The following is a 113,947-nucleotide window of genomic DNA, read 5'->3' as shown; positions in this document are numbered from 1 at the left end:
TGCAATGGCGCGATCTCGGCTCACCGCAACCTCCGCCTCCTGGGTTCAGGCAATTCTCCTGCCTCAGCCTCCTGAGTAGCTGGGATACAACTCCACATTTCTAAACACTCTCTCGTCTGGACTTTTGTGCTGCAGGTGTGTTTCTATGCTATAAGATTAGCTGGACTTTGAGTGAAGATACCACAAGCCCCAAAAAAGTTGAAAAATTGTTGATGCAAAGAGAAATAATTAGTTCTAGAAACTTTCATTCTATCATATTTAATGCACAAATTATCAACTTTCAAAATGTTATTCATTACTTATAAAAACTTATTTTTATCTTTCAATATATACTACAAAAATGATTTGGGTATCATGGGTTCTGATGAAATTCATCATAATTTTTCCATTTAAATTAATGAAAATGTTTTCTTTATGTAATGGCTTTTCATTTAGCAACAGACTTTTCAGAAATGAATTTAAATTGTTAAAGGAGGGATAGGTGTTGTGAAAATGGAAGGGTGATAGTCAAGGGATATTTTTTTAAAAAAAGATGGAAGATAGTTTAGTGCAATTGTATATCAAAGAGAAATCAAAACACATAAGAGAGAATGAAGATACAGAGTCAGAAAGCATCATTGCTGAAGTGATTCCTGAGAAAGTAAAAAGAGGATCCAGAACACAGATCGATGAACTAATGTGGATTGAAGGCAACTGTTACAGAAACTCAGGAGAATGGAGGAAATAAAGGTTGCAGATTCAGATCAGTGGGTCTGACAGTCATTGTGGACAAGCAGGAGGTTGCTAACTCAAATGTGCAGAAACATTGTTAGAGCGATGCAGAGATACTGACGGCTCAGTGTTGGAACAGCAGAAGACCACCTCTATGAGGCCCCTGTTCCGGGAGTTATGTATGGTTGCTTAGATTCTGTAGGAATATACAAGGCTTGATTTTTGGTGGACCATGGGGAAGGATCTGTAGAACTGTTAATAAGAATTATATATATAAGAGAAAATAATACATTTTTCACAAAGGTATTTATTCATGTTCTATGTTACAAATAAGAAGGCATGTGGTGGTTTATCCTTTCAAAATCCAAATATCTAAGTACCCATCTCCATATTCAACAGGTGATATTTTTGCCATATTCTCATCAGATCATTCGTTTTCAGAAGTAGACATAGCAAATATCATTGAAGCCTCACTATGGCTCCATCTCTCCTCACAAGTCACTAGCATCCATGTTTTCATAATTTATCACCCAGGTATTTTATGTATAAGTAAAATGTATATTTATTTGACATTGCCATTTCTAGTAAAAAGAATAATGGTTTTTGATTGATTTTATTGTTTGAATAAATGTCATCTTACTGTATAACAATTTGCTTTTCTCACTCTATTTTTTGTTTTTAAGTTTTATCATGTTAATACATGTAACTGGAAAATTAGATTTTTTTATTATAGTTTTTAAGTTAAGAATAGAATAAATTATTTTACTTGAAAAAAATCTTTTTACAGAGAGTTTCTTCTTAAATTTTATCTTAAATTACACCTTTCTAATTTAAATGAGTTTTTATATACTGAATGTATTCATTAACATAAGAACAAAATGACCAGCAAAGTTTATTTTTTTAACTAAAACACACACACACAATTCTCTATTATAAATATTTTAACAAATGTAGTTTCCTAAAACAAACATACATTATCTCAAGTTTACAAGTCAACATTCTTACAAGCTCTACTCAACAAATGTTTTCACGTGACAGGAAAGTTCTTTGCTCTTAGAGATAATTTCATGATAGCTAAAGACAAAAGAAGCATAAATTTTATAATCATGGCAACTGGAATGTAAATATTCTCCAACCTCCTGCATTATCTTTTTCATCTAAACAAAAAATAAGGGCTAACCTAGTGTTTGAAGAGTCTCAAAAGCACTATGCTAATAACATCATTGAAGTTTTTTATTGAGTATCAATGAATCATGTGGCTTAGAATTTCAACTATAATTTTAACTGAAGCTGATTCTAAGTATTTAAAGTAAATAATGTTCTATGACATAGAAGATTAAAGAATCTATAGGCAGATTCTAGAGGTAAATAATCCTGTATTACATAGAATATTAAAGAATCTATAGGCAGAATCTATACCCACATAGATTAACAATTCATGTTAATTCTTCGCAGTATTCCATTGTATAAAGATCCTACATTCTAATCTACTGTCTGGCAATAAGATTAGTTTTTTCTAGTTTTTCATTATCACAAGAAAACACTCAAGAACATTTATGTGCATCCCTTTGAACACACATGAAAGACTCTATGTTCCTCGTAAGTGGAACTGCTGGATCACCGGGTAAAGAGAATGTCCATCTTTGATATGATACAAAGATCATATCTTTACTAGAGATTGTCAAAATTGTTTTGAAGAAGTTGCACCAGGGTAGCCTCTCACCACTCCTGTGTGAGACTTCTGTCTTGTTTCTCCACATCCCAACTCACGCTTGGAATTATGAGACTTCTAAGTTTTCACCAATCTGCTGGGAATAAATCTGTGCCTTTAATCTGTATTTCCCTGGTTACTGGTGAGACTACGCTTTGCTTTTGGGTTTTGGATATGCTTTGTGGCCATGTTGGTTTCCTTTTCTGTGAATTGTTTGAGCACATCCTTTGCAAATTTTCTCAAGGTCTTTTCTTTTCTCTAAAGGCTTGTAGGAATTCTCGATATATTCTGCATACAAATTCTTTTTCAGTTTTATGTATTGTAAAAACCACCTTCCAGTGTGTGGATTTAGTGCTACCATGTTAATTTGCACTTCTCATTCTCCTTCTCCTCCTCCTCCTCACTCACGTTTGCTCCGTTCTTGCCTTCTGCTGAACTTATAATACATATATAGACATACACATATGTGAAAGGAAAATAAACCTCAGGATAAGGCAAAGGGAAAAGTCAAGCTGGGAACTGCTTTAGGGCAAACCTTCCTGCCATTCTATTCATAAAAAAGACAGCTACAAAAATTTAAAAAGCTACATAACCTCCTTCACAATTTGTCCACAAGGAAATTCCTTACAAAGGTCAAACAGAACTCAAAGCCATCTCTCTGCTCACTGAGATAAATGCATATCTGATTGCTTCCTTTGGAAATGCTAATCAGAAACTCAAAGAATGCAATCATTTGTCCTTATTATTTACCTATGACCTGAACCCCCTCCCCACTTGGAGTTGTCCTATCTTTCTGGACCAAAACAATGTACATCTTTACACATATTGATTGATGTTTCAAGTCTCCCTGAAAATGTATAAAACCAAGCTATCCCCCAACCACCTTGGGCACATGTCATCAGGGTGTCCTGAGGCTGTGTCATGGGTACATGTCCTTAACCTTGACAAAATAAACTTTCTAAATTTATTGAGACCCTTCTCAAATATTTGGGGTTCACACATATATAGTCTACTTTATTCTTTTGGGGTTTAAAGCTGTACATAGTTTCTATTCTTTTAATGGTCACTCAATTATTTTTTTTTACCTACATACTTAGTTTTTCTAGTAAAGTCTGGAGGAGTGGTTCTCAAAGCATAGACCCCAGAGCAGCAGCCTTAGCATCACCTGGGGACTGTTAGAAATGCAGGTTCTCAGCTCCCACCCCAGACCTAATGAATCAGAAACTCTATGGGTGGGTTACACAACCTATGTGTTCCAAGTGATTCTAACGCATGCCAAAATTGGAAAAACACTGGTCAAGAATTACTTAAATATTTCTATCTGCCTTTTCCTACCCAATCTCATAAGAACTCCCATCCGTACTCCACCTTCTTCCTTGGAATTCTTGCCTGGAATTTTGACATCTGTGCCGTGTGTGTGTGTGTGTGTGTGTGTGTGTGTGTGTGTGTGTGTAGATAGTGTCAATGGTTAAGTAAAACAGCATTTTAAGAACATCAGTTTCTCTTGGGGTTTTTGTTTTGTTTTGTCTCATCCCAATCCTTGGATCCCTGTTAATGGTTCTTTCATTAAGGATCTTAAGTTGTTAAATATTCCAATGTATTTTTGAAAGTCTTTATATGATCTTTATTTTTGAATCCTCGTTCATTTAGTTTTAGAATTCAAAAATTGCAGTTATTGTCTATCAGCACCTTGAAAATATTATCCAGTTGTGCTGTGGTATCTGTTGCAGATGAGAAGTCTGTTGTTCATCTAATGAGATTTGTTAGCAGGAATTTTGTCTTTTTCTCCTGTGGGTTTTTTTGTTGTTGTTGTTGTTCTTTTGTGTTTTTTCTAGACAGAGTCTCACTCTGTCACCCAGGATAAAGTGCAGTAGTGCAATCTAGACTCACTGCAACCTCCACCTCCCAGGTTCAAGTGATTCTCCTTCCTCAGTCTCTAGAATAGGTAGGGTATGTTTTGGCTATGTGTCCCCACCCAAATCTCACCTTGAATTGTAATAATCCCACATGTCAAGGGCAGGACCAGATGGAGATAATTTAATCATGAGGGCAGACCCCCTCCTTACTGTTCTCGTGGTAGTGAATACGTTTCATGAGATCTGATGGTTTTATAAATGGGAGTTCCCCTGCACAAGCTCTCTTGCCTGCTGCCATGGAAGATGGGCCTTTGTTCCTCCTTTGCCTTCCACCATGATTGTGAGGCCTCTCTGGGCATTTAAGTCCATTAAATCTTTTTTCTTTATAAATTACGCAGTCTCAGATATTTCTTATTACCCAGCTAATTGTTGTATTTTTAGTAGAGACAGGGTTTCGCCATGTTGGCCAGGCTGGTATCAAAGTCCTGGCCTCAAGTGATTCAGCTGCTTCAGCCCCCCAAAGTGCTGGGATTACAGGTATGAGCCACTGTGCCCAAACTTCTCCTGTGGTTTTTAAAACTTTTGTCTTTACCCTTGTTGTTCTGCAGTATCACCATCTTGTGTCTACATGGGCATTTATTTATACTTATCCTTTTCATTATTCTTTGTGCACTTTAAATTGTAAGGATTTGTGGATTCCCTTAACTGTGAAAATCTTCAGTTATTCTTTCTTTGAATATTGTTTCTCACTATCCTTTTTTCCATTTATATATGTATGTATGTATGTTTATAGAGATGAGGGTCTCACTATGTGGCCCAGGCTGGTCCTGAACTTCTCAGCTCAAGTGATCCTCCTGACTCAGCCTCCTAAACTGTTGGGATTACAGGCATAAGCCACTGTGTCTGGCCTGAATTTCCAATACAATTGTTCAGAGCATTTCTTTCTTCAGCTGCATCAACCTAGAGTTGATCCAACCTATTAGGTTTTTTTTCCACATTTCAGATTTTTTATGTACATGATATCAAGGTGATTCTATTTCATATGTAACTGTTCTTATGTCCTTTCTTCCAATTTTTGTTTACTTTTTTTCCTTTTTTTTTTTTTTTTAGTAGACATGGGGCTCTCTAATGCCCAAGTTAGTCTTGAACTCCTTGGCTCAAGCAATCCTCCCTCCTCGGCCTCTCAAAATACTGGGATTACAGTTGTGAGCAGCTACCCTGGGTCCTTTCCTTTGTATTTACCACTTGTTGATCTTAAATTCGTGTGTTTAAAGTCTTTTTTTATCTTATTATATTATTTTATTTATTTATTTATTTTTTTTTGAGAGGGCGTCTCACTCTGTCACCCAGGTTGGAGTGTAGCGGCATGATTTCAGCTCACTGCAACTGCCGCTTCCTGGGTTCAAGCAATTCTCCTGCCTTAGCCTCCAGAGTAGCTGGGATTGCAGGTGTCCACCACAATGCCTGGCTAATTTTTGTTCTGTTTTATTTTGTTTTAATTAAAAATGGGGTTTCTCTATGTTGGCCAGTCTGGTCTCAAACTCCTGGGTACAAGTGATCCACTCGCCTCAGCCTCCCAAAGTTCTGGGATTACAGGGGTGAGCCACCACACCTAGCCTTATTCTATTATTTTAATTGTATATAAAGTGAATTTGTCACAAATGTTGGCTGTCTCTCTTAGACTAGATTTCTTCGTACATTTTAGACCATGTATTTCAGCTCATCTTAGGTGAAATTTTTTTCTCTTTCATCCTTTCCTGCTAGTCTCCAGGTTTTGGTTGTTTCTGCCAGGCCTCTCAGAACACTCAACTTCTACTTCTAGTGGGGGCTCACAACTGCCTCTCTCTCCCATACACTGTGTGGTATTGCAGGTATTGATGATCTGCCAATGTGTGGGGCTTGCCTAAGATTTTGCTTGTGTGCTTTTACAGTTTCTTTCTTTCCTGGGCTCAAAACTTCACAGAAGTGATAGCCCTAAGGAGCTTTCCAGACTCCTTTCTTAACCAGGGGAGCTTCATTCAGTCCTCTAGTTTCAAGAAGCTCCTGATCCCTTTCAGACACACAGCCCAGCGAGGCTCAGAACCAACTCCCAATTATAGCTCTGTGGGCTTGTTGTGTTTTTGATGCATGGAAATATTATTCATTATTATTGATATACTGAATGCTTTTAGTTTCTATTTTTATACTGCTAAATGGAGCAAAGATGGCATTTCAAAGAATACATTTATAACACCTACTGATCTGTATTTGTCAGTTCTTGCACTGTTATAAAATAATACCTGAGACTGGGTAATTTATAAATAAAAGAGGTTTGATTGGCTCACAGTTTTCAGGCTGTACAGAAAGCATAGTGGCATCTGTTCAGCTTCTTGAGAGGCCTCAGGAAACTTACAATCATGGCAGAAGGCAAAAGGAGAGCAGCACTTCACATGGCTGGAGAAGAAGCAAGACAGAGAAGGGGCAGCTGCCACACGCTTTTAAACAGTCAGATCTCACGAGGACTCACTATGGGATGACAGCACCAAAGGAGATGGTGTTAAACCAAGAGAAACCACTCCCATGATCCAATCACCTCCCACCAGGCTCCACCCCCGACAAAGGGGATTACATTTCAACATGAGATTTGAATAGGGACACAGATCCAAACCATATTACTGACACACAGATTCTGACAAAAAATCTGCTTTGTTATGTTTTAGGGCCCAGTCTAGTCTGGCATGTAAGAAGCTTGGAAGTCATCACTCTGTCCTAACAACAAGTAAAAAGCTAAGCAAATTTAAATCAATTACTTTTCTTAGATCTATCAGATAAGTGAGGTCACACCAAACTGCTGGCCTTAAAGCTAAAGAGACAGACAGGTGGTTACAGAGAATAATAACTGACGAGAGCAGAAACAGAAACCTCCACAGGAAAGGATAGGAAAACCTGAACTGTAACTGAAGAGTTGCTGAAGACTTGATGTGGAAAGACCTGAGAGTTAAAAACTCCAGAGGGGCCAGTCATAGGAGCAACCTCATGCGTTTGTGAGTTCTCCACGGTCTCCACCAGGTTCTCACAATGAAGGCTGGAGAGAAATGCACTGAGACTTCCTTCAGGGGTAGGGGAAAGGGAGCCATTTAAAAATATGCCAGAGCATTCTGTGCGTCTTAACAAGGTCTGCTCTCAAGAGTAACTAACCAGTGCCTACCCTAATGGGTTATTTCAGAGCCTAACCAACCGAGAGTAAGGGAAAAACCCAGCTCCAGCCTCATCTAGCCATTCTGTCCTATCTAAGGCAAAGGAGAGCACTGAGAAGCACTTATGAGATTCACAGCCCAAAGGCACAGACTTCTCTCCGGACACCTTATACCACGTCACTAAAGGTCTATTTACTGGAATTACTTTTACCCAGTATGTCATGTCTAGCTTTTAAGAAAAGATTACAAGGCATACTAAAAGGCAAAAGATACAAGCTGAAGACAGTTAGCAAGCCTCAGAACCAGACTCAGATACGGCAGAGATGTTGGAATTATTAGATGGAGTTTTTGGTTTTTTGTTTTTGTTTTGAGGCAAGGTCTCATTCTTTCTCGAAAGCTGGAGGGCAGTGACACAGTCACAGCTTGCTGCAGCCTCAATCTTCTGGCCTCAAGCAATCCTCCACCTGAGCTTCCCAAGTAGCTGGCACTACAAGTGCATGCCACATGGCCAGCTAATTTTTTTATTTTTTGTAGAGACAGGGTCTCAGTGTGTTGTCCAGACTGGTCTTAAACTTCGGGCCTCAAGCAGTCTTCCTGCCTCAGCCTCCCAGAGTGCTGGGATTACAGGCCTGAGCCACTGTGCCCAGCCCAGATCATGAATCTGAAACAACTATGACTATGTTAAGGGTTTTCATTTTAAAAGCAGAAAACATGCAAAGACATACGGGTAAAGTAAGCAGTGGGATGGTTACTCTAAGAATCAAAAACGAATGCTAGAGATCAAGAGTACTATAACAGAAATGAAGAATGCCTTTGATGGTCTCAATAGTAAACTACACATGGCTAAGGAAAAAATCTCTGAGCTTGAGAATACGATAGTAGAAACTTCCAAATCTGAAGAGGAAAGAAAGAAAACACTGAAAAAACAGAACAGAATATCCAAGAACTATAGTAACAACTACAAACTACAAACAACTACAAAAAAATAACATATGCGTAATAGGAATACCAGAAGCACAATGATGTATAATAATCACGTTCACATATATAACCAATTTAATGTCATCTTCTAAGTTCTCCTGGAAGACAATGGCCCTCACTGTAATTCTTTGTGAAATTTCTTCATAACTAGGTTATAAGCCTCACCAGAAAAGCAGCTTTGAAGTCACACTTCATATGCAGCAATGTAGAGACCATGTGGACTCTCATTTTAAAGCACTTTCAGTATGGTCTAAACAACTGGTTGCAAACCCTCAGCACACGTGCCATGGTTGATCTAGGTAACTGTTTGCTGTATTCTATCCCATCATACCTTGGCAGTACCTCATGATCCTTCTCAACACAACACATTAGGTAGTCATTTCCAGTTTTCTGGAGTTAGCCCACAAAATACATTCTGTTTACCAAGATTTCCTAAGGTGTTTCTGTGGCAACTTCCTTCTACAAAACATTAACTTGTGAAAAACAAAAAGATTAATAAGGTCACATGAATTTGAAAACACTGAATCAAAATTGCACACATTCTTTTTTTAACTGTGAGACTTCATAATATACATGATAAGTCTCTATTTTCTAAACTTTCTAAACCAGAAAGGAGCAGCTCGTAAAACAAGCATGCCCTGGAGCATACTTTGACAAATATTATTCTAGAAATATTCATGGATACATTGTTTACGGGAAAGTAGAGGAGTTTGGGAAGGGTGCCTAATGTTTTTAGGTTAGTGCTATGGTACAGAGGTTTGCAGATTTTCTCCCCCAAGTCCAGATGCTAAATATTTTCGACTTTGCAACCTCCAAAGTCTCTTTCTGCTACTCATCTCTGCCATTGCAGCACAAAAGCAGATATAATCAATGCTGGGTGTGACTGTGTTCCAATAAAATTTTGTTTACAAAAAGAGAAATGTGGGTTGTAGTTTGCCAACCCCTGCTTTGCAAAGAATAACAATGATGCTTTGTCCTAAAACATTTGTATTCAACAAATACTAACTGAGTAGCTACTGTGTTTTTTGGTTCTGTAAATGTTGTTGGATACATGAATATCGTAGTCACCTCTTATGTGTGGGTTATATATTCCAAGATCCCCAGTGGATGCCTGAAACCACAGAGAGACCTGAACTCTGTATATGCTGTTTTTTCCATCTGATAACCAAGATGTCAATTGTGACTAGCAGGCGTGTAGCGTGAATACATTGCACAGAAGGATAAGTCCCATCCCAGAGGGCCAGCATGAGATTTCTTCACACTGCTCACAACGGCATGCAATTTAAAGCATATAAATTTTTTACTTCTGGAATTTTTCATTTAATATTTGCAGACCAAGGGTGACCATCAGTAACCAAAACCACAGAAAGCAAAACAACAGATCGAGGGGGCTGCTGTAGATGAATTCGTGTGGGGGGGAGAGACCAAGGTGTTTAAGGCACACTGTACAAGTTCTAAATCTTTACAGTTGACATTTACTTATGGTTTTTCACTTGGCCTTTTGTAAAATTATTATTTTTGCATCCCCATTCCACAGAGGAGGGAACTGAGACTCCGACTTCCTTTGGTGGCCATGCCAGAAGTGGCATCAAGGCATACAAGATGCATAGGCCCACCACCAGTATAGCTTTTCTAAGTCACTGATGCTTTGTGTGTCAGCCTGACACGGCCCCAACTTATGGTGTAAGTCCTACAAATGTTAAAACCACAATAAAAACATCAGGAAACAACAACTAATTTGCTTTAAGTAATAGAACCCTGCAGTGTTTATGTTCCAAGATGGGATCCATTCTTAAGCTGTTCAAAGAAACTGATTACATCTTTTTCCCACATCCAGCTCTCTAGTCCTCTGCTGAACTTAAAACCTGGCCAGTAGCAAGGAAAGATAAAGGCACCCTGTGTGTGTGTGTTTTTTTTAATGTTTTGTTTCGAAACACGGATGGAAAAGCTTTATTTAGATTTGGCTAGCCTTTATCCTGCAAAACTTTCCAAACAAAGCCTTCATGGCTTGGAGTTTTTCCAGGTCCTGTGATTCCTGTAAATCAAGTTAACCCCAGGCAAGTTTGGGCTTTGTTCAAATCCCCATCACCCTCCACTTCCATGCCTTTTTCCCGTGCCAGCTGCTTAGACTACAGCATTCTGATATCTGCAACCCACAGTTAGGATAGGCTATGTTCTTGCCCAGCAAAAGAGAATCCCGAGATGGCAAATATTTAGCATCTGACAACTACAGAAGCAGGGAAAGGGAAGCGATTTATAATGAAAAGAAGGGGTGCCCCCATGTTTACTTTCTCAAGCTCTGTTTCACCATCCTTTCTAACTGTCACCTTTTTGAATAAGTACTAGGACTTAGCCTGTTTCTAACAAAAGAAGCCATTGAAGGCCCCTTACTCCCCCCACCCTGCACTCCCATAGCACAATATACTAAATTGCTGATGTGAAACAATTAGCATTGTGGCCAGACATAGGGCTCCAATTCAAAAAAAGGGCTGTGTCTCTTGAAATTCCTTAGGCTTGGCTGCCCTACTGGCCACAGAACCAGCCACCAGAATGTTTAATAGAACAAATACTCTCGGCCTAAACCATTTGTTTCTCTTCCTAGAATTCCTATGGAAATTTTCTTATGAAACAGATCTGAGAGCCCTTTGAAAAATTGTCTTCCATTCCCCTATTCTCAGATCAGATGAACGCAAAAAAAAAAAAAAAAAAAAAAATCCTCTCAGATTCCACAAGCAAAATTGGGCCTCATAAAGGCTTATAAGAGCTGAAAAAAAAGTGGGAGCCATTCTTCAATTAGTTCAAATGTCTGATCTAAATGAAAACAAATTCCTGGGATTCCCCTTCAGCTGGCATCATTCACGACCGCCATTTCTCAAAGTATTGCTACCACGTCCACCAACAGGGATTGTCACCACTCATAAACATCTGTGGATTTAACTCACCCCAGAGCTCTGAAGAGTGGGAAATCCAGGCATTTGTTATTTCTGCAGAACAAACCAACCTTGACCCAACACAGGACAAAAACAAGGCAAAGCAAAATTAAATGACAAGAGCTAGGTGTGACTGATGGAAGGCAGAATATAGAGACGGGGAGAGGATTTGTTCTTGGGAATGTGTAATATCCAGTACAGAACACCTGACTGGCTTTAACGGCCATGTCTAACAAGCACAATTTTTTACTTACTAAAAACTCCAGTTTGATGACTTAACCTGTGTTTGTTTTTTCCCTCCATATCAAGGAATAACACATTCCACCATGGCTTGTCACATGTGACTTGCATTAACTAGTTGTTCAATCTGTAAACATGACACTCTAGAACTAGATATTTTCTGAGACCCTCTGGCACTACAATTCTATGAATGATTTTTACCTTTATTGTTTCAGAAACTGATATGGCATCTTTTCCCTTCCCTAAGATTAAGAAGAAGAATTCACATAAATTAAAGCAGGCCCAGTTTCACCTATGAAGGAAAAATACCTATCATTTTCTGATGGAGATACATATACCAGTTTAAGTTATCAGGGGCAAAATACACAAGACTTCATTTTTCCCCTTCCCCCAGCCCTGGCATCTCGGGCACTTCACACTTCCTTCAGGGAATAACAAAGAATATAAGCCAAGTTAAGACTCAGATCAGTTTTCACACAGTATCTGTTAGGAATGCTAAAAATAAGTTAGATAGCAAAGAGTCGTCATAATTAAGGTTGAAGTTTAACTGTAAATTTCAATTACCATATTTCTGTAAAATTTAATTTGTATATCTCAGCCATAGTAAAATACTTTTTTTCACATTTAACATCTTTGAAATTGGAATGCAATTTTACATTCCAGGGAGTTGCATTTTACAACTCCTATCATCAAGGCACCGTCATGATATAATTGCCATTGCTAAGGTATGTACAGCATTGGTCACACCTGTTCATATGAATGTCATCCTCTCTATTGAATGATGTACAACCTGGTTGCTATGGTTTGAATGTCCCTTCCAAAACTCATGTGGAAACTTAATGTGGATGTTGAGAGGTGGGGCCTTTAAGAGGTGATTGGACATGAGTCAGCATGTTGGCACATTCAGTCCCCACACCATGTGATGCCCTGCACCATCACACAGCTCTTCAGTGTCCTCACCAGCAAGAAGGACCTCACCAGACACATCCCCTCAATCTTGGCCTTCTCTTCTCCATAACCGTAAGAAATAAATTCCTTTTCCTTTTATAAACTACTCAGTTTCAGATATTCTGTTATAAGCAACAGAAAATAGACTAATATATCAGTACTACAGCATTGAATATAACTATAATTTGACATTTAGATAAAAGATTTCAAGAATGCAGAAAGACACAGAAAACAGCACAGGCTATAAATTTGACATAAGTAAAATAAACAGTCTATTGTGGATGTACAAAGACATAAAAACTGAGCAGAAAATATTCATTGTAGGAGAAAAAGAATGACTATGCTTCCATATTTTCTCATAAAGAAATAACAAATGCTTTACAGGAGCTAAAAAAGAAGATGTTCACAAGAAGATGATGTCATAGTTTGTTATTGAGGTGTGTACAAAATGATTTCCTGTCACAAGGCAAGGAAGGCAACTGGGGGCAGGACAAATTACCAAACTCCTTGGAATGGCTGAGAGACATTTCAAAGCAAAAAGAGGTTGCTGTGACCAATTCATATGGAGTTGTTTGTTTTTATTCTCTTTCTCACTTAGTAATACATAAAATAACGGTGAGACTTGCAATTGATGGAATCTTAGGGTTGATAGGCAGATTTAGTTAGTTATGTTGATTCAGCATCATAACTAACTGCATATGAAGTAGACCTTGATAACAGATTGAAGTATATGTGGTGTTGTACTCATATACATATATGGAAATTATCCTCTGTGACCTCCAACCCCTCAACCCCTCAGAGTCAGCAAGACCACTGACAGTTCTTCCCAGCTAACTTCACATCTATGCCACTCAGCTCAGGCCCCCCAAATTAGTCCTTTCACCACGTTCTTACCAATACCTTAAAGACCATTTTTGATCATCATGATTTTCTATCTTGGTTAATGGCTTCTGCCTGTACCTAGCTACTTAATTTCAAAAAATAAAGCTTTCTGGTTCATTGTAGATGCTCAATAAATGCCTCTTTCTTTTATCACATGCCTCCTTCCCAGCTCTCAAATCCCCCCTTCTGGGCCTAACCCCACTCCATGATTTCACAGAGCTCATACAACCAGCTTTCTCCAGCACCAATTACATTCACATTCAAGGTTCCCTGTTTTCAAAAAAATTTGCTTCCACCCTTTCTTTCTAGCAACTTGGTAGCAACTAGAAAATATAATTTTTAGTTTGCTTTTTGTCTTTTCTGTAAATAAATCTCGGGGAAAAAATTTATAATGGAATTCTACTACCGCTTTTTGGTTTTAATTTTGCTGAATGTCTCAGCAATACTTGATACCATTTAAAACTTCCTCATTCCTGAAATTTTCTCCTTTCTGACTTCTGAAATGCCATTTTTTCTTGGTTTTCTTCCAACGTTTCTGAAAACTTCTATGGTTACCCTTTCCGGAATCTTTGCCTCTATTCAGCCCTCAAAAGTAAAGTGTTCCATTGTATATACATTTCCGTATTATCTCATTCCAAATCTTTATTTCCAATTCTAGCCTGAGTTCCAAAGAGCATTTCAAACTAGTCTCTTGGGAAATCCTCATCTAGCATGCCAAACGAAAATAAACTCCTCTATATTCTGACTGTTCTTACACACAGATATTCAGTTAAGAGCACAATTATCTTCACACACCAAGTGAGAAACCTCAGCATCATCTTACACTCTTTCTTCTTCAACTCCAGTTGTAAGTACCACTCATTCCTGTTAAGTCAAATTCTGTAAGATCTCTTGAATCAAATCCTTTTTATTTTTATTCATTTATACAAATGTTTAATGAACACCTTCTCTTGGGGATGGTTCTGTAAGGTCCCAATGATAACCCTCTCCTCCTTCTAAGTTTGATACTGAGACAGATTCATTCTTCAGATAGAAATTGGAACATGTACAACCCAAATGAGGCTCCCTACCAGCATACACACAAATATACACATGCACATGCACATGGGCACATGCACATGGGCACATGCACACACACACACACACACACACGCAAAAACCCAAATTTGCAATCCATCTAAAAGGAAAGTCTGCAAAGCAGATATGCATCCAGTCAGCTACATGGGGAATTCCGTGTGTCTTGCAACCCTTGAACCTAGAGAGCTTCTAGAAAACAGGCTGAGGATCATCAATCAGGCTTGCTTACTTCATGGAGGAGGTCAATAGAAGAACATATACACACTATAGGCTAGCCTAAAACATAACCCAGAAGAGCATTGGCTGCTAAGAGCGAATTCCACAATATCACAAATCAGAAACATAATTCTTATTTTGTGAAAAAGGTGGAGTATCAAATGAAGAGAGGGAATGTAACTGGAAATGTTACTATAATGCCACCTCACCTGGTAAGTGGAATGAAAGTCCTATATTCATTTTCTGAGGCTGCTATAAAAAATTACAACTAAGCCAGGGCCGGTGGCTCACACTTTTAATCTCAGCACTTTGGGAGGCCAAGGTAAGAGGATCCCTTGAGCTCAGGAGTTTGAGATCAGCCTGGGCAACATAGGGAGGCTCCAACTCTATTAAAAATATATATACTACCAACTTGGTGGTTTGGTGACTTAAACAATAGACATTTATTCTCTCACATTTTTAAGGGCCAGAACTTTAAAATCAAGGTGTTGAGGGGCTTGGTTCCTTCTGGAGGCTGTAAGGGAGAATCCATTCCTTACCCCTCTCCTGGTTTCTGATGGTTCCTGGCAATTGTTGGTGCCCTTTGGGTTACAATTGTATAACTCTGTTCTCTGACTATCTTAACATGTCCCTGGCTGCTGTGTTTCCTTGTGTGCTCTGTGTCAAATCTCCTTCTCCTTTCTGTTAGAAGGACACTAGTCATTGGATTTAGGGTCTATCCTAAGTGTAGGATACTAACATTTCACGGTCTTTAAGTAATTATATCTACAAAAAACTTATTTTCAAATAAAATCACATTTGTAGGTACCAGAAGTTAAAACTTAGACATAACATTATCTTTTGGGGGACACTAAATCCACCACAAGTCTTTATGAAAGCATGAGCACAAGGATTCTTCCCCTACTTCTCTTTCATTCCAGGAACTGCACCAGGCACCAGAAACACAGAAATGAGTAAAATCAGTGCAATGTCTGTCCTCACACTCACTGACCCTTCTTCACTTTTCCTACTGCCAATGCCTGACCAATTAAAATGGTCTTCTAAATTTTTCTCCTGGTCTCAATTCTAATTAGTGACAGATCAGATTTGAAAACATGCACATTAGTCAGAACAGGCAAGGTTATGCTGCAACAACAAATAACCACTGTATTTCAGTGTCCTTTTTTTTTTTTTTTTTTTTTTTGAGACAGGGTCTTGTTCTGTCACCCAGGCTGGAGTGCAGTGGCATGATCATAGCTCACTGCCACCTCAAACTCCTGGGCTCAAGCAATCCTCCCACCTCAGCCTGCCACATTCCATTAATTTCTAAAATTTTTGATAGAGGCAGAGTCTTGCTTTGTTGTCCATATTGGTCTCAAACTCCTGGGTTCAAGCAATAGTCTTGCCTTGAACTCCAAAAGCGCTGGGATTATAAGCGTGAGTCATCACACCCAGTCTTCTCAGTGACTTAAAACAAAAAAGGCTTGTGTCTTATTCATGTCCCTGAAAGAATAGCTGAGAGTCTTCTCTATGTTTTTCTCACTCAAGGACTAAGTCTTATGCTTCCATAAAACCTAAGGCCGAAAAAGGAAAAATGACAAATCGGACAGTGTCTCTTAAAGTTTCTACCCAGACATGGCACATGTTACTTTCACTCATTACTCATTAGCATTGGTCCAAGTAAGTCATGTGACCTTGACTCATCTCAAAGGTATACAGAGAAATATGTAATCCTAATATAGGCTTAGAAGCATGAAGAACTAGCAATATTCAGTGAAGAGCTCTAACAACAACCACGATCATCCTAATGTTTCAGTATATCTAATACATGCACCTTGCTTGCAGATTAAAGTTTACACTCCTCAGCATGGCATTCCAGGCTTTATATAGAAATCCCAATCTCTACTTTCTGCTTCATTTCTGTCACTAATGCTCCAGCATTTTGGCTACTCAAATTTCCTGCCATGCTGTGCCCTCTCTAGCCTTCAGGTATTTGTTCACACTCTTCCCTCCACCGGGAACAACCTTTGTCCTACTCATTTTCCAAGTTTCTTCTTAAAGGTCGTGACTTCTCTGAAGCCTTTTTCTTAGGTAGAATTAATCCCTCCATCTGTGATCCTATTTCACTTTTACATAACTTATTCCTCCACTAATTTATTTCCTCAAGAAGTAAACCGCGTGCCAGGCACTGTGCTGCAATAAAAAATGGGCATAGCCGCAGTCCTCCAAAGTTTACTGCCCAGTAGGGGAGAAAATAATGTAACAGGCAATTACAACACAGAATTTCACATGCCACTTGAGGAGAAGGATGAGGTGCTATGGGAGCCCATTAGTCAAGAAAAGGTCTAGGGAGGAGAAAGATCCAGGTGGAGGAAAACTTGTATAAAGACCCATAGAGAAGAGAACTCATGATCAGTTTGGAGAACTGAAATATGTGCTTAAATACAGGAGAAATGCATGGCACACACTATAAGGTGAATTGAAGACGACACCATGTATTGAACTGGAGAACAAGATAGTCTCATTTCCTACATTCACAATTCATCAGAGTAATTGGTTACTTAATTTGGCCTCTTTGACCTATCAGTTTCTGAGATCTGAGAGGTATATTTCTCTTTGTTGTTGTCATGTTGGTGGGTTTGGTTTTGTTTCGTTTTGTTTTGTTTTTTTGAGACATAGTCTTGCTCTGCCAGCCAGGCTGGGGTACAGTGACGTATGATCACAGCTCACTGTAGCCTTGACCTCCCAGGCTCCAGTGATCCTCCTACCTAACTCAGCCTTCTGAGCAGCTGGGACTACAAGCACGCACCAACGCCCAGCTCATTTTTTGTGTTTTTTTGTAAAGAAGGAGTTTCACCATGTTGCCCAGGCTGGTCTTGAACTCCTGAGCTCAAGCTGTCCTGCTGCCTTGGCCTCTCAAAGTGCTGGGATTACAGGTGTGAGCAACAGCACCTGGCCTTCCTCTTCATTTTGTAATGCTATTGCCTATTATTATGTGTTGTCTTTTTTCTTTATTTTTTTTTTTTTTTGCTGACTATTCTATTCATATTCTACTAATATTATTAATTTTGTTACATCAACTTAAAAATTAATATACCATTTTCTCTCTTTTCATTTTTAATCATTCCATACCATTTTAAGTTATGTTTATAAACAACACATGATTATATCTTACTTTTTAGTCCAAACAGAGATTGTTGAATTCAATATTAGAAAAGTGAGCTTAACCTGTATCTATTTTGTATATATGAATATATTTACACTGGCCAGGTGCAGTGGTTCACTCCTGTAATCCCAGAACTTTGGGAGATCAAGATGGGTGGATCACATGAGGCCAGGAGTTCGAGACCAACCTGGCCAACATGCCAAAACCCCGTCCCTATTAAAAATACAAAAATTAGCCTGGCGTTGTTCTGGGTGCCTATAATCCCAGCTACTTGGGAGGCTGAGGCAGGACAATAAGTTGAAGCTGGAAGGCGGATATTGCAGTGAGCTGAGATCATGCCACTGCACTCCAGCCTGGATGACAGAGCCAGACTCTGTCTCAAAAAAAAAAAAAAAAAAAATATATATATATATATATATATATACACACACACACACATACACATGCATATATCTATATATACACACTGATTTCTACCACCTTTACATTTTTTTTTTGCCATTCTAATTTTTTTTTTTGCTGTTTCATTAAACAGATGCTTTATAAACTTCTTACTTTTCCCTTTCCAGTGTAGAAGTTAAGCATTTTGTGTTTATCAAACATTCTTACATTTATAATATGCTGACAAAGTGAAAGGTAATCAGTATTTCTTTTCTCTACGGAAAAAGACAGGGACCTTAGCACAGAGTAACTTCCTTCAAACTTCCTCTGTCTCAAGGTTTCCAAGTTACCGTGGAATATTTCTAGCTTCTTTTGAAACACAAAACACAAAAACAACTGTCCTTGTTATTTTATGGAAAATAATTTCTGAAATTATGTTCGACATTTTATTGCTTCCTTTGTTCATCATTGTTTCTTGTACTTTATCACTCCACCCTGCAATCATTTAAATTCCCACTGAACCCCAGGGCTTTAACCCCAGGGCTGGTTAAAGAACCACCCTTGGATAGGAACCTAGGGTCCCTGAGCTGTAACCCAGAACTTTAGAGCGTTCCTCTGGCTCTTCATCTACAGTGCCTATCCCTAAGAGCCAAGCAATTCGGGAGCCCAGGAGGACACTCCACCTGAGCAGGCACTTCTGGTCCTCCTCTGAACCATGTTTCAAAGGAATTTCCTTTGAAATGGCAAATGTTAAGCGCAGGCTTTCAGTGTAGCTTTCTGGTCCACACAGAGCTTTATATCCTGCTCACTGATACTAGTTCCTTTCATATTTCTAACAAGTACAAATTTTCCTTTATTTTGAGCCAGCTGTGTGTGAGTTAATATAGAAAATATGGTATCTAATAATTCTGTATGTCTCAGGTAGAAGGGTTGTGAGGAGGAGGGGAAAGTAGATTTGATATGTGCAAAATCCACTGCCTTAATCTTAATTTTACATATAAATAAATGAATGATTTAAGTGAAATAAAATTAATTGAATTATATTGACTAATTTTATGATTAAATTGATTGAAATTTAAAATTTTAAATTATATATTAAGTAAATCCTCTAACTGTGGCCCAGATTGTACTGTGGATCAGATAACTCTATGATCTAGGGCAAATCACTTTATTTTTCTGAGCTCCAGTTTCTCCTTGTAAGATAGACATAGATGTGGATTGCACATAGTGACTTCCTTCCAAAGAATGCAGCGTAGAAAAGAGGGAAAGTTCAGAAAAGCAGCTCTGCAGTTGAGAAATGTGGCAAATCCTACCTGTACCAGGCGATCAAGGTTAGCATCAAAAGAGATTAAGTCATGATAATAATATGTGCAGTTGACATAATGTGATGGGAATAGTACTTTACAGTCTTTCTCACTGAAACTCAATCTAAAAATGAAAAAAATATCAGACAGCTTCTAACGAGGAGCATTCTACAAAACAGCTGATCAGTACTCTTCAAAACTGTCAAGGTCATGCCTGAGAAATGGCTACTATGTAGAGGAGCCTAAGAAGGCATGACTGATAAATTCAATGTAATATCCTTCATGGGACCTTAGAACAGATAAAGAACATTTGTTAAAAACAGGAACTCTGAATGAAATATAAACTCTATTATATCAGTATTAGTTAATGAAGTGTAACAAATGTGCTATATTAATGTAAGACGTTAGGCCAGGCACGGTGGCTCATGCCTGTAATCCTAGCACCATGGGAGGCCAAAGTGGGTGGATCACAAGATCAGGAGTTCAAGACCGGCCTGGCCAACATGGTGAAACTCCAGCTCTACAAAAAATACAAAAATTAGCCAGGTGTGTTGGTGGGCACCTGTAATCCCAGTTACCTGGGAGGCTGAGGCAGGAGAATAGCTTGAACCTGGAAGGTGGAGGTTGTAGTGAGCCAAGATCATGCCACTGCACTCCAGCCTAGGCAACAGACTAAAATGCAGTCTCAAAAAAAAAAAACTAACATAAGATGTTAATAGAAGAAACTAGGTGTAGGTTATATGGGAACTCTGTACTATCTTCATAATTTTTCTATTAATCTAAAGCTATTCTAAAATTAAAAGTCCATTTTTTAAAAATGTTAAAAAGGAGATTGGATAAGATAATTTCTAGGAGAGTTTTTAGCCCTAACATTTGGGATCTAAATGTAAAATAAGGAATCTTCAAGTTTAGCAAGAAAGAAAGAAAATCTTTCTTAGAGGTAGAAAATTGGATCATGCAACTTCAAAAATAAGTGTATATCTATAAATATCATATTACCATTTCCTATGAATTCATTTATAGTTGTCTACCCAGCACTGTGTTTTCTGAATGTATCCATATTGATTCATCATTATCTGAAGCAGAGTAGTTCAGTATATTCTATCATGTATTTATACAGTACCACATGATGAACATTCATGTTCTTTCCAATTTTTCAGCAATATAAACACAGCAATGAATTTGTCTGAACATGTTTGCTTGTACACACAGGTGTATATAAACAATTAAGGTAGCAAATATACAAAGTTTTAGATACTGCCAATTTGGCCTTCAAAGTATTTGTACCAACTTACTTTCCAGCCAACAATAGATTCCACAGTTTCATTTTTTCTACATATTCACTAACCCTTTGAATGGTATTTCATCTTTTAATTTCATTTTCCTTGAATACTAATAGAGCTGCCATTCAGGTTTCTATTCTATTCCATTTCTATTAGTTGGATATGATTATTTGCCCATTTTTTCCTGGTTTGCTTTTCCTTTCCCCAATGATTTATAGAACATATATGTTTTATATATGTATATATAGATAGATAGATAGTAATCCTTTACTTGTTATACTTGCTATAAATATCTTGTTAAAGTTTGTGGTGTGTCTCTTGACTTTGCTTAAGGTATCTTTTGTCACACAAAAATTCCATTGTCCTATGGTATGAAAGTTTGTGTTTTCCTAAAATTCCTGTGTTGAAATCTAGGCACTAATGCAATGGTGTTGGGAGGTGGAGCCTTTGGGAGGTAAGGACAAAGCCAGAAGGCTCCATCTATGAACCAGGAAATGAGTCCCTGCCAGACATCAAATCTACCAGCACCTTACTCTCAGACTTCCCAGTCTACAGAACAGTGAGAAATAAATTTCTGTTGCTTGTTAGCTACCTAGTGTATGTTACTTTTTATAGCAGCCTGAATGTACTGAAATAAAATTAGTACCAAGAACTGGGATGCTGCTATAACAAATATCTAAAAATGTTGAAACAGCTCTTGGACTTGGCTAATAGAGGCTGAAGTGAGACTCGTGCTAGAAAAAGCCTACATTGGCATGAATGGACCATAAACGGTAATTCCGGTAAGGACTCAGAAGAAAAGAGCTATAGAGAAAGGCTGAATCTTCCTACATGGTCACCAACAGAATGGTAAAGCCTATTCTGATAAGACGGTCTCAGATGGAGATGAGGAACATGCTATTGGAAACTAGAGAAAAGGTGATCCTCATCATAAAGTTGCAAATAACTTGTCTGAATTGTGTTCTTGGCCTAGTGTTTTTGTGGAAGGTAGAACTTGTGGGTAATGACATGGCATATTTGGCTGAATAAACTAAACAAAGCGTCGAAGGTCTGGATTAGATTCTCTTGAATGCTTATAGTAAAATGTGAGAAAGGGGAAATGAATTAAAGATGGAATTTTTAATCAATAAAGAAGCAGAACTTAAAGATTTAGAAAATTCTCAGCCTGTGTACATTGTAAAAAGTGAGAAAAGTGTTGGGAGCTAACACAAAGGGTGTGGCCAAATGACCCTTTAATAAGGAAATTAGTATGGATTGACCAGGTGTTACCCATCAAGACAATGGAGGAATGACCCTGAAGGCTTTTCAAATTGGGGCTGCCACTCACCTCACAGGCTCAAGTGCAAGGACCTGGGGGACAGAATGACTTCAAAGGAGGGGTCACTGGCACCCCTGGGACCTTGGCACCCTGTACTCTGTCACCAGGCTCCTCCACTGCCTGAGATGTGGCTCTCGTGGCCCTGGTTCAATATGCACTATACCCAGCAGAGCTACAAGGGTCTGGTTCCCTCTACCTAAATTTCAAAGGATGATCTGGAGAGCCTGGAGCCCGGGTAGAAAACAGCCATGAGGTGGGGCCACTGCAGAGGAATCACACCAGGGCAATTCTCAGTGGAGCTATGGGGGCATGGCAACCCTAAGACCAATAGTTAGAGCCACTGGTGTGTGATTACATCTGGGGAAGCTGCAGGCTCAAGACCCAGGCAAAGAGCCACCAGGGAGATGGCTTGCTCAAAGCCCCATCAAGAGAACAGCCATGGGGACAGGGCTGCTCAAAGCCATGAGGGCAAGGCCATGCCCCAGTGGTTTCAGAAAGTGGGACTTCAACCCTGCTAGGACTGGCAGGAAGAGCCTCAAGTCAAAGATGGTTATTTTCAAGCTTTTAAGGTTTTGAATTGCTCAGGACCCACTACCCTGTTCTGCCCTTAAATAGCAACCTAATTAGTAGAATGAGTCACAGAACTTGGAAATAGACGTGTGACAAAGATGGCATTACAAATAGAATGGATATGGCTATCCTGTTCCTGTCCCACCATTGTGTTTGGAAGCACATAACATGTTTGATCGCACAGGTTCACAGCTGAAGATCATTTGCCCGTGATGAGTCATACCTTCAGTCTCACCTACATCTGATTTGAATGATATTTAGATGAGACTTTGGACTTAGATTTTAAAGTTGATGCTGGAATCAGTTAAAACTTTTGGGGCTATTGGGATGAATATCCGTTTTATGTGAGATGGAGTTTATTTTGCTTCAGTGTGAGATAAGGGTCTAATCACATTTTTTCCATACGGAAAACCAATTTTTCTCACATTATTTATTGAATAACGTATGCTTTACATGCTGAATTGTAATACCATCTTTGTCACACATCTATTTCCAGGTTCTGTGACTCATTCCACTAGTTCGGTTGCTTATTTAAGGGCAGATTTCTAGATTTCAATCCAAGATTCTAATTCAATCCACCTAGAGCGGAGTCCATGAACCTGCAATTTCCATAGTTCTGGTAGATATGGCCTATTACCCTCACTTTCAGAAACAGAGTCCTGGGCTTTGGTAAACAAAAGAGAATGCCAGAGTCCAGAGAAGATGATATTCTTTAATACAGGGTAGCCTCCCCTTTATAACCTGTTCTTTTTCCACGTGGTACCTGAAACCTTAACATCCACTATTCAACAGCCCATTTCAATGCAACCTGACTCATAGAAGTCTGACCACAGAGAGAAGCTAGGCCCTCCTTCCCTCTAAACTTATAAACTCATACTAAGCAGGTGGGTATATCTAAGTAGCTAACTTCCCCATGGTAATTAAGAGATTTAACTTTTCCCTTGAAGCAGGATCCTACCAGTCACACACACCAGTGTAACTTTATTTCTGTAGCTCTCAACAAGATAATTACATTAGTATAACAAACTCTCAGACATATGACAGCAACACACGCACATATACAAAGTAACAAGGAGGGCAGAATTTGTTTAGAAAAATATTTTCTCACTAAGCAAACTTAGAAATTCAATGATTAGAGTCCGCTGGCTCTGACCTGCTAGTTGAAGAGTAGAGATAGTAGGAAAAGTGAAAGAAAACCAAGGTAGAGCCACTATTCTTCCTCATTCTTTACTTCCAGTGTTACTATTCTTCAAGTCTGTAATTGGCTACCTTTATGCTTCATATTAGTCATTTGTCTTCTATAAACAGATAAAGACCAATAAAATTAAAAGAGCCTCTTGTGTTAGGTGGTAACAATACAAATACTAAATTGTTAGTTTAGAAGTCGACTCTCCAAAAACACTTAACATTTATCGACTTTAAATCTAATTATTTTAGATAACATTTCAGCAAAAATTATAACTGAAATCAACAAATTGACTCATTTCAAGGAATTTGAAACAAGAGCCAGAAAGTTTAGATTGTCAACGTAATAAAATCACACACTCCCCTCACAAAAATAATTTTGTGTTTGTAACTGACCCTATTCCTGGGGTCAGTTTCAGGATAAAACTGCACAGGAAGCCCCTAATCCTTGATTCCTAATCTTGTTTATGTGTCATCTATCTACTTGCATCCTTCCTTAACTTTGCTGGCATATGTCTTCGATACAGAGCTGCAACAAAGGAAAACTATAATTAACAAATCTGTTCCTTTTAGCTGTTAAAATAGGTGACTTACAGAAATGCAAGACATTACAAAAAGAAAGAATTTTCCAGTGTTCACAGAGCACAGCTTCCAGGAAGATACTGGGATAAACATGCTTTCTTGTGGCCAAGATCCTGGGCCTGGAATCTGAGTGGATTATATGTTTCAGAGCCAGGTACTGTTTCTATCTAGTATCTGTGTTCTGAGAACATTGCTTAAGCTGGAGGAAAATCACAGTATAATCCATGACCTTCCGGAAGGTAATCAGAGGGATTCCACTCAAGTACAAATACTCATATCCTGTAGATGTATTGACTCCACTACCCAGAACTAGTTCTCCAGGGTGTGAATTTTCCGGATCTGTAATTTCCTCTACACACAGATGAAATCAGTCTCATATAGAGTTCAATATGCTGCCAGAGGGCAAAAGTGCTTTAAAAACCAATAAATCAGATATGTAAACAAAAATTCCGGGTACACATTACTTTCAGAACTATAACGTGCTCTGGGCAGATATTAAAATCGCATTGCCTCCCAGGAAAGAATTTTAAAACAAATTCTTTAGACATGAGGACTGACCTGATTTTTGAATTACTTTAGCAAGGGCTGAGTATCCTGAGGGTTCGAAGGGAACATGTGAGCAGCAGTGGAACATGAGTTACCAAACAGTTTTGGGAATGTGGTCTTCCAGCAGGACAAGGGCCCCAGGGGTGGGCAGCTGGGAGGGGAGCACAGAATCACGGGAAAGTATGTCGTCAAAGGCACTCATTTTCCAAGTCCTTGAACTCAGTTTGTTCCTTAACGAACCTTAGCTCTAAAACATTTCACTACATAATAGCATTTTTTCCTACTTGATAGGAAGGAAAAGTGAAATTGTATGTGGTTAAAGAACTAAGAAATAGAAATGAGATGTTTCTAGTCTCTGTTAGTTTATGATACAGAGGGAATAGAATAGACAAATTATTAACTGAACTAAAGTTTCCCCTCACAAGAGCTGAAAACGACACATACTAGCTGCAGAACAACAGGGTGAGGCCAAGTCTTTTCAGAGTTTTTTGGTTTTTTTCTACATTTCATAGCTCCAGTTCCCACACAGCTGATTTGTTGAGTTATGGTGCTAGGGCAACTAAGGGCATGAATGCAAACCTTATGATGATGTTCAGACCAACTCGCTGAACAAGGATTGCCTGGCTTCGGGTCCCGTTTTCTAGATACGAGTAACAGCCCCAGCGTGTGTTGAAACCAGGGCAGGCTTTTGCATAAGATATTCTCAGTGGTTCCCCAAACTGGCATTGTCTGGGAAGTTTGGGTTTTTTTTTAATCCAGATTCCCTAATTCTTAACCCTCAACAAACAGACTACTAAATTAGAATTCACAGTGGTCTGGAAATCTAATTTTTTAGAAAACAAACCATCAGGTGTTTTATGACCAGCCATGTTCAGGAGCGAGAGCTGTTCTCATTTAATCCCCTCTGTAATTTCATAAAAGTACAAATAGTTCCATTTTATAGATGAGAAAGCTGAGGCTCAGGAGGAGGAAGCTGCTCCCAGAACCACCACTAAATAGAGAGCCTTAGCAGAATCAAACCTAGATTGGTCACCAAAACATCCACACCTGCAGCAAATAACTAACAGACAATCTACCCTGCTTCCACTCGACTTCCTCTTCCTAAGAACTATTTTCCTTAAAAAAACAACTGACCGCATGCACTCTTAAAGGAGGCAGAAGTTTTGTCATCTTTCTCTCCCATCAGAACTCTTGCTCTACCCATCGTGGGGGCTAAGGATGTTTCTTGCCTCCTAAGACTTGCAAATCTTGCATTCTCCCACATCAGAAACCTACCTGACCCAGGCCCTCCTTTCTCAGGAACTGGATGTTGACAATCAATATGGGCTGATGGGAGGTGAACCTCCCATAACCACCCTCTTCCCTGGCAACGGTCAATCTCATTATCCGCCAACTCTACTCAGCCACATCCTGCAACCCTCCGTGAAGTTTATGCATTAAAAGATTTGTGCTTGCAAAGCAAACTGCTTGTATGAAATGATTCATTCTAACTCACAAAAAATACATCTGCAATTACCAATTAGAGCTTCAATAAATGTGAAATAACTAGGGTGGATACAGTTTCATCAAAAAGCAAAGAAACCTATGTTTTTGTTAGTCTGTGCAGCCTAATTGTGGCCAAATGTACATTTTCCTTTAAGTCTTTAAAATAATAGAAAACTTGTAGAAAATAAAGAATGGCTGGGATTTCAGAGTAGGAATAACTGTAGCCAAAGGAATCATTCTAGTGGAATTTCAGGCATCATGAGGGGAGGACTCAATCATGGGCTCCAAACGTTTGCCCCAGTAACAGCTACATACTCCGCCCAGCATCAAATGTGCCCTAGTCAGAAGTTCTAGGGAACACTGTGTAGATAGAATCATTAAGGTTAAAAAAAAGTCAATTTTGTTCAGATGTGTTTTCTATTGAAGGAAAAGAGGGAAAGGAAGAACAGGTTCAATGCATTCTATGAGATGGTCAAACTTTAGTGTTCATGATCATCATCTGGAGCGCTTGTTATGACATCATATTCCCAGCTCCAACTCCTAGAAATGCCAGTTTTCCTGTCTGAGCTGGGGCTTGGGATTCTGCACGTTCTTCAAGCACCTCAGGTGATTCTGATGCAGGTTTTTTCCTTAACTTGCTATTTTAAAAATTCTCACAATGTAGGAAGGTTCCAAGAACCCAAGGACAATGAATGCCGGTCTACACTTCACTGAGATCAAGAGCTGGTAAACTTTTTCAGTAAAGGGCCTAATAGTAAATATTTTCAGACTTACAGTCTCAGTAGCAGCTACTCATCTCTACCCCTGCAGCATAAAATGCCCATAGTTAATACTTATACACAAATGAGCGTGGCTGTGTTCCAATAAGATCTGATTTATGGACACTAAAATTTAAATGTCATAGAATTTTCACCTCATAAAATATTACTCTTCTTTTTCTTCTGTTTAATTTAAATACATTAAAACTTCCTAGCTCAGAATTGTAGGCAGAGGTTTGCCAACTTGGATTTCTCAATTGTGGTCACGAAGCCAGCTTTTCTGTGGATGAACTTTAAACTTACCATTTTTCAGATTTAGACTAATTATTTTGTCTGTCTTAGGAAAATTGCAAAAACACATCTATAATGATGTTTTCTGGTCCACGCTTTGCTGTATTTTCAGATATAACATGTTCACAGCTTGCCATGGCTGATAATTTTGGATGTCCTGTGGGGCACAGTTCCTCATTTAGAAATCACAGTTCAGTCAGTCCTTGTCTAAATTTACCACATTAAAAAAAAACATGTGTGCCCTTATCCACAACACCAGGGCCGACTTAAGCATCCTTTGATTAGCTTCTTTCTCAAATTGAAGATAAATAAGGGGGAAAAAACAACAACTCTTCTCTCCCAAATGACTCAAATGGTCCAGCAAGTCGTGATCAGCATTTTGCCATTTGTGAGCAAGGAAGCAGGAATGGAGTTCCCTGATTTTTTTTCCCTCCCTGACCTTTTGTTGAAAATTAGCTTCAGCTCAGTGTCTGCTCACATTTCCAGCAGACTGAGTTATAACCAAGTAAGACTAACAGTAATGATACAAATCTACTGCCCTATTAAAGGTTTTTACCTCCAGGGGAATGTATCAGGTTATTAAACATTGTTTAATAAGTATCCAAAAACTAAGTAAGAATTCCACAAGGAAGCTCCAACTCTGCATGATGAAATTAACAAACATTGACATCATGGAATCTCTGTATTGTACTTACCTCCTAGGAACAAAGAAAAAAACACTTGAACTAAGTTCATTCCTTCTTACAGAAATGCCTCTCAACCAGACTCCTCCAAACATGACCTCGTCTCTTAAAGAACAAAAACCTACCATAGTTATCTGAAGCACTAAAGCTTCGATCTATCACTTCATTACCCTCCCCTCCTTAAGACAAAGTAACCCGATTAATGGCATGAGGATGTGCTATCTCTTGATGAAGTTAGAGAACAGAGGAGTCATAAATCCTCTTTTCCCCTTCCTGAGTCTAAACATTAGCTTAGAGGCTGCTTTGGAGTCATAGTCCATGAGACAGTGTGTCTGCCTTTCATCTTCTTGCCAGCACTCTCTTCCAACCTCTGAATATATGGCATGCAGACTCAGGTGGAGAGGCAGGAATCACAGCAAAGACTTAAACCCCAGTCTGTGGATACATGAGAGCCTCTGTGTTTCTCATCAGCTGGCTGATTTGTGGACGACCACATTTCTGGAGCTCAACCAACTGCCTCACCTGATGGAAAATGCTTACGAACTTATAAATCACCTTTGAATATATTTTCTTAGTAGAAATAGAACAGACTGCTAGCTCCCAATAGTCTGAAATGTATGTATCAGTGTATAGAACCAATTTAATGACTTGAGAGGATTGAGGACTAAAAACTGTATTAAAAGCTTCTATTAAAAAGAGACAATAGTGAAAAGCTTTGTTTAGGGCTGGTAGTTTTGTGAGTAACATAGGAAACGCAAATAAAAATCATAGATAAATGCAACTTTGTTTTAGTCACAAAAAAATTATAGACTGGAGTTAAACAGTGGGCTTATTATATTAGTGCAGTGGTTCCAAAACCTGGCTGCATATTAGAATCATCCAGGGAGCTTTAAAAAAAATTCCAATGCCCAGGCTGCACCCCACACCAATTAAACCTGAATCTGGGGGGAGGGGAGGGAAGTTAAGGCCTCTATATTTTTTTTAAAGCTCCTCAGGTAATTCCAGTGTGCAGCCAAGGTTGAGAACCTCTGTGTTGGAGAATATAGTCCCTGCCCTTCTGAAGCTTATTCTTACAATATCTACTTGGTAGATTCTGTCCACCAAGTGTCTTCCTCACTTCAGTCAGTAACTTCTTTACAACTGGAATCTGAATTTTAAATTTATACATAGAGATATAAATTCACAGGCAGGCCAGGCGCTGGTGGCTCACGCCTGTAATCCCAGAACTTTGGGAGGCCAAAGTGGGAGGATCACTTGAGGTCAGGAGTTTCAGACCAGCCTGGCCAACACTGTGAAACCCCGCCTCTACTAAAAATACAAAAATTAGCTGGGTGTGGTGGCAGGTGCCTGCAGTCCGAGCTACTCGAGAGGCTGAGGCAGGAGAATTGCTTGAACCTGGGAGGTAGAGGCTGCAGTGAGCTAAGATTGCATCACTACACTCCAGCCTAAAGACAGAGCAAGACTCCATCTCAAAAAAAAAAAAATAATAAATAAATAAACATACGCACATATATAGAATACATGCACACATATTTTTATTTAACTTAGGCCCTGATTATTAGTATATAAAACAGAAAAACCGAGTGCCTTGGTAATTTACATATCTTCTCCAAATCTTTAAAGAACCAAACTCTAAAAAACACACATAAAGATATTTAAGTCATAAAACTTTACACACGCATGCACACACACACACACACACACGCAAACTTTAATGAGCTTCAGGAACCATGATCCAATAATAATAGGTAAAATCTCATTTATCAATATACAAAAAAAAAGAAACCCCACAAAACAAAAAACTAACTTTAAGACATGTGCCCTTAGTAAGAGCACTTACAGTTAGAAAGGTTTATCGGTAGCACTTTGAGGTAGCATATTTTGTAAAATAACAGAAGTCACAGAGCTGCTCTGCATTTTCTCCTGGATACAAAGGTAGAGGCCATCAGCCTTTGCCCTTGGAAGAGGAAAGTGAAATTATCTACTCATTGCCAGTGTTAGCCGAAACACACTTCCTACCACCTGCCCTCGGCCATCCCTCCTCTACACTTCATGCATAGGGGATTTTGGAAGAACATAAAGACATTTTGCTGCTCCTTTCCTCTTGGTATGGCAGCAGACCAATCACTGCCTCTTGCCGTATGTGATTCACCTGCAGGAGACGAATGGACCCCACGGAAAGAGAAGCTGGGCATCACGGCTTTTTAATTGGCTTTAACATTTCATTAAGAAAGAGTGACTCATTCCTGTAAGGCTATAAAGAGGTTCATTTCTGAGTAGTCGCTCCATGATTCTGCCCCTAGAAAGCGCTCCTTTTTTTTCCTCCCTGGGTGTAATCATTTTGGGGTATCATTAAGCTTTCTGGGATTTTCCTGGCAGGAGGATGAGCAGAAAAGCTTTTTAAAATCCACACAAACAAGAACAGAAAACCCAAGTGCAAGAGCAACACCAAGAACAGACTTCCTTTGTGCAAGTTAAAACGATACAAGTTTACGGTTCAGGAAAAAAACCTACTTCTTAAAAAAAAAAAAGGAAATATTCAGTTCAGCTCTGCATTTTAAACACAAATACACAGTCAAAACAAGCTAAGGATTAAAGCTGCAAAAATGGTCCCAACAGCTTCAGACTTTTGCTGCAGGAAAAGTTTTTGCCCAACGGTCACAGATTAAAGGGATTTCTAATCCCTAAGAGCCCTTTTGTCCCAATATACTTCCTGTTTGAAAGTTGAACCCTTACAAGTAATTGATATACAAGTGAATAAAAACAGCACATGTCCAGGCAAAAAAAAAGGGCATGAGCTGGGCCTGAGTTGCCGCTTAAAACTCTGTCATTCAATATCATAGAAAATCCTCAAAGGCTGTCCAGAAACAGGGCCCCAGACGCTGCTGAACATGCCAGCCACCAAGTCAACTGCCACCAGACACAACTGAGCATTAGACTTCAAGTATCCAAGATGCTACAATAGCTGGTCCTCTAAAGACCTCAGGCTGACTCTCAGAAGCCCCCACTCCACCCCACCCCATTATACAAAAAGTAAAAACACTGTTCATGATCATTACAAAATACTGGGGTAGAAAGTGAGCAATAAGAGATCTGCTCTCTCAATACACCAGCCTTACAAATACAAATGACGTCTTTAACATTTTGTACAACTAGAAGGTGCATGAAGCTGGTATCCAAGCAATGACTTCAAACACTTTTTCTCCCTGTTCTGTATCAAACTGGGAAATGGTTCCGTGGGGTTAACAGTGTCATTTTAAAATGCCATAAATTAAATAAGTTAGTTCACATTTTTTCCCCCAGCACTTAAGTTACAGTTAGTCTCTAATGTGCTTTTGAAGCTTGCTTTAGCAGTTCCAGGTCTCTTCTGTGGACAGTGGCGGCTCTGGGACAACCATATTCGTCCAGCTGCAAAGGTATGAATTGTTCAAGCACCCCAAGGCCCTGTCCAGCAGGACTGGTAAACAGCTTAGTCCATGATGGTTTAAAGTTTCCACTGAATCCCAAAAATATGGTGCTCCCTAAAAAAAAAAAAAAAAGAAAGAAAAGAAAAAAGCTTCAATGTTTGTAGCTATATTCCAGCAAGAGAATGCAGGAGGTGAGTCGGAGGTGAGCAAAACAAAGGCAGCTATTAAAAACTCTACACTTCCTCACATCAGCAAATGAACTTTCACCACCCTCCTCTTGCCCCAGATAACAAACCACATCCCAACACACTTCCTCTCATAGTGTTCCCTTATTTAGAAATCATCTTAATGAGACTCACTCCAGCAAAACAAGCTCATGAAAATTGGCTGGTAACTAAATTGCACCATAGAATTGCCTATGTTGCTGGCCCTGTAAGAACTTCATGGAATAATACAGATACAAACCTTGGTCATAAAGATGAGCTGGTTTGGCTAATCCCAGAGGTACTAGTAAGTCTGAAATGTTCAACTGCTTTATTTCTCCTCTTGTGCTCAACAGAACAATTGACCTGTATGTAAAATTTAGAAAGTCAGAACCAGTTTCAATCCTTCAGCATGAGTATCTTTCTATTAAGTAGCCTTCTGAACTGAGTGCTGAATAGAAATATTAGATAAAAGCAGAACCCCTAAAAGGAAAAAAAGCCCAGATGCTTTTTCATCCAATTCCCACTGTCCACCCCCCACCATGGGCTTCACATGTTGCTCTTACAAGGGGTAACACACAGAGTAACCAAATCATTTATGTAAGTTCACCTAGTGCAGGGGTTCCCAACCCTGGGCCATGGACAGGTACCAGTAGATTAGGAACTGAGTTCCACAGCAAGAGGTGAGCAGACAGGCAAAGCTTCATCTGTATTTATAGCCATTCCCCATCACTTGCATTACAGCCTGACCTCTGCCTCCTATCAGGTCAGCTGTGGCACTCAACTCTCACAGGAGCAGGAACGCTATTGTGAACCGAGCATATGAGAGACCTAGGTTGTGCGCTCCTGAAAATTTAATGCCTGATGATCGGTCACTGTCTCCCATCACCCCTAGATGGACCAGACAGTTGCAGGAAAACAAGCTCAAATCTCCCACTGATTCTACATATGGTGTGTTGCGTAATTATTACATTGTAATATTTCATTATATATAACATAATTACATTGTAATATATAATATATACAATTACATAGTAATATATTATACATTACAATTATATATTATATATAATTACAATACAATTATATAATTGTAATATAATGAAATAATTATTTCACATAATTATTTCATGATATAATGTAATAATAATAGAAATAAAGTGCACAGTAAATATAATGCACTTGAATCATCCTGAAACCATCCCTCTCCCCCTCCGGTCCATAGAAAAAAAAAATCTTCCATGAAACCGGTCTCTGATGTCAAAAAGTTTGGGGACTGCTGACCGAGTAAATGGTCTGGGACACAGCTCTTTTAGGGAATAGTTTATTGTTGCTGTTGTTTATAATTTGTATAAATTTGTAGGGCACAAGTGCAATTTCATTACATTCCTAAGATGCATAGTGGTGAAGTCAGGGCACTTAGGGTATCCATCGCCCAAATAACATACACTGGGCCATTAAGTAATATCTCATCATCCACCCCTCACCCTTCCTTCTCCACTATCAGGGAATAAGTTTACTGTAACATGGGAGAATGGTTTTGTTTAGTTTCAAATATTCTATTTACATTCTATTATCTATTTATTAAACAAATGGATAACACAATTCTAAAAATAAATAAATAAAATGTGTTTTACATGGTTTGAATTGGAATCGTTGTCACACAGTAAACCAACACACATGCGTGTTTCTATATGTGGATTCTCTGTTCTTCTCCTCTGATCTTGCTCTTCTCTGCCAAAGCTATGCTGGCCTAATTACCACGGCTTCATGGTTTATTTTAATATTTGATAAAACAAGCTCCTTGTATTACTGTAATTTGTTTATATTTTACTACTCTCTCATTTATTCTTCCAGATGAACTAGAGTATCAACTATCAAGTAAGATAGAAAAGTACCTTCTGGGACATTAACGGAAATGTGTCAAATTTATATTTTAATTAAGGTAAAGTGACATTTTTATTAATTTTTCCATTCAGCAACAAGGAGTCTCTCCTTTGATTCAGCTCCTGTTGCATATCCTTTAGCAATGTATTTAATGATGTATTTATTTTCTGTATGTGTGTGTGTGTGTGTGTGTGTGTGTGTGTACATACAAACTCACTGCTTCAAAAACTTTAATCAGAAATGTTCTTGGCCAGCTGGGTGCAGTGGCTCACACCTTTAATTCCAGCACTTTTTGGGAGGCGGAGATAAGAGGATCACTTGAGCCCAGGAGCTCAAGACTAGCCTGGGAAACAGCAAAACTCCATCTCCACAAATAAATTTTTTTAAAAAATTAAACAAACCAAAAAACCAGTCAGGTGTGGCAGTACACATTTCTAGTCCCAGCTACTTGGAAGTCTGAGGCAGGAAGGTCACTTGAGCCTGGAAGGTTGAGTCTTCATTGAGCTGTGATCACACCACTGCACTCCAGCCTGGGCAACTGTTTTTTGTTTTGTTTTGCTTTTTTAGACATAGATTCCTTGCTCTGTCACCCAGGCTGAAATGCAGTGATACAATTACAACTTACTGAAGCCTCAAACTCTTGGGCTCAAGGGGTCTTCCTGTGCTAGCCTCCCCAGTAGCTGAGACTACAGGTATGTGCCTGCATATCCAGATAATTTTTAAATTTTTTGTAGAGACAAGGTCTCATTACATTGCCCAGACTAGTCTTGAACTCCTGGCCTCAAGCAATCGTCCTGCCACAGCCTCCCAAAGTGCTGGGATTATAGGAATGGGCCACTGTGTCTGACCTCTTGGCCAGTATTACTGAAAAAAAAATTTTTTTTCAAGAACAAATCAGTGTTTAGGGGGCTCTGAGTAGCTCTTATTAATTAAAAGGTAACATCAGATTGATTTATTTTCAAAGTCATCAAGGATGTCTACAGGAAGTTGAGATTTACGTAGTATGTCTTAATGTGGGTCTTTATAGTTCTTAAGATGAAGAGCCTTAAGTCTCATGCTGGTATGAGTTCTTTACTATAGTCTTTCTTTTCTTTTTTTTTTGGAGACAGAGTCTCGCTCTGTTGCCCAGGCTGAAGTGCGGTGGCGTAATCTCAGCTCACTGCAAACTCTGCCTCTTGGGTTCAAGCAATTCCCCTGCCTCAGCCTTCCAAGTAGCCGGGATTACAGGCATCTACCACCATGTAGGGCTAATTTTTTGTATTTTTAGTAGAAACGAGGTTTCACCCTGTTGGCCAGGCTGGTCTCAAACCCATGACCTCAGGTGATCCGCCTGCCTGGGCCTCCCAAAGTGCTGGGATTAAGGTGTGGGCCACCGCACCCAGCCTACTGTAGTCTTTCTAAAGCAGTGGTGACACAATCTAGAAACACTGCAGCAGTCTAAGCACTACCACCCTATTTCTTCAATAAGTTAGAATTACCCACAAGATCATACAGTCACCCCCCAACCCTGTACACATAGACATGTGCTCAATCTCCACAGAAGTCACTGCCAGTTGCTCCATACCTGCTTAACACTTTATTAAAATACAACACACACATTGAAGTTTTGCAAACAAAACCTATCTGTATAACCAGAGGGCGGATCAAGAAACAGCATTACCAGTACCTTAAAAGCCTTTCTGTTAATGAGTTGGCTTTACCTCTTAAATCTATGGGGTACCTTGCAATACTGCCATGTTGTCCTAAATATCTGTGGTGAGGTTTAAATCCTAGATTGTTTTAGGGGAAGTGAGTGCATGTGTTTTCAACATTAGGAAAAATCTTTAAATCCTTTAAGAAAATTGAGGCTGTACAAGTGTCTTAAACCGGAAGACAGAACTACATATACACAATTAATGTTATATCCAAATAATCCAGTGACTTCATGGAATTTATTGGGATCTGGTTCTATAAACTAGTCAGAGTGTAAGCAATCAGAAAATGATTCTAAAGCCTGATAGGCCTTTAATTTGGGGGAAGCTTATGTTCCTTCCTTAATGGTTCCACTAAATGAAAGCCTGTGTATGAATCAACATCTGCGGCAAAGGCAGAAAACACCGAGTTCATCTCTGCCTTTAGGTAGGGTCTAACGAACCCAGAAAAGGAAAGGTTTCTCTCCTGTGCAGCTTTCTTCAGTCAGCAAAGGAAACTAATCAGACTACTGCACTAAAAGAGTGACTGCACACTCAACCACTTCAAAAATCAATTTACTCTTTTCCAGCCATTTCCAAGTGACCCAGGTGATGACTTCCTGTATTAGTCATAGTGCAGTGCTGTCCAAGAGCATCAGTGGGACAGATGGCTACAAAGGTGAATTGCCTGGAAAATCACTTCAAATAGTAATAAGCCTTCTGTGGGAGACTGGACAAAATACATCAACTTAATGCTAAAAAGTATAATGCTCTGATACTTTATGAGACTCAAAAAATAATAAAAAATGGGATAGTAATGTTCCAAACAATGAGCTTTTTTCCCTCCTAAGAGCCTTTCCACCATTTGTAAAATCTTGCAGCATCCAAGTTCTGCCACTGATAAGCAATGGCTTGTCAGTGATAAGCAGCTTAGACGACGTGAGCATCCATCTGAGGTAGGAGAGGAATGAATACCTTGCACAGAGCCCTGAATGTCCAGAGTGAAAAATCAGAGTTGACCAGCCATTATTGGTCTGGAGCACTCCACATCTTTAAGGTGGCTCTTCCCGGTTACAGCACAAGCTTGACCTACCTTGGAGGGATGCCTGTTTTTAAGTACTCTTCCATGCGACTGACATTAGCAAGAAGAAAATCCTTTCTTTCCGTCAACTGGAATGGAACACTGCACGCATTCACAACAAGGAGGAGGACGCCTGCATTTTGGAAGGTAAAGCTGGTGCCATTGACCTGAGAACGCAAACACGACTTCTGCTGTCATCATCATTTCAAGAACATCTGCAGGATGACTCATTTTTCTAGCCCTTTCCCTTTGTCTTCTAAACCCATGATTCAAAGCATATTTCCAAGGTTCCAATTGTATGTTTCACTTGGTTTTTACTCACCATCTGAAATTGTGCCTGTGATCCCAGACGCTGCCTATAGATTCTGCCTTGACTGATGTTTGTTTGCTGACTGGAGAAGCTGCTTTGAGCAAGGCATGGTGTCCCCAACTCAGCTAAACTGCGTGACTCATTCTGCAGTGCTCAAGGCCTTCCTTCTTACATATACTCTCTAACTGGGGTCAAAGCTTTGTAAGTCAATGATAGGTGGCTGCCTCTATACTTCAGCTCAGATGGTTCATTTATTGTCATATTGGTTCAGAAAATGATACACACACACATAGAAATATACATCATGCCTTGACCCACAGGAATTCCATGTTAGTTTATATTTGTAGTTTGCTATAAATACAGCTCTCCTCTGAGATCAAAATGACAAAGTGGTAATTTTACTCGAATTTAAGCTACAAGGAACTACTACATTTATTTCACAATTATTGTGAGCTAAATTTTCATAGTCATCCTCTTTAAATCAATGGTTTGTGATCTTTTCAAGAAAAAGGACCCCAGACATTTCTAAATATCATTAATTTCTCAGCCAAAAAGGAAGACACAAAACAAAACAACTGACTAAACACTAATTAAACTCAAAGGCACTGTTTCTAAGATGTAAAATTATAAACTATGTTAAAGGCTAACAAAGGAGAAATGTTCTCACCACTGTACCTGTCCATGCTTGGGGAAATTATAATGTTTACATTTTACTTCTATTCACTTTTGATCTCAGTGATATTCAAAATGGCCCTTTAAGGCCGGGCTCGGTGGCTCATGCCTGTAATCCAATCCTAGCACTTTGGGAGGCCAGGGTGAACGAATCACTTGGGTCAGGAGTTTGAGACCAGCCTGACCAAAATGGTGAAACCCCATCTCTACTAAAAAGACAAAAATTAGCTGGGCATGGTGGTACATGCATGTGATCCCAGCTACTTGCGAGGCTGCGGTAGGAGAACTGCTTGAACCCAGAAGGTGGAGGCTGCAGTCAGTGGAGATGGTGCCACTGCATTCCAGCCTGGGCAACTGAGTGAGACTCTGTCTCAGAGAAAAAAGAAAAAAAGGTCCTTTAGCTATGTTTAAATTGCACCAATCCAGTGAATAGTTCTGGAAGCATTTGAAGTAAATTTTATATATGGAAAGACTAGACATATTTCCTTATTTTTAAAAATCTCAATACTTAAAATTGAGGTACATTTAAGAAAAATTACATAACAGTCCTCAACATATTCAAACTACACCCATGAAAAGTATCCCCAAAACCTGTTGCTTAAAAAAAAAACCACAAAACTTTCCATGAAAACTAAAGCCAAGCAAGGTCCAGTGGCCCATGCCTGTAATCTCAGCTACTCAGGAGGCTGAAGTAGGAGGGTCACCTGAGTCTAGGAGTTCAAGGTCATCCTGGGCAACATAGCAAGACCTTGTCTTAAAAAAAAAACAAAACCAGCTGGGTGCAGTGGCTCACGCCTATAATCCCAACACTCTGGAAGGCTGAGGAGGGTGAATCACCTGAGGTCAGGAGTTCAAGACCAGTCTGGCCAACTTGGTGAAACCCCATCTCTAATAAAAATTTTAAAATTAGCTAGGCGTGGTGGCTGGTGCCTATAATCCCAGCTACTCAGGAGGCTGAGGCAGGAGAATCGCTTGAACCGGGAGGTTGGAGGTTGCAATGAGCCAAGATAGAGCCACTGCATAGCAGCCTGGAAGACAAGGGGAGACTCTGTCTCAAAACAAACAAACAAAAACCCTAATGCAATGCCAGATCGGAGGGAAGAGTTTTCAGATAATGAATGTGACAAGTACTAGAGATAAGCATGATTTTTCTAGAGTCCCAGGCACCCAGTATGTAGCAATGGAGTCCCACAATGTTTTCTCAGGGAGCATATATCTTCTCAATTATCTAGTAAACTACCCAGAGCAGTGAGACTCAGCACCCACCTGCTTTCCCTTATGCAACTCCCACCAGATACCAAGCTAACAGGCTGGGATCAGGTTCCTCATACAGCTGACTGCAGTCAGATGATGAGATAGCAAATTTCATGCAAATAAAATTACATCATGAGTATATTACAAAATGCAGAACTGCTAAAGGAGGGGAACAGGTATAAACACAGACTTGAAGAATCTTTAACCTGGTGTGATGGCTCACACCTGTAATCCCAGCACTTTGGGAGACCAAGGTGGAAGGATCGCTTGAGCCCAGAAGTTCAAGACTAGCCTGAGCAACACCGTGGGATTCCGTTTCTATAAAAAATGTTTTAAAAATTAACGAAGTGCTGTAGCCTGTGCCTGTAGTCCCAGCTATGTGGGAGGGTCAATTTAGCCTGGGAGGTGGAGGTTGCAGTGAGCCAAGACTGCACCCCTGCACTCCAGCCTGGGTGACGGAGTGAGACCCTGTCTCAAAAACAAACAAACAAACAAAAAAACCCAAGAATCTTTGAGCTACATTTACATAGGGATAGTCTTAATTCAGAGTTGTGAAGTAGAACTTTAGTTCCGGAGCTGGATGGCAGGGATGGCTGCACAACAGTCTGAATGGACTTCATACCAATGAATGGCCTGCCCGCTTGAGAATGGTTAAGATGGTAAAGCTTATATGTATTTTACTACAACTAAAAAAAAAAAAAAAAAAAAAAAAAAAAAAAAAGACAAACAAAGTAAACTTTAATTCTGTCCACGTATATATGGATTTGTGATTATGTTGCCCACCACTAAAAAAACCAAGCCCCTAAGGAGACCATGTGAGATGGCACAGGTTTTGGCTGAGTCCTGGTTCAAAGGTTGGATACCTGTCACCCAGAGTTCTTTGTATGGTGGCACCCAGGTCAATCAGGCACCCAGGTGGTACCCTGATTTTGGACAGGCCACATGCTGAGACCTGGTTCTCAGTGGCTAACCTGGCTCTATGAGCACATGCTAGTGTTGATACTGAAACTCATGTCTACACTTCCATCAAGTCACTTAGAAAAGACAACTAACACTTTGCATCTTCATTTTCCTCAACTGAAAAAAAATACAGAAGAGGCAATCTTAAAAGGCCAAAGAGTTGTTAAAACTTTTATTTCCCATATCTTAAACAACCTTGAAGGTTATTTTATAAAGTTTCCAAGAACAAAGTTAATGAGTAGACACAATCTACTTAGGAAAAAAAACATTTCTTAAATTTATTTAAAAACACAAATGTTTAGGAGGTATTTATACCTCTATTGTATTGCTTGCTACCAATAATAGAAAATGTGATTACAAACCAGTGACTATAGTCAGAGGTAATTCATGTCACCAAGATAGAAGATAAAAGCAAGAAGCTACGCCAGTGTGCACATCTGGTCTGAATGCCTGTGTCCTGCCAAATATTTATCTGTTGAAAATGTCATCTCCAAGGTAACAGTATTAGCAGGTAGAATCTTTGGGAAGTGATCAGGACATGACAGTGTAACCCTCATGAATGGGATCAGCGCTCTTATAAAAGAAGTCTGAGAGAGATCCCTGGACCTTTCTACCCTGTAAGAATGCAGTGAGAAGGCTCTATCCATGAACCAGGCTCACCAGACACTCAATTTGCTGGCACCTTGCTCTTGGACTTTCCAGCCTCCAGAACTGTGAGAAGTAAATTTCTGTTGTTTATAAGCTCTCTAGTTTATGGCATTTTGTTATACCACCTAGAACAGCCTAAGACAACACCAGATGGTACTTACAGAAATAACAGACGGGTCTCCACGCTGGGTTTCTGCTTTACCAGGTGACTGGAATTGCACCGGGAGGTAACTTTTATGAGGATCACTAGTAAACACCACCTAGGCAGAGAAGATGTTTCATATTTATGGCACATCTTACCTTCCTCCAAAAGGTTCCCTCAATGTAAATGTAATTATAATTAAAGCCAGCGGGTGTATTTTATTCTGAACTTTTTGTACATATTTTATGTCCTAGAATTCCATCTTGATATTCTTAACACAGCAAGTATATATTTGCTCCTCATTTTCTGGAGCAATTCCAGTTTCAAATAAATTTTATTCTTGTTGTTCACTTCAGTTCCATATGTGATTAAATAAATATGCTTTATATTTATATGTAAATATTTATAAACACTTTATGGATAAATAGGCACAAATATTTTTTAAGGTGTTTTTCAAACCTCTGGTCCCAAATTGGGACTCAGTCACTCTAGGACCAAGGAAAGAAGTGTAGATAACAAGGACTACCCGGTTTAGAAACTTTTAGAATAATTTTGTACATGCCCAGGTCTCAACTCCCCTTTGTGATCTGCAAGGCGTTCCATAAAAAGAGTTGTGCCTTATGGACAAGACCCTATTTCCTTCTGTGCTGTCACACTCACACAGGGCCTCACTTTCCCACAAGCACTCCCCCTTCTTTCTTGCCACTCTGCCTTTGCGATGTTGTTCCTCCTTCCCAAGAATGCTTTTCCCTTTTCCCTGGGCTCCCCCAAATTACTCCCAGTCTCCAAAGCCTACCTCCTCCCTAAAGCCTCTCTTCTCATTCAAAAACACTTAACTCTCACACAATTTAACACTTAGAAGTAAACTGTCCATATAAACCAATGTTAACAACTTCACTTCGAGAATAAACAATCAGCTGGGCACAGAGGCTTACGCCTGTAATCCCAGCACTTTGGGGGGCCCAAGGTGGGCGGATCACCTGAGGTCAGGAGTTCAAGACCAGCTCGGTCAACCTGGCGAAATCCTATCTCTACTAAAAATACAAAAATCAGCCAGGCATGGTGGCACCCATCTGTAGACCCAACTACTTGGGAGGCTGAGGGAGAAGAATCACTTGAGCCTGGGAGGTGAAGGTTGCAGCAAGCTGAGATTGCATCGCTGCATTCAAGCCTGGGCAACAGAGTGAGACTCCATCTCAAAAAAAAAAAAAAAAAAATTAACAATCTAAATGATCCTAAGCAGCATTCAGAAGCTGGATAGTTCTTTGAAGTCTCCAAGTTTGGAGTCAAAAATTCCTGTGAAATTTCCTATTTACTCCTAATATACACGTGTTTGGTTTTGATATTCAGAACAAAAATTAGGCTGGGTGTGGTGGCTCACACCTGTAATCCCAACAATTTGGGAGGCCAAAGTGGGAGGATCATGTGAGCCCATGACTTCGAGACCAGCCTAGGCAACATAGTGAGACCCTTGCCTCTATATTTAAAAAAAAAAAAAAAAAAAAAAAAAGCTATTCACAAATTTTCAAATAGAAGTAATGTTCCCAGATACTTCAACTATTTTGCAACTGCACAAAGTCAGTAATCAATACATTTTTAAAAAATGAATTCTGATCATTGCTTCATGCACAAGATAGAGAATGCTAAGTATTACTGCATGCAATTGTTTAGTAAGATAGGCCTAGAATATTTCCAATGATAATTATAATTAAATTATTTTTATAAGTTATAATGTTTATTATAAATTAGGTAAAGTATCTTCAATATAGAAGGGTCTTAACAAATCCAGCTTGTGAATTAGGCTGGAAATTTTACTTCCCCACAAAGATTATCTCAAAATGTCACTTTAACAGTCAGATTATTATATGGGTCTGGCAAGGAATCATATAACCTTCATATACAGGGTTGTTTTGTGTTTTGGTTTTTTTTTTTTTTTTTTTTTTTTTTTGGCTGGTTGGTTTATTTTTGGTTTTACTTGCATGAGAGAATAGAGGTGGCTCAGAAATATGAGAGACTAAGATTGTGATAGTAGAGTTGCCATTAAAAAAAAAAACTTGGTCAGGCATGGGTCACACCTATAATCCCAGCACTTGGGAAGCCAAGGCAGATAGATCACTTGAGGTCAGGAGTTCGAGATCAGCCTGGGCAACATGGCAAAACTCCATCTCTAGTAAAAATACAAAAATTAGCCAGGTGTGGTCGCACGCGCCTGTAGTCCTAGCTACTCAGGAGGCCACGGCAGGAGAATCGCTTGAACCCAGGAGGCAAAGATGCAATGAGTGGAGATCATGCCACAGCACTCCAGCCTGGGCAACAGAGAGAGACTGCATCACAACGGCAACAACAAACAAAAACAAAACAACTTATACATCCTAGTGTCCTAGTGGGAAACATAAATCCACCTCTTTCTTCCTGCTTTTACTGCCACTAATGGATATAAACAATGGAAAAAAATGAGAGAAATATGGAACTTATTAGTGAAAGTAATTTTTTCTTTCTTTTTTTTTTTTTTGAGATGGAGTCTCGTCTCGCTCTGTCGTTAGGTTGGAGGGTAGTGGTGCAATCTCGGCTGACTGTAACCTCTACCTCCCAGGTTCAAGTAATTCTCCTGCATCAGCCTCCTGAGTAGCTGGGACTACAGGCACGAGCCACCACACCCAGAAACTTTTGTATTTTTAGTAAAGACAGGATTTCACCATGTTGGCCAGGACGGTCTCAATCTCTTGTCCTCAAGCCCGCCTCGGCTTCCCAAAGTGTTGGGATTACAGGCATGAGCCCCCTCGCCCAGCCAATTTTGTTAACACTTAGGATAGTAAGAAATGAAAAGATTTAGTTTTCTCCGTATTAACAGACTATGCATATCTGTGATAATTATTGCTTTTTAAAAAAAAAATTCTCAGTGGAACTCAAATGTGAACATGTATCAGAATCAGCTACAGGGCTGGTTAAAACGGATTGCTGCGTCCCATCCCCAGAGTTGCTGATTCACTAGGATGTGGGTGGGGCCCAAGAATTCCCATTTTCTACAAGTTCCCAGGGGATACTGATGCTGCTGGTCACACTTTGAGAACCACTTCCCTTAGCCTATATTTGTTAGTGTAAAGATGAAATATAAATCAGGGCAGCTCCATCCTTTGTTTTTTTCACTTGGAACTGATCTGATTTCCTTTGGAACCCCTTCTGTATGCCTAATTTTAACTTCTATTGTGGGTTCACTTTCATTGCAGTGTTTTCTTGAGATCCAGTAGGAGGCCATCTAATCAAGAATGTTAGAAGAAGCATTTTCATTTCTAAACTAAGTCAGTCTGTACTTTTTTTTTTAACAGAAATGATAGAGTGATGTGGTAGTCTGTACTTTTAATTACAGATATATATATAGTGGCATATGTTTCAAAAATAGAGTGAATTTCCACCTTATAAAAAGGAAACAATTTTCATATTAGCCGTATTTTTAGAAAAGTATGCCAATAAAACACTGTGCCAATAAAACAAAGTATCTTTTTTTCATCACTGGCACTAAATCCAACCGTAATATTGCAAAAGTATCAAATATCTGAGAAAGAAAAAAAAATGAGGACCAACATAGCAACCTTTAATTTCAAACTACGGAAAATCTGCAGTTGTCCAGGGTGAACTCACATATCATAGGGGGACGTATCTCTGTTATAAATTTGGACTAGTTTGCTTCTTATCCACATCATATTTTAGCATGGGCCAAAATTCAGGATATACCATGCAGTGTCCATAAACGGGCAACAGAGATGTTTCAAAGAAAAGTATTCCTATTGCAAAGAAACCCTCTGACTTTTTCTCCCTGGCCACAGACCACTTTTCATCCTTGTTTACCTGCCGAGTGCCGCAGTCTTGACAGAGTCCAGTGAGCATGGATGGGATCCGCTTGACCGCTGATGGCTTTCTGTAGTACTGTGGGTATGCTTTGGCCATGCAGTTACTGATGTCCTTTGAGTCTGTGGCTGCCTGGATCTTGACTCTTTCACATCCCTGAGATGAACAGTAACTGTGGCCATCCCTGTGGCTTTTGGCTTTGAGATACAAAAACAGTAACCTGCACATACACACAAAGAACAATCATTGTAGTTAGACTTACTCTTGAAAACTCACAAAATTCCTCAAATCAAACTCATGGACAAAAGAGATATTCCTCCACTAGAGTAACTTTTCCTTTAAAAAAAAAAATATATATATATAAAATGAATAAAGTTGTTTCTGTTTTCTTTCAATCCTTCAAGGGTCCTAAGTCAAATGCAGCAACACTTTAGAAAATATTTTCATGCCCTGCTTCCATTGTTCTAGAACATATCAAAGCTGATTTCTGCTTTGAATTAGCTCCATAGGTAATTTAGGAGGATGAAATTCGGTTTGGCTCAAAAATTCCTTGGAAAACTTTATACATCATGTGTTGAGTTTAGGATTTGGTAAATTAGTGTGGTCATTCTTTTTTGCTGTTCTTGTTCATAAATCATTTTGGTTAAGGCACAAAACTGAAATAATAAAAACAGGAACTGTGACTTGTTTGGCTAAGGCCAAGATAAAGTCTCAAATCAATTCCTGTAATATTTACAAAGAGCAGACAGACCTGGGTTCCTTCTGTCTATATCAGGGCCAAAATCAGGCAAAATGAACAGTCCATCCCACCCATTCTGAATTAACGTCCTACTACCAAGGTGAATTTAAAAATCTAACTTCCAGGTGGCAGATCAACCTCTGTCAGCAAACCCAGTCCTTCCAAACCAAAGGAAGTCAAGACTCTAAAAAACTTGATCAAATGTGACTGATTACTAGAAGAATTCACATTTTAATATGAGGTCAATGAACAGTACAAAGTTGAGATTATGAGGTACAAATCGGCCCAAAAGGCCCATTAAATATCTCTAGAACTGAGAGCATTAAAAAAAAAAATGACAAAAACCACAATTACTTTTGCACCAACCAAATAGAATTAGGACTTCACAATTCTTGAAATACCTAGATCAGAAGGTATTTCCCATCTTTTTACACTTTTAATCATTAAGTTGTCACCAGACTATTCTTACAAATTTGGATATTCGTTTTATTCTTGTGGAAAATCAACTGGGAATCTGGAAGTTCTATCATCTACAGAATGAAAGTCTAAGTAGTTGTTTAGGTCTAATCAAAAACTGAAAATCAATGCTGGGTGCGGTGGCCACAGCTACTTGGGAGGCTGAGGTGGGAGGATCACTTGAGCCCAGAAGATTACGGCTGTATTGTGCCATGACTGTGCCTGTGAACTGCACTCCAGCCAGGGCAACAGTGATACCCCGTCTCTTAAAAAAAGAAAAACAAAAGAAAAAAAAATAAAAATTGGAGACAATTGTGATAATAAAACTTTTAAGCTGATAACACTGTTGCTGGGGGACTTAGGGCAAATGAGTTGCATCTTATTTAAAGGCTAACCAGGCACTTAACAACTGAGCCCCAACTTCATTCTCCAAATCAATCTCCCACCCTTCTCCCCACTCTGAACTTCTTGCCTTTCCCCAAACATGCAATGCCACGTTCTGCCATGCCTCCATGCATTCGTGCACACGGTCTCTTCTGTGTAAGACATCTCACCCATCTCTTTTTCCATCTCCTAAGTGTTTCTCAAGAATTAGCTCCAGGATCATCCTCTCAGGATGTCACTGGTACTCTAGGCTGAACTTCTGAGGCAGCCCAAAAGGCACAGTGAATTATCTTTAGGGCTAAGAGCATTCAACTTTTCCTTTTCTAATGACTTGCTTTACGTGCCCGCATTCCTCAATGGACCGTGAGTTTGCAGAAGAAATGCGTCTTCTTTCCATTGGTATCTTTACAGTGCATAGACAATGGCTTATAGGAGGAATGTCTGCATGAGGAGAGAGGCTGAAGGAACATGCTACCTTCTGGAAGGGTACAGGAGATGGAGCCTACCATAGCCCACAGGCTGAGACTGTAACTGGGTAAAAGCAGTCAAAACCAACAGGACCCCAGGAGAAGAGGATTGGAATTAAAAAGTGGAAAGATGCAACCTAGAGAAAGTTGAAAGCACATATTCCACAGTTACACAGTGACTTTTAAAAACTCAAGGTCAACTTGAAAGATAACCTTAAGTCAGGAAGAGAAAAATGAGCTTTCACTGAAATATGAACTGTATCACATGTAAATAATCATATGAAGAATTATTATGAGAAAAAATTACTTTAATTTCCAACTGGGTCTACTGGTTCTTCATTGACAAGGGATAATCTCTCTCTCTCAATTGCCTTAATAGGTATACAGCAAACATCTTCACTCGATCCCTACTGCCAACTATAATCACAAGTCCTTCTAGTTCCCCTCTAAACCTCTAAGAGAGCTGTGCAGAAATTACTCACATCAGCTGCTTTACTAAACAGCCGTGATACTGAAGAACTAGCAATTTTACCACTACAGAAAAATAGCAATAATTCTCATTCCCTGGTTTCACTGAATTACCCCGTGCTGGAGTCAAAATAGAATTTCCTCTCAGATTGCTTTCTCTGCAGTTCTTCCAGCGAATGCACAGGCTCATATTCTTCGATTTTGGACAATAAGCCATTCTGCCGCTGCAAATAGCCAAAGGTAACTTGAAAACTTGTGTTTGATGGATAGCAAAGGCCAACTCGAATCCAGTCATTCCTTTAAAGGAGAAACACAAAAAAGTTAATTTACACTTGAGCCATTATCTTTTAAGTACTAGAGTATATGCAAATACCTGTCCTTCATTCCCCTACTTCTTCCACTTCGTGCCCCTAACCATGGTTTTCTCCTTAAATTTCTTCTGTGTGTTGGGTCGCTGATGGTAATTACTTGAGTGCATGGATTTGAGACCAGCCTGGGCAATGTGGCTAAACCTTGTCTGTACAAAAAATATAAAAATTAGCTGGGTGTGGTGGCATATGCCTGTAGTCCCAGCTACTCGGGAGGCTTAGGTAGGAGGATCAATTTAACCCAGGAGGAAGAGGATGCAGTGAGCTAAGATTGCACTACCACACTCCAGCCTGCGAAACAGAGCAAGACATTGTCTCCAAAAAAAAAAACCAAAAAAACCTAGATTTTAAAGTGAAAAAAATACTCCCACTAAAGATTAGAAAATGCAGAAAAAATATATGAGATGTTATACGGATTATTGTCTATAATAGCAAAATGGGGGGTGCAGGACAAATGACCTAAATGTTCATGGAAAAAGGGGGTAGTTAAAAAAACATTATGGCACATCCCTATGCACAAAGCAACTGAGTTTAGAAAGAGGGGAGTAAACTATATATGTTTACAAAGCCTCACTTTGGTTAGGAGGACTAGAGATTATTTCCATTTTCTTTATGTTTTTCTATATTTTCCTCATTTTATTTAATGAATAAGCACTGCTTTCATAACTTTTAAAGTGTTATTTTCAGAAGTGGCCATTATGACAAAATCTATGACTCCTCTATAATTATCTTAAATTGAGGGGAAAAAATTGTCCATCTCTTCCTTTTGCCTCTGACCATCATGTAATTTTTATAAACTTTTAGCTGACTGAAGAAGTATGGCTGAATGTCATGCCCATGTGGATTTTTGAAACTTCTAGGCTCAGCTGTTTTTTTTTACTTTAAAATATTTTTAGTTGCTGAGTATTTGATGGAAAGGTATGCAAAGTGCTTTACAGAACACTGCATATCATTTTCTTGTCATCCCTCACCTGCAATTCGTAATTCTGCCCAATATAACTTAGAGAGCACTGTTAACCCTTTGACACTCTCCATCCTCTCTGACAATCATTTGTTTCTTTCATTGGCTTCTCACTGAAAGAAGAAGTGCAACTCACTGATGATATCAGATTGGGCTTTCAGAAATCTCACTCTGGCCACAATGTGGACTAAGGATTGGAGGTGGGGAGACCGAGGTGGGGGTTGCTGCATGGAGCTAGGCAAGAGATGATGAGGGCTTGACTCAGCCACTAACACTGAGGGTAGAAAGGAGTGGACAGGTTTAGAAGACTTTAGGAGCTAGAACCAACAAAGTGTAGTTACTGATAAGATGGAGTGATGAGGGAGAAGGAAGAGATAGGAATAAGTACTGGCCTTTTGGCTTGGTTACTGTGTAGGTAGGTCACAGGGCACAGCAGCAACAATTAGGGGAAAACAGTAACAGTAACGGTAATGGTTCAGCTCAGAGCACATGCCAGAGGCCCAGCAATTTCAGAACAAGGGCATCTGCCACGATGTTCATTATCCTTGGAAGTGAGCTGCTTACAGCTAAAATCCTATAACCTCTAGTCCTTCTCTGTTCATTTCAACTGGATGTTTTAAGAGTATTCTGACAAGTCAGGGCTTGCTGATGAGTCAGGTGAACAAGCCATTTCAATTTTTCAGGTACATATCTCAGCAGTTTCATGGAGTTGCACGGGTTAATAGCCACATGTATTTAGATTAATAAGATACATGCGGTTTACCCCTCCCTTTCTAAATAGTCCCATCCCACCTTCCTAGTTTCACATTCTGTCACTTCCCCTGATACATCCTATGTCCCCATCACACTGAATCCATCATTTCCCCCAGGAGAACTGGCTCTTTCCCAACACCATGCTTTTATTAATATAACAAGACTGATCGCTTCATCAGAATCATTCTTCACTGCAGCCTGGCTCAACTCCCTTAGGCAGAATTATTTAATAGTTGCTCTATCATTTGTCCACTAAAAAACAGCTTTGGTTTATCTATTTACCTGAGTTTTTTCTACCTTTCTACTGTGAACTCCTAGAAGGCAAGCACTTCTCTCATTCATCTTTATGTCAGCTGACACACACTAAACACTTGAATAAATTAATTGTCAAAATTGCACCTGGGATTGCATGTGATATTAGAATAGACAACTGAGAAATCAGGAAGGGATAAAATAGTGCTTTCCGGCAGGGCTAGTAAACACCTGGCCTTCATGTCCCAACTCTTTCACTTCTTGCCCCAGCAGGTATTACTAATCCATCCCACCACTTTCTTCTGCCAAGGCTAAACTCAGCCTCAAAAATCTTTGTAATTTTTCAGGTGAGAATCTGCTGGAACACCATATAAAACTACTTCCCATCCCAGCTACAGGGAATTAAAGCACTCAGCAGACTGTATTAAAACCTATTGTTGAATGGCTTTATATGCACAATAGCTTGACCACAGAGAAAAAGAAATGTTTTTGAAATGACAGGATTCCATTTGCATAATCTCTTAATTCCATCCACACAAAATATATAGCCTCCCCACAAGAGAAGCAAAGTACATAAAATTGGCTGTCTTTGCTTGCTGCAAAGGAGATATGAGTTATTCTTTTTCTCTGCTAAATTACTACTCACTCGACTATTTGAAATAACAGCATTAGAAACATACTTGTTGAAGTTGACGAGGTATAGAAATGTAGTCCGTGGTGCTGGCCCATTCCAGTGGATGGTATATCCCTTCTCCAGCATGATGACAGGCTGGTACTGTGGAAAGGCAGCCTTCTGATTAATACCTCGGAGCACCATAGGGTGGGACGGATACTCATCTCGTGCAATGGTCATAGAAAGATTCTGAGTGCTCCATGTCTGTACATAGACCTTAAAAAAAATAAGAAGTAAAGGGAAGAGAATGAAAATGTAAACAGCTAGACAGACATTTCCAGCACAAAGTCAAGTGTCTCGACTTTGAAAAGATTCTGTGATCTGTGCCAGACGAAGTGAGCAGCAGCCAGCCACATCCTAAGCCACTTACAGTGCAGCTGACTTAAACTAGAAATGGTAAAAACAGGCCATGTGCTCTGCTAGCCAAGATCTTCATCATTGCTTCCACCACTACAGGCCAGCTTATTCATCAGAATATGAAACTTCTGCGGCTTAGACAGCTTGTCAAAGAAATCTCTCAGTCTGAAGAACACATATACAGAAAAATTAGTAAACTCATGTGAAAACTGATATGCTCTAGTCAAATCTAAGACACTTTCTACTAAACCAAGAGATGAAAAATTTATATATCTTAGAGCTTTGGCTTTCAATTTTCCATGGCCTACATCAGCCCACAAAGCCATTTTTCAGCCATCAAAAAAAAAAAAAAAAAGGTTATAAAGTACTGTGCAACAACTGAAAAAGCATATTAAACTGAGACAAATGTGAAAGTCCTGAATTTATTCCAGTGGCATTTGAGCTACTTGCTATGCCAAAATAAAAACCATCCCCAAATGTATCCTACAAAGGAAAATTCTTAGAACAGCTCTCCTAAAACAAATCAATATCCGTAACCAAATTCTCCAGAATATTAAAGCAGCTGCAGAATACTGACATTTAATCTACAATACTTCTGTATTTTCCCTTTCATTTCTATGATCTTATCCATATTGACTCCTCAATTTTATGTCCTTTTAAACTACTTCAATTATTTAATACTCTACTGACACCACTTAAAGATTTAAAATAGAAAACATATTTTTAAGACTATTGATTGTCATCATTTAAATATATATTCAATATGTTGTATTAACTTAAACATATTTATGTTTAACATGTTTAATTATACATATATATATTTAAATGTACATTTATACATTTTTATATGTGTGTGTATATATATGAGGATATACATACACCGCATATCTGCCCCTTGCCTTAGTAATCTTAATTCTCCCTATATCACCATCTTTCTTTCTGAGCACCTTTATCCCTCAGGTCATTAAATAGCATATATTCGGCTGGGGGCAGTGGCTCACACCTGTAATCTCAGCACTTTGGGAGGCCGAGGACGGCGGATCATGAGGTCAGGAGTTCAGGACCAGCCTGGCCAACATGGTGAAACCCCATCTCTACTAAAAATACAAAAATTAGCTGGGCATGGTGGCACACTCCTGTAACACCAGCTACTTGGGAGGCTGAGGCAGGAGAATCGCCTGAACCTGGGAGGCAGAGGTTGCAGTGAGCCAAGATCACACCATTGCACTCCAGCCTGGCTGACAAAAGCAAAACTCCATCTCAAAAAAAAAAAAAAAAGCACATATGCCACTAAAAAGTATTTACAAATAGTTAAATCATGTTAATTCTATCTCGAGATCCAATTGCTACCATTTTGTGCCTACAATTGCATACTACATCGTTTCTAACAACAAATGGCTGCAGATCTGGGCTTCTGGCCCAAATTCCACAATCTCAGGAGTAAATTTCTGGCTCATGGTCCTACCATCCCCATTCCCCCCTGAGATGTGTTAGAACGACTTCTTCATCTACAAATAAAAACAGAATTACTACTCTGATTTGTAACATAGATCAGGTTAATATTCTGAAATACACTTGATATTCAAAGGATTAAATGCTTTATTGAGTGAATGTTGAACAAATGAAAAATGTCACATTGATAGTAGAAATGGTAATTTATAAAACAGCTACCATAGCCACGTATTTTATAGATACATTTATGATCACTTAAAAAATATAAAGTTTTCATCCGAGTCATGGCACCAAAAATATATATAAAGTTTTCATTAGTGTGTACGTGCTACTTTAAGACAGACAGACAGATGTAAGCACACATGCATGAATACTCATGGCTGCCAAGAACTTTAGCCAAAACTGTAGCTACAAAAAGACTAAAAGCTTTTTATTTTTTATTTTTGTTTTAATTCTAGAACTTCTACAGTTCCTAGGTATTGATGGGTAAACTTAATTTGGGGAAGGCAATTCTGATTCAGAATAAGATAAATGGAAAAAATAAATCACATTTTAAACCATGTTCCTTTCTTTGTTATTCTACTGTAGTTAATTCCCCATCCTTTCTAGGACTTAAGCAAGTATTACTTTAAAAAAAATTTTTTTTAATTTTTGCTCATGGGAATGAGAAATCCCATAGCCACAAAGAAGCTAATACGCCCACTAAAATAAACCAGAAACTCAAGCCCTTTGTTTTGTCTAGAGATAAGGATCCAAACTTTTTTTAAGTTTTAAAATTTTAAAATCACTTTCTTTAATTGTCATAATTCAAAGTCAGAAGAGCAATGAAGAATTCTGATCCAAGAAGCTCCGACTATTGAAAGCTCAGGTGGTAGAAACTACATGAAATTCAGGGGGCTCAGAGAAGTGACAAGTGAGAGCCCACAAACACACCTTTGACCGGCAAAGTGAGCAGAGCTCAGGAGAAGGGAAATAGCACAGCACTGATCCTCCCCAGGAAGAGCCCATGTTACAAAAAGAACATCTAGCAGCAAATCAATGAAAGGGGCTTCTTTCTTGCCTTTAGGGCTATCAGAGCCCAATTCTAGGTGGAAAATCCCTTGCTCTTCCTCTAATTCTTGTCTCCATGTTCTGATCATCTATTTCCTTTATGCCTTTATCTCCTCTGAGACTCCATTATTAAATCCTACCATTTAATTGCCTAAAGCATGGAGCAGAGGGCGGGGGTGGGATCTGCTACCTTCAAAATCCTGGGCAACTGGTACCTCCAATTCTGCAATCTCTCCCATCACCAAAATTTCACTATTAAAACCGCCTTTGCAACTTACAGCTCTTCTCCTTAAGTAATACTAAGAGCAGGAGGCACTGAACTATGAGCCAGGCCATATGCTGAATGCTTTGCATATGTGCATGCACTCTATCTTCACAATAGCCTCATATGAGAGTAATTACTATTATCCCCATTGTGCACAGAGTAGTTAATTAACTTGTCTAATACATACTTCAGAAGATAACAAAGCCACAATTCAAACCCAAGCAGTCTTGCTCCAGAGTCTGTGCTCTTAACCATATATAGTACCTTGCAAATTAGTTCATCCTCTTATACTAGGCATCAAGTTAATATACATTAATGCTTAATGTCTTCAAAGAGGTGTTTCTCCATCTATATCATCTTCTTCATATTTTCACAGACAAGTTTATCATAATATAATTAGAAAATTTTCCTTGGATTCCTTTCTTGTCCACTCACTCCTAATCTCCACTCTGTCCCCGGAACATCTCACTTTTCATGTGACCTATTGACATCTTGTCTTAAAAGTCAGATTCTTTAATTACGTAGAGATTAATAACCCCCAAAGCAAAGGATAAAAATCCCTCTTAGAGGGCACAGCTGTAGTATGGCAAGAAAACCTAACAGTCAAGAAACATAGGTTATTGCCCCAAGTACGTTCTAAACATATTTAACCAAGGGTAAATCAGCTCTCCTTTCTGGGGCTCACTTTTCCACTTCTTGAACAATTCTGGAGTTGGGGAGTTTTAAGAAAAATTCCAGGTGTCCATGACTCCTAATGAATCAAAAGAAAGAAAGGAAAGAAGGGAAGAGGGAGAGGAGGGGAGGGCAGGGAGGGGAGAAAGGGGGAGAGGAGGGAGGGGAGGGGAGGGAAGAGAAGGAGGAAGAAAGAGGGAAAGGAGGGGAAACGGGAAAGGGAAGGGAAAAGGGAAGGGGAAGGGAAGGCGGAGGGAAGGGAAAGGGGGAGGCAAGGGGAAGGGGAAGAAGAAGAGGAAGGAACTGGAAAGGGAAGGGAAGGGGAAAGAACTATACTTTGGAAAATGTCAATCACACTGAAAAGCTGAAGAGTACTTCTCACAGAAACAGTGCTGGCAGGAGCTGGTAGGAACTTGGGCATTATACATTTGCTAAGCCTACCTGGGCATAGGTCCCGTTACAGATCACTGCATTCCACTTAGTAACATTTACACAGCTTGGATGGCGGATCAGGTAGTTGTCCATTCTTCCCACATAAGCATCCTTGTATCCTGTCACAGAGCCATCAATGTCGTGGAATATGGAGTTCTTATCACCATCCAGCTCACAATCTTCAAACCAGGGGCCAGGCTTTCCAAAAAAGACATTCAGAGAGACCTGACCACAGTGAAAAAGAAGGACATCACAAAGTGAGGGCTCCTGCCATCTCCCCAGCAATGACTCAACTGCAGGTCCATTGTGATTGCTTTAAGGTTAGAGCATTTCTGTCACTGCTATGAGCAGTTAGAGTTCATAGTTGTCAGCTACGGCACTCAAGTCAACCTGAGTTTCGTACTCAATTAACGACATGCTGGGTTTTGGGGGAATTTCCCAAAACCTTATGGTGTTTAGTGGGCAAATGTTATACTTCATCTTTACTGTATTCTTCTTTTCCGCACTTAAAAACTATTACCTCTTCTCCAGACAAAACTCATTTGTGGTGAGAGAAACCAGAAGAGTTGTGGGAAGGGGGACTGTTCAGTCACATACATTTGTCAAAAATTATAAACTGTACATGTAAGATCTGTGCATTTCCCTATGTGTAAATTATACCTCAAAGAAATAAAAATCTTTGACAAGTTATCTTCAGAGCTAGTGAATGAGTTTATCTCCAAACCCTTTAGTTACTGGTTCATATGACTCCCCCCACCAAAAAAATAAACAGGTAAGTACATGTCAAAACAGAAACACAATTTAAGTGTTGGCTTAGCATAGCTGAGTTACTGATAAACACTAGAATCTGCTAAAAAGCCTATATTACTATCTCACTCTTCAATACAGATCAAACTCAGCTCAATAGTTTTCACACCCAGTGGAGTTTATTTAAAGCCTTTATCAAACACATAATGCACAGCTGCAAAATGGGCTGCAGGTGATACATTTTACAGTCTTTAGCTGCTTCTTACTGGCAGTAAATTATTTGATACTAACACTGTTCAACACAGATACATCTCTTAAATGCTTTTGTGCACTTTTTTCCCTGGGGTGTTTTTAAATCAACAGAACATCTAAGTGATAAGCAACTGAATGGAAAACTGTCATGTCTGGGACAAGTGGCTGCAAGTTCTTGGTTCCACACTTTTTCTGTTCTCAGATTGTTAAATCTGAGAAAAAGTTTACAGCACATTTTCCACACTTTTAAGTAAAGCAAAATTTGCAAATTGCTCCCTTCATAAGCTTTAGAGCATCCCCTACCATAGAAACCTCCAGATTGGATGAACTGATGGACTTAGAATGGATTGTCTTATGCTGTAATAACTTGAAGACAACAAATGCAGTATCTAACAAACTGCTTTTCAGTATGCCTATGCCAGTGATCACTAAACTTGATACATGGAGAACTACGGGGAGGTCCACGTGGGCAGTAAGGAAACAATAAGTCTCCATAGTGGACAGGTGATCCAAGACTCACCCTGCTGATTTATGTGGGTGCCATCTACCAGCCTACTCCTGCCCCTCTCCTGGAGTCATATGGCCTAAAAAAGAATCAGCCAACCAAGCTGACACTCCAATTTGTACCTGTGCCTCTGATCCATGCCTGAGCTATCGTAGAAACCAGACACAGACTTTGGTAAACCTATCAAGCTCTATTTTAAATTGGGTAACTATAAAGTTTGTGGGTGGATGTGAAGGAGAGAGTGATGACTTATTTCCAGGTGTGACTCCCGGGGTGGGAACAGGGAGCTGGATGTCCTGAGACTCATCTGTGTTGTGCCATTGCCATCATGGAACTGGCAAGATGAAGAAAGCCTGGGGGCATGGAATCAGATCGTCCTATGTGTTATGGGTACAGGTGATACTGGTGAAATTACCAAAAAAATGATTCCTGTGGGCTACTGTACTGTAAATGGTAATTTTTACAGTCTATCTGCAATCTTCATAAAAACCTTCTAATAGTTTATATCAGAAATAACCTAATTTCAGCCAGGTGCAGTGCTCACACCTATATTCTCAACACTTTGGGAGGCCATGGTTAAGATCATTTGAGGCCAGGAGTTAAAGACCAGCCCAGGCTAATGAGGCTTTTCCTCTATTAAAAAAAAAAAAAATTAAGTAGCCAGATGTGATGGCATATGCTTATAGACCCAGCTACTTAGGGAGCTGAGATGGGAGAATGGCTAGAGCCCAGGAGGTTGAGGCTGCAATGAACTGTGATTGCAACACTGTTCACATCACTGCACTGCAGCCTGGGTGACAGAGCGAGACCCTGCCTCAAAGGAAAGAAAAAAAACAAACAAAAAAAAGAAATAATCCAATTTGTATCATACTGCCACAATATTCCTCTTTATTCCCAACCTCTTATCCTCTAGTCCCCCAGAAGAACAGCCCTCAGACAAGTAAAATAGCAGGAAGGACCCAAATCTTAGTGGAAATGGGCTACCCAACCAGTGTATTTCACTGAATTTCCATAATTGTATGTCCTCCTGTTGCTATGAAACTCTACAACCCTGTATCATCACTTGAAGGCATATTCCCTATCAAGGTATGACTTGAATGTCAAAAATACCCCAAGTCACACAGGACTTCTGTCCTCACCTTGAACTCAATGGGAGAGAGTGCATGGAATCAGGAGCTGCCTGTGTGTGTGTTTCTCCTCCCACTCATACAGACTCAGGGCAGATCCTTTGCGTTTTTGTCTTTGGGAATGTGCTATCCCTCCCTCTCTCACCACGGTCACTGCATAGGAACTACAGAACATGCTTACGTGCGGACCAAACTTCACGAGGGAGATGTTGTTCCTGGGGGTTATCTGCCAGGAATTCTTCATGAGGAAGCCAATTGCACTGCTGTACCTATCTGGAGTTGGCACATAGTTTTTGAAAGTGCTCCTGGTTAGATGAATGGGCCCATCATAAATCTGAAAGCCTCTAATTGGGAATGTCCTGCGGAAATACAAGATTTTGTTTAATGCATATGGGCTGTCCCCTTAGCAGCACTTCACTTACTGGTTTTATGAATACTGCTAAAGATCCTGTATGCACTAGGACACAGTGGGAACCAAGACAAGATCCCTGATTGAATGAAACATACACTGTAGTGGGAAAGACAAACAGAAAAACAAAGGATCATTTCAGAAAATAAGCGCTTTAGAGACAATAAGACACAACATTATAATAGATCGCGTGGGGAGAAAGACGCTGTTTTAGAGAACGAAGAGGTTACTTTGTCTTCCTTGAATCAGCTCTGTTAAGATCTTTTATTTGGAACCTCATGTACTTCAGTCTTTGTTCCCCAATTTCTGGCCATGAGAACAAAAGACATGACTGTGCTTAGGCAGAGAACTGCCTCTCAAGACACTAAATGACAGTACAAAGGTGAAATGATACACTTAAAAGTGTGAAAGCATGAGCCCTCAAGGCTTACCATGTCAACAGTGTTAACTAGACTAATAATTTTGTTTTATTCATTTTCCCCCTTTCTGTTCAAACACAAACTCCTTAGCCTACTAATCATAAATCAATAACCATAATTAATGTGTAGAACTGGTAATATTCTGAATTCCTTAAGTTCCTCTCCTATTACTTCATTAATTGCATAGCAGAGGATCTCTATAGCAACTAATTATTCTACAACTAGGCAGTGTTGTAGCATATAGCAAAAGCATATATGCTAGCAAGGAAACCAAATAGTCTGGTTAAAAATCTACACATCATTTCTAGGCATACATCTCGACATGTTTCTCTCCTGTAGAAAACGTTGTGATATATTTTGGCTCTGTGTCCTCACCAAACTCACCCTTGTAGCTCCCATAATTCACACGTGTTTTGGGAGAGACCGCTTTTCTCATGATAGTGAATGGGTCTCACGAGATCTGATGGTTTTAAAAACGGGAGTTTTAAAACAAGCACAAGCTTATTCTTTTTGCCTGCTGCCATCCATGTAAGATGTGACTTGCTCTCGTTGCCTTCTGCCATGACTGTGAGGCCTCCCCAGCCATGTGGAACTGTTAGTCCAATAAACCTCTTTCTTTTGTAAATTGCCTGGTCTCAGGTATGTCTTTATCAGCAGTGTGAAAATGGACTAATACAGGTTGTAAAGATATAGTAAGATTAAAGCTGGCTCCATTAATAAATGAGAAATTTTAGTTTTGGAAAATCTTCCTTACCAAAGCAGCAAAAAGCATTTTGAAATAAAACTGGAGGTCAATATCAAATACAGAGTGGAACTGATTTGGCCCCACCGTCACACTGCAGTCCACGTGCTAACCAACGCAGCTTTTTTTTTTTTTTTTTCAATCTACACATTAGGAGAAACAGCAAGAGCCTAATTGTGAAGAGAACAGCACTGAAGACAACCTAACTGGGTTTGAATCCCGCCTCTTCCACCTTTAGTAAGATACTCATTTGCAAAACAGGATGTTGGCAGTACCTATCGCTTTGAGCTTGGTGAGGATTTAGTAAATATATTTACAACAGGGCCTGACATATCATAAGCATTTAATACATGTTAGCTATTTAAAAAATCCATGAAGTTCTTTTCCCAGTGGCTTCTGTGGACTAACAGGAGTTCCACACAGAGCGTAGCACATAGCAGTGCTCAGTATTCCATAATGACGAGCACAAACGGTGAGAGGCCAAGCATAGGAAAACTCGTTCCAGAAAACAGTACAGCTCCTTCTCGAGGCCTCGGCTCTGCACCACCACTCCCCAAAGCTAGCAGTCTGTCTTTTGCCTTGTTCTTGCCCAATATCCAGAGAGAGCATTCCTCGAGGGGAGTTGATTCTTCAAGAATTATGACATGGGCTCAGATGTAAGGCCTAACAACACTGTTTAATATTTTTCTGCCTGATTTTCTCACAAGTAAAATGAGAAGCCCAAACAGTGCCTCAGAACTGATATGAATTAGTAGTTTCCTTAAAGCTCTGAAGAAGTGCTAAGTACAGTTTTAATGACTCTGTGACTATGATGACAGAACACGTGCCAAGAGCCTACCCTGCTCCCTTCAACATCTAAACCACCGTTAATTACACAGCCGTGGTTGGGTTTTGAGCTAACTTTGGCATCAATCAACTCTCATTTCCTAGGTAATTTCCTTTTTCCAGTAGCTAATTCTGAAAACCAACAACACACATTGAGGAAAACCTGACCTAATGTCATAGTTTAGGGTTTGGCAACTTTCTATGGCTCAAGACGGAAGAAAAAAAGTTTATATAAGGTCTTATATAAGGAATGAGAAACAAGACAGGTTTCTTTGTTATAAAACTGATAATTAAATCTATGAAATATTTAATAACTAATGCTCTAAAATTTCTGGATGATAATATGCATAATAATCACAATAGTAGTAGTAGGAAAAATAACAAAATAGGAAAAGAGTCATGGTAGGAACCAATCCATCCAGGATTATTACAGAAACTTTCCTGAGGGTTAGGTTTTCCTTTATTGCTTAAATTTAACACTCTACAACTAAAGCAATGCTTACCTGTTCCTGGGTAATGTCCGAGGCTTCTGGTCTATTCCTCCAGTGCCTACATACTTGTTCTGACCACCGTGAAAGCCATAATTCCTGCTCTCCCCAACAAAGAGAGATTCAGATACCTCTTGGCTGGAACCTTCATCACTTGGGAAGCTTCCATCACTATTAAAATGAGAACAATCAGTAGCTACACTTCTGTAAGAAATTTAAATTTATGCCCAAATGTAGGCATGCTATAACTAAAAGGCTAAAAGTTTTAAAAGAAGTCAATAGCTTTTTCTAATACATATTTACAAATCTTCAGAAACTTTTTTTTTTTTTTTTTTTGAGACAGGGCCTTGCTCTGTCACCCAGGCTGGAGTACAATAACAAGAATATGGCTCACTGCTGCCTTGACCTGCTGTGCTCAAACAATCCTCCCGCGTCAGCCTTCCAAGTAGGTGAGACCACAAATGTGCACCACCATGCCCAGCTAATTTTTAAAAATTTTTGTAGACATGGGGGTCTTACTATGTGGCCCATGCTGAACTCTTGGCCTCAAGTGATCCTCCTGCCTTAGCCTCCCAAAATGCTGGGATTATAGGCATGAGCCATTACACCCAGGCTTGAAATTGCTTTTAAATTATAAAAATACTTATACCGCCGGGCGCAGTGGCTCACGCCTGTAATCCCAGCACTTTGGGAGGCCGAGGCGGGTGGATCACCAGGTCAAGAGATCGAGACCATCCTGGTCAACACGGTGAAACCCTGTCTCTACTAAAAATACAAAAAATTAGCTGGGCATGGTGGTACATGCCTGTAATCCCAGCTACTCGGGAGGCTGAGGCAGGAGAATTGCCTGAACCCAGGAGGCGGAGGTTGCGGTGAGCCGAGATCGCGCCATTGCACTCCAGCCTGGGTAACAAGAGCGAAACTCCATCTCAAAAAAAAAAAAAAAATACTTATACCTAATTCTAATTATATATATATATCCCCCTCTTAAAATATATATATTTTTATATGTGTAATATATATATATATATGTTTTTAAGAGACAGGGTCTTAAAAATTATATATTTTAAGAGAATATGCATATATATATGTGATATATATATGTGTATATATATATATATATACACACACACACACATATATATATATATATATATATATATATGTAATTCTGTCACCCAGGCTGGAGCACAGCAACCCTGAACTCTTGTGCTCAAGGGATACTCCCACCTCAGCTTCCAGAGTAGCTAAGATTACAGGCATGCCACCACACCTGGTTAAGGTTAATTTTTAAATTTTTTTTGTAGAGATAGGGTCTTGCTATGTTGCGCAGGGTGGTCTCAAACTCCTGGCTTCAAGTGATCCTCCTGCCTTGGCCTCCCAAACTGCTTACAGGTATGAGCCAGCACACTCAGTCTTCATATGAATTAATACATGATTTGCAAATTATATATAAACAAATGAACTTTAATTCAGCGGCAATGACTGATTGCTCTAGTCTAAAGCAACAACATTGCAAATGAGAACAAACTTGCCCCAAATATAAGAATTAAATGACGAGCATGTTTAACATGACAACTAGAATGATTATTATCTGAAGACAAATACATGTAGAACAAAAAGTTTACTTCTTAAAGACTGCTGCTAAATTTAAAGCAGCTTCTAAGAAAGAAAATATTAGTTTTTTAAATGTTCTCCCTGCTTTTACTCCCTTCCTCTTTTTTTCTCTATATTTTGAGAACTTTAGTCAAATCAAAAGTATTTTCTTCTAAGCAAAAATTATCCTTCCGTGAAATTCCAGCTGTATTAACCTAGTACTTTAGCATGAATTCAATTAATCAAGAAAAAAAAATGTATTTTTGGCCCCCTAGTGGTATCAGGAAGAGGGTGCTAATTTTTTTTTAATGTTAACAAATGATAAAACATTCCTGTGTATGATCAGGAAAAAATAAATTAGGGTTATTTAACTTAAATCTTTAAAATAATCAAGTAAGTATTTTTAAGCATTTACAAACCTGGCAAAGGTCAGTCCTATTCCATTATCTGCAAATCTGTAAAAGAAAAGAGAATGAAGAACATTTTAATTCACCGTAATATGTAAAAAGGGGTAATTCTCTCAATATTTAATTATCATGAAATCCAGGCGGTCCCAATATTTACTCTATACACGACCATACAAAAAACTGATTTCACAATAACTAGGAGCACAGCATCTGTAGCAAGGGCACCTGACTCAAATCCTGGCTTTGCGAATTATTAGCTGTGTGACTTTGGGCAAGCTACTTAACCTCTCTCAATTTTCCCATCTATAAGTTGAAATGAAAATATAACCTTCCTCACAGGATTCTTGAGAGTATTAAACATTCTAGTGTTGGCGGAGTGTGATGGCTCATACCTGTAATCCTAACACTTTTGGAGGCTGAGGCAGGAGAGTCGCTTGAGCCCAGGAAGTCAAGACCAGCCTGGGCAACATAGGGACACCCTGTGTCCACAAAAAATTTAGAAGTTAGCATTATGGCACACGCCTGTGGTCCAAGCTACTTGGGAGGCTGAGGTGGGAGGACTGCTTGAGCCCAGAAAGTTGAGGCTACAGTAAGCTGTGATTACACCACTGCACTCTAGCCTGGGTAACAGAGCAAGACCCTGGCTCAAAAAATAATAATTTCTAATGTTTCAAACAGTGCCTGGCAAACAGTAAGCAGTATATCAAATTATTGGCCATAATTATTATTCTTATAACTACGTTTTAAAAACAATTAGGCTGTGGTATATGATGTTGAAGCCATTTCTGCAGATTTAACACAATATCAGTTTTTTCGATGAAAGAAGTCAGAAATGACGTGAAATGTCAAGAAGCTAATTTCAGTGCCAGAAACACACAAACACACACACACATACACATTTTTCTAGACTGCTGAACATTAACTCTTAGCTCAACATACATGAGACCACTCCTAAAATTATACAAATGGGAAAAAAAGTGAGAAATTTACTGCCTCAAGTCATGTTAAGACATTAAGTCAACAGACTTACTGAGGTGGAATTATAAAACTTTTATTTTGAATGGCAATAGAAAACCATAGAAAATAAGGAGTTTCCAAGAGGAAGGGAAAAGATCCAGGTAGCTTCAAAATCTTTATTTAGCTCTCTGACATAGACCATGCTTGTTACATAAAGTTAAATTCCCAGTTCCTGTTCAATTTCATCAAAAGCTCTCATGCCACTGGACAAGTTCTGTTCCAATAAAAGCACCAGAATGAGACGATTTCAAACATGTGCAGCCTTTCAACTCTAGCATACTTCCTCACAGAGCTTGTCCTGTCTTTAATAATAGCATGATTCCAATAATCATCACTGTGCTTTCATGCTACTGGCTTTTAAAAAAAGCTGAAAAATAGTAACATCAGGGTCATCAGATAATAACTTTGTAGAGAATACCCACGCTGAATTTTGAACGATAATATCTCCTCCTCTGACCCAAGCTCCATTATCATTATTTTTAAAAGCAATAAGCCTGTCAATTAGAGCAGCAACACGTGGTTTTTCAGGGTCTGCATCCTGATGAGGTCGAAATCTAGGGGTTAAAAAAAGGATTTTTTAAAATGTAATATAAAAGCCGTAGGAATTAGCTAGTTTTAAGTGTCAAAAAGCAGAATTTAAATTTGACCAAAACAAATGAAAACTTCTTAAGATACAACTTACTTACATTTTAAAGATTCAAAGAAAAAATTACATTTTTTTACACACAAGTTTCCAGAGAACGAACTGCATTTATATTTTCTTAGTTCTTTTTTGAAAAATCAATTAAAGTGAACACTGCAGAATATTATTGCATAAAAATCATTTCCAAAGAAACCCCAGAGCACAAAGTCTGGCATGTCTTTACAAATGCTTAAAGTACATGTTACTAATATAAACTTAATAAAATAATAATATATTTCAACATACATGTATGTGAACGAGAGTATAATTTGAGTTGTATGCTGGTTACATGTTTAGATATAGAAAAAACTGGGTTCAATGTCATTAAAATGCCTAAATTTAAAATAGACTTCATGTTTTTTTGTTTTGTTTTGTTTTGTTTTTTGAGACCGAGTCTTGCTCTGTCGCCCAGGCTGGAGTGCAGTGGTGGAATCTGGGCTCACCGCAACCTTCACTTCCCGGGCTCAAGCATGTCTCCAGCCTCAGCCTCCTGAGTAGCTGGAACTACAGGCACATGACACCACGCCCAGCTGATGCATTTTTAGTAGAGATGGCGTTTCCCCATGTTGGGCAGGCTGGTCTTGAACTCCTGACCTCAGGTGATCCACCTGCCTCAGCCTCCCAAAGTCCTGGGATTACAGGTGTGAGCCACCATACCTGGCCAGACTATATTTCATTAACACATTTATTATAAAGACTGAACTCCAACCTTTTCTTTTTCTTCTCTCTAAAACAGTTACAAAGACCTTAGTGAAAAGGTCAAAAAATTTGATGTCAAAAACCATCTACTGTAACAACTCAAATACTCAAATGGCCTCATAATGCTCAAATACTCAAATACATGATACTCAAATACTACAATGGCCCCATAAGGCCACCTACTTTTTACAAAAATCATTTCTATCTTACACAGCTAACTGAAGAAAAAAAATCACAGCTTTTCAAAACCCTATTCAGCAGGGAGAGACTTCAACCAGTGAGGAGTATCATTTGCCTAATGCTAATAGCACAGCTGTTGGCACATAATAGGTGCTCACTAAATGTATATGATGGCAGAAGCAGCTATGGAGAGAATAGCAAGGGCTAACATCCTTAGGCATGACTGAACTTAGCATGTGCAGGAACAACAAGGAAGTTTGCTGGAGAGAAAGAAGCAAGGGAGACAGAATAGAGAGGTGGGCAAGGGCTAGGTAAAATGTGGGTCTCCATTGGAAATGCAAAGGAAAGTCAATGGGAGCATGGAATCAAGGAAGCAATGTGATCAAATTTCTTTTTTGTTCTTTTCTTGAGACGGAGTCTTGCTCTGTCACCAGGGTGGAGTGCAGTGGCTTGATCTCAGCTCACTGCAACCTCTGACTCCCTGGTTCAAGCGATTCTCCTCCCTCAGCCTCCTGCATAGCTGGGAACGCAGGAACATGCCACCACCCCCAGTTAACTTTTGTATTTTTAGTAGACACAGTGTTTCACCATGTTGGCCAGGATGGTCTCAATCTCCCGACCTTGTGATCCACCAGCCTCAGCCTCCCAAAGTGCTGGGATTACAGGCGTGAGCCACCGAGCGCAGTCTCTTTTTGGATCTTTTAACAGATCAGTGACTGCTATTTAGAGAAGGGATTATAGAGAATGGACTCTAAGGAGACTAGTCAGAATGCTCTTTATGTGTTTCAGACAGATGCATGTGTTGTGTAAACTGGGGCAGTAGCAGCGAAGACAGAGTGTCATATCCATCTTTAGATTACATGACCCAAGCCCCCTTACCCTAACTAGCTCTGACTTAAGAGGTAAACAGTCTGACTGTAAGCCAACATCTACTCTCTGGCATTGCAGTTTCTGCCAAACAGCTTTGCAGTCATTACATAATACTAAGCAGATGGAAGAGTTCTGGAAAGAAGACACATTGTTCTAAAAGAAAGCAAAAAAAAAAAAAAAAAGGTACTATAAACCAGCATCTGATTCTCTGCTGTAACCATCTCAACTTTTCTGAACTTCCTATCAATATAAATCAATCACAACACCCCCACAGCACCTAGACATGTACAAGAAGAAAAAAATAATCAGTAACTAACTGCTTGCTTTGATATCCTTTATTTTCTTCTTCCTTCCTACTTGGCATATAGAAAATAGTTAATTTTCCCAATTGTCTTTTTATCATCAATGAGTTTTCAACACACTTCTCAACTCTCTCTTAATTGTCCTCTGCTTTAAATGTACTAGTTGGTTTTAATGCTCTTTCACTTTTTAGATGAATTTCCTAATTTCAAACCAAGAGCTTTCTTGAGTTACAATTTTCCATCTTGGCATTCCAGAATTTTCATGTCTTGAAGACACAGGGAAAGGCTTATCTGATTAACTGTTGACTCAACTTCCTCTTTGATGAATAGACTAAATATCTTTTGGATTCTCTAAGCCTGGTGTTTAATAGATGAGCTGGTTTATTACTCATTTATGCTAGTTTTATCATCTTTGCCATGTCTAAATTGCATGACTATATATGAGCATATTCTAACATTAGTTCAGTATATGCACAAGCTCTTGTTACTGTTCTGTTCTAATTAATTCTTTTCAAAAACAACTTCCAAATGGAGTCCAATTCCTTGTCAATATGTATTTATAAACTAGTTAGAGAAATAAATAATGGAGTGAAGAAAGATTACCATTTTCATAATATCACATACATACACCTTGTAAGGAACTACTTAAGCCACTATGAGTAAATTATTTTATTGTAAAGTCTAATTAAAACATCAATGAACTCAAATATATTTATTCCTCTATACCAATATACATACACACATACACATACACATTATTATATTTATACATAGATAAATAATTTTTTAATGCCAGGAAGAGAACCTATTGTGTTTATGGATTTTTCTGGCAATGCTAAGCAAAAAACACACTACTTTCTACCAATTATAATAAATTATATTAGTTCTGTCCATTATAATAAACTCTTTAAAACTAAAAAAGCAGCAACAACCGTCCAGATAGAATTATTTGCCCGCTAATATTCTCTTCTTAGTTCATAATTTGTTGTCATCTATATACTTTTTTTTCTTCTTAAGTTTATCTCCTCTATTTTTTCTCTTCATTTGTTGATCAGCTTTTAGGTATCCAGTACTTTATTTTTTAAAACACCCACGGTTTCTGGGTTTCACAAAGCTATCTGATTACTGCATCACAATATTTCAGGTTCAACTTGATGTTTGAGGAATCCAGATGAGTAGAGCAACTAGACTTTCCCCAGTTTTCTTCTGATCTCATGTCTTATTAAAGCATCGCAAGAATCTGCCTCACCCTGAAGTCAGCTCACCAACCTATGGTGTGCTTCCTACTTTATTCTCTGAAGAACAATCAGGCTTGGTATTCCTTTCCTAAGTGTCTATCAACAAAGTCTATTAAGTCTAACACCCTATCAACTCCATAAACTGGTCAATCAACTTGAAGTATGGAAAATAATAATATGTACACAGTTTCTACTGAATATGATTTTAAGTTGCCATCTTTTCCAGAAAATTTTATTTTCATCTGAGACATTTTGTTTATTTTAGTTCACATATAGCATGTAAGAGAACTCGGCCGAAATGTTGATCCATATCTAATGCATTTTGTGATTACAAAAGAAAGTAACCTAGAGCCTGGCTATGACGTAAATCTGAGGCTACAAAGGACTGAACCAGAACCAACTAGCTCATCAAATTTGGGATCTTTCCTTTTGAAATATTAAATGCAGTGTTCATTTTGACCACGAAGAATATATTCTATGTGGTTTGGTTTTTCAAAGATTAGACTAAACATCCTAGTTTAACTTATTTTTCAATGAATCATACTCCACACCAATTTGGAAACTTTCTCAACACACCTCCCCTTTTTCTTTCTCTTTCTATAACTCTCTCTAGCATCTATTTATAGCAATGAAAAAGGAGAAAAACATCAACCTCCTTGGTGTTTCTATAAGATAAAAGCCCAGTCACAGGACCTGGAACAACAGAATAAATGCTTTTCAAAAAATCCTTTTATGAACTTTTAAAACTTCATTTTAAATGTATTACCAGAGAAAGAGCACAAATGAGCTCCAGTTGGAAAGTTTTGCTTTGGCAAGGTACAGCTTGAGTGTGATTTAAAAAGAGCCAGCTTTACCTTGCACTATTGTCCAAACAGAGGTATTCTCTTGGGTCAGCAGCACTAGAGTTGGTTGTTTTGACACCTTTGTCAATAAATAAGCCAGCCTGAAAAATATAAATAATTGAATGGAATTAATATGAATCCCAAATTACAACAACATATACAATGACTCATGAAAACAGATTTAGCTTATCACTTCTACCAAAAAAAGTGGGGCAGGGTATAAATAGCAAAGGTACTATATTAACGGCCAGGCATGGTGGCTCATGTCTGTAATCCTAGCACTTTGGGAGGCCGAGGTGGGTGGATCACCTGAGGTCAGGAGTTCAAGACCAGCCTGGCCATCATGGTGAAACCCCATCTTTAAAAAAAAAAAAAAAAACAGCAGCTACTTTCCCAGATATTTTTAATAATTTTACTCATTTGTCATTCAACAAATGCTTACTGTTAGGTACCAAGTACTACACATTAGTTAACAAGAAAAATATGGTCCTTGTTGTTGCTAACACAAACACTAGCAATTAAATAAATAATTACAATCCAACACGATAAGCATATGATAAAGGAAATAAATGAGGCTTGGGCAGAAGAGAAAGGCATTTGGAGGAGGCCTTTTTTGTGGGTGGAGTTGAAAGGATTCAGGGAATGTCTCCTAAAAGAAGTGACGTCTTAAAGCTGAAATCGGAAGGATGGAGAGAAATTAATCCTGCAAAAGAGTGGATTGGTGGCACAGAGGATGAGGGTGGGAAGAAGGAGCTGAAGAACCAGAGAAAAGAACTCAAGGGAATAGTCTGTACAAAAGTCTGGAGATGACAGAGAGGATGGAACAGCCAAGAAGAAAAAAGAAACCTTGACAGACAAACAAAAATGTATGAAGAAAGGAAACAGAAAGGAGAAGGCTAAAGAGGAGCAAACATCGATCACATGGAATTGATGAGCTAAGAAGTCAGAACAATGGGAATTTAATAAACACATCATAACCAACTACAAGTTAAAAAAAAAAACACTGTAGCTATAAAATGGATTGAAAGAGGATTAAAAAAAAAAAAAAAGGAGGTAAATAAGGTAGGAGATGATTTCAGTAATCCAGAAGAGAAATAAAGATGATCTAGACTTGTGGCCATACTAACGGTGGAAAACAGATAAAACAAGATTTATTTACAAGGTAGAACTGATATCATCTTGTAATTGATGAAAGTCTGGGGGTGAGGGAGAGAAAGCAATAAAAGCTCATATATTTCTGGTTTGGGCAGAAGCTGAGTAGTAGTTTCATTCACTGAAAGAGACATACAGGAATAGGTCTGGACCTAAAAATAAGAATTTTAGTTTGAAACATGTTTTATTTACGTCCATAAGACATTCAAAGGGTACTCAGTAGGCAGTAGGGTAAGCATGACCAATCTGGACTAGTACAGATTCGGGAGGAATCGGCAGTTGAAGCCATAAGCACTGGTGTGTGTGTGCGCACTCACATGTGGGTGTGTGTCTGTGTGTGCATGTAGGTATTTATGAGTTATTCCAAAATGGCATGTTTCTTTCTGAGTACTCCCAAGAATTCGATCTCCTTTGGCTATGAAGTATCCTGGACAGTCATTTCCAAATGTAACAGATTAACACCTAATCATCCACTCATGTTATTTAAATTTAATATTCTTATTGAGTCGATTACTACATGTTAAAAATTAATTAGAATGAGGTGCTTTTTATACCATTTACAATTAAGAAAATTTGAGGGTTTCTGCTATGAAATGCTACTCTCATTAAATAATAACTATTCAGCTCACAAAAATCAGTTCTGTATAGTTTTTTCCTCAACTCTTCATCAAGTGAGTCTAAGCTCTTCAAACTGTAACACACTCAGGTTTTTAAAGGGTTCTCCGAGTATCATAAATGCAAAGTATTCCTTGAACTGTGGTGTGAGTCACATCCGGGTAAAGGATCTGGGCATTATACATGTAATGAAAACAAAGTGCCTTGTGAGCACAACATGAGTCAAATTTCATGAAAAAATTGAAACTCCGAATGGCCTTTAGTTTACTTGATCTGTATCATTTTAAATCAGGTCAACTATTCCTAAGCAAAATTTCGCTATTTATGTAATTAATATTAAATGCCTAATAGGACACTCTAACAGCCACTGTGAATCCAAAGAAGGGATGAATTATGCTTATCAACCCCTGGAAGCATATTATTTAATGTGTACCTCCCTAGAAACAGGTAATGACATTAAAGATTGGAAAGAAGATGAGAGGGAGGAAGACATGAAGCAAGGGAAGAAACAAGAGAGACGATGAGGACACATGAATCAAACCCACTACGTAATTATTTACGTTACATGTGCATGTATGTGTTGTGCATACCTGTATGAGTAATAGGTACGTATAGATGGAATGCTCCATATACATCCAGAACAGGGAAGGGTTAGGTGTCTGTTTTTCACCACAAATTACTTTCTCTGATGACAAGTTCTATCAAAAACTGACATTTCTCAACTATTATCTGCTATGGTTTGAATACATCCCCCCAAAAACCATGTGTTGGAAACTTAATCCCCAATGCAAAAGTATTAGGAGGTGGCACTTAATGGGAGGTGTTTAGGCCATAAGGGATTCACCCTCACAAATGGATTAATGCTGATTATAAAGGAGCTTGAGGCTGCAAATCTGTTCTGTTGTTCTCTCGCCTTCTCCTTGCCCTTCTGCTGTGGATGACACAGCAAGAAGACCCTTACCAGATGCTGGCACCTTGATCTTGGACTTCCCAGCCTTAAGAACTGTGGGCCAAATAAATTTCTGTTCATTCTAAGTTAACCAGTCTGTGATATTCTACTATAGCGCACAAAGTGGACTAAAATATAATCACAATAGTTCATCCTTTGCACTGTCTATCATATGTACCAATTGTTAAAATTTGGAAACCTACCTTAAAATTTGAATGGACTCTGTTGTTATAAAATATACCCAATGGAGTGAGTTCTGGTTTTGCTAACAGCTGCAATCCACTGGATTCCCCAGTAGGTTCCTTGTGGAATAAATACCATATTCCAGCATCCTACACATGAAAGGACAAGCCCATTAAAACCCTCATTTATAAAGATATCTATGAAACACTCTCGTAAACTAGCTGCTTCATAAGCAACTTTAATCTTTTTCACCCAAATTTGTCATGATTTCAGGTTCAGAATTGACTATAAAAAGTTGTACACACATCTCAAAGTGGTTATACCATTATTTTTTTGAAAAGCAAACTTAATTTTGCTTGCAGGATTGGACAAAAGAGAAATAATTGGCTGGTATCAAAATTCACTTTCAAACTTTTCCATTATTATCTAGGTTAAAAGTTACATAGGATTAAAACCCAGTCAGCTTTCCACGTGACCAGGACAGCACAGCCGTTAAGCAATATGGTTTTTATCTGTTTACCTCCAAACCTGTTCGATAGATGAGTCATGCCTACTAAACAACTGTCCACCAGCACGCAGAGCTCACTGACTTCTTTCAAACAAGTCTAATGCCCTTCCTGTCTCGAGGCAAATTTTTGCCAAAGAAAAAAAAAAAATCACCACATGTATGAATCAGGACGCTGTCTCAGGCTTGGGCCCTGTCTGTTCAATTTCAATATTACTGACCTTAATAGGAACAGAAGAGTTTAAAAATTTTTGACACTCAAAATGAAACATAAAAATGGAAATAAATGTTCTTAACTCCCATGACAATTCTTTATTTTACAACTCAATTAAAAATCAGCCCAATGTGAAGGACAACTTCACTTTATGGAACTTTGATTAAATAGCTTGCTAAAACTTAATACAGTGTAAAAGGACAGCATTAATTAAAATTCAGGACACATTTATTTAGTGCCAGCTATATGCCAAGTGTACAGTAAGACTATTCTCAAATAATTCATAGTCTAGTAAGAAATATAGAGATAATTAAAATATAATGTATGTGATAAGTACCTATATTAACTGTAACAAATAGAGTCCATGGGGGGAGAGACGAGAAAGGAATTATGGAAAGCAGATATATACCTACACACCAAAATGAATGCCATGTGTAACATTTTCCATGATAAAATTTTATTAACAGGTCTTAATAGAACAAACTACTCTGAAAAATGTTTGCTACCTCAACTCTTCTGGGCACAAAACAGGCAAGTCAACGGCATAAGACCTAAATGGTCAGAAGAAAACTCCATACCATAACCTGTAAGCTGAGGGCAGAGTGGACCATCCTAAGATGCAGTGGAGATGGAGATGGGGGCGGGACGGGGATAAGAGGGTAGCAGCCGTTTCCTGTTAAAACACTGTGGTGTCAACACAGGTAAAAGGAGCTTTGTAAAAGGCAGTGGAAAGGTACAATGAAAAAATGGTTTGATTTACTTTGGGAGGAAAAACCCTGCCCAAATTAGCTTTTACTGGAACAGTTTTTCTAGAGAGAAAATAAACAGCTCACAGAATAAAAAGGAAGAACATGCATGCAATGCTTTCTTCTTTTCTCACATGAGACATAGTAAGGGTATATGGCAGCCTCACCTTCTATTTTTCATGAACTCTTGGCAATTTGCTTTAATCTTCAAGCCCTGACTTCTAAAAAGAGCTAAAAGAAATCTTTGTTCTGGCTGTTGACTCGTAATGTCACATAGATCAGAAGATGGCTGTGCATCAACTTCTTGGTCATCTGTACTCAAAAACTCACTTCCCAATTAGAAACTCTGAGCACAAACCTCATACAGGCTCAACAAATATTTGATGAAAAATGAATGAATGGAAACCTAAAATGATCAAACGTCTGGGTCTCTGGCCTGTCAAATAAGAATCTTCAGTTGACAGGGACTTTCAGATTACGTTTTATGTTTTTAAGGAAAATAACAGATATGAGTTCAAACCATCACCACTGATGCCTTTTTTCTTGTTATCTCAAATACTCCCTTCAACTAATCTTTTACTTCATCTTAGGAAACAATGCTAGGTATTTATTTCCTTTTAAAAACTTTCAATAGCCATGATATATAAATACGAATATTTAGGTATCACTGTAAATTTCATATTTTTCATTGCAATTTTCAACGCAATTATAATCTCGATAGCATAATATCTTAAAAGATTCATTTAGCCTGGGAATCCTAACACTTTGGGAGTCTAAGGCAGGTGGATAGCTTAAGACCAGCAGTTCGAGACCAGTTTGGGCAACACAGCGAAACCTCATCTGTCTGTCTGACTGTCTGTCTCTCTCTCTCTCTACGTGCGTGTGCGTGTGTGTGTGTGTGTGTGTGTGTGTGTAAAATACAAAAATAAGCAGGTGTGAGGTATGGTGGCATGAGCCTGTAGTACCAGCTACTCAGAAGGCTGAGGTGGGAAGACAGCTAAAGTCCAGGAGGCAGAGGGTGCAGTAAGCCAGGGTCACACCACTGCACTCCAACCTGGGTGACAGAGTGAGACTCTGTCTCAGGAGAAAGAAAAAAAAAAGAATCATTTAGCTTTTACATTAGAAGTTTTAATGATACTAAAACTCTCAGTAATAAATACAAATTTCTCCAAACTTATCCAGGAGACATTTCTATTATCCAAAACATATCATTTATTCTCTTAAAAATTATTCTCGTATGTGAGTCTTAATTCATGGCACGTACATGAGTTTTGCTGCTTTCCCAAGGAAATGAGATTCCCACGTGTATATAAAGCCTTACATTCAACAAAAGGGTGTATCCCCTGATCAGAGTGACAACTGTCATGGTATTCTCCAAGATAATCCATTCTCATTAAGAAAAAAAAGCTAAGTTTTTTTGCGGTTTGTTGTTGTTGTGTGTGTGTGTGTGTGTGTGTGTGTGTGTGTGTTTATTGACACAGGGCCTCTCTCTACCACCCAGGCTAGAGTACAGTGAGTGGCACAATCTTGGCTCACAGCAGCCTCCACCTCCTGGGCTCAAGTATCCTCCCACCTCAGCCTCCCAAGTCGCTGGAATGACAGCCATGTACCACCACACCTGGCTATTTTTTTTTTTTTTTTTTTTGGTGGAGATGGGGTTTTGCCATGTTGCCCAGGCTGGTCTCAAACTCCTAAACTCAAGCAATCCACCCACCTTAGCCTCCCAAAGTGTTGGGATTACAAGCGTGAACCACTGTGCCTAACCTAAGCCTATTTTTATCAATACCCTGAAATTGAAATTATCAGTTCCTTGACCACATATGACTTAAATGCCAGAAAGATTGTACCTAATACACCAAAAATACTCTCTGGAAATAAAGTAACCCTCGCGATTAGTACACTCACTTCTTTTCCCCCTTTGGCGTCTGTCTTATCAAACTCATAGATACTAATGGGCACAAAGGATTTAGGAGAACTAGAAGAACCATCTCAACTATCCTGCTCTCAGCTAAATACGTAATACCAGAAAACAACATCATGCTTGGGTTACACTGGCACACATGACATCACATCCATATAAACCAGACTATTTATAAACAAGAAAAAAATTAAAACATCTGAGGTCACCTTAACGTTGCTTACCTGTGATCCTGCAGCCGCATTATTAATCAAATTATTGTTGGGATGAGCAATCCAGAAAGTCGAAACAGCCCTGCAAGGCATTTTTCAAGGTGATTTCAACATTCTTCATAAGAACTCCTGCCCACTAAAAACTTCCCCCAAAAACCTCTTCCCCAAAAGTCAAAGGCCTTGACGCATGGGTTTTTCTCTCTGCCAATTACTCACATACAGTCAGTAGCAGGCACAGGGATATAATTTCCAAACACTTTGTCTCGCATGGTGGTACACATGGAGTTGTTCCTATCCGTGGGCAGGAGAGTGCCCGGCTTGGTGAGGAGTCCCAGATTGTGGAACAAAGTATTTCTCTGTTCAATACCATCTTCCAAGAAGAAACAATGACCTAGTGTGTCAAATCCAATGGTGTCTTTTATCTGCAGAAATAAAAGTATATTAATGTCATTGGTAACAAGACTGATTGTGATTTAAGTGACAAGTGCTATCCAGTGTAGCACGTTCAGCGCAAATGGAAAAAGAGGTGTGAACCTTAGCAGAATGGGCAAAGTGGCATGTCAGGCTTAATTTATCTCTGAAGGGACAATCTGCTTGGGTCCCACAGGGGCAAAAAATAAAAATAAATTGTAAATAAATAAATAATACAAAATATAAAATTGAATTAAATTTAAAAGAGGACACTCTGGGTGGTTGAAAAGGTAGGCTTCCTTCAGACAGAAAAATCATGCAATGCTCAGAAAAGGCAGGATAGAGCAAAGTGTGTGGTTAAACAGTTTACTTATACAAAACTGAGAAGTCATGAGAATTAAAGAGTTAGCTATTTCAATAATATGGGTTGACTAATGTGAGGCTACTTACTAGCAAGCCATTTGTCCCATGCACAGTGATGCACCTTGAGAAGCAATGATGAATAGACAGGCCATCCACAAATGTTGTGTGTCTGTATCCTCCTTTATAATCCACGTCTCCACACAGATGAAAGTGAACAGGATACCGCCCCAGCTGCTGCTGACCCATGTGTTTCAATTCCACATAAGAAAGATGGACTGAAGTAAAATTTTTCATTATCTGCAAGTCAAGGTACCAAAATCAAACTCATACTTTTCAGAATAGGGAACTAGCAAAAAAAAAAAAAAAATTGTTTTAACAGAAAACATCCAAAAGAGAATATGTATTAAAACATTTGATTTCCTTTTGCATTCTGTTTTCCCAGATTCCCAGTTAATACTTTAGCAAATGCCTTCAATTAGGACCAAAATACTTGAACAAATCAAAACACTTTCGCAGGGATCATTATTGCAGCTTTCCTTTATTTGTTCAAATATTTTAGTCATTCTCAATCTCATCTTCTTCATTTAGATATCCTCCATCAAAGACTGATAAATATTTATTTCTAAATCCTCCCCAGTGTTTTAGTTAGCACATAATATTGTTGGCTTAAGTTATTTTTAAAAATTCTTCTGTGATCCAAAGTTTGAGCTCTCTCAATATTTTTAAACACTAGATTTTCAATCACAGTATTAAAAACAAATGAATAACACTGATCAACATTGCAGAAATCCTTGTAATAGGCTGCATACAGTGGCTCACACCTGTAATCCTAGCACTTTGGAAGGGCAAGATGGGCAGATTGCTTGAGCCCAGGAATTCAATACCAGACTGGGCAACATGGCAAAACCTTGTCTCAAAAAAAACCACAAAAATAAGTCAGGTGTGGTGTACATCTGTGGTCCTAGCTACTCAGCGGGGCTGAGGTGGGAGGATCACTTGACCCCAGGATATTGAGGCATAATCAGTCATGATCACGTACTGCACTCCATCCTGGATGAGAGTGAGACTCTATCTCAAAAAAAAAAAAAAAATCCTGTAACAGAAATGCTGCTTACAGCCACAGCCTACTCAATGCACAAAAAGCGATTTAACAACACATATAGCCAAAATGCAGCCCAAAAGTCCAACAGATTAGTATATATTGACAGAATACTGCCTAGTATATAGTAAGTACTCTTTTTTTCCAGAACAAAAATTTGCATACAAAAAATATTTTTACAGAAACATACTTTGTATGTGCTTGCTAGTATTGCTAACCCTTTGGTAATACTATGTTTTTTTTAAAAAAACTAACTGATGCTTTCAGAAATCGCATGCATGGATACCAACCAAGCTCCTTCGTGGTTTTTTGTCTCTGTAATTGGTTCTTCCCAATATACTGATTTGACTCGTCATAGAACAACTGTTTAACTAGAGGTCCAGGTCAACTAAAGGAAGTCATAACATTCTATTTTAATCATCTAAAACCTCCTCATTGTCATTTGAGAAACAAAATATGATTTGCTTTTCATATCCATTTATATCTCATTCCAAAACTTGACATTTTCTTCAAACATGTATTTAGCAACCAGGATTTCAAAGAAATCATCAAATCCTTTTGCCTACCATAACGTGTCCCCCAAAGGTATCATAATCAAAAAATTGGCACTGATTTTCTGCGTAGCACGAGTCCTCCACTTCTCCTTGGATCACAACATTCCGAGAAAGAATTCCAACCTCGGCTCTCATGTCCACACCGTCTATGATCTCACCCATGTGCAGGAACTGAGGGGTTTCTGGTTGACGTGGTCAAGGGAAGAAAGAACGTTAGAACAAAGAAAACATGAAACTCACTTCAAAAAGACATTCTCTTCATTCCATAACCCCAAGATGATACTGACAACTTATCATCAGCTCCCATTCTCTCACACCTCAGAATCAGAATCCCAGGGCATGGGGATTTTAAAGATGATCTAGTCCAGTCCCCACCTGCTGCCTGAACCCTCATTACTAACTGTCCTGCCAATTCTCAAACCCACACACTGACAGAGAGCTTGTTCCTTTCTGAAGCAGCTCAATCCTCCCTTCAACAGCACTAATAATCTGGAATCTGCCTAATGGTCCATAATCTTTCTCTCCAGTTTCTGTCCATATGCTCTTTTTAGTCTCCTCCCCTAGGGCATATGAAGAACCAAATGCATGGTGAGTCCATAAAACAAATGGTGCACGGATGTTAATATCGGGGTGTCAAACTGTTTATGCTTTTACTTGAAAGCTAAAGTAATCTGCCACTGGACATTAACAATAGAGAAATTCCCATCTTTTCTTTCCCATTTCTTTTTATTTCAGTATTATTATGCATTCTTTTAAATTCTCACATTTACTGGAAGTGTAGAAGCACTTTAATAATGAGCTTTTCTCTGATAATCTTATTATGTAAACTCAGGAAGGAAAAATACACATAAATCATGGGAGGAGAGTTCATGAAGACTCATCATGTAGACTTGTTAACAAGAGTTGGAATTTCCAAAAAGAATTAATGCCAGATGGCATCATAGTTTTGGGGGTTTTTTGTTGGTGCTGGTGTTCTTGTTTTGTTTATGCCCTGCATTATCAAGACGGAAAAGTACAATGTTGAATGAAGCACAGGGAAAAACGGCCAAGTGAGCGAATCACTGTTTTTTTCCAAAGCAGAAAATTTTTCCTTAAATGTCAAAGCTCTACCTATTACTCTAAATTACTGAAAAACTAAAGAAGCACTTACTGAACAGTTACTGTAAACTCTTTTTTAAATACCATAAATGTATAATCTTGAGTTCAGAAGAAAAGCAATAGAATGAGTGAAATGCACAATGAATCCCATAAATGAAGCAATGTACAAAGGGGCTGTGCCAAGTACCAGGCTCAAAATGAATGCCTGGTAAGAGTCAGGCATTCTTTTGATACGCAACTTACAGTAAGAATTTCTTTGTGTAGTCATTTTTTTTTTTTTGAGGCGGAGTCTGGCTCTGCCGCCCAGGCTGGAGTGCAGTGGCATGATCTCAGCTTATTGCAACCTTCGCTTCCTGGGTTCAAGCGATTCTGCCTCAGACTCCCCAGTAGCTGGGATTACAGGTATGTGCCACCATGCCCAGCTAAACTTTTTTGTATTTTTAGTAGAGATGGGTTTCACCATATGGGCCACACTGGTCTCAAACACCTGACCTCAAGTAATCCACCCGCTTCAGCCTCCCAAAGCGCTGGGATTACTGGCGTGAGCCACAGTGCCCAGCCAGAAAATGTAGTCTTATGGAAATACCTATTGATACATATTGATTCCATTTTAAATATTAGTGAGTTTTTTTTTTTTTTTTTTTTTTTTTTGCTAATCCAATAGGCACTTGAAAACCATAAGATTTCTTTTAATTAAGAAAGACTTCTATTAATAAATGGATCTAGTTCATCATTGGGTTTACTATTATCTGATAATAGAAAACTAATACAAAAGAAAATGGAGGGGGCCGGGGGAAGGAAGAGCATCAGGAAAAATAGCTAATGCATGCTGGGCTTAATGCTTAGGTGATAAGTTGACAGGTGCAGCAAATCACCATGGCACACGTTTATCTATGTAACAAACCTCCACATCCTGCACATGTACCCCAGAACTTAAAATAATACCTTGGAAAAATCAATTTATCTAGTTGACATCTCTTTTTTTTTTAATATATGCAAAGATATATGAAAAAAATAATAATATATGAAACAATATGCATCATTAGCAGCAAGAATATTGCTCAATAGCTATTTCCATCTAATATTCCCTGGAATCTAGTGTTCAATGCACTCCACTGGTATGACCTGAAATACTGATAACGGTGGTGTTGGTGATGGTGGTGATGATGGTAGTGATTGAGAGGAAGCAGGATCCCAGGAATTAAATCCCAAGAAAATAGTGTGTTTCCCAAGTAGTACTCTGAACAGTTTAATACCTTTAACTTTGACCTGAAAACGGCTGCATTCGGAACAGGGAAGAAGAGTGAACTCCTCTGCTTGGTACATGGAATAGTCTGTGCTTGCGACCACAATCTGGTCTCCAGGTTTCCAGCTACTAACGTCATCTAGCAAGTTTAGCTTCACTCCATCTACAGCCTCTACCCGGAAACCTGAAAGAGCAACACCTAAACCAAAAAAAGAAAGAAAAAAAGTGATGCATTAACAGTACATTTTTTTCCTCTAAAATCAACCCTCACACTGATTCACAAATCAAAAGTTAAGGTAACCACATACGATTCAGCAAATTTTTACTCATGCTACCATGTATCAGTCACTCTACAGATATAAATAATAAAAGTATGAAAACAGAGAGATCCCTGCCCTCGAGAAAAGAGTGCTCCATGTACCGCTAGCCATGAAGGAACACAAGATGTCACCTTAGCAAACTATTATTTTATAAGTTTGAAGAAAGCTCTCGATCCCCAAATCTCTCACTGTATTTCAACTCAGTGCTACAACTGTTATATTGACCCCAAACCATCCTAATATGTGACAAGTACATATATTCCAGCAGAAGTTGTCAAGCAGAGGATAGGCCTGTAATAAATACCCAGTGCTTCAATTTGATCCAAGCACAGAAAAATGGATAGGACCTTAGCATACTTAACTACCTCAATATTTAAGAATTTGTGGGCCAGGCATGGTGGTTCACATCTGTAACCGCAGCACTTCAGGAGTCAAGGCAGGAGGATCACTTGAGCTCAGCGGTTCAAGACCAGCTTGGGCAACATAAAAAGAAAAAAAAATGGCCGGGCATGGTGGCGTGTGCCTATAGCCCCAGCTACTCTGAGCCAGGAGGTTAAGGCTGCAGTGAGCTGTGTGATCAGGCCACTGCATTCCAGCCTACAAGATAGGGCAAGACCCTGTCTCCAAAATAAGTAAATACGTAAAAGAACAATTTGTGACTGGGCACGGTGCCTCATACCTGTAATCCCAACACTTTGGGAGGCCAAGGCCAGAGGATGACGTGAGCCCAGGAGTTCAAGACCAGCCTGAGCAACAGAGTGAGACCCCATCTCTACAAAAAATAGTTGTTGGGACCTCACATGCGTAATAAACTTTCATCAAAACATCCTGTCAGAGGCAGGAGCTATTATATTTATTAGAGATGAAAAAACCAAAGATCAGGTAGTTTGAATAACAGCTAAATATGGTAGAGGCCCAAATTTAAAACTAATCTAATTCCAGAGCCCAATTTCTTCCAAAGCCTCTGTATTATACTTTCCAAGAATCAAAACAAGCAGGTTAAGAACAAAGATAAAAAAACTCATAGAGGCAAAAACAACCCCTACCCCAAATTTACATTTTTACCAAAAAAATAAATTGCCCTAACAGCAATTAAGAAACACTCTCGCTGGGCACTGTGGCTCACTACAATCCTATATCTTAGGGAGGCAGAGGCGGGAAGATAGCTTGAGCCCAGCAGTTCGAGATCTGCCTGGGCAACATAGCGAGAACTCATTCTCCACAGAAAGGGGAAAAAAAAAAAGAAACATTCTTTTGTTCAGATAAAATTTCAGTAATGCACCCATGCCTGTAATCCCAGCACTTTGGGAAGCTGAAGTGGATGGATCACTTCAGGTCAGGAGTTGGAGACCAGCCTGGCCAACATGGTGAAACTCTATCTATAACAGAAATACAAAAAAAATTAGCCAAGCATGGTGGTGCGCACCTGTAATCCCAGCTACTTGGGAAGCTGAGGCAGGAGAATTGCTTGAAACCGGGAGGCAGAGTGCACTGACCCAAGATCGCACCACTGCACTCCAGCCTGGGCGACAGAGCAAGACTCCATCTCAAAAAAAAAAAAAAAAAAAAAAATTCAGTAATGCTTTAAAAAAAGATGACTACTAGACAAATAAATTTCGACTTGAAAGATCACTAGAATTTGTTTCTTTCTGTTAAACTTTTTTTAAGCCAGAAAGTTAGATGGGAAAGATTTGTATTACTCAGTAACTCATTTTTTCTTTCCTGTCTAAGACTATCTCCAATTAGCACTACTGAATGGAAAGCATAAAAGAAAGTTCATTCTCTGATTCCTGAAGAAAACTTTCTGCCTCTTCTAGAAAGAGTCAGTGAGAACATGAGACATGAACAGTATCTTACGAGAGAGAGCTAGATCGTACCATCTTTCAGAAATGAGTAGTTATTACTGATATGGAAATGAAAATAACATTTCCTACACAGGAAACATTGACTAGCGGTCTGTCAGTAATTATCCTGTCTATTAATGGAGGCAGTACCACTAAACTCCCCGAAATCCTCTTACAGGATAAAATTCCTGCTAAGAAACGCTTCTTATCCACCATCTATGCTTTTTGGCAGAGGCAAAGAAACAGCAGTCATCCTGGAGGCAGAAGCTTCCTCATCCCTAATAGATCATCTCTTCACCCCAAGCCCAGAAGGCTGTTTCTAGACTAAAGAATGGTCTACTCTAGTTTCAGCTCAACTTTATATTCTAAAACAAACTTGTCCAACCCACAGCCCGGGGGCCATATGCGGCCCAGGATGCCTTTGAATGCAGCCCAACAACAAATTTATAAACTTTTTTAAAACATTGAGTTTTTTTTTTTTTTTTTTTAGCTCATCAGCTATCACTAGTGTTACTATATTTGGTGTGCGGCCCAAGATAATTCTTCTTCTTCTAGTGTGGCTCAGGGAAGCCGAAAGATTGGACACCTCTGTTCTAAAAGATTACTGGATTTTGTTCTAAAAGGTTAAGTACAGTAGAAAAACTGTAAGTTTCAACTTCAACTAGTTGAGAAATCTAACCAGGCGACTGTCATCTGAACAAAATACTATTCTAAAAAAAAAAAAAAAAAAATCTGTCATAATACTTACCGGTGTCTTACAAGAGTATAACCTGTATTTGCCTACCTTCAATCCATTCACTATAAGCTGTCACAGAGAACTTCTGGCCATCCACAGTATAAAATTCTCTCTGGGCAAGAGCCCTCCCACCGCTGCTATGATTTTCATAATTTCTCACAGATTCATTGCAAGAAGTGCTTCCACCATCAATGACGCCAACTAAAGCCCAAGCTTGCCTGAAGGAAGAAGAGCATGTGCATTTGATTATTTGTCACGGTATTCACAAAATCCCTGACAAAGATGTTATTACAGAGTGCTGTTTAATTCTGATATTTCATTTTTGTCCATCTCTAATGTTTTTTCTACATGTGGCTACAATTCCAAACCTTGACTGAAGTAACATCATAGAAGGAAATACACCTAGTTTTTAAACACTTGCTTGTCCAGCTCTGTAACAGGTGGAACATGGATGACTACAATTTCAGTTAATCATTGACTTACTTCCTCAGCACACATCTATATCACACATATCATTGGGCCATAAATCTATTTATTTTCTTTCTCTTTTTTTTTTTTTTTTTTTGAAATGGAGTCTCAGTTTGTCACCAGGCTGGAATGCAGTGGCATGACAGCTCACTGAGACCTCCGCCTCCCAGGTTCAAGCGATTCTCCTGCCTCAGCCTCCCAAGTAGCTGAGACTACTGACACGCACCACCATGCCCAGCTAATTTTTGTATTTTTAGTAGAGACGGGGTTTCACCATGTTGGCCAGGATGGTCTCAATCTCTTGACCTCATGATCCACCCACCTCGGCCTCCCAAAGTGCTGGGATTACAGGCCTGGGCCACCACCCCTGGCTATTTTCTTTCTTTTAAAATGGTTATCACCTGCTCTCTTTGAAACTATCCTTTCTATTAATACAATGTTCTCAAAAATCTAACTGCATGATAGAATTACCTAGGGAGTTTGAAAAAGATATCAATGCTCAGATGCCATCTCAGATAAAGGGAATCATATTAATAACAGCAAAAGGTTGGATCCTGCATTTGTTTTTTTTTTTTTTTACATAATAAATAAAAAAGAAAAAATAATTTATTTTTATTTTTTGGAGACAGGGTCTCACTATGTTTTTAAAGTTCCCAGGTGACTTGAATGTGCAGTTGCGCTTGAGAGCCACTGAGTTTGGGCAGTGGTTCTCAAACTTCAGTATGCATCCGGATCAACAGGAGAAGGGAAGGGTGTGCTGAATTGGATCGCTGGCCCCACTCTCCCAGTGTCTGAGGTAGGACCAGAGAATCTGCATTTCTAATGGGTTACCAAATTATGTTAATGCTGCAGGTCAGGGCACCGTGATTTGAAAACCCCTAAATTAGAGACTAGAGGTTAGCTTAGTAATCATCAACCTTCAATAGCCTGGGGGTCTCATCCTTCTTTCTGACATAATTGATCTAAGGTGCACCATAGGTGTCTCCACTTTAAAAATTTTTTTAAAGTCTCCACTTTAAAAAATCCTTGCAAACTGAGAGATTTCTTAACATTCCTAAATTAAATCAGAGCTGTAGAATCAGTATCCGACAGATTTTAAATTTTTAAAACACCATTATTTCTTTTTTTTTCCCTTTTTTTTTGAGATGGTGTCTCACTCCTGTTGCCCAGGCTAGAGTACAATGATGCGATCTTGGCTCACTGCAACCTCCACCTCCCAGGTGCAGGCAATTCTCCTGCCTCAGTCTCCTAAGCAGCTGGGATTACAAGTGCCCACCACCAGGCCCAGCTAATTTCTGAATATTTAATTTTTAGCAGAAACAGAGTTTCACCATGTTGGCCAGGCTGGTCTTGAACTCCTGACCTCTGGTAATCCGACCACCTCGGCCTCCCAAAGTGTTGGGATTACAGGCGTGAACCACTGCACCTGGCCTGAAAACACCATTATTTCTGATACTAAATATCTGAGAGACGCGCTCAGACTTGTGACCAAAAGCAATCAAAGCAAAGGGACGATTTTTAAAACCCAGAAAATTTGCTTGAGGACTTCTGGTTTAAAACATGAAAAGAAAAATGTCAACTTCCTATTCTAGAAATAAAATAACAATTATAATCTGTGTCTGACAGATGGCTGGATATTCACAGATAAAAGCTAACCAAAGCATGCCTACACCCTCACGAATTCCACAGCCGCCTCTGTATGGATTAGCTACTCTTTGGACAACAGTGCTCTGTAGTTTCATTTATATCCCTTGATACAGCAGAAAGAATCAAATAAAGAATGTCTCAATGTATTATCTCCTATTTGAGAGAAGAAAAGAGAGGAAGGATATCAGAGGCTTCCTTTCTTTACCAGAACTGCCTCAGCAACTATAAAACAATGTTCTTTCTCTCCTATTGACATTATCTCCAAAACACTCCTACTTCCCTCCTCCACTTGAGGGAAAATTTCAGTGCACCAGAACATTATCTTCAAAGGCCTATGTGCTTATGTACATTGGAGATAATGTCTATGCAATGGAACGTTGGCAAAAGATCACAACTATAATTCCTCTATGAAATCAAGGGTGATATTTTAAAAGGAATTGAGAAACCAGTAGGGAGAGGAACCTAAGAAAGTCAAAATAGGCACAGCTAATGCAAATCTAGAAACAATAATAGCATGAAGAAATAGAAGTTGTAATCCCTGGCATTACTGGATAATGAAACAAAGTAGTTCTCTAACTTTGAAAGAATCATGCTTCCACTCCTAAGTCCATCAATTATAGAAATATATGCACATGCACATCAAGAGTTGGATGGATCAAGGAACATCTGGGGAAGCAATTTTATACAGGTCCAAACTGGAAAGCCACTCAGATGGCCACCAATAAATAAACTGTGGTATATTCATACCATAGAAAATAAACAGCAATGAAAATGAGCCACTGTGGTATATTCATACAACAGAAAATAAACAGCAATGAAAATGAGCCTCAGCCAGGCACATGACTCATGCCTGTAATTGCAGCAATTTGGGAGGCTGAGATGGGAGGATCACTTGAGGCCAGGAGTTTGAGACCAGCCTGGTCAACAGAGTGAGACCCCCATCTCTATTTATAATTTTAAAAAGAAAAGAAAATGAGCCAGCACTATATTCAACAATGTGAATAGCATTCAATAACACAACACAACAACATGCACAAAGAAGCCAGACACAAAATATCATATATTGTCTGCTTCCATTTATATGAAGTCGAAAATCAGGCAAGCTGAAACTTTAGTAGATCCCACAAATTCAGGAGGATGTCTCCCTTTGGTGGGGAAGACAGTGATTATTGTATAGCAGAGGGAGGAAGGGAACTTCTGGGCTGCTGGCAATGTCCTATTTCTTGACCTGGGTGGTGGCTAGGCAGGCATCACATTATGGCAACTCATTAAGCTCTACATTCTTATTTTTAGCACCTTTTTGTATCATATTTCAAAAATAAAAAGCAAAACAAAAAAAAAACAACCCTTTGAGGTTTTGCACATGGAATTTCCTCAGTCTGAAAAAGCTTCCTTCTCTGCTGTCTACACAGCACACTCCTGAATTCCCTTCAGGTCTCTTGCCTTTGGGGAGCCTGTACCGATTCGCTAGGCCAATGTAGAGGCTCTTTCTGTTAATACTTATGTTCCCATTACACCCTGTAACTGCAGCGTTTCTCACTGCAGTGTATGATCATCATCTATTTGGGTCTCTGTTTATCCACTGGATTAACCGAGGGCTCTGAGACAGTATCCTTTCGTCTAACCATCCATGGATATCCAGCACTTCGTATCTCCTAAATATCTCCTATGTGAATAAAAGGCATTTCTAAAATGTTACAGACTGTTTTTCTTCACTAGTTTTTGTCTTTCTATAGCCTTCTCTAGAATTGCTGTAGGTAATATCCCATTCCAACAATCTACCATCAAAGGAAAAAATAGTGCCTAGATCATTCTGACATGTGGGTTTTGAGGTCTTCTTACTTTTTCCACCATAGATATTCCCTGACTTTACTAAGAACATTCAGCAGAACTAAAAACTTCTGTTTTTTAAATGAAATGTTAGGCCAGCTACTTCCCCTTGACTCAGAACTGCATTAGGAAATCACAGTTAATTAGAATATGGCACAAGAAGGCTGGGTGTGGTGGTTCATGCCTATAAAGCCAATGTTTTGGGAGGCTGAGGCAGGAGGATCACTTGAGCAAAAGAGTTGGAGACCAGCCTAGGCAACAAAATGAGACCCATATCTACACAAAGTTTAAAAATTAGACAGGTGGGGTGGCAATTGCTTGTAGTCTCAGCTACTTGGGAGGCTGAGATGGAAGGATGGCTGGAGCCCAGGAGGTGGAGGCTGTAACCACACCACCACCCTCCAGCTTGGGCAACAGAGCAAGACCCTGTCTCTAAAAATAAAAAATAGGCCGGACGCGGTGGCTCAAGCCTGTAATCCCAGCACTTTGGGAGGCCGAGGCAGGTGGATCACGAGGTCAAGAGATCAAGACCATCCTGGTCAACATGGTGAAACCCCGTCTCTACTAAAAATACAAAAAATTAGCTGGGCATGGTGGCGCGTGCCTGTAATCCCAGCTACTAAGGAGGCTGAGGCAGGAGAATTGCCTGAGGTGGAGGTTGCGGTGAGCCGAGATTGTGCCATTGCACTCCAGCCTGGGTAACAAGAGCGAAACTCCGTCTCAAATAAATAAATAAATAAATAAATAAATAAATAAATAAATAAATAAAAATAAAAAATAAAAAGAACAGGGTACGTTAACCATAAATAGCAGAAATGAATTCTGCTATCTGGATGAATTTCCTAACCCTCTTAACTTTTTCCTTCCTCATATGCCAGGGGTCTATACACCTGTGCCAATCAAACAAGCAGATTCAAATCAGCATGCAAAGGAGTCCAAAACAACAACAACAAAACTGTATATTCCGCCCCATAGGCTTTTAGGAAAGGTTTAGAACTTAGCATGAAATTCTGCCTTAACCTTTGAACTCGTAAGTTGCCTCAATTAGCCTGAGTTTCATATGATCTTCAGAAGGTAATGAAAGGAGGAAGTCTCTTCAGAGGCAGATTGTCCTTAAACTGCCTGACTGTTTTTCAGTACCTCATTTCTGTTCTCAGCTTTTCACTAGCCTGGCACTCCAGTTCACAAAGGGCTTCATAAGAGAAAGCCAAGGAAAACAGCTTCTGTATGCAGTGTCCTAGCCTCCAGCCCCATGTCTCAAAGCTACCAGGTGTACAAATGGTAGTGGGCCTTCTGATGCCTGAGTCCCGCTGCAGCTTCTTTCCCCAGCCTCAATCCTCTCACACAGACACAGACTCTAATAAGGATCTGGGAAGGTGTGCCTACCTGTAGCCCAGTCCTTGGATCAGTTCACTCCCCAACCGGTCCTGGATCATCTGGATGGTTCCTTGTAAGAGGCTTTTAGCAGCTGAATCCCCGACAGCTATGGCAACAATCCGACCTGGATCCTGGAATCTCAGAAACTCCTGAAGTCGCCTGCTCTCATTGTGGTATTCATGGGTATCAAACTTCTCACTTTCCAAAATTTTGGCTGTGTCTTGGTCAATGACCCTCACATTGAGGCCCCGGGAAAAGTCCTTTTCAAAGGTGTAGGACCCAAAGGGCAAGCCTGAGGAATTCAGGGTCTTTGCCAACAACGTCCATGATGTCTTCTGTGCCCCATGTAACTCCAGTGTCCCACCAGCTTCCACACCAATAAACTTTTTGCCAAATGTTGGCATACTTTCACCTTCATCTGACTTGCCATACAAGGCAATTGTCGCTTTGGATTTATAGCGGCATTTTTCTGCTCCAATATGAAGCGCCCCACCATCCTGGATCAGGATGTAACGAGTCCTCAAAGTAATATTTCTGGATCCATCTTTATTGTCCCCAAATACAAGCAGTCCTGCAGGGAACATCACCCCTGTAAGCCAACTTCTAAATCATCTTTCTGAGATACAAGGAAATAGATTTCACCTTAAGGTAAAATACACTTCCGCAATCAAGTCGGAAAAAATAATTCACTAAGAGTCTGCTTAGAAAACCAAAGGAAAAGTGAAGAGTTCATATCTTAATATACTCTCAATGCCCATGACTGAATTTCAATCTATTCATTTTAGAGGTTAAATAATTTCTCTTAAAAATATCTTAAGAGCCAGCCGGCTCTGTGGTACAACAGATAGAACATTGGACTTCCAGCTGAGCTTGGTGTAGTCGTTCAAAAAATATCTAAAAGCCTACAAACCTGAATCTTATTTTTGTATATGTTTACTCATGTTAACTTTCTCATCACTCTCAGAATTATAACAAAAATTTAGCTTTGACAGATCACCTCTCTGGTACTGTTTCCTTGTCTATAAATCAGGGGTCTTACTTTGAATGATACCTAAGGTCTAAGCTCTTAAATTCTATGGTGTTCATCTCTGTATAAATTCTCTGGCTTCATCTCAGAAACTTCCCAAGTCTCCATGGTTAGAGTGATACCACAAACTAAAGGCTATTCTGCCTAACAATAATTTTCTACACAAGAAACATCAACTATCCCCCACATTAAAGAGCAACCTTGCAGTTCCCATAGGCAAGAACCATTACCTACCTCCATCCTGAATGACTATAGAATGCACGGTGGCATCTGAGGTCAGACGGAGCATATCTCCCTCCTTGATAACAACTTGCTTTGCAGAATCTTGTCCTGGATCCCAGTTCCTGAGACGAGGATTTTGATCTGGGCAATTTTCTATAAACACATTAATATTCCATCCAACCCATTAAAATGCAAGTATAGTATAGCCAAATCTAAGCACTACCATTATTTACTGCAGATCTGTAAGAAATGTGCTGACATACTTTGATTCCCTGCCAGTAGAATGGAAATCCCACCCCTTTCCACTAGCAGAGAACCATCTTACTCTTTAATTTCTCAACACATTTCTGTTTTAAAGCATTACTGCAAAACTAAATTGCTAGTGTCTAGTTCAGGACAAACTTCACGGAAAAAGAAAAAAAACAGAGTTCACCTGAATCATCTACTCTGGAAATAAACCAATAGAAAGAGGCAAAATTATAAATTGTCCTGGGAATCACACTAGAAAGCTGTTTTAGAAAATATGTTCACAACATCCTGGTAAAAGTGAAAATCGCTAAATAATACATTTATCAGGTCTTCATAAGTTCCTTCCCGTACACAGTGAATAATGAAGTAGGTGTTAATAGCACTTCTCTCCAAGACCAAGAAACAACATCACTATCTTCAGCCATGCGCGCTCTCCCAACAAAATGAAAGACGCGAGTGGCTAACAATAAAACTTTTATTTTCAGAGATGAGGAAATTACAGGTTAGAGAAGCCAAATATTACTTAGAAACCTGAGTGATATGCAAGTTTTCCCTTTTAGAAAATGAGATTCTTTACTTGTAGTGTTCCTTTACTGGAATTAGAACCTGGCTCTTGAGTAGGTATTATAATAATGAAAATATCAAAGTATTTAAATAAAATAGTCATAGCTATTTAATGCATGACATCTTTAATGTCTACCATAATTTTGAAGAGGGGAGAAAAAAAATCACATCTTCAATTTTGATCAACTAATGATCAAGTATTTGTGGAAAATCAATTTATCCACTCTGTACCAGATATTTTAAAATTTATAAAGCATAGAATCAGCTCACATTTCCTCAGAGTTTTCAAGCTTTGGAGAAAAAAACCACCAAGTATGAACAAATGAAATGCTGAACAATATGGTAGTGACTTGAGGTTCAAAAGACCTCAGGCAAAGGAGGCATGGGGCTGAAGTAACTGAGGCAGCTTTATGAACAGGTGACCCAAGACCTGGGCAGCATTTAAACAAGAGGATCAGAGAACACTAGTAATACTAGTATCCCTTGTGATCCAAGTAGTCCATTTGGTTGCTCAGTTAGAATTCCAAGATGGCCGTATTTAAACTGAGCAAAGGCAGGAATAAGCAAGATATGTTTGAAAACCATATGAAGAAATTCCTTTCATTAAGGTGGAAGGTATATGTTGAGGAATAACATGAGAAAAAATAGAGAAGTGGGGTGCTGCACAGAGATATTGTTCTATACAAAAAAAAAAAAAAGATTCCTCATTTTGAACTTGCATAACACTAATGCAAACATCTTCCTGTTTCTGAGCTCTTACGATGCCCTAGATTTATGCTCTCTCTTTAAGGTGATATTAACCACAGCTAAAATTAGTCTCATCAGTTATATCCCTGGCAATTATTTCATGGCATCCAGTTTTCTCACAGCAGTTTCATAACTGTTGATATTTAATGCTTCTGATAAGTCAATGAGTATACTATTACAATAAAAACAATCTTTAAGCTTCCCTTCCCATCAAAAAAACAAACAAAAAAAAACCTCTTAAATTTGTTTTGACTTAATAATGAGGATTCCTTGAACTTTTCTTCTACTTCCCTCTTTCCATAAAACATCTACCTGAAATTCTCCATAGTGTTATAACAAGCACTGTATCCAGCTACAAAGAAGGAAATCCAGTCTTTTGAGATCTGGAGCCTACTTCAATGGTTATATAATTTCTCTTAATTGTTTATAATTATTCCTCAGGAGAGCATGCTTCATTAGAACCATCACCAAAAATTCCAGGCGATTTCCTTCCAGTAAAACGCACTTAATGAGAAAATCTGTGGTCCGTACTAAGCACTGGAAAACAGCTCAGCCAGCCCCACCTTCCCAGCTACCCACTTGCAGAGCAGTGAGTTATATTATCAAAGTTATGTAATGGCAATTACCACAGTCAGGCTGTCCCTGAAATATTTCAGCATACCAGATCTTTCCACTGATGATCTGCACTTACATTGCCAAAATGTGAAACTAAAGAAAACTGATTCAAGGAACCACATCAGCAATGCCCTGTTTTAGATGGAATATGAAAACACCAATCAAAGCCACAGACTTCAGCTCTGATTTCCCACTAGTGTAGCATCCCTTTACTGCAGAATAATTGGGAAGTATGAATCAGCACAGCGAACTTAGTTATTATGAATCAGCATAGAGAACTTGGTTATTCAGCAGGGAAAAGGAGAGAGGAAGTCATATGGCATGCAATGGAAATCAACATAAGTTCATAATGTGTTCTACTAGTTTGGTCCCTAAGGATACTAATATGCATGTCTGTCTCATTTCAGTTTTATTTTCTTAGAAGTATTTAGCACTACCTCTCCCAGCACCTTAAATTTTTTTTTAAAAATCCCTTAAAGCACCCAGAAAAACTAAATAATACAATATTCGTAAGTCTTATAAGTAGTAAAATGCTTCTGAACTGTTATAGCCACTTAAGGAAGCACTTAACTTGACAAAAATCTGTTGTAGACTTCGTTTAAAAATGCAGAAAAATATGGTACCCAGTGCAGACTATTAAGAGTCTGCTTCTCCCTTCACAGCCCAAAGCCCCCTGATTTTAGACAGATGGATGGTATTCTTTTATGAGGGAATTCATTGTTTGTATTCTATTAAGGCTTAATGGCAACCAACTTCTTTAAAACTTTTCAAAGTATCGATATATCATTAACTTGAAAAGAAAAGACCATTTAAGAAATTAAAATCTCCCTGGATAATATTTAACTAGGAAGAAATGACTGATTTTTAGATAAAGACATCAAAACTTTTATCCTAACGAATGCTTCCCTTCCAGGATATATATTGTTACTCACAAATATTTGAAGCTTTTCCTTTGGAATTGCTTCCCAAGCCCATTTCAAGCCACATACACAAATCTTATTATTTGTAGTCACTTACTTAAAAAAAAAATTAAATCTAGTTCACTACATTTATAACCAAAACAAACTTGCAGCCGAGCATGGTGGCTCACACCTGTAACCCCAGCACTTTGGGAAGCCAAGGCGGGCAAATCATTTGAGGTCAGGAGTTCAAGACCAGCTTGGCCAACATGGTGAAACCCCATCCCTACTAAAAATACAAAAATTAGCCAGGTGTGATGGTACTTGCCTGTGGTCCTAGCTACTTGGGAGGCTGAGACGGGAGAATCACTTGAACCTGGGAGGCAGAAGTTGCAGTGAGCCAAGATCGCACCACTGCATTCCAGCCTGGGCAACAGAGTGAGGCTCTGCCTCAAAAAAAGAAAAAAAAAAAAAAACTTGCAACAGTCCAAAAATCATACCTACCATAAGAAAGCATTTACAAAACAGGTGTTCCAAGACCTTCTTGAGCACTGGAACAAAGCATCACAATGGACAGAAAGAGCAATCATTGAATTGTATCATTTCCAACAGATTATTGAACAATTGCTCTCATTCATAAGAAATTATACCTCATATTACCTAACTGCATATTAGTTAGCTAAAGCTAACTTAAGATAAAAAATTTTTTTAAGTATTCTACTATTTCCTCCTCTTTTTTCTTCTAGAATATGTTCTATGTACATACAGGCAAACTTACCATCTGGAGCATATTTTGAGGATATTCCTAAAATGATTGCAAGTGCAACAAAAAATGAGAAACTAGTAATAGCAAAACAAATGAAAGTATTTTTGTGTCTCTTTTGCTTTCGACTTTCTCTCTGGGCTTGCTGTTCTTCAGGTAAGAATGCGAAGGTTGCCCGGTCTTCTCGTCTGATGGAGGTAAATTTGGCTGAAGCTTGACTCTTTGGAGGGGGAGGGGGACGCAATGGGACAACCTTCCCTGGAACGTAGCCGGATGAGTGATGACTGTTTCCATTCTGAGGCTGGAGGAAAGCAGGGGCGTGTCCCCTGGAATCAGTGGCATACATGATACACTGTCACTGTGAAAGGAAAAAAAAATTAAGCTTCAGTAAGTGAATATTTTAATTTTAAAAAAATTTAGAAACTAATATTTTTCAATTTCTATTTTTTAGAGACAGAGTCTCACTCTGTTGCCCAGACTGAAGTGCAGTGGCATGATCACAGATCACTACAGCCTCACACTCCCAGACTCAAGCAATCCTCCTGCCTCAGCCTTCCCAGTAGCCAGGACTACATGGTGCATGACACCGCGACTGGCTAATTTTTAAATTTTTTGTAGAGATGGGATCTTGCCATATTGCCTAGGCTATTACTGAGCTCCTGAGCTCAAGTGATCCTCCTACCTCAGCTTCGCAAAGTGCTGAGACTACAGGCGTGAGTCCCAGCATCCAGCCAGAATGTGTGAATTGTAAATGGTTTTTAGAAAGTACTTTTAAATTGTGTTAAGCATACCATAAACTTGTATTTTAACTATTTTCACTGTACAATTCAATGGCATTAAATACATTCACGAAGTTTGTGACCATCACCACTATCCATTTCCAGAACTTTTCATCACCCCAAACAGAAACTCTATATCCATTAAGTAACTCTCCATTTTTCCCAGCCCCTGATAACCATCATAATGACTTTTTGAAAATATCAAGTCAGCTTACATCCCTGACCATCACCTTCACTACTTGTGTTCTACTGTCACTGCTTCTCAACCCTGGCTCCATGCTATAATCACCTGCTAAGGCGAATGCTCAGTGCACCACTCCTCAACAATTAAATCAGGATTGCTGTCCCTAGGATCTAAGTATCTGTAGCTTTTAAATGCTCCCTAAGTGATTTTCATGAACATCTAGGTTGAGAGCCGCTGTTCTATGCCAGCAGTTCTCTATTTTCAGCATGCATAAGAATCATCAGAGAAGCTTGCTAAAAGCGTGGATTCCTGGGCTCTTTGCCCTGTATTTCTGGCTCAGCTGGTGCAAAGAGGGCCCTGGATTTTATATTTTTAAAAAATATATCTTGGTGACCCTGAAGCAGGTCTCACTTTGAGTATCATTATTCTAAGCTCTTCAAATTGAAGACAAAAGTCCATGTGTCATGAGGACCCAAAGTGGCCCTAAAAAAAAGTTCCAGTAGATACGCACTCATGTGTGGGGGTTCTAATTTCCCCACTAGACTTATCTAGTGATTAAGCAATTTAAGTATTTCTGTGTTATCACTTAACTATATAGATTGTTAATTCATTTAGTGAGAAAGTCTAAAGTCTATCTTATCTCTTTAAATCCTCAAATTTTGTCTGGAAAAAACAGATATTTAAATATTATGGTTAAGATGATAAAAATAGCTAACACAATAAGTGCCTTATGTGTATTCATTCACTTATTTAATACAACAAATCTACAAGGTAGACGCCATTACTCCCATTTTACACATGAGAGAAACTGAGACCCAAAAAGGTTAATTAACTTCCCCAAAGATCACACAGTTAATACAGAAGTGAACAAGGATTTAAACCTAGGTATTTTTACTCTAAAGTTTAGGCTCTTAACTTACACCACTGTGTCTTTCCAAACAATTGAGAGGCAAAGAATGAGCTTTGCAAGGGTGTCACGAGAACTCAGGGTGCTGAGTCTGAAAGGCATATAAATCTTCCCAGGAATGCTTCATACATAATTTTATAAACTACACATGATTCATTTTTAACAGAAGCTGACACACCAAAACAGGGAAGTCCTTTTTAATTTTTTATGTTCTCTATAGTGAGCACTTACAAGTTTTTGAATGAAAAAATAAGTTTTGAATGAAACCTTACTCTGTTAAATTGCCAAGAGGAAGGAAGAAGGGAGGGAGAGAGGGAGGGAGGGAGGGAGGAAGGAAGGAAGGGAGGGAAGAAGGGAGGGAGAGAGGGAGGGAGGGAGGAAGGAAGGAAGGAAGGAAGGAAGGAAGGAAACAAGGAAGGAAGGAAGGATTGTTCTTATGGCAATGACAGAGGACACATATATGGTGTGCTCTATGGCTTCAGAAACATGGTGCTTAACCTCTTACATCCCTTCCTTAACAACTAGAGCATCTCAGAGTCACCTGACTTCATTCAATACCCTCACAATTAATCCCCTTCATCTTCTGCCAAACAGTGAATAAGATTCTAGTCATAAAGTACTTCCAAATTGCTCTAAACTATCAGCAAACCCATTAAACACAGAATAGTCATTAGAGAAGCCACATACAAGCAATTCCCAGGACCCAAACGACCTGGGAATTAATGGGGGCAGAAAGAGAATCTAATCAGGAATTGATGCTGATTTTACACGGGGCAAAGAACATTCTCAGAGTCAGTGTGTCTGTCAAAAACACTTGGTTTGTGGGGTTTGATTTCTGAACAAAAGCAATTATTTAGATGAAGCTCAAGCTTCATGACAAAAGAAAAACACCACCATTCAAGGTGCTATTGAAGAACTGCTGCATGTGCCAAGCAGCAGACCAAAATAATGGAGATATCCTGCTGGAAAAAATGAAAGAGTACAATACACACCCCGTTATGATCCTCTCTTAACAAAGAAAGGGCTAAAGTAGATATTTTTGAGTGTCAGCTCACCAGGGTGGGAGGGGAATCACAGCCCTAATCTGCTCTGAAAGGAAGTGGGAATCTTTTGTTTCTGAGGCTGCAATCATTTGATACTTTTATTGTTTCAGGGTGAGAAAGGTTGTTATTACTTAACAGGCTGATAGGGGTGGGGGTCTTCGGTGGGAGATAATGGGTCTCCAGATGTACCCACAACACAATAAAAGGCATGAGAGGCTAAATGAAGTCACCAGCCTACTGGGAATAATTTATGTCTTCACGGTCAAAAAATGGATCCCAACATGAAAATTCAGATGGCATCTGTCACAAACTAAAGTGGTCAATAAATCAAAAGTAAGCATGGTTGTGTTCTTCCTATAAAGCTCCTGCAAAACACTTGTGTGTCTATGCACATGTTCTGAATCCATGAGCTCTATTTTATTGAAAAACATGTAAATGTATAAGCAGCAAATACAAGATTCTTTTCCTAAAAGGTAGTATGGGCCTGGCGCGGTGGCTCATGCCTGTAATCCCAGCACTTTGGGAGGCCGAGGCGGGTGGATCACGAGGTCAAGAGATCGAGACCATCCTGGTCAACATGGTGAAACCCCGTCTCTACTAAAAATACAAAACATTAGCTGGGCATGGTGGCGAGTGCCTGTAATCCCAGCTACTCAGGAGGCTGAAGCAGGAGAATTGCCTGAACCCAGGAGGTGGAGGTTGCGGTGAGCCGAGACCGCTCCATTGCACTCCAGCCTGGGTAACAAGAGCAAAACTCTGTCTCAAAAGAAAAGGTAATATGGTGTTGCACCATATATTACAATAAAATAACACCAAAAAATCATATTTAAACAGCTCCCTCAATTTATTCCAATTTTTAAAGATATATTGCTTTAGGATTTCACTTTATGTTTGCAGATTTACTTCAGGCATCATATGTATTAATTACTTTAAACTATAGTAATTGATAATTATAGATCTAAATTATTCATGGAAAAAACTGACATTCATTCAGTAAGCTAATTGTGAGCTCTTGCTATCATTAGAGGATTATGGTAGGAACTATGGGGTATACAAACAAAAGATTTACAGCATCCCCAAGAAATGCAATTCCTAAATTTCATTTTAAATCACTTGTTTGGAAAGCAGGTGAAGTTGACCAAGTTTCCCAGGCTATCTCAACAATGGCTGTTTAATCTCTAAAGTTGTTAGTACTTGTATCTGGGGACCTGAGAACAAAGGAGGAGCCTACCAGGGGAAAGACAATGAAGAGTTTCCTCTGGCGTACAAGGCAAACATTAGGCGCCATTTTAATAATTTCACTACAGACCAGTATTTCACTTTAATACTCAGTTTGTATCACATGCTATTTTTTTAAAGTGTCGTATTTCTAGTGGAAAACACATGCAATGCAGAAGGAGCACATGAGTACTTTATGACACATTTCTAGATCAACTACAGACCATGGCAACACCTAAAATAAGACAGATAATCCAAAATGGGGATAATCTAAGTCATTCATATTAAAATTGGAAATGTACTCCACAAAGCTTTTAAAGTATAATTTTTGGTATTTAGGTATTCCTTGAGAGAGTCATTCTGTGAGTATTTATTTACTGGATTATTAAAAGTGATATCACAAAAGGCTTGGTTATGAATCAAGCTAGCAAGTAAGCAAAGCAATCAGAAAACTGCACAAGCAATTTAGGCAAATATTAAATTAGATAATAAAGAAATTACTAAGACTATGAAAACATATCAACTTAAAATATACTAATGCTATTTTAAAAAAAAATACAAATGCTGGAAAAACACAAGCATTCCAAAAAGTACCTAGTGCTTTTGTCTAATTCTCAGTTGCCCTCACAAAAAGATAGCTTAAAAACTGTTATTTTAAATTAAATTCTCTTGGGGAAAAGAAAAAAAAAAAAAACAGGTATATTACCTCAAAAGCAGTTCAAGGTGAGAGACTCGTATAGTTGGTAAGAGCATCCAGTTTATTTGGTAATAAATTACAGTAACTAAACACAGGCAGCAATTATTTTGAGATTTTAATAACATTAAAGGAAATCATGCTTTTTTTTAACCGATAAAAAGAGGCATAATTTTGGCCAAGCAAGGTGGCTCACACCTGTAACCTCAGTGCTTTGGGTGGCCAATGTGAGAGGATTGCTTGAGGCCAGGAATTCAAGACCAGCCTGGGAACACAGTGAGACAACCTGTCACTACAAAAAAAAAAAAAAAAAAGAAGAAGAGGCATGATTTTAAGAACATTGAGCTATTCTCATTTAATGCTTTCATCCATGAACCCTTCTCAAGTTTCTATAAATTAGCAGGGCACAGTGGCTCACACTTGTCATCCTAGCACTTTTAGAGAATGAGGCAGAAGGATCACTTGAGCTCAGGAGTTTGAGACCAGCCTGGGCAACATAGTGAGACCTCATCTCTACTAAAAACCAAAAAAATTAACTGGGCACGGTGGCCTGTGCCTTTAGTCCTAGCTACTCACGAGACAGAGGCAGGAGGATCAGCTGAGCCTGGGAGGTGAAGCCTGCAACAAACTGTGACTGTACCACTGTACTCCAACCTGGGTGACAAAACAAGACTCTGTCTCAAAAAAAAAAAAAAAAAACTCTTACAGGATCATGTTACTTTTTGCCTTGTTACAAGTAAAATTTCAATGAAGCAAACAAAATAGCACTTGAAGATAAATCCTCTCAGCAAGGCAGTTTACTTTTATAGAAGGGTGCAGCGCACGGGTGGAGCAATGGTGGCCACATGCTTGGACATGGGAGGAAAAGGGGCACTTATGTCTGACTCAGGTGGTCCCTACTGTTGTGTCATTCCCCTATTGGCTAGGGTTAGACAGCACAAGCTAGACTAATCCTGATTGGCTATTTTAAAGAGAGCAGGGGTCGGGGCTGGAGTGGAAGGGTGCGTGGTTTGGCGGGAAGGACGGTTACTGGTGGGTCAGAGCAGGTAGCCAGGGGTGACCTAGGTCAAAAGTGACCAGAGCAGGTGACCGGGATGAGTCAGGATGGAGCTGGGGGCCAGGGTAACAGATGTGAACTACTGATTAGACCTGGTGGAGAAGGTTGTTTACTGGAACTACAAGGAAGTTAAACTTTAAAATAGAGAATTAAAGATTAAGAGAGCTGAACATACTGACATACTAATTCTTTGAAGAGAAACTTGGGGATCACTATATCTAACAGCCTTATGTTTCAGTTAATTTACATCCTTGTTCATCTGCAGTAGACCATAAGCCTCGAGACCAGGAGTGATTGGTATTCTCACAAAAGCTTATATACAGTACATATTCAACAAATGATTGTTGAATTTAGATCACAAATTCCTGCCAAGAAATTAAGCAAAAATGCTATATATATATAGTTTTAAATACAAGCTGTACATATATATATATACACATATACACACACACACACATATACACACACACACATATATACACACACACACACATATACACACACACATATACACATACACACACACATATATACACACACACACATATACACACACACACACACACGCACACGCACACATATATTTACTGGGGAGGAAACAAATGGTTGAAAAAATTAAGTCCACTTTCATTCCAAAATCAATTTGATTTTGTGTAAGCATACTGCCAAAGAATCTCTTGAACTAGATTCCTCTCTCTCTCTCTCTCTCAAACACACACACACATACACAGAGAGAGAGAGAGAGAGAGAGAGAGAGAGAGAGAGAAATTTCCTATTTAATCCTTCTTTGATATCCTGAGAAATTTGACTAATTTCTGTATCAGTTTCTCTGATTCAGGAGAAAACTGAGAACAACACTACTTAAAGCAAAAGAAGTCTGGGTGAATTTTTATAAAACGCAATTCTAGTATGAAAACTAATAGGTGACTAAAAGGTATTATTAACAACTGCAGGAAGGAATTCCAAAGATAAAGAGCAGCAAACTACCTAGATAAATTCAACCTTTCACAATATTTTCTAATAGTTTTAACGACACATAATGAAATGCAGTAGGCACACAGGCAAAAAGAAACATTCCACTTCACTTTATAATGTTATGCTGACAGCCAATAAATGCTGTGATCAAAGAGAACAGCTTCTCAATACAGAGAAAGCGGCAGCAGTTCAAAACTAGCAGGAGCTCCTTAAAAGGGCTTTTAATGTTCTTTCTGCTGCTGAGATGTTAATATGCAAGACAAAGGTACTTGTCACTTACATGGCAGTTAAGGACACTTGCCCCCTAGGACATATCATCAGTCCCCCAAATAATCTAGCCCTTCCAACCCAATGCAGAGAAGGTCCCATAGCCACATAATCACATGTCAAGAAATGCATATTGGTCCCAACATCCCCTCATATTGAACAACTAACGAAAATATAATACTTTTTATTCATTTAAGCTCTTTCAAATCATGCCTAGACTTTTTAAGAGAACTAATTTTTTAATGGAAGATTCAGGCTTATAGGAATAGCCAAGAAGTTGGTACAATCTAATCAAGTCTGTTGTTTTTTGATCGAGGACACAATTTTTTAAACAATATTCAACCTAAGGGTCAAGTTACAATCTTTGCTTTCCAAGAGTTTCAGTACAGCTGGCCAAAATTTGGCTAAGTAATTTTTTCTTTTTATTAAGATCTTAGAAGACCTTTCTAACACATTCACTAGCATGCCCGAAAAGTAAAAACATGCAGCAAAAAGTAAAAAGAGGAGCATGAATCATCATGAAAACAGATGTTACTATAATTATTTGTACTTCTGACCTAATAAAATATTTAACCAGATTCTAACTGCCTTGAATTTTCAATTAAAAATTCCACATTCCCAACCTCCTACTTTCGGAAGAACACAACAAAGAATAAACATCAGGGATCACTATTTAGATTTTCTGGGTGGTTTGGTTTTGTTTGAGGGGAAGCAAGGTTAAGGTAGGTGTTGCATTTAGTTTTGTTTTAGATTCAGATTATGTCCATTGACAAACTGAACTCAATAAATACCTTGTACACAAAAAAGCGTTCAATAAGAAAATAACCTTAGCAAAGGAGACTTTTTAGGTCCTCTAATTCCCCAAGTTTCAAATAAATACTTAAGTGTGACCAATATTTTCAAGAAGATTGTATACTTAAATAGCTATTATAAAGGTTTTCAAATACAAAGGTTGAAACAAAGTGTGTGGGTAGGGAGGAATATTTTCAAATGTAGTTTAGCAGAATGTAATGCATTACATATTCTATTTCCGGAGCACACAGGATAATACACACTTTTTAAAAAAACAACCACTGCAAAGAATTCAACATAAATCCTAGGTCTAGACATACAACTATTTAGGAGAAAACGGACACAGATGGTTGAAACAATTAAGTCAACTTTCATTCAGAGATCCGTTCAATTGTGCATCAGCATACTCTCAAAGAATTGAAAACCCTTAGACCTCTAAACAGATATGGGGCCAAGGACCTGGGTCCCCTGAAGGTCACTGAAAAATCAACTCACAAAAGCCAGATCAACAGTAGAAAAGACACACAAATTTATTTAACATGTTATACACAGGAGCCTTCAGAATGAAAACCCAACCCCCAGGTGGGGTACAGAAGTATGTATCTACCCTCTAGAAATCAGAAAGAATGCAGACTCAGAGCACAGCCAAAAAACAGGTTATGGCAGTAAATCAGGTTTTAGCTGCAGGACAGGTTATGTGAGGAGACTCGGCTAGCAAAGGTGGTCTTGTTATGTAGATGAACCTCACAGGTAGCACCCCTCAAGAGGAGAGATGGCAAATGTTTCTTTCAGATCTTTAACGTGTCAGACTCAATTAATTCTTCCTAAATCCAGACAAGAGAAAGCCTGGTTGCATTAATGCATATTTTCTATAGATGCAAATTTCCCCCACAAAAGACAACTTTGCAGGGCAACTTCTGTTTGCTGGTCCTCTGACAGCCATCTCAAAATATGTCTCAGAAATATATTTGGGGGTAAAATATTTTGATTTTCCACAGGACATGCCTTCACACTGTCCCACAAGGCATATCTTCGCCCTTGTCACAGCTCTTTTGTCCTTTTCAGCTCTCAAAAATCAGTATGAGTCACAATCACCTGCAATTGTTTGACACGGTTCCAAGAAATAAGACACTCTGCGCAGTTAGTTTACTTACACAGATCCTTGTTTTATTTACTTATTTAGAGACGGGCTCTCGCTATGTTGCCCAGGCTGGAGTGCAGTGGTGCGATCTCGGCTCACCACAACCTCTGCCTCCCAGGTTCAAGCACTTCTCAAAGAATTGAAAGAACTGAAAATTCTTTCAGCCTCTCAAATAGCTGGGACTACAGGCGTGTGCCACTGTGCCCAGCTAATTTTTGTATTTTTAGTGGAGACGGGGTTTCACTATGTTGGCCAGGTTGGTCTCTAACGCCTGCCCTTGTGATCCTTCTGCCTTGGCCTCCCAAAGTGCTGGGATTACAGGTGTGAGCCACCACGTCCAGCCTCTTGTTTACTTTACTTTTATTATGTAGCCAGGTCAATGTTCAGAGGTAGAAGGGAAATGCACCAACTCTTAATTATAAACCTCTCCCTATGAAGTAAAAGGACAAGGGACTGAGAACCCCTAATTGTTTATATATGCCCCTGCCTGCTTTATCCATTTGATATCCATTCACTTGGGAATATCCCAAGTGAAGCTATTATTATAATAAACATCTGTATACACTAGACTTTTAGACTTTTAGATTCACACCATGTTATCACTCAGATAATCTCCCTCCTCAAAGAAAAAAATACTCTCCCCAGTCCCAAAAATCCATTAAATTATAATACAGCAAAAGCATAAGAAGCTGTGGGAGTTTTGGCTCCCTAAAAGTTCACTGACATGAGGCAGATTGATTCATAGAAGAAAAGGCATGTTTAATATATATGTCTGGGAGCCTTCAAAAGGAAAACCTAACTTCCCAATGAGGCACAGAAGTTTATATGAGGTTACAGAGAGAATGAGGACTTGGATCCTGGTAAAAACAGGTTCTGGGAAAGAGATGAGGAGGAATTCTATTGAGAGGCAATAAATGATTACTAGGGAGAATGACTGGATGGGGGATAGAAATTAACTTCTAAATAGTTCTTTTTGGAATTTAAACGAATACTCTTTATCCTGAATGGGATCTGTTCAGGTATGGTTAGATTGTGGCCCTTTCTGCAATGGATAATGAGTAACAGTGAAAGACTCTGGGATAATTGCTCTCCTTGCTTGTGGGGGTGGCAGTCAGTCCTATCTCTGTAGATAAAGGAAAAGTCTCTCCAGGCATTTTTTGATCTTTAAAGTCTTCTAATTTAAAATATTCATTTTACCAGGAAGCCATATATTGGGGTGAAGTATTTTTACCTTCTTCGGAATATTTCAAACCTATAGTCCTAAAAAGACTAAATTTACTTAAAAAAAAAAAAGATACTAAGCTTTCGAATTAGAATAAATATTACTTAAAATTGAAAGATTTGTTTTTCCTGCTTAAACACTTACTTTTGTATTAAGACAGTCTTTTTGCTAGAAAACTACTAAAAAACTAGTTAGGAAATACATCTCTGGAAAAACAAAAATTAACTATAAACACTAAGAGTTTGCTTACCCTGATAAAATAATAAACGCCTATGGTCTATATTTTAAAAATTCAGATTAGCAACTTAGCTACAATTTCACTAAAGTGGACATATCCTTGGCAAATTACATTGGACTCTCCTGTTAAAATATAAATCCCTCAAAACAAAGAGTGTCTATTTATAATGTTTAATGCCAAAAGTGAACCAAGTGAAAACATTTTAAAATGAAATAAATGACTTTAAAGAAATATTTAAAATTCATTCTTATGTTTCTGTCATTTATGCAAGGTAAAGGAGGCAGCTGTCCAATTTTTCTTAGCCCAAATATAGTAATTAATCATATCTTTTTCCAACGATGTTAAACAAGTCCATGAGAAGTAATGTTTGACCCTAAAGCCAATAAGGCTGATATGGCCAAAAGGTTAAAATGCCTTATCATGGCCAAAAAAAGAAAAGCATAAAAGGAAAAAAATGCAGACCTACCACAGACCAAGGGAGGCGGAAGGGTAACAATTAAGAGCACCTAACACTCTGTGACCAACCAAAAATAAAAATAAGAAGAGAGCAAAGTACATGGGCCTCTAGGTGGAAGTAAAGAACTAGGAGATAAATTGCAGGAAGATACTGTTCTTCAACCGGGAAAATTAGAAAAAAGGGAAAAGGATCATCTTACCTACCAGTCATTCTCTATTCCCTTCGGTTTCCTTTTTTCCTATTATCATTTCTCAGATTTCTTTCTCTCCTTAATTCTTTTTATTGAAAAGCAGTTCTCTTTTCTCCCTTCCTTCCCAGTGATCCTAGACCATCCCCCTTCGCCCTTGTTCTCAACTGGCTGGGAAGATTCAAGAGCGGCTTCCAACCTGCTGGCAGTGACGGATGGCTGTGCAGAGGCACACAATGGCGAGTGCAGGCGCGTCACCAGCCTTGCAGCTGGCCTTCCAAAGAAAGAACCAAAGCCGACGTCTGTCCTGAGGGAGGCTGATTTAATTAAGGTTATAGCAAAGGGCAGAGCTGCCTGTGGGCTGCATTCTCTGCAGAGGGCCAGGGACAACGCATTAAAATACTTCTCAAGAAGAAAAAGCCAAGAAAGTTATGTTGGTAAAATGTTGAAAGGTGGGAAAAATGAAAAGACAACAGAGGTATGTTTGAAAAACAAGCAAAGACCTGTCAAAGTTCAGGATCTAGTGATGTACAGATACCAAAATGCAATGACAGTAGGAAACTCAGGAGTATGTTTTGATGTGCCTTTCACACTAGAAACATTTCGGATGAATAATGAGATGCCCAGACTGACGTGATCCAGGGTCGTTCAATCCAGCATCACAGCAAAGTTTCTATCAATGGCAGGGCAAGGACCAGAACCCAAGTGTACTATTTCTTTCAACTCTGTAATACATAGCCCTTTTTTTTTTTTTCCTGAGACAAAGCCTCACTCTTGTCCCCCAGGCTGTAGTGCAATGGCGCTATCTCGCTATCTCCGCTCACTGCAACCTCTGCCTCCTGGATTCAAGCAATTCTCCTGCCTCAGCCGCCCGAGTAGCTGGGATTACAGGCACCTGCCACCATGCCAGCTAATTTTTGTATTTTTAGTAGACACAGAGTTTCACTATGTTTGGCCAGGCTGGTCTCGAACTCCTGACCTCAGGTGATCCACACGCCTCAGCCTCCCAAAGTGCTGGGATTACAGGCGTAAGCCAGTATGCTCGGCTCATAGCCTATTTTTTAATATAATCTTAACCACTCGGAATAAAGCCTTTTCAAACAGGGAACAAGCTCTGTTTTGAGCATCTCTTAGGAGAAAAGGGGTCTGCTAGACAGAGACCCAATTGTACAAAAAATAAACATGTAATAAACTTTCAAGAAGCTCACAGCCCAGCATTTAGGGTGAGGAAGAGCAGAAAGACAACACAAGTAAGCAAGCAATTAAACTGAATGTTGAGGCAAAGAAAGTGGGCTGAGGAGGGGGTTGCTTGAGTCTACTACATCCCTATGAATGGAAGAGAGTTTAGTTTTCTAAAAGCCCTGGCAAACGTACTCACCCAAATGTGCACCATCAGACTATTACTAATATCTTTCTTACTTTGCATGTGTAAACTAATGTCTACCACTAAACTCTGCCATTAAAATGACCACACACTGCCCAACAGGGACTAAAAGGTATGGAGGAGGTGACAGACTACAGAAGTCTTTCATATTCTTCCAAAGGGTTGTCACCTGCAGGTGAGTTCCAGGCCAAATTACGAAACGGTCATAGTCTCTCTCTTCCTAGGGCATGTGAAAACTAGGCCACACAAAACGACCATATAACACCTTCTCAACAATTTATGTTCAAGATTCAATGGTGCTACAGAATCAAAAGGCAGAACTTCTAACCAACAAGTAAATACTCAGCACTAGAATGGTGGCTGGACTTAGCTGAATAGGGATAGACTGTGGCTAGGAGGAAGGGCACAATGATGTGCACCTGCAGTCCCATCTGTTCAGAGGCCGTAGCAGTTGGATCACTTGAGCCCAGGAGTTCAAGGCTATACTGTATTAGGACTACTATAGAGCCAATGCACTCCAGCCTGAGTAACCTAAAAGGACCCCACCCCCACCCACCCCATCACCACTCCCCCGCCCCACCCCCACCCCCACCCCCAAAAAAAATACTGGCTAGCAGCTGCACAGCAGGCAAACAGGGGCTATGTGACAAGCCCAAGGGCTGAAAGCACTAACAGGAAGCAAGAAGAAACACTTGAGGGTTAAAGCCAACCTCATACTCTGCCCAGCCCAGTTCAAGCATGTTTTTAAAATCCTCATGGATAGTTTTTTCTTTTTTATAGTGGTGGCACCGATGACATTAAAAAGCAATGTTATTATGCGTGCAGTGGCTCACACCTGTAATCCCACCACTTTGGGAGACTGAAGTGGGAGGATCACTTGAGGCTAGGAGCTCAAGACCACCCTAGGCAACATGGTGAAACCCTGTCCCTACAAAAAAAAAAAAAAAATACAAAGATTAGCTGGACATGGTGGTGCATGCCTGTAGTCCCAGCGACTCAGAATGCTGAGTTGTGGAAAGATAGCTTGAGCCCAGGAGGTAGAGGCTGTGGTAGCTATGATCACACTACTGCGCCGCAGCCTGGGTGAAAGAGTGAGACCCTGTCTCAAAGAAATAATTTTTTCTAAAGTTATGTGTTTTTTCAAACCACAATTTTTTAAAAAAAGGAAAAACAGGATAACTCATTTTTCTAATTCCTTCTGAAACAGGAATCAGGCATCTGTCCCTGTGTTAAACTAAATCTTTCCCATTCCTAAAATGTTAATAATTAAGTTTCCAAACTTCATTGTATGTGAAAAATGACTCATTCTTCAGAGAATTGAATCGACCATTACAGAGACCATTAAGACAACAGAAGGTTTGCAGTTTCCAAAGGGCACACCAATAATTAAGTAAAAGCCTCAAATCGATAACAAGTGCATACTGGAGGGGGACTTAATCTGACCTGACCATGATATCACATTTGCAGTGGATACTCATATGTTTTAAGATACTTACGTGAAACTCAGTCAGAGGTCAATTCTTTTCTCATGGGCTCAATATGGATTGTCTTAAATTTCAACTCTTTCAGGCAACAACGTACTAATGACACTTCTAACTAGTGGTAAAGCCATATTAAAAAAATATTAGGGCTAAGAGTGCCACAATCTCTATCAGGCAAACTTTTCATAACATAAAATTCCTATCAAATATTGTTGAACTTTTACTTATGGTTCAAACTACAATGGACCCTTAATACAACAAATGTAAAAAGGTTTATCACTCACCACTATGTAATGAAAATAAATGTCTTGTTACAAATCTGGTTAAAAGGTTAGCCTAATAATAACAATTTCAAAGCAGACTTGCCTTATAGATCAAAGGACTGATTTGCTGGGAGATAGCAATTCTGAGTTTTAAGACATACACAGTTTATGAGTCTGTTTCACTTTTTTTAAAAGACATTTTAATAAAAACCCTATGCTTCATTTATCTTTGTATTGCTCACAGCAACCAACACAGTGCCTTGCACATCCTAGGAATGCAATAAAAAAGTTGTTAAACATAGTTCCTGACAACCAACATTAAAGGCTTCCCAAAGCAAGTACCAGGAAAACAAGAGAACATGCAAACAGGACCTACAGCCATTAAGTTTTGAAGAGAAGAAAGAACATGCAAACATATTCTAGTATGCTTCCATTCTGTGATTCACAGCTCAAATCTGAACGGGGCTTCCAGGAGCTGGCTTCTTCTAAAAAATGTGCACATCTATAGTACTTTAAATTTTCATCCTGTTCATAGAAAATACAAGTAAAGCTAGTGTTATTTTTACACTTAGTTCCTCATTTGACAGAAATTTATTACAAGTAACATCACCCCACCATCATGTGTAAGTAGTAGGAAATGAGAAAATATACATGGGTATGCCTTAAACCTGAGTGCAGTGAGTTTCAAAGCCAAAATGCAAATTATCTGACCATTAAACTAATTAAATTGCTAACAAAGCCAAACAGGAATAAAATAAGAATATATCTGAGAAAGAAAAAAAAAAGTGCTGACTGGGAATAGGGACAAAGGAGTCCTTGTCCCTGCTCGGCTGTTAATTTACTATATGACCTTACCTAATTATTTAGCCTCTCTGGGTCCCAACTTCCTTCTTTTAATATTATCTTTAACGTCTCTTCAAGCAACATGCTAAGATTCAGCATATGGAGCAATGTCCAGAAAACTGATTTACATTCATTACCCCCTCCCCTCCCACCCCTGGCAAAAGGGCACAGTTAACTTGATAGTTTTAAATATCTGAGTTTGGATTTCTATCAAAGGCAATTTATTAAAATGTCAGATGGGCTTAAGTCCATTTCAAGTGGAGAACTAAAGCGAGTATTGCTTACAGATTCAAGTTTCGCCTAGACAGCAGCTGCTGCTATTGAGAAAATAGACTTTCTTTAACAATCTAGTTGAAAAGTACACCTCTTTACAAATGGAGAAAACTAGTAAGGGGGATTTTCATGGTCTCAAAAAAGGCAGATGCATAGCTTTTCTTTCTTTTTTTTTTTTTTTTTTCTTTTTCCATATTCATCATGTTGAGGGAGAGGAAAGCAGAAAGGCTAGTTTGGCTTGGGAGACAGAGAGAAGTATGGATGTTACCGTACAAAACCAGACAAGACCCTTTCAGTTGATATACTGTAATAGACAGCCCATTCTTCTCACTAATGCTCACAACCCGAGTGAAATGAAAAGATTCCCTGTGGCTGGGATGGGAAGAAGCCTGGACAAGAGAGCAATACCATATGACAATAGCTAGCTTCAAAGTCTAAAGACTTGCTCTCAAGATGGGATTCAGATCATTCCGGGAAGGGCCAATCAAATGCAGATCTGTGGCTGGGAGCTGATTGATTAAGCTATGATTTATATCTATTTATAGCTTTAAAAAAAATTTTGGAAGTACCTTTTAATACCAGACAGCATTAGCTTTTATAGTACTTTATTATATATTAATATATAGCAAATTTACTCAAATGTAATCCCCAAAACATTCCCATAAGGCATTTTAAAAACTTGTTTTTCAGGTGAAGAAACAACGTGAGAAGGATTAGGGGATTTGCCCAACAGTAAATGTTTAGCAAGTGTTAGAGCCTTGTTTTAAATCCAAGTCTGACTTCAAGTCCTCCAATCTTTACCATTTTAAGACGGTACTTCCGACACTAGTTTTCAGTCCCTACTATTTTGTCTAATTTAATAAATTTTATTTCTCACAAAACTGCTCCTCCACCCCCAATCTGTTCCTTCTCTGGCTTCTTAGAGCATCCTATGCATAATTCTCCCAGACATGCACTTATTGAACCTTCTAGTTGTTCATTTTCTTACGTCCCTGGCTAGGCTCATTTCTTCAACAGCAGAGATTGTGTTATCTCTATAGATGCAAACAACACAGGTATCTTCAATCTCTGTGGCCTCCCCAGTTGCAACCACTTTATCCAACTCCTCCTTACCAACACGAATGCTCCACAAAGCCAGTGTTGAGACTGCTTCCAGAGGGTCTGGACCACAATAGGTGATTAATAAGTGCTAGCTGAATGGATGGTGGATGGGTTGGTGCGTGAATGATGCAATGCTCATACATAGTTTAGAGCACACATTACAATGCATGCACTTACATATAGCACTCCATGTGCTTAGACCATGAATTTGGTAGTGATTATTAAGTTTCCTCTTTCTAAAATGTGGTTTATCTTTCTCAATTTCAGAAACTTCCCCAATGCATGTAGCTGTAAGTAGTACCCGGTCAACTTCAAGAAATGACCCACAAGACTACATGACCCTCCAGTTTGTCTTTTCTTGGTAGCTGTTTGAGGACAGCCTTGATTAGGCCTATTAGAACACGACTGAGGTGTTGCCCCATTCTGGCTTCCTGTTATGAATCTGACACTTCTGAAGTCCCTGGTTACAGACTAGATCAAAGAATGAGACCACTCAAATAATTAACTGTGACAAAGAATATCCAGATAAGCACCATGTATGAATTTATAGATTCTATGTCCCTGTCCACACCTAAGCCACTCCTCGGCTCACTATCTCATTCACACGTTAATAAGAACAGGGGATGACTCAGAATTCACTTCTAATCTTAGTTTTCTGAGCCTTTAAGCACACATATATCAGACAAAGCGCTAGGAGGACTGAACGGAAAGCCAGAAGACACGTTTCCAGTTCCACCCAAACTGATCCTCTAATACAGGGGCACAGAAGCTGGGGGGAGTCATTTCAGCGTGAAGAATAAGCACTCTAAAGTGCTACCCCATGTTTACTAAGCAGAGGACATGCCTACTGCACATTCTTCTGTTTTGTCCAGAAATGCAAACTAAAAAGAACCCTTTGTATAGGTAATCAAAGACACACAACCACAGTATGATACCCAGACCAATTCTGAAAAGAGCAAGCGTCCATCAAGGGTCAGATAAACATGAGTAGCTCCATTCTAGCCAAAGAACGATAAGGCTAACCATTTTAAATGTTTTTTAACACTGGGCCATTTCCAACATATTTGCCTGGCTGCCCTGGAGGGTCAGGCCTCCCTCAGCTCAGGTGAAGCCTCTACCTCTTCCCGTCTCTAAATTCTTCTCACTTTTTACTGGGCAGAGCAGCACATCTCAATACATGCAACCGTGCTGCAGCGCATCACACTGTCACACTGAATCAAGGGGAGCGAACTCAAGGCAGTGAGTGGCTCTCGTGCACAATGGAAGTTTTTAAAAATTATCAGCTATAATTTTTAAATTGCTGATAAAAGGAGAAATATATCAAAGTCTGTTTTCCTAACCTTCTGCGGAGAATTTAAGTGAGCCGTTTTCGCTCCAGGGCGAGGTCTAGTGACACTCAACTCTCAGCAAAGAGCATCCAGGGAAGTCAGGACCTCGGTTTTATAGCTAAGGGTGTAGTAACGAGTGCTATTAGCAGCACTTTGGTTCCACAGAGAGGGCCCCCTGCTTTAACAGGATCTCCCAACTCTCTAGAGAAAAGCTGGGAATAGGGTTGAGGGTTAAGGCTATTCCCAGATTTAAAGGAAGCTGCACGCGATTTTAAAGCCTCACCTTACCTTAGCTAACAGAAAGACAGGCAGGGGGCGGAGGGCGGAGGACCCATCAACCCGGGGGAATTGTAAGGAGACAAAGATCACCCCAAACGCACAAGCGCGCGCGCACTGAAGCCCGGACTGCAAAGCACATTCCATCAACCTTTCACTGTAATCGGCTTCCTGTGGGGTTTATCCCCTTACCCCATCCCTCTCCAGAAAGTTTAAGGCTGTTCGCACCGACTTTGAAAAGTCCATTGTTCCCTTCCCCATGAACGTAATGAAAAGAGAGGAGAGAAAGAAATCCAGACACCGTTTCCGAGGACCCTTCCTTACGGAGAGGACTGACTCCTGCGGAGTCGGGTCAGTCTTAATCCAGAGATGAAACCGGGAAAGGAGGCGCACGGGGGAAGGGCGGGAGGACGTCTTCCATTTCTGCAGAAATGCCCCACGCCGGAGCGGGCCAGGCCGCCGGCAGCGAAAAAGGTGGGCGAGACCCGGGTCGGCGCCCCCGCAGTGGCCCCCTAGGGCAGCAAACGAGGCGGACCGGGGGCCGGGTGACTGAGTCGCTTCTTACCTTCCCCTACCCCACTTAGCGTCCGTTAACTCAGGTGCCTACACAGCGGTCCAGAGAGACGGAGAGGAGCCCCTGGCGTCCTCAGGTCCAGATCTCCTCCCCATGGCCAGGGAGCCACTCGAGTCCCAGCGCCCGCCGCCGCGGCAGCTGCCGTTCGCACGCAACTGGCAGCCGCAGACTCTGCCTGGAGGTGAAATACTCTCCTCCCGGGAGTGACGCGCACTTCCCTCCGCCTCCGCCTCCTCCTCCAGCCCCGAGCCTCGGGGGCAGGGGCCTCGTCTCGTTTTGTCCCGGAGCCGCCGCTAGGCTTTCTCCGCTCCTTCCCCTCCGGGAGGAAGAGGAGGAGAATCGTGGCCCGGGCGACGCGGGTCTGAGCGTCCCCGCGACAACAGGGGAGGAGGCGGCGGCGCGGGGCAGAGTGGAGCCCCAGGAGTCCCGCCTGTCCCTGGTCGGCGGGCGCCGCGGCTAGATAGGGTCGCGCTCAGCCACCGCCGGCCAGACAAGCAGCCCGACTCTGCTGGGCCGGGTACTGAGAATCCGGCGGGTGGGCGGGCGGTGGAGAGCGACGGAGGCGGAGGGAGAGGAGGGGCCTGTGATCAGAGGAGGCGGTGGCCCTGCCGGGCTCCTCCCGCCGGCCCCGCTCCCTGCGAGCTGCGAAAAGCGGGGGCTCAGCGCGCCACTCGCCGCCGCTCGCAGGAACAGCGCCGGAGCGCACGGCCGGCTGGGCAGGCTCCTACCCTTGCCAGGCGCGCACTCCCGCCTGGACGAATCGGAGCCTCTGCCTCCAGCACCCCCAAATGAGGCTGGTACTGCGCCTGTCACGCCCTGGCTGAGCCTGACATTGCGCCCCCCTCACCTCTGGCTGAGCCTGACACTGCCCCCAAAGTCCACCGGCTGAGCGTGACTCTACACCCCATCAACCCTTGGCTGAGTCAGACTCTGCGCCCCATCACCCCTAAATGTTCTGAGCGTCCCTTCACCGCCCCCACCTGGCCAGACGCGGGAGCCGGATTCTTAAAGCTGTCAGAAGAACCAGCCTGCTCTGAGACACGGGGCAGCTCTTCTGGTCCCTTGGAGCAGCCCCAGCATCCCGCTTGCCGGCCGGAATAAATATACCTAGGTCTTCCCACGCCCACTGCCCGCGCACTCTGGAGTGGCGGCCGCTTGCAGAGGTGGCGCTGAAAGCCACGCCCCAGCCCACCCCAGTGCCAAAATACCGCTCTGTGGACACCGGCACCTGGCCCAGAGCTGCTCCGCCGCTGCCACCCCACCCCTTTGCTGGCGCTGCTCTCACAGAGGAAAAGCCTTGGCTCGGGATGAGGGCGCTTCCCCGGCTGGATCACTCAGACCCACGAGGTCCCAAGCTAGTGACAGCTGCAGGACTGCCAAATCCGGGCCGTTGACATGCTCAGTTTAATTGGGAATTGGAAGTTTTTCCATCCAGGAAACTCTTTCAGTGAATACTGTACAGGTAGGATAGTTTAGTTTTCAGGGTTGTTCATTACCCTTCCCACCAAACTCAGTCGTGAAACCAACCGTGCCACACCCGGCATTGAAGGGGAATCCCCTATTTGGAGGGTATTAGTTCAGGACTTCATATAAGGAATTACTGTTTCCAAATCTTGGCTGATGATCAATATCCCCTGGGCACTTAGAAAAAATTGGATTGCCAGACATCGCCCAATCTACTGAATCAGAAGTATGTGGAATATTTAAGTTTGGGAAACAGGGCTGGAATGCATCCTATAATTAACTGAAACCTTAGAAAAATGACTTCAAAACAGCAACACGGGCCAGTGCTGAGATCTTACAGAAACTTCACCCATCTGCCTTTTGGAGCCACCGTCCCTTCTGGGAGAGGGAGGAAGGGAGGAAACGTTTTCAAAAGAAGGAAGATGGTTTCGAATGACAAGCTGAAAGGGACAAAAGACTGTTTCCGTGGTCCAAAGGTGAAATGTTTAGGACTGTGCTTAATAAAGACAGAACTGTGTCACCCCATTTGCTAGGCTGAAAAATGTTCCCTTCCCAAAGATATCAGGTTCTAAATCCTAGAACTTGTACACGTTACCTTGTATAGATAGAAAGAGGGTCTTCGCATATGTGATTCAATTAAGGGTCTTCTTGAATTGGGGAGATTATTCTGGATGATCAAGATGGGTCCTAACTGCAGTCACATGTACTCTTATGAGAGGAAGGGGGGTGGTTAGCACACACTGGGGAGGGATGGCCATGCCACTATGGAGGTAGAGATTGAAGTGATGCCTCTACAAGTCCAGGAATGCCAGCACAGAGGCAAGGATTCTCCCCTAGAACCTCTGAAGGGAGCAAGGCCCTGCTGACACCTTGATTTTGGCCCAGTGAAACTGAGTTTGGTCTTCTGCTTCCAGAAGTGTGAAAGAGTAAACTTCTGTTGAAGCCACACCACATTTGGGTGATGTGTTGCAGCACAGGAGGCCTGTGCTAGGCCAACTTTATATTAAAAATATCCATCTTTTGAAACTTTATTAGGTGCCAGGCACTTTGCTTGGAGTTAGGATATGCTATGGGTTATGCCATCTAATTAAATCCTCCTAATAATTATTATTTGTTTTTTTGTTTTTTTGTTTTTTGAGATGGAGTCTTGCTCTGTTGCCCAGGCTGGAGTGTGGTGGCGTAATCTCAGCTCAATACAACTTCCACCTCCAGGGTTCAAGTAATTCTTCTGCCTCAGCCTCCTGAGTAGCTGGGATTACAGGCATGCACCACCATGCCCAGCTAATTTTTGTATTTTTAGTAGAGACGGGGTTCCACCATATTGGCCAGGCTGGTCTCAAACTCCTGACCTCGTGATCCACCCACCTTGGCTTCCCAAAGTGCTGGGGTTATAGGCATGAGCCACTGCACCTAGCCTATTTCAGTTTTAAAGATGGGACACTAGGACTTGAAAATTTAAAGGGTCTGCCCAAAGCCACACAGCAAGAACCTCTTGAAATCAAGTCTGCCAACCACTCAAATGTTGAAAATAACAATTAAAAATTCATATTCATTATTTTAATAAAATTTTTTGTTTAAAAAAGGGCTTATTTATTTCCATAATCTATATTTATTGCCCAAATCAATGGAAACGGATGTTGATTGATAGTGGGGTGGGCAAGTGGGGAGGAGAAGCATAGGGGATCTCTTTTTTTTAATTGCATTTTAGGTTTTGGGGTACATGTGAAGAACATGCAAGATTGTTGCATAGGTACACACATGGCAGTGTGATTTGCTGCCTTCCTCCCCTTA

General features: G+C 39.6%; 1 protein-coding gene across 3 annotated transcripts; it reads right to left on the bottom strand.

Moving 5' to 3' along the window:
• Positions 1-29,772: 29,772 nt before the first annotated feature.
• Positions 29,773-111,697, bottom strand: CEMIP2 (cell migration inducing hyaluronidase 2). Of its 3 annotated transcripts, none has more exons than XM_032290697.1 (24): positions 110,684-111,220; positions 92,024-92,366; positions 88,184-88,324; positions 86,932-87,493; positions 81,649-81,818; positions 78,711-78,899; positions 76,369-76,538; positions 74,791-75,000; positions 74,146-74,351; positions 73,942-74,011; positions 70,355-70,483; positions 67,448-67,536; positions 63,045-63,176; positions 61,618-61,653; positions 59,618-59,773; positions 56,901-57,078; positions 54,098-54,313; positions 49,868-50,076; positions 46,968-47,150; positions 44,340-44,559; positions 40,513-40,611; positions 36,520-36,674; positions 32,132-32,235; positions 29,773-31,780 (listed from the first exon to the last, which is right to left on the bottom strand). In XM_032290697.1, the coding sequence occupies exons 2-24, from the start codon at positions 92,352-92,354 to the stop codon at positions 31,584-31,586; spliced, it is 4,152 nt and encodes a 1,383-aa protein (XP_032146588.1). In that variant the 5' UTR covers positions 92,355-92,366; positions 110,684-111,220; the 3' UTR covers positions 29,773-31,583. The 3 variants fall into 3 exon arrangements, with proteins under 3 accessions (XP_032146588.1, XP_032146590.1, XP_032146591.1); XM_032290699.1 differs by lacking the exon at positions 110,684-111,220 and adding an exon at positions 111,673-111,697 and having other exon boundaries at positions 29,815-31,780; XM_032290700.1 differs by lacking the exon at positions 110,684-111,220 and adding an exon at positions 110,420-110,665 and having other exon boundaries at positions 29,815-31,780.
• Between the last annotated feature and the right edge of the window lie 2,250 nt (positions 111,698-113,947).

The sequence above is a fragment of the Sapajus apella genome, unplaced genomic scaffold (assembly GCF_009761245.1).
Source record: "Sapajus apella isolate SASKATOON/1434 unplaced genomic scaffold, GSC_monkey_1.0 scaffold24, whole genome shotgun sequence".
NCBI classification, from domain to species: domain Eukaryota; kingdom Metazoa; phylum Chordata; class Mammalia; order Primates; family Cebidae; genus Sapajus; species Sapajus apella.
This window is presented reverse-complemented; position numbering and strand designations above follow the sequence as displayed.

What these genes read in the sequence shown, in the direction of transcription:
- CEMIP2 (XM_032290699.1), bottom strand. Translation starts at nt 92,354, where the DNA reads ATGTATGCCACTGATTCCAGGGGACACGCCCCTGCTTTCCTCCAGCCT. An exon ending in GTGCCTGCTACTGACTGTAT is followed by an intron (nt 74,012 to 74,145) that starts GTGAGTAATTGG and finishes AATGCCTTGCAG; the next exon opens with GGCTGTTTCGACTTTCTGGA. An exon ending in AGCTCATCTTTATGACCAAG is followed by an intron (nt 31,781 to 32,131) that starts GTTTGTATCTGT and finishes TTTTTTTTTTAG; the next exon opens with GGAGCACCATATTTTTGGGA.